The sequence below is a fragment of the Furipterus horrens genome, unplaced genomic scaffold, assembly GCF_987537825.1.
Source record: "Furipterus horrens unplaced genomic scaffold, mFurHor1.1.pri manual_scaffold_4, whole genome shotgun sequence".
Lineage (NCBI taxonomy): Eukaryota > Metazoa > Chordata > Mammalia > Chiroptera > Furipteridae > Furipterus > Furipterus horrens.
The window spans coordinates 108,222,521-108,366,699 of NW_028327174.1; the positions used below are offsets into that span (position 1 = coordinate 108,222,521).

A 144,179-nucleotide genomic window follows, 5' to 3' on the forward strand; every position below is an offset into this window, starting at 1 on the left:
AGACAACTACTATATGACTTAATTCATATGTGGTATATAATTTACAAACTGAATTAACCAACAAAATAGAATAGGCTCATAGTTAGAGAGCAGGATGACAGCTGGGGAAGGTTAGGTGGAGGAAGGACTGAGCAAAAAGGAAAAAGGACTCACGGACACGGAAAACAGTGTGGTGATTGTAGAGGGTGGGGAGTATAAGGGGGATAAATGATAATGGAGAAAAAATATAATAAAAAATTTTAAAAAGAAAAACTAGAAAAAGAAAAAAATAAATAAAAATAAAGCTATCCCTCCAATGTTTAACTTTTCAATAAAGTGCTATTTCTTAGTCAATCTTTATCTGCAGGGAGGAAAATAAACTGGTGTTGTTATGGAGAGAAGGAAAGCAAGAGAAACTGTTCATTCAATGTTCAGGTTTTTGTTTTGCTGACCTTCATTTTTACTTAAATATAGTAATCTTTTAAGAGAATAAACAAAAAAACCACACATCAAATATTTTACATAAATGTAAACATGCACATCTACTTCATAATTAAGTAAAATAAACTTTTAAGCACAAAAATTTTTAAATCATTAAAAAATGAGACAATGAACCCAAGAAAGAAATAACAGGAACAACGAAAACATTTCATAAATCTTTGATTGGTCTTGTCTTCCAACCTAGTGGTTAAGGCCTGAGTTTCAATCCTACCTTCCTTGCCAAATAGAAACATCCAATTTGGCTGTACCTATTATATATCCCTATATCATAATATTACTCTTTCAAAATAATGTAATAAATACATCACACATAAACACAACCACACACTCACAAATATCCTACTTAAACAGCCTCTTAAATAGAGAAGTAAGGATTTTGGAATTTTCAAGTTTTCCCACTACTGAAGCACATGTATATTAGCACCAGACATAAAAAAAAAAAAAATCCTGCTACAGATATAAAATAGTTAATGATTGGTGTCATTATAAATCTCTAGCTTGTTTCTCTGATGAATAGTGACGTTGAGCATCTTTTCATATGTCTATTGGCCATCTCTATGTCCTCTTTGGGGTAGTGTCTATTCAGGTCTTTTGCCCATTTTTTAATTGGATTGTTTGTTCTTTTGGTGTTGAGTTTTGTATGTTCTTTATAAATTTTGTATATTAACCTTTTATCAGATGTATCAGTGAATATGTTCTCTCATTCTGTGGGTTGCCTTTTTATTTTTGTTGATGGTTTCCTTTGCTGTGTAAATGGGGAAGTAATATATAAGCTGAGAAATGAAGGTAATATTGACAACCCAAACAATGATGATCTATAATTCTTGAGCACTTAATTATATTATAGTCATTTATATACATTAATTCACTGTGTCCTGGGATTTACGTTCCCAACTCCCTGCTTTTATAAAGTCTCAGCTCTTGTGGTTGAGTCTTATGAAGAATTGGGGAAAACCATTTCAGAAAGAGGAATGGCATTTAGAAAGTCTCTAAGCATGTACAAAGTCAGGTACAGGCTGAGGAACAGGAAGTCCAGAGTGACTTGTGTGGAATCCGCCAGGGAGAAAAGGTTATGCATGCATATGAGGAAGTGAGTTAGAGGCCACAGTGGAGAGTTTTGATTTTATTCTTTAGTTTTAGGACTTGTTCTGTCATTCAGTATTATTATATATTCTATAGTTGAGGTAAACTTGCTTCTAATTTGTACTTTATGTAATGAACCTGAGCATACCAGGAGAACAGGCGCAGGATAATTTTTCCCAAAAAATTCATTGTATTTTACCCTCCATGTTATACAGATAATTTATAATGTATGACAGAATTTAACTATCAAATATTTCCACTCGTTAAAACATCCAAGTCTAAATAATTCACCAGATTTAATATTGTCCACTGTTGCCTGAGCCAGGCCTATTGACCACTCCTACAGAATGTTTCTGCCAGGTGCATTTTCCTTTTAAGACTTCCGAGAAAGTATAAATATTTAACCTCTTTAAGCAATTTGAATAATCATAGTTAGCTCTGATATTAAAAATGCAATAGCATTGAAAAAAATGTCTAACAGGATACAAACCCGTATCTACATAAATATAGCTTTCTTGTCCATAAACTTCTCTCTCAGGAAATCATGCCTATCTTCAACAGCATTGTTTCAGTTTAAGTTTGTCCTTTTAACACATTGAGTCATTGTTTGGTGATTAGAACTTTCTCCCTTAGCATTTAATCTTACTAGGGAATTGGCCCCTGTATTAGATCACACTTAGCAAGCAATGTCTACCACAGAAGCAAAGACAAAGCTCTTTGTTGGTACTGAAGAAGTTAACATTCTCAAATACCAGAGTGAGCAGAAACAGAAATAATTTTTCTGTTTCTGTGTAGAATTAGATAGTTGAGTTCTCTCAGGATGATGAAGTGGAAATTTTAGAAATCTCAGATCTTATGACAATCTTCTTTGACAAAAATGAAATAAAAAAGGAAAAATCAAAAGGGAGTAGCATAGTGCTTAGGGTATTAAGAACACATGAAAAGAGATTGACCCATGAGTTTGGTGAGGATTGCTGTAGGTGAGTTACTAAGGAAAAGGACAGAAAAAGTTGCTATATTCAGACATATGTACTAAGTGTTTATTATTTGAGTTTAGAAATGGATGGGAGTGAGTAAAAGAGGATGTTCCCTCAGTAGGTTGATGTTTTTGGCAACAGTACAACCGATGTTGCAAGAAGGGAAACAGTCTCAAGATGAAAATCTCTTATATCTTGGCATTTGCCCAAAACTGTAATGTTGACAGGAAAGTGCGGGCGCACCCAAAAACATCCTGATTAAATTGCAGGTGTTGTGCAAAACCAAGAGGGAAGAGCAAATATTTTACAACTAGTAAGCAGTTCTGGCAGTAGCCTTACATATGATGTATGTAGCTTGTAATATTATAAATCTTAGGATCTTGGGACACATGTAATTATTTCATATAGCTGTTGTAAACCAGAGTCTTGTTCAAAGAATCATACACTATTTGATTGGCAAGACTTTTCAGATCATCTCTTCTAGTGGATTTTTTTAAAAAACAGAAATAACTTCTTTCAAATAAAAAGTTAAGTGGAACTGCATGATATAAAAGCAGATGGTGTCATTCTGCTCTCCATCTACGAATCTGATGCCTAGTGGGGGAGTGGGGAAGATGAGGGAGTCGAGGGATTGAGTAAAGAGGAAAAAGGGTTCATGGACACAGACAACAGTGTGGTGATTGCTGGGTAGAGGGGGCTATAAGGAGACTAAGTGGTAATGGAAAAAAATACAATAAAGATTAAATAAAAAAATAAAAAATTGAACAAAAAAATAAAAACAGATGGTGTTTTAGTAGTGAAAATAACTTTATAAGTTAAAACTAAACATATTTCCCCTTTATGTGATAGCGAGTAAGTGAGACTAGTGGAATGGTTTTGATTAATACAAAATCTTTAAAGCAGAGCTACTGTGTGACACTTGTGATTTTATGCAAACATAGCACATCATTTATTTTAGTATTTTTATGTGTTTGCATGCTATCGAAAATCCTGATTTACACAGAAAATTAGTTGCAAGTGGGAGGTTTTTAGCAGATCACCTTGTAATCTCAGGATATTCTTGTAGGAGAGGCCTTTGTTCTGAGGCCCATTCAAAAATGAGTCAAACCGGAAACACAGGTTAATGCATTGGTGGTTTCCAATGTGCTAACAGCTGGTATATAACTCCTCTGTGTTTTTTAAATATTTAGATACTTCAAGTGTTTCCAAACCCTTAAAATGCAAATCGATTCCAGTATCTGTTGGAAATTTTCCACAGAAGTTCTTTCATAGAAACCTAGGTCTCAGAAGAATACTGCCGGTTGTTAGTGGTGGTTTAATAATTATTTAGTGTTTCTCAGTTACTGAAAAGTGTGCAATCAAACCAAATAAACAAGGTTAACACTGTGAAATTAAACAAGTTATATTCTAGCTAAGAAACCTCACAGTCAAGACTGGCATCTGGGCCTCTTGACCTCTTTACTGTTTGATTTTCATGGAGGATAAATGCAATATAATACGGTACTGATATACTTATCTTCAATTTTATTCATTTAACTCTTTATTAGGACTTGTCTTTTGAACTCCCACTCTACTTTTTAAATGTGTTTTACCAGCTGGATCTTTAAAATATTTATTTATTTATTTATTATTGATTATGCTGTTACAATTGTCCCAATTTCTTTTCCCTCTGCTCCCCTCCACCCTGTGACCTCCCCTCCCTCCAATTGTCCCCCCCCCCCCGCTTGGTCCATGCCCATTGGTTGTGCATATAGTTCTTCTCAACATCTTCCTATCTACTCCACTCCCTCCTACTATACTTCTTAATTCCTGCATCATCTCTCTCCCTTTTCCCCCTTACCCCTCCCCGCTGACCTCCCCCCAATGTTCCCTGTACCTATAATTCTTTTCCCACTCTCGTTGCCTACTTAGTTTGCCTTTGTTTTGATTCCTTAGCTTCTGCTGTTTGTTGTTGTGATACAGTTTTCATTTTAGTGTTCATAGTTTTGATCCTCCTTCTTCTAAACAAGTCTCTTTAACTTCTCATATAACAGTGGTTTGGATCTAACAAACTCCTTCAGTTTTGCTTTGTCCTGGAAACACTTTCTCTGCCCTTCTATCCTGAATGACAGCTTTGCTGGAGAGAGTAATCATGGTTGTAGGTCTTTGATTTTCATTACTTTGAATATTTCTTGTCAGTCCCTTCTTGCATGTAAAGTCTCCTTTGAGAAATCTGCTGATAGTCTAATTGGGACCCCTTTGTATATAATTCTTCTCTTGTCTCTTGCTGCTTTTAAGATTCTCTCTTCATCCTTAATTTTTGACATTTTGATTATAATGTGTCTTGGTGTGGTTCTCCCTGGGTCCATTTTATCTGGAACTCTCTGTGCTTCCTGGACCTGTAAGTCTATTTCCTTTCCCACGTTGGAAAGTTCTGCTTCATTATTTTTTCACATAATTTTTCAATTTCTAGTTCTTCTTCTTCACCCACTGGCAATCCTATAATTCGAATGTTCATTCACTTATAGCTATCCCAGAGGTTTCTGAGCCTCCTCATATTCCTCACTTTTTGTTTCCTCTTTCTGCACTGGTTGACTGTTTGTCCCCTCCCCATGTTTTGATTTGTTGATTTGATCCCTGGCTTTGCCTTCCTCACCACTTGTATGTATTTTTGTTCATTGCAGCAGGACTAGCCTTCATTCCTTCCCTGTCTTGATTAAGTCCCACTGTTAGGTCTGTAAGCTGCCTTATGACTATAGCTCCGAACTGAGCCTCAGAAAGATTCTCTATTTGTTCATTGGTCAAGTCTTTTATTTGTTCTTTAGTTAGCTGTGTGATTGGCATTTCAATCATTAATTCTGCCATTCTGACTTTTATGTTTATCTTTTCTTCTTGGGTGGGGTACTGTCATATCTCCTATGCTATATTGGGCAGAGCTCCGTGTACTCGTCACTACCTGGTGACCTTTCTCACCACGCTGAGATGCTTTGCGCAGGGGCGGGGGTCCAAGATGGATTCCTGCTGTTGCTCTCTGCTGAGAGACTGGGAGCCTCCTCCTGCATCCCCACATCCTCTGGGCCTCACAATCTGAGACAATGGGGGTCTGCCTTCCCTGCATTGGAATCACGAGTCAATGGGTCTGGTCTGCAGCCAGGGCCGGCTCCCAGGTGCTTCTCTCCTCCCCCCAAATACAGGTGTCTGCTTACTGGGGCCCACTGTTTGTTGCTGCAGGTGCCGCCTACAGCACAGCTCGATCTTCCAGCCACGGGTTTGCCCTGCCTACCCGTCCGGACAAGCACCACTTATTTATGACTTTATATGTTGGACTTCCATGTAACTTTACTTTCTGGAACTTCTGGTTATTTTTGGTTTTGTGGTAGTTGTAGTCCTTCTTAGTTGTGGAGGGAGACAGAGTGTGTAGGTCTATACCTCCATCTTGGCCGGAAGTCCACCAGCTGGATTTAAATTTTCTTGCCTAAAGGAACAGAGCCATGTTTTTCTAAAACCACTAACACGGTGTGTGAATAGTAGGATATTAACATACTGATTATGCATTTAAAAAATGTATGACTTTATTCTCAAATAAACATTTATTATTGATAATTTACTTAGTGTGAAGTGCTTTGCTGATGCTTCTAACTGTACCATTTTCAGTGCATGGATGAAATCTATCCACATTTTTGTTTAAAATTTCATGAAATAATTTTATGTATTGTTAGTTAAACTGGTATATATTGAACATCCATTATGTCTTCAGCACTGGTATAATTTCATGGGTACAATGGTGTCTTTTGTGTGACTATTTCACATATTGTAAATCCAAACATTTATTCAGTAGAAACCTACTTTCAGAATGGGTAGTAGCTATCATTGCTTAATTTGTCATTAAATTGGGCTTTTAATCAGATGGTTGGTATTTTCTCCTTCTCTCACTTGAATGGTAACAGTCTAAAACTAAAATGTTGTTAGGTCTGGTTTTACGTTGTTGGGAGAATAAAATTCCTTCTTCAGAAATATCCTGGCTTTGCTTAACACTATTTCATGTCCTACGCCTACATTGGAGGGTTATTACCCATCCAAGTAAAAGATTTGTTTAGCCCTTTAATTTTACATAAGAATTCAATCTTATTTTTTCTAAAGTGTTGGACTTAACTCATAAAAAGTTGATGTTTTGTAGATTAAAAATGGGAAGTTTAGCTAGTTCATATGGTTCTGTGGAGTATATAAATCCAATTCAAATCAAAAAGTTTTTTGCTCTCTAACTTTCATCAAAAGTAGCCATGGACAGTAAGTGAATGAATGGCTGTGGCTGTGTTCCAATAAAACTTTATTTATAAGCAATGAGTTGGATTGACTGAAAGATGATACAATAGTAAATACTGATAGAAGTTGCCCCGTACTCTCACTGCAGATATGTTTATAATCAACTAACAGAGGATGAGAATGTTCTTTTTCTAGTAATAGACTATACTTGCATGGCTAGCCAGGTACTGCAGAGTTTGAACATGATTACAGTTAAAAAATTAAAATGCCTTTGAATTTTCTATCTTAGAATAAATCAACAGAATTGGGATTCCTAAGTTAATGCCTGTGATTATGTTTCTAGTTCATGATATATCACCACATTGTTCCCAGATAGACTGTCTGTACCAATCTACTAAATCCTCCATGAGCATCATCTAAGGCATATCTTGCCAGACTGTTTGATGTTTAAAATGTAATTTAAAATTTTGCCTATAAGTATAGAATGAGAGACAAATTATTTAACTGGCCATCAACTAAGTTTGGATAAACAGGGGGAATACCCTAATGGATGATTCAGTCTAAGCTCCACAACATAGAATGTGGCTTCTTTCCTGCGGTGGCCCTCCCTGCACATGTGGCTTTTGTGCCAGCCTGTGAGTTCTGTATCTATCATGGAGACAAATGCCTGGCTTCCACTTACCACTGGTGGCACCTCTCTGGACAGGTCCTCTCTACCATCACTCCCACTTAGGAACCAAGTCCTTGACTATTTCCGTGGTGACTACAAAAGGAAATCTTGACGTAAGAGAGTAGCAATTATCTTTTGCTATGAATTATCTACAAACTCAGTGGCTTGAAATAGTAACCATTTATTTCACTCATGCATTTGTGAGCCAGTGATTTAAAATGAATGGTTATTCTGGTCTCTGTTAAGCTTGCTCTCATGTGACAGTTGGCTGTTAGCTGGGGGTGACTGACAACTAGGCAACTTTCATTTTCTAGAAGGCTATTCTAGGTCTGTTTTCATTGTATGAGAAATGAATAGAAAGTAAGAGGAACTTCACAAGAATTTTGGTGGCTGCGATAGTTGTAGCCTGGCATTGAGGCCTTTGTGTGATTAATAAGCAATGTCTATTTTTTAAGGGGATTTTTTAGTGTAGTCATTAAAGACCAAGACCTTGGAGCCAGAGTACTTGGATTCAAATTGAAGCTCCACCGAGTTGCTATCTGTGTTTCCTTGGCCAATTTATTTAACCTCTCTGCGCTTTAGTTTTATAATCTTTAATGTGGGAATAGTAATAGACTCTACCATATTGGGTTTTTATGAAGATTAAATTAATGCATATATGTAATATGCTTGGAATAGTGGTTTGCATATAAAAATGCTAAGAAAAATATCATCTATAAAATATTTTTCTTGTGGGTCACTTTTATTGGTTTCTTCAGATCTTACTGCTGGCATTCAGAGAAGGAAAACTCTGACTCCAAAAAACCTCCGCTGCCTTGCGGCATACCTCTTCAGGGGAAAGGCTAAGGGAGTAAACCCCGACAGAAAATCCGGAGCCGGAGTCCCTAAGGCGGTTTGACGTTGTAGTCAACACCGGCAACTCCTGCGGCGCATCTGAAGCCAAGCTGTATTGACTTTGTCTTTCCCTTGGACCCTTCAGCTGCGAAGAGAGGGGGCGTCTGCTGCATGGGCAACAGCAGACCCTCCATATCACCCTGCCCAGGCTCTGTAGCTTCAGCTTCACTGGAGAGGACACTCCAGCATCATCGCAAGATGTCGATTCAACACGGGAGGAGACAGATACCGTGTCACTCCCGAGTCGGACTGCACAGCCATTCTTGGCGGTGCAGATAGACTCTTAAGAAGCTACACCATCGTCTCTCGAGACGGACGGCTGCCGACGACGACTGCTGGCATTGTCAACTCCATTTCTGTTGAGTTAGGCTAGGCCCTTTTACTGGCTGCTTTTGCCTTTCCCTCGGGACCATGGTTTCTTGCAGGTCACGGCTCTGCTGGGTGGCTCCACTCATTCAGACATCCTTTTGTCAACTCCATTTCTGTTGAGTTAGGCTAGGCCCTTTTACTGGCTGCTTTTGCCTTTCCCTCGGGACCATGGTTTCTTGCAGGTCACGGCTCTGCTGGGTGACTCCACTCATTCAGACATCCTTTTGTGTGGGGTCTGTTTCAGGATGTTGGTGGCCATTTTCCGCTCATAGAACCCATATTTGTGCCCTGACACAGTGCTCTGGGAAACTCATATTTTGGCCCTACTGGCTTATTCTTGTTCTATTACCAAATAGATCATTCTAGCAAACCTACATTTATTTTGGATAAAAGTTTGGATCTTTGATATAACACTGGACTGGGTTTTAAAAATCCATTTCAGTTTCTACTATAAACAGGTTTCCAATATAAAAATGTACTTACTTACAAAATAAGCTTCATGACCTAATAGGAAAAAGATACACATACTCATGCTTGCCAGGCCTAATGCCACAGCATGGGAGCAACTTTATTCCCCTCTCCAAATTCTCCCTCTCTAATCTCCTTAACTGATTCCTTAGTTAACTCTTACATAGTAATGATGGGCAAACTGGTTGGGGACCACAACATTTGGAAATCCTTTAGATTATGTAGTTGCAGTGGTCACTGAAATTGCTCTGATTTGTACTGTTGTACTCTTAGTTGAAACTGGAATAACATGGAAAATTATAGTTTAAAATTTTGTTTCATATGTATGCTGCTACTTTTGTTTCATTGATTTGTATTTTGACTATTTTGTCAATATTGCGCAACTGCATTATTTTTAATTGTTGCATCTATATTTTTTCTGTTTTTTTAACTGTTCTGTGTATTCTTCTATGTTTAATTTAATATAACTATGTGTTCCACCCACTATCAAAGTATAATATGCACACGTTAAAAACTTAAGTAAAAACTTATTAAAGAATAAAAGAAACATATTAATTACTTGATTATTAAAATGTTATGACATCTTTACTTCTAACTCCAAACAACTGGTGGGAGAAAGCATGGCTTCTAAGTAAAAGCAACAATTCCTACCACACCCTATCACACATACATAATCTCAATCCTAGAGAATTACCGTAAACTCTTAAACTATCCTGTTTTTAGTTTTTTAGGGGTTAGTAAAATATCAACAATTAAAATTGTTATATGGCTATTTTTGGTTTACCAGCTTTAGACATCAGTGCCCAACATTTTATGACACTTAAGGCAATCTCTCACTTCCCTTCCCCCATGCCAATACAGTCATGTTATTATTTTTAATTTCTCTATTTGTGACTTTTATTCATTTGAATATGTGTTTTAACATACCTTATTCTTTCAATTGCTTATTTTCAAATTTGAAAGAGGAAGGTACTATCATTTCTACTCTTGCTTTCATTTCACTTCATTCTTCAGTGCTTAGCTTCAGTCATGGGTAATTTTTATATTGTCAATAAATATTTATAATATTTTCTATTATTTTGCAACCATAATTGAACCTTTAGTGCTCTGTGTATAGGAAGTGTCAAAACTTCAAAAGCTACAGAGACCAGGCAGGCATGAGTTAAAGAGATTGACATATCCCTTTGTAAACTGGCAAGTACATGCTGAATGTTGCCTGCATGAATGTGGACCCATTACTGCAAAAATATTCTACTATTTTAAGAGCATCCTGATAATCCAGATTTTTATGTGAAATTTTCTCATTTAAAAATGCTGGAAGCAGTATGGAAGTTCCTAAAAAAATTAAGAATAGAGTAACCATATGACCCAGCAATCCCTCTTCTGGGTATCTATTTGTAAAGATATATGTATCCCTATGTTTATGGCAGCACTATTCATGGTGGCCAAGACATGGAAACAACTGAAGTGTCCTTCCATAGATTATTGGATGAAGAGGATAAGCTACTTGTATACAATGGAATACTACTACTCAGCCATAAGAAAAGATGAGATACTGTCATTTGCAAGAGCATGAATGGATCTTGAGAATATCATGCTAAGCGAAATAAGCTAGGTGGATGGAAAAAGTCAAGAACAATATGATTTTATTCATACATCAGATATCAAACTGTAAGCAACAAAGAAACAAACAAGACAAACAAACACAAACTTATAGACACAGACAACAGTATGGTGGTTACCAGAGGGAAAAGGGTTGGGGTTAAGAGAGAGTAAAGTATAAAGGGGGTCAACTATATGGTGATGAAAGAGGATTTGACTTTGTGTAGTAAACACACAATGCAATATACAGATCATGTATCATAGAATTGTACACTTGAAAAATACATAATTTTATTAACTAATGTCACCCCAATAAATGTAATAAAATTTAAAATATGCTGGAAGCTCATTCATTAAAACACACACAAACACAGAATAGGTCAAGTAAAACACTTGTGTTAGTTGAATGCAGCTCACTGGGCTACCAGTTTGTGAGTTCCAGTGTACAAGCTGTGTCTGAAGTTTGTAAATAAATAAATTCAACTTACATTTTTGGTTTAAGAACTGTTCCTAGCATATCAAATGGTAAAATGGTATGCTAATTTCTCTTCATATATGTATACTATTTTACTTTTCTTAGTTTTTAATTTATATTTTCTCTGTTAATTAAATCCTTAAGGTCTTTCAACTTACTAAGGAAAGTGCCAACTTTAAGAAGTCCTCATTTTCCTGGGTGTCTCTTCCATCTGCACTGATTGCATTTTTGAATGTTTTGCAGTTTCCATCTAGGGACTGATCTTTGTTTTTTGTTTGTTTGTTTGTTTGTTTTTGCCACAAGTCCCCACTTCTTAGCTGGAGGCTCTCGGTTTTCTCCCTTATTTTCCTGGAAAACATCTGTAAGTAGTTCCCAAAAGAGGAACTGAGCCTTTGCATATCTGAAATGCTCTTATTCTATATACATTATATTTGACTGCTAATTTGGCTAGATATAGAACTATAGCCTTAAAATTATTTTCCCTAATATTAAAGTCATTTTCATCATGATTGCTGTTTTTAAAGTGTCTTATTTTATTAACTGTTGACTAATATATTTACATGTATAACTTTCCAATATTTTTGTTATTTAAAAAGAAATATTAAAATAATCATTAATATCAACGTTAGGAGGGAAATCAAAGCAAATTTAATGAGAACAGAATGAAGAAAATAAAGTCAGTGTTGCCTGTGTGAAATCTGATACCATCCTTACTCCCATTTGTGTTTTTCTCTAGTTGGAAACTAAGAATTTTTCTTTATATTTTGTGTTCTTGAATTTTATAATGATTTGTCTAAGTTGGAATGATTTTCCTTCATTGCTTGAGGCATTTAGTAGACCTTTTCATCAAAATATACATGTTCTTTAGTCCTCAAAAATTCCTTTAAAAAATCATGTTAGCTTCTCTTTTTTTTTCTGATTTCATTTTATAGTGTTAATGGAAGTTGTGATTTTGAATGTCATCTGAAATATTCAACTTTTATAACATTGAATCTAGAAAGGCATTCAGATTTACTTTTTTATTTTATTTTGCCTGTTTTATAATTGTTTTCTTCTTTTGACTTTACTTTCTTTATTCTGTGCAAGTTACACATATAAGTCAATTTGAAATCAAACAGTTAAATAAGACTCTTAAGAGAAACAAGATGGCGGAAGAGTAAGTGGAAGCTACACTAACCTCCTCCCAGAACTAGTCTGGATTTACAACTTAATTTTGGAGAAACCATCTGGAATAACCAACTGAACACTAGCTGGAGAAAAGTCTTATAACCATGAAGAGACAGAAAAGGCAGCTATATCACAACGTGACCAGTAGGGAGTATGGAGATACGGAAGGGCTGGCTGGGCTCACACGGGTGGCAGCTGAAGGGACTGAGAAACAGCTCAGCAGCCGGGGGTTTCCCCAGAGAAGGGCAGGGTCTAAACCCCTAGCTGGGCTTCTCAGCCTACAGCAACAGAGTGGAAAGTAAAATACTATCCAGTTGTGAAAAGCAAAAAGCCACAGGGTTTCTTGCTAGCCAGAGAGAAACAGCTGGAGAAAAAGAGCTCTTAAGTGGATCACATACAAAAACATTTTGGCCCCCACTTACCCTGGGCGCAAGCAGAGGGAAGGCAGAGAGGACTAGAGACATTTGGGGAGAGTTTGGTGTGGTGGCTTTAAGGGGAGAACTGGGGGAGCGGCCGACTGGGTCCCAGGGCTGACTCATCCCCACACTGCAGGCAGACCATTCCCCTCCAAGTGACATCAGCCTGAGGGGAAGAAAAGCCCCACCTACAGGAATTAAGCTGCCACACCCACGGTCCTTAAGCCTGGTGGCTAATCACAGATTGAATAGATTAACAACTAAAGAAGTCAGACAAAGGCAGTAGATCCCTGGAAGTCTCCAACAGGCTGCCTAGGCCCAGATTGGTACAGGATCTGACGCCACCAGAGGCACATCCAGGAAGTGCAGATCATTCTAAGAAGCACCAACAAACAATAGGAGTCACAAAAATGGGGATACAGAGAAACAACCCCCCATAGAAAGGAAAGGTAGAATCCCCAGAAAGAGTGCTAAATGAAATAGAGGGGAGCCAACTATCAGATATGGAATTGAAAGCATGTATTATGGAGAAGCTCAATGAGCTCAGCGGAAACTACAAGGAACTCCAGAAAAACTACAGTGAACTCCAGAAGAACTATAAGGAACTTACTGAGAATTACACCAGCATGAAAAAGGACATAGAAGCTATCAATAAGAGCCAGGAGGAAATGAAGAATATGATCTTTGAATTGAAGAACACAGTAGAAGGAATTGAAAGCAGGCTAGAGGAAGCAGAAGATCGGATCAGCGAGCTGGAAGACAATGTAGACAAAAACTCCCAGATAGTGCAACAAAATGAAAAAAGACTGAACAAGAATGAAGAGGCACTAAGGCAGCTGCAGGACAACATGAAATGTAATAATATCCATATCATAGGAATTCCAGAAGTAGAAGAAGGAGAGCAAGGGATAGAAAACCTTTTTGAAAAACTAATGACAGAAAACTTCCCTAAAATGAGGAGAGAAAGAGTCATGCAAGTCCAGGAAGCACAAAGGGTTCCAATGAAGATGAACCCCAACAGGCCCACTTCAAGACACATCATAATTAAAATGGCAACATTCGAAGACAAAGAGAGAATCCTAAAAGCAGCAAGAGAGAAACAACTAATAACATACAAGGGAGATCCAATAAGGCTATCATCAGATTTCTCAGCAGAAACACTACAAGCCAGAAGGGGATGGCAAAAAATATTCCAAGCAATGAAAAACAAAGGCCTACAACCAAGAATACTCTACCCAGCAAGACTCTCATTCAAAATGGAAGGTGAAATAGGAGTTTCCAAGACAAAAGAAGGCTAAAAGAATACATCTCCACCAAACCAGCATTGCAAGAGACGCTAAAGGGTCTGCTTTAAGAAGATGAAGAAATAGAGAGAGACAGAGAGGAACATGAGTACAAAGGGGGAAAATGACAATGAATAAGTACTGAAAGAAAGAAGGAACTTCTACCATTTGCAACAACATGATTGGAACTAGAGAGAATTATGCTTAGCGAAATAAGCCAAGCAAGAAAAGAAAAATACCTTATGCTATCACCTTTTACAGGAAACTAATGAACAACACAAACAAATGAGCAAAACTGAACCAGAGGTATATAAACAAGGAATAAACTAACAGTAACAAAGGGGGAGATGGGAGGGAGAGAAGGGGGTAAGAAGGGGAAGGGTCTAGTCAAAGAACGTGTATAAATGACCCATGTACATGGACAACTGGGTGGGGACTGAATGTGGGACAAGGAGGGGCAGGATGCAGGGAAGCAAGAGGGGAAAAAAAGTGGGACAACTGTAATGGAAAAACAAACAAAAAATTTTTTTAGTGGGGGAAAAAGTGAAAATATAAAGAATGGAAATGCAAGTTCAATGAATATTAGAAGGACAAGGATTTTCCTTCACACTGTATATTTTTCTCCCTATCTGATCCCTCCAGAATTTGGCATTCTAAAGAAGTAAGTAATGACATAAGTTTCTTTGCATAAAACTAATAAGACCAGTTGTTAATAGAGATTTTTTTGACTAAGACTTTGACTGGAATGTCATGCCTAAAGGAGACATGCTTGGGCTCTGGTTGTTACCAAAAAGCCCTGAGGAACTGGGATTGACTTTCAAAGGTAATAAAAGCCCACGAGATAAAAGGTCTGGTACCTTGGTTGGATGCCCAGTCCATGGCAATCTTTCCAGGGAAGGTATAAAGGTTGTTTTCCTGAACGATGGCTAGAAGGGACCTTAAGGCACAATGGAAAACTTGAAGGACTTGGAAAAGACAGGTGTTTACAGGCAAGGCTGAATGCTAGGTATGTGGTTCTGCTTCTGTGCCTTGAAGGGCAGACTGAAGGTCACCCTAAATGTTCCTTGCGTAAGTTCCAGCAAAGCAGAACTAAAGATCATAAGTAATCATTTTCTGCTCTTGTTGTGTTTATGCAAATGAACAGGATAAATTAAAAATGAACTTAATGCAGTCCCTTTAATGACAAGGAGGGTAATCTTAGGGAGAAAAATTGTGATTCAAGGAAAATCACAATTCTCAGTGGTAGACTATAAAGTAGTGCAGTTAAACATCTTTAAAGTTTCTTTTCATTTAAAATTTGTTTTCCTTTTAAAGTTAAGCTATGTCTGTGGTATTATCAAAGATGTTTAATTTACAGGCAAGAAGAATGTCAAATGCCTTGCAACTGGATGTCTTTCCAATAAGACAGTCCTACAGATTTAGAGACTTGTATGTGGGTTATATTACATAAATTAACATGTGTTTTCTGTTTTCAAAGGGCATAATCCTATGATCTCATTACCTGAGTGATTGTCTGTACATGTAGGCCTCACTTAATCCTGTCTGCATCACTGCCTCCTGAGACTCAAAGGTTTGGCTGAAGTAAGTGGCTGGATTGGTGAAGAATGGGGTGGTCTGTGGGCTTCACTTTAAAACTGGTTTCTCTTTTCTATCCTAATGGCTTGGACAGAAAGACCCCAGAGGCCTGAGAGGGGGGAAACCTAAAATATTTCCCTCAGCCCAAACTAAGTATAATGGACAAAAGGATTTTGGACAGGTGAGATGTGCCTAGCACACTTTCCTCCAAAGAAGCCCTTCTTTTCCCTAATGTGGGACATTGAAAAATTAATCCCTGCCTTTTGTCATCTAGTGGTTATGGATTGAATGATGTCCTTTAACCCTGTTGCCAAATCTGTTGCCTCCACAATACAACAAGGATGCCAGCCTGTTAAATCAAGTATGCCGTTGTCCAGGGACAGCCAACCAACCTGGAGTCTGCATGATCATTCCCCATGTGGGAAGGCCACCCTCCCCTCCACACCCCCACTCTTATTAGGGATTTCTGGACCCAAGGGTAGGTAGGACGATGACCATGTCTAGCTTGAAGCAGCTAGAAGAGCTCGAGACCTTCGCCCACTGTCGTTTATAAGATTATAAAGGGTCTTAAGTCTGAAAGGGAGGAATTGTTATTTTTTATTGTTAAACTAAATAAATAAATAAATAATTATTTTTAAAAAAAGAAGAAGAATAATATATGAAAGGGTGAGTCAGGAGAGTTTGTAAGTACAACCCATGGGCATGGACTTGGGGGGGATTATTGCGGGGGTGCTGGGCAGAAGGGAGCAAAGGAAGAAAAATTGGAACTATTGTAATAATATAATCAATAAAATATACTAAAAAAAATAAATAAGACTCTTAAAAACATCACCTTCCCAACTCCTCTCTACCTCAAATTTTATTTCTATTTTAAATTCTTCTGCTGTTTCTTCTAGTATTTGCTTCCACATTTCTAAATAATATGCTTGCACTGATTTTTTCTAGTTTAGACATTATTAATTTCTTACTCTAAAGGATTTAATTATGTAATACATGACACTCCTTCATCTTCATTGAAACACTTTCCTTCTCCATTCTCTATATATAACCTTATCATTCCTTTTAATGAAATCAATATTCAGTGTTTATATTTTTATAACTGTAGATTTCATTCACAGATATATTGTGTAATGTACTCTAATTTTATTTCCTTTCTTATATGTTTTCTTTATCCTATAGTCATCATTGTCTAGCTTTTTTCTTTTGTTTAATTATCTGAGTACCTATCACAGTTCAACTCCGTACTTTTTACCAGAATTATAAATCTTCTTTTAACGCATTCAAACATTTCAAATAATCTCTTAAATTTGTTTAAGACATTCAGGTTATCTCCCCTTATGAGTAAGATTTCATGCTCTCTAATCTAGCTGTACTGTTGTTGCTTTGGGGTCTTCCTTCATAATCATAGAAATTCTCAACTCTTGTGTTAGAGACTCTGTTTCCTAGTTTCCATCTTCTGGTTCATTTCTCTTGGTTCACCCTTTTCACTAGCTCTGGAGAAAAGGATTTTACATGAGAAGTACATGTAAAAGCTTTTTAGTCAATTCTTACCATTGATGGATAATTTTTCTGTCTAGAGACTTCGATATTGGATGTCATTTCCTCTTAGAACTTTCAAAGCATTACTGCACCGTCAGGATTGTCATCGGAGAATAAAGTATGATGACATTTTGATTTTTGGTTTCTGATTTTTCCTTTTTGATTTGAGAGGATCTAAGATATTTACACTCTTGGTATTTTGAAAGTTTATGATTTTATACTTTGATATGGATTCTTATGTATTCACTGTATTGAGAAGTTGAAGGGCATTTTCAAGCTCAATTCTCAGAACCTTTTCTTGGATTGTATCTTTGATGAACTCTTGGCCTTTGTTTTCTCTATTCTTTTTATCTGGGGGTTCTGTTGGTTAAGTGTTGGACACTCTGACTTGTTTTTCTTGTTTCTAACTCTGTCTTTTGTTTGATTTTTCTAGATTGCTGTTTTCATTTTATCCTCCAAACTTGCTATTGCATTTAAAATTTCTGGTATGAGTTTAATTTCAAGAGCACTTTCTTATATTCTTAATGTTCTGTTGAAAATAGCAGTCTTGCTTTTTGTTCCATAGCTGCAATATACTCTCTTATCTCTGGGGACATTAATTTATTTGGAGAAGATTTTTTTCTGTCCCTACCCTGTCTCATCCTTCCTTCCCAGTTTCTTTTTCTATCGATTTTGGGTGCTGACTTTCATATTCAAGATTTTTCTCAAATACCTTGTGTCTTCTGGGTGTCCACTCATACTTTAGCTTGATGCACTCAAAAGGCTGTCTGGGAGCTCTGACAGGTGGTTTTATGCCAGCATGATTGGACTGAGATGTTTCACTGGGAAATTCACAGCCATTAGTATCTTTTTTCACAGGCTGGTCATCCTAACACTTCCTGCCCATGGTTTGAACCAGGCTGCTGGTGCATTCTGAGAGATGAGGGAGGACAGGGGGAGGGATATCACTATTCAATATGTCTAGTCACTTAAATACTTTATTTTTACTGTGACCTCTGACTTCAGTTGTTCTCAATATAAGATCCCTCTGCTTCAGCCCTTCCAGAGTAGCTTTTGTTGGGTGGAGAAGGGAAAGTTCTTTGGCTGAGTTAGGTTGAGAGAGCTGAATCTTGGCAGAGAGCGGGTCTAATTGCTTTTGGCTTTCAACATAGAAGTTGTTTTCAAATATGTGTTTATTTCAGCCACATCTTTACCTTTCTTTAGAGTAAAAGATGTCTTGATTTTTAAACATTCAAGAGTTCTTTGATATATTGATTGGCCCAAAAGTTCGTTTGGTTTTTCCCATAAGATGGCTCTAGTAGCACTTAGCTGTCTTTAACTTCATTCGAAACAATTTTGTATTATGACATCTGTTATATCAGCATGCATTAAAAAAACCTATCAGAATTGGTGAATTTTTGTATAGCCATTTTAATATTTAAGATGGAAGAAAATATGCAACATTTTGGCATATCATACTTTATTATTTCAAGAAAGGTAAAAATGCAACTGAAATGCAAAAGAAGATCCATGCAGTGTATGGAGAAGGTGCTGTGACTGATTGAATGAGTTGAAAGTGTTTTTCAAAGTTGCATGCTGGAGATTTCTTGACGGATAATGCTCTATGGTCAGGTAGACCAGTTGGAGTTGATAGCAACCACATAGACATTAATTGAGAACAATCAATCTTATGCCATGTGGAAGATAGCTGATACTCAAAATATACAAATCAATAAAATTATTGGTGAAAATGAAACATGTGTTTTTTATTTTACAGAAAAATCTAAACAGACTTTTTGGTCAACCCAATAATTAAGCTTATTCCTGATGTTACTATATTGTTGGTGTGTATTTAACTTTATCCCTTTTTAAATAAGTTAGTTATCCTCATTTGTTGGCTTTATAGATTCCAAACTTTTGATGCTGTCATTTCCTTCTCTGTCCTCATTACGCTTTCTTTGTTAACATATTTCCAGTATCATTTTAGTCAGGTGTGGGAAAGGAATGAAGATCAAAACATGTGTTCAAAGTATCACATTTAATAAAGTATCTCTTTTTTAGTTTTCATTCAACATTTGCTAAGTAGGCTATTGAAATGTGAGAGAATTAAAAAAATAACACAATCACAAAGTCTTGCTACTTTAGTACAACTATTTTGAAAATTATTATTCAAATGTTTATGTATTTGGTCATAATTTTACTTGAGAACATCTGAAGCTCATACTGTGGACTCTGGTTAAAACACTCATCTCTAGAGAAAGCACCTTCCAGAACTTTAAGCACCACATTCCTTCATTGTTGAGAAATTTAAACGATGATACAATGGAATCACTGAATCGCTGAGAAACCCAGGGTCAAGATTCATGTTGTTCTTCCCTTACAGTATTCCCTTACTTATCGTGGGTATTACACTCTAGACACCCCCACAACAGGTAAAAATCCACAAAGTAGGAACCTTACATTTATTTTAGTATTTATATATATTTTAAGGCTTTATAAACCATTCTCACACACTTATAAACCATTCCCCGTCCCTTATTAACCTTTTCCACACTTTTATAAACACTACTTATGTTCTTAAACATATTCTACACTCTGAAACCTATGTAACTTTAACAACATACATATACAGTACCGCAAAATCCCGTGATATAGCGAAAAATCAGCGATAAATAATTAAATATAATATTTTTAAAAATCCCGCAATTCAGTGAAGCCGCAATAAGTGAACCGTGGTATAGAGAGGTGGACTACTGTATTTACCATGATCAGAGGACTAAATCTAGGGCAATGGAGAGTGATGAGGAGCTGATTGTTTTAACCTTTGCTCAAGTCCTGTCCCTTAACTTTGCTCTAATACCTTGAATTTATTGGCCAGAAACATGATAACTATATAGGTCGGGTACACAAACTTTATCTGTTCAAAAAATGAGCAAAACAGAAAGTTTAAATAGGGACTGGGTGTGAGAAACTTAGAGAAAAATAATAGAAAGAGCATGTGGAACTAAGAGTAGCCTATTCTGAAGCATTGAACAGTCTTACATGATATAATGCGTTTTGAGGAACTGAAATTGGAATTCTTGGTAACCATGGGAACAGCACTGTTATGGCTCAATTGTTACAAAAACAGTCCTGGGATTTCTGTGAAATGGAAATGATTGTTTAGATAATGATCCATTTCCAGTGTCAGGACTGATAATGAAGTTCCAGCCTAATTGGAAGTAGTAGGCCAAATTGTGAGGAGCTTCTTAAACCACATTTTCCAAACTATTTCTCTTAAAAGTAAATACAGTTAAGTTTTATAGGAAATTTCAGCACTTGGCATTTTGCAATGTGATTTTGAAATTTTATAGCCATGTTTTTCCTATATGTCCATAATTTTCCATATTGCTCTTCTTTGTATATTCTATATTTAGCAGTTTTTTAGTAGCTTGCTCCTGGAAAAATGTCATGTGAGATTTCTATGATTCTAGTCTCCAGATCCCAGAGTTAATTTTAGAAAGAGAATTTAGAAGTTAAATGTAGAGAAATCTTAAAAGAGGAAATTTATCTGCATGTAAGGAAGTACTTAGGCCTGAGGTATCTTTGCTATGGAGGAACTTCATAATAAAATAATTAACATTTATTTCAAACATTATATTGTAGTAGGAGCTATGCTTCTTGCTTGCAAATACAAACAACATTGCCAACTTTTTGTTACTCTTAATGTTTACAGTGTTAAATTGAGGTTTAGAAAAGTTAAGTAATTCCTCTAAGGTAATAAAATTGTAAGTTACCACATAGTGATTGGACCTCACTATTCAGTCCCCATGTTTTTGTTTTTTTTTAATCTGCATGGTCATTACAATCTGTATCTCCTACATTTTGCTAAGGATAGGGACATGGCTGTTGCTTCTAATTCTCTGCAAAGTTAGGAATTCATATTGCTATTTCTGATGACTGTAAACCCTTCCCCTCAATCATTCCAACCTTCCGACCATTCATGGCTCACTTTAAACAGCACATCCTTACACTGAGCTTTCCTTTATCTACCCAGTTGGACCATCTTTCCTTTCTTGACATTCACACAACATTTATTTATTTATTTATTTACTTATTTTAAAGTATATTTTATTGATTATATTGTTAACAATAGTTCCAATTTTTCCCCTTTGTTCCCCTCCACCCAACACCCCCCCTCTGCCAGCAATGCCCCCCAAGTCCATGCCCATGAGTCGTACATACAAGCTCTCCTGCTTCACCCTTTCATATATTCTTCTTTAAAAAAAAAAATTAATTAATTAATTATTTCAACAATAAAAAATAACAATTCCTCCCTCTCAGACTTAAGACCCTTTATAATCTTATAAATGACAATGGGCGATGGTCTCGAGCTCCTCTAGCTGCTTCAAACTGGACATGGTCATCATCCTACCTACCACTGAGTCCAGAAATCCCTAATAAGAGTGGGGGTGTGGAGGGGAGGGTGGCCTTCCCACATGGGGAAGGATCGTGCAGACTCCAGATCAGTTGGCTGTCCCCAGACAATGGCGTGCTTGGTTTAACAGGCTGGCATCATTGTTGTATTCTGGGGGCAACAGATTTAGCAACAGGGTTAAAGGACATCATTCAATCCATAACCACTAGATGACAAAAGGCAGGGATTAATTTTTCAATGTCCCACATTAGGGAAAAGAAGGGCTTCTTTGCAGGAAGGTGTGCCAGGCACATCTCACCTGTCCAAAACCCTTTTGTCCATTATACTTAGTTTGGGCTGAGGGAAATATTTTAGGTTTCCCCCCTCTCAGGCCTCTGGGGTCTTTCTGTCCAAGCCATTAGGATAGAAAAGAGAAACCAGTTTTAAAGTGAAGCCCACAGACCACCCCATTCTTCACCAACCCAGCCACTTAGTTCAGCTAAACCATAGCAGCAGTATTTACAATAGCCAAGTGCTGGAAACAGCTTAAGTGCCCATCTGTAGATGAGTGGAGCAAAAAACTGTGGTACATTTACACAATGGAATACTATGCAGCAGAAAAAAAGAAGGAACTACCATTTGTGACAACATGGATTGAACTAGAGAGAATTATGCTTAGCGAAATAAGCCAGGCAACAACAGAAAAATACCTTATGTTGTCACCTATTACAGGAAACTAATGAACAACACAAACAAATGAGCAAAATTGAACCAGAGGTATGTAAACAAGGAATAAACTAACAGTAACAAGCAGGGAGGCAGGAGGGAGAGAAGGGGGTAAGAAGGGGAAGGGTCTAGTCAAAGAACATGTATAAATGGGTGGGCACACAACATTTAATTTTACACTTCTTATGTTCACTTATAACCTTTCTCTTTTATTGCTTCCGTGTTTGATATAGCTACTTAAAGGTGTCTTGCCTGCAATAAATGTCCACATAATGCTTCCTTGTTGATTGTAGGTGGCCAGTTTTTTTCAAGTGACCAGATTGCGTTGATTTGTGTATGTCTTCAGGTGACCAAACAGAAGAGATGATGAAAATTTTCTTCAATGTAGGTAATAATTTAAAAGTATAATGTTATAGTACTTTTGCTCTTCTGAGGGAAGTTTCTGTAAAAGTAGTAGTTTCGTAGAGTGGATAAAAGCTTGCCTAGAAAGAAAGCTTTGGAAAAAAAACTGAAGAGAGTTCCTCCTGTGAGTGCTAAAAAAAGATATGAAACCTAGGCTTCTATACAACTCCATTAAGCTATTTGATAGTAAAAAAAAGAGCTTATTTTCAGTGGCTGCAAAACCTCAGAAAAATGCAACTCTATCAATGTCTATGACATCTGTGGTAACTATAAAGAATGCAAACCCCAGACATTTAATTTCTCCAAATAATTTCTAAATATGTTCACTGCCAGATATATCGTTTTCTTTTATGGAACTGGTCTAATATGGTAAATTCTATATTTAAAAACTTATTTGAGAAAGGCAGTCATATACAGCTTGGATATGTTTCCTTTGAATCAATAATTGGTTATTGAAAATCTTTTTTTAAAATTCCAGTAATAAGAGATGTTTGGAAAGAATAGCTATAATAGTTCTCAAATATAGCTTCAATTTAAATATTTTTCGTCTGAAAACTAAAAACAAACAAAACAAAAAAATCCCTCAGAACAAGAAACAAGCACTCTAACAAAACAAAGCTAACACAAAGTTCTCAAGCAATGTGAATGCGTTAATGTTTGTAAGAACATTATAAACATTTAGAGTGCGCATAATTTATAGCAGGTGTTACTCTTAATACTAAGTGTTATTCTGGTAGGAGTCTCCTGTATGATTTACATTGGTTGGTGCCAATTCAGTGATTAATTAGGCTGCTTAATTTAATGACAGAGTATACTTGTTTGTTAGGTTTTAATTGAAACAAACCAGGCTTTCAAGGAGTTTTAAAAATCCTTTCACTGAAAAGCCTTGTCTATTTCTTACTGGTTACACATGATTCATACCTTTCTGTTTGGAATTCTACATGAAAACATGCTTTTAATTAGGTGAATGTCTGCGAGAGCCCTTGAAGTATATTTGAGTGAGGTTGCTCCTTCCAATAAACATAGTTCATGCTTTGAAAATTTTTAAATTCAAGGTTAGTTGAAAAGTTTAAGGAATTAGCTACTTATGTAGAGAGCGTTGTATTTAGAAGGTTAATAAATTCTAATATGTGCAGAATATAAATTATTCTTAAATATTGGGTATTATTATCATCAGGGTCTGAAATTTACTGATAGAGCAAATTGAAATGGAATAAACTGCTTTATTTGGCATAGTTGTGGTAAACAGAATATTGCACCCTTACCCTCAAAATGCCCAGGTGTAACATATGCATATGACCTTACATGGTCAGTGGGTCCAGTTTAATCACATGAATCCTCAAAAGTGGAGAACTTTTCCAGCCTGGGTGAGAGATGTGACAATAAATATACGGTCAGAGAGATGCTGCATTGCTGGCTTTGAGGGTGGAAGAGGGAGCCAGGAGCTAATGAAAGCAGGCCATTTGTAGAAGGTGGAAAATGAAAGGAAAGGTATTTTCCCTTTGAGCCTTCAGAAGGGGAATAGCCTTTTCCACCCTGATTATAGCCCAGGAAACCCGTGTTGGATTTCTGAGCCACCGAACTTTAAGATAACACACCTGTGCTGTTTTAAGCCACCATGTTTGTGGTTATTTGTTATGGCAGCAATAGAAAAGTAATATGATACGTGAGATAAACTTTCTCATGAGCCCCTGTCCTTGGTTTAGCAGGGGAAAGAGTATAAACTTATTAAGTACGAGTATTTCAACCCCTTCTGATTTAAACAGTTATGTGTTGAGGTCACTCAGTCCCTTTTGGGTTAATGTTTGCTTGCCCAGATTTCCTCTCCCTTTCTCTGCTCTTCCCAAGGTGACCTGTAGGCCAGCAGGGTCGGGGTGTGTATATATCTTCTCCGGAAGTGAGGAGAGGCAGTCAATCCATGAGAAGCCTCTGCTTATGGATCTGTTTTCCTCTAATCTTTGCTTGCTGGCCTCTGCTGAATGTCCTGGTATTAGAGCTGGCTCTCCTGACCTTTTTGCATGTCCTATGGAATGATGCTTTGGGAAAAAGAAAAATTAAAGATGCAGAGAGACTCCTTTCCAGAGAAGGAAGAGAAGTAAAAATTGAGTCTGTTCTCTTGCTGCCTGCCCTAGACCCTGCCCATTGCCTGTGGTCGTTGAGGTGCCACCCTTAGCCCCGGACCCTGCTGACTCCATTACTGTCTTATTGCTTCTGTACCTTCCGGGTGGACTGTGTGAAAACTTCTGTAGCCTCTGTATGCTGTGCACAGTGTGGGAGGCTATAACCTTCTTTCAGACTCATTTAACCTATGTTGTACTATCAGCTGTGTGCCGCTTTGGTCTAAATGATTCAGCATTTCTCCTAGAGGCTTTGAGCCTTCAGTTTCCCCAGGAATTGGATGACCAATTCTGAAGCTTTTAGGATACATTTGCCAATCTAGATGCATTTCCTCTGTCTCTGTGCACAGTGTTTGGCAAGGGTTTGTAAAGCCTGGATATCTGATCTCCTTCCATTGCCTCTCTTTATTCTTCTTCTAAACTCTCCTGGGATTAAAAAAAAAAAGAAAGAAAAAGTCTGGATTTTTATTTCTTCTTCAACTCTGGGAAGTACTTTTCCCTACATCTTACTTTCCTTTCCCCAGAGCTCCAACCTCACTTTTTAATAGTAATTAAAAAATAATAATGGGAAAGTTGTCCTCATCTCAGTATACAACAAACTCAATGATCCAAATTTAACATGCTTGTCTCTTGATAGCATAGCTGCAAGACAATGAGCCGTTAGAAATTATAAAGACTGAAAATACATTGAGTGAGTGCAGAGGTTGGCACATTATAGACCATAGACTGGCTAAATGTTCTGTCAATTAAGTTTTAAAAAAAATTAATTAATTAATTTGTTTATTTATTTTTAGAGAGAGGAGAAAGAAGAAAGAGAGGGAGAGAAACATCACTGTGTGGTTGCCTCTCACTTGCTCCCCCAACTGGGGACCTGACATGCAACCTAATTATGTACCCTGACTGGGAATTGAACCAGTGACACTTGGTTCGCAGGCCGACTCTCAATCCACTGAGCCACACCACCAGGGTGTCAATTAAGTTTTATAGAAATACAGCCATGTTCATTCATTTACACATTGTCTCTGATTGCTTTTGGGCTACAATGTTAGAACTGAGGAGTGCAGTAGATACCACTTGGCCTGCAAATCCCAAAATATTTACTATCTGGTCCTATAAGAAAGTGTTTGCTAACTTCTAATTTAATGTATTAGTAATGTATTAGTAATTAGTAATGCTATGTAACAACCCTAATATATGGTAGCTTAAAACAGCAAATATTTATTACCTCACAGTTTCTGTGGATCAGAGATACGGCCTGCCTTTCATACCATTATGCTTTCTATTAATGTAGCTCTGGAATTTAGGACTGTGAGAACCAATTTCAAAATAGCTATAGAAGTTGCTAGTCTGGTTCCTGCCTCTGGGCCAAATCTAGGCTAAAACTCAAAATACTTGGGAGCCTAAAAGGAAGCATATGGTGGAATTCAGAGACTAGAGATTGGTGGTTACAGCTACGCTGATTTTTGGCAAGGTAGGCAGTTAAGAGAACACTTCACCAACAATGAGAACTTTTTATTTGTTAATTCATACAATATTTAATAAATATTTACTGAACTACTAAGCTTTAGGTGCTGTGGAAAGTTTTGTGGATACAGCAGCAAACAGGGAAGCAAAGATGGCCTCAGGCAATGAACATCTTATAGCAGGTGCTTCCTTTGTATGTTGACAGAGACAACAAATGACTTCCCAGGATTTGACCTTTCCAGGATTTGTGGGAAGAAGATATTTATATAAAAAGATAATAGGTAGTATGGAGCTTGTATCCAGGTATGTGGAGGCAAGTTCTAGAAACTTTTTAATGCACTTACAGTCCTTCCTTTTTAACAATGCTTGTTGACCCAAAATTTGTGAGTCCAGACACAGGGATGGAGTAGCAGGGTCTATAAAAACTGCAGCCTCCTGAAAGTATCAACACATGGCTTTGTTTTCTTTTCCTTACTTTATTTAGTCATTTCTAGCACAGTCATATTCTTCACTAGGTTCCAACTATGTGTGTGTGTTAATATATATATATATATTAACAATCAGATGTGGAGTTTTGCCTTAGAAACATCTATCAAAACCCAAACCATTTTTCTCCCTAGTGAGATGGATGAATAGAGAAGAGACTGAGGAGTGGGGGTTGGGGAAGGATCGTTTTCTTGGCAGCTTTGAGAGAAGTCAGGTTGATTTATAAAGTCAGAATAAATTATAAAGACCTGATGCCTGTCCTAGCTGGGTGAAGTAACGTGGTGGTCCTGCCTCCAGGACACTGTAAAAGCTTTTGACCTACAAATGAAGTTAACTTCCTTTATCTGTGTGATTAAAAGTCAGTTTTAGGATCCCATTAAACCCACATATTTCATTGCCTGTACTTGTATCAATGGTTTATTGGTGTGGAATATTTTTATGGGTCTCTGGAGAGAATCACACTAGGAGTTCTGTGAATGTTTATTTCAGTCTTCTGTATTTCAAAGGAAGGGACGTGAAGGAAAAGACAGCCACAAAATTTATTGTTTTGACTCTGAATATGTAAGAAAAATTAAAATGTAATTTAAAAATGAAATAATGGCAAAGCAAAATAGTAAGATATAATAGATAGCCACAGCCACCTCTGTGACTCTGAGTCCTTTTTCCTGGAGAATATGATATCTGGACCTGGATACACAATGTTTTGCACTTACTCAGCAATTAAAGGCAAGGGGTTGTGAAACTCTAAATGAGCCAAGATTAAAAAAAAAAAAAAAAGAGGCAAAGGGCTGAGTTTGAGTGAGTAAAGAGTAAAGGAAGATAAATCAGATGAGATTGCATGTTGATGACACCAGGGTTGCTCAACAGCAATATCTGACAAACAGCAAGAGAAAAAGGAAACATTTTGGCAGAGTCAGCCACCCCCAGTGTCTCTCTTCAAAACCTGACTAAGAAATCCCCACTGCTGGATGAGTTAGTTCCTCTTTCTGCGGTATGAGTACGATGGGAAAAAAGTTGACCCTGGAGCTGAAATATTGAAGTTAGGAATCAGTGGCATGAGTAAAAACACAATAATGAATTAGACCAAAAGGCCTAGGCGTATGGATCTTCCACCTAGAGGGCCTGGGTTTAGTGAAGTTTATTTTGGTGCCGTGAATAGTAGGACTGTCTTTTTAAATTGTTATCAATGGTCTCTTGTTTGTGACTGTCCTCACTACGCTTGGTTTTGTTCATCCTGCCTGGATTCTAGTGGAACAGTACATTCCCTCAGCCTCTCTTGGACTCTGCCATGTCTGCCTGGGAAACTCTTACGCTTCCTTCAAAGCCTGACTTAAATTTATCTTGCCTCCAAGAAAAGTCAGCTCTCCCAGTTCAGAATTAACCTCTTTTTCCTTTCTTCTCTTACTATCGTTAGCTCTTTATTAAACTGGTCACAGTGTTCTTTATACACTTGTTATTTATACATTTTCTGTTGTCTCTATTGAGTTGAAGCTTCTGGAGGGCAAAGGACTTGTCATGAACATCCTTATATTTCCTATAACGTATATTCAGTGAGATAAAGGATATAAAAAGCCAATATAATAAGTCAATGTTTGTTAACTTAAAGTATAAACTAACTTAATAATTTTAAACTCTCAATAATTTTAGAATTTTCTGATTAAAAAGAAAAAAAAAAAAGAAACTGATTTCAGTGCAGGCTGCTGTGGCTCAGTTGGTTAGGCATCGTTCCACAAACTGAAATGTCATGGGTTTGATTCCCAGTGAGGGCTCATGTCTAAGTGGCGGGTTTGGTCTCTGGTTGGGGTGCATACAAGAGGCAGCCAACCAATGTTTATCTCTTGCATTGATGTTTCTCTCCCTCTCTCTCCCCCTCCCTTCGACTCTTTCTAAAATCAATAAGCATTGTCCTTGTGTGAGGAAAAATAAAATTGATTTCCCCTACCTTTGAGTTTCTTAGAGACACAAGGCCAGGTGATTGACTTATTGGCTTCTGAATAGAGCTATGTATGGTTCTAGAATATATTAATTCCCCCCCCCTTTGTATAGAAACCTTTTAAACAGGGCTCCATGCTGTAAAGAGGAAACAGAACAACTATCACTAGATTCTATGGTTTTCTCCCTTCCTTATCCTTCCCAAGCCTCTCAAAAGGTGTAGCTTACACTTGTTGGCTGCACTTCCTAGATATGCCTTTCTTTCCCAGATCTTTATAATTAACTGACTTTCATCTTCAGCACACTCTAGAAACAGTACTGTAAAAGGTCAATGACTTCCTTTTTGTCAAAATCTCTCAGCAGCATTTGCTATCGATAATCTCTTCCTTGTGACTCCCGGCTGCCTTGGTTTTGACATTGCACTTGATTAGATTTTTTTTCCAGGGGCAGGGGAAAATTAACTTGTTAAACACATATGCTCCAGATAGGAGCTTTCTGTGCTGCATCATTGTATTTGAAGTTCACAACAACCTTCTGAGCCAGGAAACATTCTTGCACACTGTCACTTGAGTATAGCTGTTTTTGTTTTGTCCCATCGGCCAGTTATTTCATACGGGGATAGGTCCCGTGTGCCTTACTGGTTGCAAGCTCTTTGTAAGTGGACTCCACACCCTCCATCTCTTCTCAATTACTCACAGTGCCTGACACAGCAAATATTCTCAGTGTTTAATAAACATTTGTCGACTGTTTGTCGTTAAAAGTGCTCAGACCTTGAAGATAAAGACTAACATGAACACTGACCAATTTTTGTCAAGTATCTGAGTTTCCAAGTGCTGCAGGAGCTCTCCTTTCATATATCACCAAACAAACAAACAAACAAAAACCAAAAAACCAAAAACCTCTTCAGAACAAATAAACCTTATTCATGGAAAAATTACATTTAAAGCTATGATTAGAAAACTATTAGCAACTGTCACATGTAGGCCAGAGTGAATTTCCTTCCAGTGATAATAAAATCTCTCAGCTGGGGGTGACCTAACTCTGAGCCCTCTGAATTAGATCAGGTGCTTATATTTATTACCTCCTCTGGGCAGCTTTGCACAGTTTCTGAGTCAGATGCACTGAATTTGTGCTTTTTTGTCTGAAACACCAATATCTTCTCTCTCATTTTCATGCGTGATTATGGCCAGTTCTGGGTGAAATAGGAGACTGGGGGCAGATCTGGGGAAGTCAGTCTGTGTCACCCTCTCCATTTCCTCTTACACTCCCTTTATCGCCTTTCAGTTCCTCTTTTCCCACCAGGTGCCAGAGGGGTTATGCTTCCCCATAATCTTTCTTGACATGGAGGAAGTGGTGGGAACTAATTTTTTTTTAAAGTGTGACTACTATGAAGTTTGTACATTATTGGGCATTCAGAGTCATTGATTCATTTGCAGTCTCTTAGCAACTCCACAGGATAGATTTTATTATTTTTATATCACACAAGTTGAGACTAAGGCTTTGAGAGGATAGGGAGTTTGTCCAAATCACACAGTTTATGAATACAAAAGCTGAATTTGATAGCTCAGCCTGCCTGACTTCAAGACATCTGGGCTTCTAAGTGTACAAGGTTTGCTCTGCAGAGAAAAAGAAATGATATAAAATTGTTTCCCATTGAGGGCTTCATAGTGTATGGCAGAGAAAGCAGTACTTTTCCAATAAAGCCCCAGCAAATTTGCCTTGGTCAGAGGGCCTGGGCATTTAGGGTGGTGGAGCTATAGTTGATTTGGGGCAGGATCCTCTTGTCCCTGCATGTGCCTTGTGGCATCGTACCTGACCTCTCTAACTAAGTATCCTTAGCCATAGAGGTTCATATTCTAGAACTCAGCAGTAAGAGATGTTTTTCTTTAGTGGATGTTCTTTCATTAGTCCTGGGAAAAATGAATTCAGTGTGCTCAGTCTTTCCTTTTAATTGAAGGAAATACTTAGGTTAAAATAAAAACCAAAATCTTTTCACCAGGACTAAGTTAATTGACCATGAGTATGTGTGTGCGTTATTCAGGTAAATCCCTTCACACAGTTTGATGTCATAATGCCGACCTGTGACTTGAAGGGTGATGCAACCTGGCAGGATTTTAGAAGCCTGTTCAAGGCAAGGATCATGTCTGGAACAGTGGATTGAGTCCTCATTATCCAAGGAAAATTGGTAAACACATATAGATTTAAAAGCTCCCGGTCAGGGCACATGCCTAGGTTGTGGGTTTGGTCCCCAGTCAGGTCATGTACAGGAGGCAACAGATTGATATTTCTCTCTCATACCAATGCTTCTCTCCCTCTCTTCCCTTTTCTAAAAATAAATAAATAAAATCTTAAAAAAAAAAAAAAACTCCTGAAAAATGCATCTACTTAAAATAGTTTTAAAAATTAAAAGAACTGGGATTGGGTCTTTGCTTATTCTTACTTTAAATAAATTTAAGTTATATTATACTTAGCATTGTGAGAAAACAAAGATAAATATTCATCATTCTTTTCCAGTGTAAATTTTATAATAACACTGTATGATAACAATATTGAAATCTTCACTTTATGTATAACTTTTGCATTGTTATTACAATAAAAGTTATTTTTACCTTAAGTGAGGGCTTTGTCAATTTTCCTAAGGGGCTCTTTTAATCCTTTTTATTTAGATAGTGGGTTTTTTGTTTTTTGTTTTGCCTTGCTTATTACATCAGTATCTTTGTTGATTTCCTATTCATTAATTTTTAATAGGTCCATCTCTGCCAACTCATTTTTTTGTGTGTGATCCAAGAAGTTTTCCAACATCACTTTCATCAATCTTACGAAATCCTACAACTTTTGCAATATTTGCCATTTTGCTTGGCAATCTATTGCATTACATCTGTGTTGTTTGATTAAATGTCTACAACATCTGCACTATCAGTCAGAGCTGATATTGATGTCATGAGTAGAGTTACAAACTAGGCTTACATGAGGTGGGATACGTGGTGATGAATATTATAAGAAATCAGTAGCCTCTGTGAATATTTTTGTGTTATGGTGACTTTTGCTTCCCTGAACAACTATGTAATTGTAGAATAGAGCCTAATTCATGTTCAAATAATAAGGACTCCCTGGGCTCATATAGTTGTTGAATGAAATGGAAATTACCTTGCCTGTATCTATTCTCAACCAATAAATGTAGCTGATATTAGGAACCTATAGAGGCTTGGGCTACACACAGATGAACTGAAATTGTCTTCCAACCATTTTGGTGTGCATGAAAATAGCTGAATGCATTCCAGAACTACTGGAATGTTAAATTTCAAATCCAGAGATATGTTTGAAGTTTCATAATTACAGCTACTGTGATGACTTTCAACAGATCTAAGAAATGTATAGTTTTAACTTAAGGTGGGCTAAGGGGATGGTAAAATTGAGTAAGACATCGGTTTTAGGTCTGTTTTGTTATTGCTATGCTATGCTTTGGGTGTGGAAGGTCAGTAGTTTCAATAGACTTCAATATCATGACAATATTTTTAACCTCATTTATCAGTATATTCTGTGCTTATATAACTTAATAAGTATCAACTTTTGTTTCATTACTATTTTAGATATAACATATTAGTGGCAGAGGATGAACATGCTTGCTAACCACCTTCCTCTAACTACATATGTATGAGCACATGTTTGAGTATTATTACTTTCAAAATACAAAATCATTTCAAAGTAATAAAAATTTTTTCATAGGTAGAATAATGACAGTTTTCTTTTTTCCTCTTTGACTCTTTAACATGCTGTTTATATGACTCTCCCCTCCCCCCATATTGTAGTTGGATGTAGGGTTTTTGGTAAATCCTGTATTTTTCTTTCTGCTGGATTGCAGGCTTCTTGAAGGAAAAACCCTTGTCTTGTTTTGTTCTATATCCATAGGATCTGCCATAGGACTTCATAAATGTCAGTGACATTGTTCTTCAGCTGAGGAAGAAATGAAGAGCTTAGTTTAGAAGGAAGGAAATGATCAATTTTGGAGTGGAAGTTAAGTGAGTTGTACTGACTCTGCCAGGACAGGAAGTAAAGCGAGGTTAGTCAGTGGACAGCTGGACTGGACAGGTTCTCTGCGCTGTCGAAGGCGCAGAGGCCAAAGTACATGACTAGTCCACGGGGAAAACAAATAAACAAGCTGGAACATGGTTGCCTGAAAATATATAAACTTGAAGTCTGTGCGCAGTTAGATGCTCTATGCTAGTGACAAGGCATAAAGCTGTTTGTGTAGTCTCTTAGGCCTTTTAATTTATGCTCTTTTGAAAGTGCTTCCCAATAGGAAATGACACTTTAATAAGGTGTCAGTGAAGTTTAGTCACTGGTTAATACGAGATGATGAAATCTCCTTAAAATGGAAATTTTAATTTCTCCAAATCCCATTTTAAGGAGATTCCATCACATCAGAAATTTCCAATGACCAACAAAAATAAGGGCAAGACGGTTTTCTGGAAGCCAACATATGCATGTACAAAGCTGAATGTATCCACAGACCTGTGAAGAAAGAAGAGCTTAATTAGACAGATGAACAATTTCCTGAAGAGGCATCTGCAGACATCGGATGACATCTCATTTCCTCTGCAATTGACATGAAAATCAACTCATGATAATCAACTCACTGTTTGGAGCTTAGCCATTCTCCAGTTTATTTTCACTTGGTAGGCGTGAAGGAAGGTGCTGCTATTGCTTCTGAGTTGGGTTCTCTTAGTCATGAATGTTGGGTTTCTTTTATGCAGAGAGTATGTTAAATTGAGCTCCAGATTATCTTAGTGTGAGGTTGTGCTTTGTGGCTTGCCCTGGGTTTAGCTGCAATTATCATACTTCAGTCAGAAGAATGTTCTAAGCCATCCTCCCACTCTCACCCGCCTGCCTTCAGTGGCTCAGGAAACAGAAACTGATTTTGATTTCAACTAATCCAAACTTGATTAGGAAAGGAAATGTAATGCTAATACATGAAAGCATGAAGTTCCTGCCAGAGCTAAACATGTACTTAACAAAATATTCTACTGATTCTTCCATTTGATTTATTTGTGTGACCTCTATCTTTCCATTTTAGGGCATATGATTGAGAGTTTTTGTTATACTGGAAATTAATAAATGATTTCATCAGTATCAAAAAGCTAACACAGGCTTGGAAGACCAGAATGTTGAAAGTCCTCTCTGGAGAATAAGGACCTTCGCTAGTTTACTTTTCTCAGTACTCTACTTCCTTGAAATAAGAAGTCTGTAGGTCTTCCTTAGCTTCCTGTGTTCACTTGTCCCCCTCCCCCTTTTGTGTTTTATACAACTAAGTAATTAAAACCCTTCCCACTCACCATTGTACAGACATGGGTAATTCTCAAGAAAAGAAATCTCTTTATTCTTTGTAAACTGTCAGAAATTCTAATTATTAAGCCTCATTGCAGGCCACTGATTTGAGGTACTTTGAATTTTTTAAACAGTTGGCCAGTGATTAGGAATGGCTATTCTTGCTAGAGCTATTCTTTCAGTAATCAAGTTTAGGTAACTATTGGAGTGACTGAAATTTAAAAAGGATAAGTTTCCTTATCTTATAAAAAGGATAAAGTTTCACTTAAATACATTTGTATGAAGAAGAATTGTAAACATGTTACTTTTAAACCAAAAATTAATTAAGAATTAAAAAAAATAAAATGGTGGGAGTGAAACATTGATGGAGATAAGATTTCGATAGCTTCTATGGGGCAAGCCAAGCTGAGAGACAGAAAATCAGCTAACTCCCTGGGTTGGCCAAACCATCGGTCTGATCTGCAACGTTTTTACTTTAGTTTAGAAAATGACCTGCATTAATCAGAGTCTTCCAGAGAAAGAGAACCAGAAGGAGATGTATGGAGTTTTATCATGAGAAATTGAAGTTGAAAAGCCCCATGAGTTGCCTTCTGTCAGCTGGAGACCCAGAATACCTGGTGATGTAATTCAGCCCCAGTCTGAAGGCCTGAGAACCAGGGGAACTGTTGTCCAAGGACAGAATATTAGAAGACACGTCCCTGCTCATTTAGTGAGGCAAAAAAGGGGACAAATTCATCCATCCTTTTTTTGTTCTCTTCAAGCCCTTAAATGGATTGGGTGATATCCACTCATGTTGGGGAGGATGAGCTGCTTTATTGAGTCCACCATTTCAAATGCTATTCTCATCAAAACACTAGAATCTGTATTAGAGTTCTTCAGAGAAATAGAACCAATAGAATTCATTTACTCACTCATTCATTCAGTAGGAATGGTTCACACAGTTGCCCACCCACACTGGTGAGGACAATCTTCTTTACCCAGTCTACTAATTCAGATGCTAATTTCTCCTGTAGACACTTTCAATTATGTTTACCAGCTATCTGGGCATCACTAAAGCACATCAAGTTGGCACATAAAATTAACTGTCATAAGACTCCTTCTACCATGTAAGCCATTAAGCTTGACATCAGAATTAAGAATACATGAAAGTGACTGTAATATTCTTCTGATGGTTTTAAGAAGTTTAGAACAACCAACGCCATGTTATGTATATGTAATAAATCAATAAAATTCTCCATGATAGAGTTCACGAAGAGGAGAAGTTACTATAAGAGTTGTAAGTGATCTCAATTAGTTTGTAATTAGAGGTTAAATTTTCTTCCCATTAACATAAGGAGGCAAGAAAATGTGTAAGCTCAAATTTTAGTAGAACTAAATTTTAACTTGCTTTTCTTTTCTACTTTTTCACTTTACATGGTGTTATGTTATTGATTTGCTCACCACCACCACCCACACACATACACACAAAATTATTTTAGAGCAGCTGTCCAATGGAGGACCACACGAGACTACACAGGCCAAGTCTGAGCATCAGATGTGTCTTGTGTGCCTCTTCAGATTGTTTAAAAAGTTTTAAAATTTATCTTTAACACTAAAACATGAATCTAATTTTCTGGACTTTCTTGAAAAATGGAGATATTTGGTATTGCTGGGCCTGTTATTATCCATGTGACTCCTAGAGACAGGAGCTCATAGAGGCCCTCCTACCACATTTCCAAGAGCTACAACAGAAGTTCTCACCACTCCAATTTCTCCTTGACGTTGGGGGTGAGTTGGCACTCATGATCAAGATTGGGATGTCGGTTTTCTTAGAGTTAAGTTAGAATAAAATCGCAATATTTTAAAAACCTGTATCTTTTTCAAGAAGTGTATGTTTCAATAAAAAAAGGTATAAGGTATGAGCATATTGTTTATAGATAAGTAGCTATCCTTAATATTCTTTTAATGGAAATATGTCTGGCTCACCTAACTAATGTTACCAGTCTGGTCTACCTTGATTAAATGTACTTGTATGTCCCCTTTAGGAATTTAAGAATAATGTAAAGTAATACTTCTGCTAATGAAAAAGATTCATTTCAGGGACCTGTTTTGTGGTATTAAATGTTGTCATCAAAAGGTCACAATGATGTAGGAGGCACTAGGCTGTGTCCTTTTACTTTTTCTCTTCTTGATGAGCCCTCTGGATGGTGCCCCCTTGCTCTGTGTGCACGTTTCCGTCTTCATTCTGATAATTCTCTACCCACTGACGTGAAGGACTACCACTTATGGAATCTGGGCTCTGGTTTTCTCAGTTTTGGTTGTGTGTGTGCATGCTTGTGTGTGTATCTCTAAGTACATGTTGAGTAGGGAGCAGGGAGGGAGGGTGGTGGTGATGTTAGCTGTGGGAGTTGGCGCATTCCTCAGCAGGATTCAAGTTCACACTGATCTGTCAAAGACATAAAACAGAACTACAGTTACTTCCTCAGATGCCCCTACTACTCTTGGCATTGAGAAGGCTGGATTGTTAGTTTCCTTCATGTCCATGCTACTATTTTTAGAGGATGCTTTGTTCACTGAAGATTTATAAAAGAGTATATAGTTGTGTGTTTGCGTTTAAGCTATTTTTTTTGACATGTGGACCAAATTCTAAATCTAGAATCTTATTACTTTAAAATTAAATGAAAACTGTGAAATTAGGTTAAGAAACCTCAGTCCAGGTTCTTCATGACCAAAGTCTGAAGTTTTTGACTTTGTGTCATCTTATTGCTTTGGAATAGTGATCACGCAGCTACTGGTAGGCACCTCGCTATTACTTAAATGTCCACATCATCTTTAAGTTGAGGTTTTACCAGATTAATTCCTTTGCCTGGTTTTATGAACTGCCCAGACCTGATTTTGGGCAGAAGCAAAGTACAGATGAGAAGACAAGAAGTACAAACATAAAATGGTTTGATGAAGCAAATATTTCATTGAATGGTTATTCCACCAAAGGGGCAGTGGCAGGTGATGACAGATTCTATTTCAACAGTAGAAAAAACTAGTGAGGATAATTTATTCCACATCATGTCAACATGAATTAATTAACATCTTAGCTGGGAGAAACTTGAACCTGCATTTCAGCAAATTTAACTGTCCTGGGAAGGATAAAAGGGCAGAGATCATACTGACTGTTCATGAGGATCAAAGCAATCACTAAAACTGAGAAAAATAATATTTAATTTTTACATCACACAAATAATTTTTTTCTGCCTAAATCTTACTTTTCTTTAGATGGAAATTGTAAGTGACATAAGGAGAGAGTAGAAAATCTGTCTCTCTCTCTCTATGTATATACTTACATGCATATACTTATATGTATATATATGCACACATGTATATAAAATAATGCATGCATATTTTAAAAGTTCAAGCAATATAACCTAAAATGTTATTTTTCCTTCCTCAACCACCAACGCTCATATTTGATTTCTCTTTTCAATAGTTTGCTACTAATAAGTTGGTTAATAGCTTCCAAGCTTTTTTTCTAGCCATATGGCAAAGATATAAACACACATATATAATTCTTTTCTTGTGCACAAACTGGAATAAACTACATTTTGTTTTATAATTTTCTTTTTATTCATAATATATTTTGTGGCATATTTCCTTGTCATACACATCTATCCACATTATTTTAAGAGATTTTCACATTATATTCTATTTCATTTAATAAGTTATAATTTTAAAACTATTTCCCTAAGAACATTTAAAATGTTTCCAAGTTTTTGCTATTATAAAAAAATGTTACAAGAAACAATTATTTATAATCTATATATTTGCATATGTATATCCATAGGATAAATTCTCAGAAGTGGAATTGCTTGGCCAAAGTGTAGACATTTTAAATATTTATAGGCTTTGTCAACGTGTACTCCACAAATTTTACATGAATTTACTTTCCCAAATGTAACCTAAGAGAATTTACAATTTTAAACACTCTTAGCAAAATGGATATTATAAAATAGATATTATTAACCCGATAGAGATATATATCATCTTAATGTTTTAAATTATTAATTGTTAGTAAGATTTAATAGTTTTGATCATACATAGTTCTTCTGTGAATTGCCTGTTAAAGTTTTTTGTCTTTTTGTTTCCTTTTGGGTTGTTTCTCTTTTACTTTTTTAACCCTTTATATATTATAAATGTTAATATTTTCTGCATTTAGTAAATATTTTATCCAATTTGTCATTGTATCACTTGTCAGTACACTTTATCATTTCCTAAATGTCTGTATCTTTTTTCTTTAATTGTGTCAAGCTACAGAGATGAACTGTTTTCACTAACACTTGTGTTCATTAAACAATAAAAGCAGTAAAAGTAGCACCAAATGAGTCAGGTCAAAAAAAAGAGATGTTACAAAATCTTGACTTTTATATTGATTGCAGTGATTTATAGATTAACTCAGTTCTTTTGTACTGTCAAATAAGCAATCCAATGTTGGTAAGAGGTATAGTTGTTTTTTTTTTTTCTTTTTGCCTCTCCTTCCCCTTTCTATGTCAGTCCTCCTTTCCCAACCTTTTTCTTTTTTGTGTACCTCCAGAGGACTTCATGGGCATTTTTATGTCACTCCCAAGGTGACACTTAGCAATAAAGAAGTCATTATGGTAGTTCAGTAAACAAACCATAGAAGGTATCTGGTATTATAAATTCAGTCCTTCTGCCAAAAGTGTGGATTATGATACTTGTTCTCTAATTTAGAGGGATCTCCAAAGAATAAATTATATCATGACTATGTACATAGTTTGACCTTTCTCAAGATGGGTAGTTGAATGCAGGAGAAGGGAAAGCAGATGGAAGGAGCTAGCCTATGTTAGGGTCTACTGTGGGTTGGTTACTCTATATTCACTGCCACATTTCATCCTTTTGGGAACCTACTGAGAACTAGGTTAAAAAGTCCGTAATTTTTTTACAGGTTCAAAAGTTGAGGCCTTGGTACCTTAAATAATGAGTACACAGTCATAACAGTGGTAAAAATGAAATTTGAACAAAGGGCTGAATGCAATACCTCCAAACAAATGTAAGGTTGGCAAGGGCTGGTTTTTGCTTGCTTGTTTTTCTATTTAGTCCATTTTTTGACACAGTGCTTGACCTAGGTTCTCAATAGATATTTGTTGAGTGAATATGAGTGGAATCTATATTCTTTCCATTATATTATGCTGGATCTGGAAAAGGGAAATACATTTTCCTTTAATGTTATTACAAAAACATTTTTTTTTTTTTGCCTTAAATAAATGAGAGAGACAAGGTTTCAGTCGTTATTGTCATAATTTAGAATATGCTGATTGGCTTGTGGAGGCTTATGCTGACTCTTGAAGAGAAAGAAAACATGAGGTGATTCTCTTCTGCTTTTAGACTTATTTTTGGTGCAAAGCTTTAACCTAACTAAACTGGACATTTTATATAGTTTTATATAAAAACAGTTAGCATACCATCTCAAATTAAACCTTCAAAAAGAAGTAAATTTTAGGCCACACGAAGGTTTCATTGAGTTACTCAAGAAACATTTGAGTGTTTACAAAGAACTTACCACTGTGCTAAATATGAGGGGTATTATATTAAATATTATGTCTCACATGATGGTAAAATGCATTCCAATAGAAATAAAATAGTTTAATATATTGTAATATAAAAATTAAGTAAAACTTTTCTTGTCAGAATTGTTTGCTAGGAATCTCAGAGTAGTTACCCATTTAGGAAATTGCCCTGTGCAGTCCCCTCTGACAAAGAGTAACATATAAACACATCTGAAGCAATCCTACTTCTTTAATAATACACTTCTTGAAGATATTAGGGCAATGGCTGGATGAAGCAACTGTTCTGACTGAATATATTATCAGTTTGGGTAAACAATTGGTTTTATTTTCATCTGAGTGGAACTGGTTAACTCTTTTTACATCGCACTTCACACAAGTTACTTTTCCTTCATATACTGAATTTAGTACTCCCTGATAAGTCTTGTATTCACTCTGAAAAGCATCAAAAAAAAAAAAAAAAAAAAGCCAAATACTCAAAATGCCTAGGAAGATGAGTGTCTTTGAAGAGTTTCTTTGCTTTTTATGCAATTATTCATTTTTGAATAAGTTTACATTTATATATACCCTCTGTAATTATGTACTTTAGAAACATTTATTTTGTGTATAGGTCTTGGAAAATTTGTTTTTTTATAAAAGAGAAAAAGCTAGAAAATGGATGTATATTCATGCAATTTGAGAAATGAAAACAAAGTTTCATTTAAGTTTATATTCACCAAAATTAGCATTTTAAATTTTCCTTTATTAAAATATTATCTAGCACTTGCTGAAAAGTTTTTCTTTTTGATTTATAGTACAAAGACGATGAAAACAGGTAGATTAGGACAATAAACCAAGTGATTTAAGAGGATTAAAAGATTAAGGCCAGGCACAGGGAGGCTCTGTGTTATGCATGCTCAAGGTTATGCAGAACAGCCTACACTTCTGCAAAATAGAGACTGAGAAATTGCTCTTTATCAGTGGGAGTGTAGCTTGTCCCTGACCATTGGGGCACATGAGGTAAGTAGTTAATGAATGCCTTTATAAGACACACAGTAGCATATTGCATCTTTATTACTCTGAAATTACAAGGCTCTTTCAGTCAGAGGAGAGAATCCTAGTGTTACCCTAAATATCAAAATCTGGAATGTCACTCAGAAAACAGAGACCAATTCAATCAGCTACTATTATAATGCTCTGCATTGATGGATTTTAAGGCCTCAGTTTTTGTACTAAACAGGCTTCTTTTAGTGGCAGTAAGATCTCATATTTCGTCTTTTATCCTGTACAACTTCATCATGATTAGTTTAAGGACTAGATATAGGCTGGGTTTTATAAAAACTCTCCTTATAATGTTACAGAAACGGGAGTCCAAAAATCCCCAGAGTTTGTGGCTGGGGGTTGGGGAGAAGGAAGCAGCTTTTGGAATGCCTCCACATGCCTGAGGCTGGTGGCTAGTGTCTTTCTTATGCAAAATGGCTTTAATGCCTCCAAAGCCTCAGGTGAATGGGAGGAGTCTTGAACCTGGGGACGGTATGGAAAAAGCACACAGAGCCTAGGTAAGGTTCTGTGAATGGTCAGAACTGTTTGCAACGCCCGCTGCGTCAGAGGACGTCAGAGGACACAGTCAGGGATATATAAGCAGCTGCGGACATTTTAAATCTCTCTTGCTCGCGCTCTCTCGCTCTCTCACCCCCTCCATGTGGCTTGGAGAAGGGGTCTCCAGGCTGCTTTAAGAGGCTCTCGCTATGTGGTTTTGAGAAGGAGACTGGAGACCCATGCGGTTTGCAGGAAGAAGGCAGTTTGCAAGGAGGCTGAGAATCCAGGTGGTTCTGCATTGAGAGCTGGAGGGCACCACAGCACAGAAAGGACCTCCCCAATCAGATTGAATGATTGGCAGCTGCTGGTAAAGCTGAACTGTGTTTGGAAAGTAGGGAAACGGTTTCTCTAACTTTTCTAAAACTAGCCTGGTTTGGTGGGGGGGAGGCAAGGATATGTGTTCGTGGGTGTTTTAAAGAACATAAGACTTAACAACAGAAATCCCCAAATAACTAAATCTATATAACTGTTAAATAAATAATTCTTTTTCTTTTCACTAAACTCTGGTATTGAGAGTTATAATTTTGGCGGCGGGCAATCGGGCCCCTAACTAAAGAGCCTGTGGGTTTGTCTTCAATTGGAGCAGCCCAGGGGTTCTGTAACAATTTTGGCGACCACGAAGGGACTTTAATAATTGCCCGTGGCAGGTCGACCCCTTTGGGAGACACCTTCTGAGAGTGCCGGCCGCCTAAGTACGCCTGTGTGGTGAAAAGAAAATAGAACTGAGAAGGGATTAGAGAAGTAAGATTGTTTGCTAAAACTTATTTCTGAAGTATTTCTGAAATAATGGCATCATGGATACTAGATTTGTTTGTTCGATTAGGAGAATTCCTGGAAGTAATAGAATTATGGATGCTGGAGTGGTATATATGTTTTCTAGTCCTTGGGATTTTTTTGGTTATAGCCATTAGTATGTATGTCTGGGTTAATAAAAGTAGTTCTGGGCAAGTCCCTGATGGCAACCCGCTGGGAAGAATTTTGGAAAACTGGGATAAATACTGTTGTTATCCTATGACTAGAAAAATATTAATTTATTACTGTAACACTGTTTGGCCTGAGTATGTTCTGGGTGGTAAGAAAAGGTGGCCTGTGAATGGTTCTCTGAATTACCATGTGATTAATCAATTAAAGGGGTACTGTCTGCAATCAGGAAATTGGGAAGATGTTTATTATCTAAATGCATTTGTAGAGTTGCATAATAAGACCTTAGCAGAAATGGAGGCCCAAATAATGGTGCAGAGGGAAGAAGAGGCCAGAAAACCTTTTCCTGAGAGTCAAACACTGGAAGAAAGGGAAAATGAGGAAGTAGCCCTCTTTAACTCTCTAAATCCGGGAGACAGAGGCCCTAATTTGGCGCCAAACCAGGCACAGGTGGGGGCGGTTCAGGAGGCTGCAGCTTCTGCAGCAGTGGCTCCACCTCCTCTGCAGGTGGCCCAGGCTTCCGGGGCGGTGGTTCCTGTGGCGCAGCGCCCTCTGCAGGCGGCCGCAGCTCCTGCAACGCCAGTGGCAACGGCACAGCGCCCTCTGCAGGGGGCGGCTGCTTCCACCATACCACCTTCACAGGTGGAAACGGCTTCCGCAGCGCCCGCCCCTTTGCAAACTCAAGGGACTTCTCTCACGCCACCCTTTTTGGTGCCAGCCTCTGAAGTGACTGCAAAGTCAATGACTCCACCCTTACAGGAGGAGGAGAGGGTCTCCCCCGCCAGAACCCGCTAAGGAACTCAGTATAGTCAGGGGGCCTCCCAATTCGGAGCAAGCCAATTCCCTCTACGGCAGTACCCAATAGGTGGAATAAATCAGCAAGGCCAGCCCTCTGGCTACTATTGGGCCCATACTCCGTTTTCCACTTCAGATTTGCTAAATTGGAAAAATTCTAACCCCTCTTATAGGGATGATCCTCAGAAAATGACAGAGCTTGTTGCCTCCATTTTTGCCACCCATAACCCAAACTGGGCAGATGTACAGGCTCTCCTAAATATTCTGCTAACTGGGGATGAGAAGCGGCTGGTTACAAGTAAGGCTAATGAAGAGGTTCAGCATCTCCACGGAGAGGATCCCTGACCCAACTGTGGCAATTCCTTGGACAGAGCCTAACTGGGACCCAAATGGTGGAGGCCTAGTTCCTTTGAAACACTACAGGAAGTGTATATTGGAAGGACTTAGAAAGGGGGTACCCAAGCCAAAAAGTCTGAATTTGGTACAGACTATTCAGCAAAAGCCAGATGAGGATCCTTCAGAGTTTTTAGAGAGAAGCTATCAAGCCTGTAGGAAGTACACTGATGTGGATCCACAGGCACAAGAGAACATAAGAATGGTGAACATGACATTTATTGGGCAGAGTGCCCCAGATATTAGATGGAAACTCCAGCGTATAGATGGAGTATTAGGAATGAGCCCCTCTGAGTTGGTGGACATAGCATTTAAAGTTTACAATGAAGGGGGAGTGGAAAAGAGAATACGGGACTTAATGTTCTTTAAGACAAGCTGGAAAGGCCAAAGGAAGAGACAGGACCCTAAAGAGAGGAGGAAAGAGCCATTGGGCAAGGACCAGTGTGCCTACTGCAGAAAGAAGGGCCATTGGAAAAATGATTGCCCAGATCTTAAGAAGGGAAGTAGAAGTGAAAACCCCTACACCCGTTCGGACCTGGGGACAGAGTCTTACTGAAGACCTGGAAGATGCAAGGTCCTGAACAGCAGCTGGCTGAACAATGGACTGGTCCCTATGATGTGTTGTTAACAACACATTCCTCACTAAAGCTAGTAGGAATCAAGCTCTGGATACACCACACACGGGTAAAACGTGCACCGCCTGAGGAGGACACAGACTCTGCTGCTGTGACTGACACGGAAAGGGAAAGTTGGACCTGCACCCCGGAAGAAGATTTGAAATTACTCTTTCGAAAAAGGACAGTGAACCGCAACACAGAAAAAAAAATGTTTCTTTAGCTTTAGGCATATGCTTGCAAATCTAGAAAAAATTTTAGCTGCCAAATACTAAGTTTGGGTAGAGTCCTTTACAGTGTGGAAAAAAACAAGAATTGGAAAATAGGTTATGGCTAAATCTAAATGAGTAAATATATGGAAAGTTTGGAAATGTTGTAAAAGGGCTATGGAAAAATCATAAAAACTGGTATGGAGAGTTATAATTTTGGCGGCGGGCAATCGGGCCCCTAACTAAAGAGCCCGTGGGTTTGTTTTCAATTGGAGAAGCCCAGGGGTTCTGTAACAATAATATCAAGTGGTAGATAAATATAACAAAAAAGCATTCTATCTGTTGTAGGCTGTTTCAATGATGAAAATTAAACACAGTTGATGTATAGTTTTATAATCACGACAATGAAATTATTCCAAATTGACTGGAAAATGATCAGGCTTCTTGCTGCATATGAATGTGGCATACCAAAAAAAAAAAAAAAAAAAAAAAAAAATCCCAGCTAATGAGATGTTGATAAAATTAAGACATGAAGGTTAGTCCATATAGAAAAAGATGCTCAATCTCATTAGCAATTAGAAAAATTAAAATTAAAATGACAATGACACACCGACCTGATTGGCTAAAGGTATATAAAATCACATTGAAAGAAAGCTTGGCATTATTGAGGAAAGCTGAAGATATTTATATCACATGGCCCAGCAACTACAGGAATATACCCTAAAGAAATGTTTGCCTATTGGCCCCAGGATAATGAAAAATAAATTGGAATACTAAACAGTCATGTAAATGAACAGATGACATTTACAGACCCCATCATGGAAATAGTCATGATCATAAGGCTACTAAAGGACTTATGGCATAAAAATCCCTACATTATCATTCTGTTCCTATAAAAGTAAAAAGACAGAACAATACCAAACTCTATTGTTTAGTAATGCATGATGCATGTTACATAGTAACAATATAAAGAGAAACAAGAAATGATGATCATAGGTAGACAGTTGTTATCTCTGTGGAAGAGGTGCACAATAGAGGACTAATGATATTCTATTTCTCAATCTGGATTGGACGATTTGTTTAAATAATTGTCAAAGAGTACGTGCATATTTTATGTATTTTCTATATGCATGCTATATGCTATAAGATAAAACACACACACAAAAAACATTTTGAGACCACTGTCCATGGCATGTAACTATATAATGCCTAATATGTTAATGTGGGTCTCAGCTGTTTGGAGGATGGCTTAGAGCTAGTAGCTATGAACAAAGTGTGTGCTAGATTCAAGGTGCCACTTCTTCATGTGACATCAGTGATTGACCATGTTCCGCTATTGAGCTGTTATCACACAAAAGACCTTTCAATAACGTCCCGTTTAATTCAATTAACTTCATTCATTCTTATAACTACCCACTTAGTCTTATTGCAGTTTGACTTAGGGCTAAAAACTATTAGCATGAACTCAAATGACAATAGGTTAGGAGTCTCTGAAAATTTGTCTGGGTTCCTTTATTTTCATTCCAGCCCTGTTTTTTTTCTAAATGACCTGCAAATTTATTTTCTGTCAGCTTCCTTTTACCTCAAGTGACACAGCCTGTGTTCCAAAGATAGCAAAGGGGAGATACAATCGGTGATTTTTAAAAATCATCTCCAAACACATAAGCAAAGGAATATCTGAAAGATGTTTTCATCTCACTAATTAGGTTAGAAATCTCAGGAGAACAGTCGTATTTGCTATATTTTTTGATAGAAATGTGTCTGTTGAGAACCTTGCAAGAACAGATTTATCCTTTGACACTTACTGTTGGAACTTCAAATAGAAAAAAAAAAAGCAACCTTTTCTCTCATCAGTGGGGAAACATAAATGTGGATTGTAAGTGACATATAAAATGGCCATGATTTCTAAATTTTAAGGTACATTTATTCAGCATGGAGTTGTTCAGTGCCAGGAAATAAATGCTTATTGGTAATTGTTGACATTTCATCCTCTCCCCGAATTTTGCTGTTAGGTGCACATTCATAAAATCCTTAGTTTTTAGTATAGGCAACATAGATGGTAGAAGATAGAACACTTCTTTCTTTATTTGAAACATTTTTCCTTTTATGTTTATGAATGTGAATGTGTGTGTTATCAGCTCTGACTCCTGGTGACCCTACGAGTGAGTGGTGTCCACACTGGCCTGTCCTCAACAGCCCTGCTCAGCTTCTGCAGACTCATGCCTGCTGCTTCTTTTATGGAGTCTCATGTTTGGTCTTCCTCTTTTCTTGCTACCTTCTCTTTTCCCCAGCATTATTGTGTTGTCCAAAGAACTCTGCTTTCTCATGATGTCCCCGAAGTAGAACAGCTTCAGTTTTGTCATTTTCGCCTCCACATTTCAAGCTTAATTTGCTCTAGGACCCACTTGTTTGTCTTTCTGATGTCCAGGGTGTTCATACACAGAGCTCTCCTCTCCCAACACCGTATTTCAAATGAATCAGTTTTTTTCTACCAATCTTCTTCTGCATCCCACTTTTGTATTCATTTATAGTAATTGGGGATACAAGGTGTGAATGCTCTTAGGCTTGGTCTCTAATGACACAACTTTGATCCTGGTGATCTTTTCTAATTCTGTCATTGCTGCTCTTCTGAATTTCAGCCTCCTCTTGACTTCCTGGCTGCAGTCCCCATCTGAGTTGGTAACTGGACCAAGGTAAGCAAATTTTTTAACAATTTTAATGTATTCATTGTCTATGTTCACGTTCTGTATTTCTTTTGTAATCATGATTTTTGTCTTCTTGATGTTCAAATGCAGTCCTGCTTTGAAGGCGAACACTTAGGACCAATTTTTCTTCCATTTTCCCATTGCCTTATATTTGTCAGTCTTGTCTTCTCAACCAATAGCGAGCTCTTTGAAGGAAGAAGCTATTTTTCCTTTGTGTTCTTGGCATTTAAACATAGGGCTGAAAATACGATAGGTGTTTAATAAATTCTTGCTGCCTTTTATTCTCTTTTGTAAAAGAGAGGTGCTTTAAAAATACGTTAAAAAACCTTGTCTTGAGACTATTATTCAGCATGGTCAGAGCCAAGTAATATAAATTGTGGGAAGTGACTGAGTCCTTTTTCTCTTCATGCATCTTTTGCTACAGGTTGTAATTGTTAATGATAACTAGTCTTTTCTAGTTTTAAAAAGCATCTTTATTGAGATATAATAGATATAACTTAAAATTCACATTTGACTATGGAAGTGGAGGGCAGGCTGGGCAGAGGGGGTCAAAGGGAGAAACAATTGGGACAACTATAATAGAATAAATAATAAAACATTAAAAATGTAAAAAAATATTTTTAGGACAAAAAAATGGGTAACTTTGACATAATATTTTCTGGATTGCCAATGCAGATAGTACCTCTGAAGAAACAATCAAACTATTTCCTATTCCTTTTGTGAAGGCTATGTCATAACTAAATCGGCTTCTAAAAAACATAAAAATTGAAAAAGGTGTACAATTTAACAGTTTTTTGTACATTTGTTAAATTGTGCAACCATCCCCACTGTCTAATTTTAAAACCTATTTTAAAACTCTTTTCTAAGTGTTTTCTTCTAATAGCTCTGGAACAATACTGTTTCACTTATTTTTTAAACAAGAAGGTTTATACTCTGAAATAACCCTTGTAGATAACTGGCAGCCATGAGTCTTCATAACATATAGTGACTCTATCACTTCAAATGCCAGGATTAACTCTTTATGACTCAGTTATTACATAGTGCTAGTCAGCTTTTTAAATGAAGATGATATCTCCTAGTCAAAAAAAAGAATTAAGTCAGACTATTTGAATATGACATTTTTGTAGGCCAAAACCAGTGAATCTCTGTAATTTCATAAGAAAGGTTCAACAATAAGAGAGCTTGCATGAAATTTTCATTCCCATGCCTTTGGCCCTGCAAAAAATTGAAAGAAGATACTATATTTTAGGGTTATCAAAAATAAAGCAAGTCATTTCTGCTTGAAACACATAGCTAAAATTTGTGGATTTTTTTTGTGATTATATACAAGTTAAAATATTTTTATTCACAATCTTTACTCATTTAGTCAATCTAAAATATTTACTAAGGACCTTCTATCTGTCAAGATAGATGGTAGGAGGAAAAATATATTCTCAGCCTGAAGGGACACATTTTTTCTGTACTTTCCTCTAACATTCTACATTAATTTATTATTTTATACCTTTGCAATGTGTTTGCAATTTTATTAACTGATTAGCTCTTGGTCCCTGTTGCTTCACTGGTGGGCCAAGCCCTTCTTTCTTTCATGCATACAAACTTTAATCACACAGGTGAATGTTTTCTCTCTAATTCCCAAATTCACAAAGTGGACACAAACTCTTCTCAATGTTGCAATATTTCTAGATTGTTAAGGGATATAGTTTTGTGATTTTCCCAAGTGTAATTGCTACCTGCCCAAGTCTGGGATGAATGCCAGTGAGTCTCAATTCTTAAATTTTGGAAGTAGATTTAAGTGTTGAATAAACACACACCCATTGTCTGGAAGGAAGTGTGACAATCTAGTTTATGAAATTCAAGTTTCATGTATGATCAAAATCTTCAATAATGTAAAAGACACACATATATAATTTGTACATATTTCTAGTATTTTGGTAAATCCCCAATATATTTTAAATGTTACATTGGCCTTTCTGATATCCAGGGGATTTTACCTGTCTTGAATTAAACTGAAGTATACTCCTGGACTGTTGACTTGGGGTAGAGAATGACATGTATCTTTTAGTAATTTTCCTCCAGTTACTACTCCTAAGGAGGAAAATAAGATGTTGAGAAATCTATCTGGTTTATACAGAAAGGACATGACATTCAAGAAGCAATATGATGCCAGCAAGGCTAATAGTGTAAATTTTGTCCAGAACTGGTAGAAAACAGAAAGGTGACTTTTGGAGAACATCTTATCCCATTTCTTCATTTTACAAATGAGGAAATGGAATCCGAGAAAAGTCAAATGATTAGGTCAAAGTTACTTGTTAGTTAAAAATTCAAATCCAGTGATTTAGATTCCCAGGACAATGCTCTCTTTACTAATGCTTTTTCCATTTTACATGGGAAAATATTTACATTTATATTCTACTTCTAAAACGCACTTTCTTTTATATCAAAGACCAGTTATTTTTCAATTGTCTTTTCTTTTCTTTCCCCAACACTATTTTTCTTAAACTCCATTGAGCCCCAGCGAGAGTCAGACAACCTGCACCGGTGGTGCCCAAGCCTGAGCGTGCATCAGAATCCCCTGAAGGCTTTGCTAAGACAGGTGCTGGGGTTGAATCTGGACTTTCCGATTCAGCAGGTCTGGTGTGTGATTACGCACACGAACATTTGTATTTCCAAGAAGTTTCTAGCTGAAGCTGATACCGCTGGGTGGGGAGCACATTTTGAGAACTATAAACCTATATAAGGCTGGTTTAACAACTCCTCTATCAACAGGTTTACTAATCACCATAGCTCCCGTCGCTTACTCGTTTAACCTCTACACTGTCAAAATACCCATTCAGAGCTCAGTTGCTCTCTGTAATCTCCCAGCATTGACTTTTACATCAAGACCAGTGTGGAAATGACTACTTGTCTGTGCAGTTGGCTGTGAGTTAGTTTGGAGTAAGAAGGTAGCTGTTTAACACTTCTGATTAGCATTCACAGCTCGCAAGACCTAGGCTCCTGACAGATGCTTCCTTTCCTTTCCCTGGTCAAAATAATTAATGTTAGAAGTGCCAATGAAAGGAAGATACCCATAAAAATATTTTTAATGAACCTCCTCATGTCTTCAATCCTTAAAGAGGCAGAGAATGAAATATCCCTATAGTAGTCAGAATTCTTAGTTACAGAAATAGATTGAGGTTAGCCAGTGTAAACAGAAAGAGATTTAATGTAAGGTATCAGGTAGTTTCCAGGATATAAATGGGCTTAGAAGAACCTGGGTCCCATGCAGAACCCAGTGCGGAATGTAGGTTTTAACTTTCCAATCTTTGTTCTACAAGAAGGCTTGCTATAAGGAGATCGAAACGGTTGTTGAGTGAACCAGTCTTCAGTGTCTGGCACAATTATGACCAACCTGTGGCTTGTTTTTTATTATCAAGCTAGATGCTGGTTAAATATCAGATCTTAGTTTTACATACTCACATAATGATTAATGAATTAGTCCAGTGTTAAAGGTGAGACGTGGCAGTAAATGACCAGTAAAGTGGAAATTTGTAAATAATTCTGCTGGTGTACTAACAGAAAGGCTAGTGACCTCTGGTCCTTGGATTCATGAGATTTCAGGATTCACAAAGGTCTTTTATTGGAAGAAACATTTTTTTAAAGACAATTTGGTGGCTATTGCATGCAACGCAACCCAATACTGATTACTTCATTACTGGTGGTCCTAGTGTTTAAATTTTAGTCTATGTTTATAGTTTATACTATGTTTCTATAGTGTGAGACTCTTTACTGAAGTTAGAATTTTAAAAAGTATATTTGATACAATGTGTTAAGGATAAGGATTCATTTCATCATTGTCTTACAGGGTATGTTAAATTAAAACATCATTGGCTTTAGTAATCAGTAGGTCTTCTTATGAACTACAAAACCTGAGATGTCTTAGTTTATATTTAAGTCTTTTTTTTGTTTTTGTAAATGGAACCTTAATGTGTAACTAGATCACTGCTGAATGGAATCCTAGACTGAAGCATACTGCTAGGATTCCTCATTTTATTCCATTCACGGGTGACTCTTAAAACAAAGATACTCACAGTACAGTGAGAGTTTACTCTTCACTTATATGACTGCCCAGAAGTAGGCAATGCAGTGCTGGTATATTAACTCTGTTATGTTTAACACACAGCTTCCATCTTTGTGTCCAACACAGGTTGGCTATAGCAACTCTCCCTAGACAGTGAGATGGGGCAAAGTGGAAGAGGAGGGCACATCCCTCTTATGTAAGGGTAAAATCTGGAAGTTATAAACACCACTTTTGGCTCACATGTCATTAGTCAGAACTTAGTCACAGAGCCTAGTTGCAGGGGAGGCTAGGAATTGTCATCTGTAGTTGGAGAGCCTTATACCCACTGAAAACCTGGGTGGAAGGTTTTTAATTCCAGAAAGGAGAAGCAAGGGGATATTGCTGGGTGGCTAAGAGTTTTGCTACAATGGCTTACCTGAAACCAGAGCTGCTGTGGAGCTAAACTGCTATGGCCATCTGTGATGAAGGTGAGGCTTCTTGAATGGGCCAGTAAGGGGAGTTTATTGTACTAATTTATGGTAAACAAATCAGGAAATAAAAGAATCTCAGTATTAAAAGAGATTTTAGTTGTCACCTAGTCTGACCACTCACTTGAGAATCTGAAATGAAGCACCTGTCATTTAGACTTGCCATTTTTAACATGTGAAGACTAAGGACTTACCCAAAGTCACAAAATTATTTGTGACAATCATGACTGGAATCCAGAGAAACTGGGAGATCTCATTTTCATTTTTCTGCTCCTAGATAAATCCTTCTGAGCTTTGTTTCTATCATGTTGTGGTCAGAGAAGAAATATTTGTGCATATTATAAGCTATAACAATCTATGTATTTTTAGAACACTATTAAATTCTGTAGAATAATTGAGCTAGTATATTGAACTGTAAGGCTGCTTTCAGTTATTGAAACAGTGAAGTCTTGTTAGGATATAGTTCATTATTATACATATGTAGATAAGCTGATGAAAAGAGTATTAAAATGGAATTCAAATGACATAACATAGTCTTCACTATCTATTGGGTTGGCCAAAAATTCTGTTTAACTTTTTCTGTAAAATAAAAGACACATGTTTTATTTTCACCAATAACTGTACTGATTTGGATATTTTGAGTATGTCAGCCAACTCCTGTGTGGTACTAATGCTGCTTGTTCTCAATTAATGTTTGGATTTGATCACTATCAACTTCAATTCGTCTACCTGACCGTCAAGCACTGTCCAGTGAGAAATCTCCGGCATGAAACTTTGCAAAACACTTTTGACACATTCGATCAGTCATAGTACCTTCTCCATACACCACACAGATTGTTTTTTGTGTTTTAGTTGTGTTTTTACCTTTCTTGAAATAATGAAGCATAATATGCCAAAAATGTTGCATAGTTTCTTCTATCCTCAATATTAAAATGGCTACACAAAAATTCACCAATTTTGAGAAGTTTTTTAAATGCATACTGGTATGACAGCTGTCTCAATACAGTCTAAAAAAGGTGTTTTAAATAAAGTTAAAGACAACTGAGCACTGCTAGAGCTATCTTAAAGAAAAAAACAAGTGAACTTTTGGGCCAACCCAATACTATTTTTATGATAGAGGAAATCTTTTAACTTCTTTGAGATCTGAGTTATTTTTAATTAAGGAATTGAACTAGATGATAAACTACTTAACCAATGCTATAGCATAGGTTATTACCAATCAGAAGAGATGTCAGTCATCAAAAACTTCATTGAGGGAACTGGTTCATCCTAGAGTAGTGTCACCCAGCTTTTAGCCTTGTAAGTTTTCCCTCAAAACTGAATTGCATACAGTAAAAAGCTGTCATATTAGCCTGAATCATTAGTATTCATCCTCACCCTTGGTACTGGGACGCTAAAGAGATAAATTGAAGCTTCCATCTGATGACTAGATATTATTTTTAGACCCCAAGTTTCAAATAATTGTTAGAAAAAGCAATAAATCTCTGTAAATCTGTCCTGGAACAATGAGAAAGTATTGTCTGTTTAAAAAACCTGAAGTTTCCTAGGCCCTTCTATAAGGTAAATTATAAAACAATATAGAGACTGGTTTCTAAAATGCCAAAGAATCCACTTGGCCATAAAAGGGACAGTTTCTAGATCCCAGTTCAAAAGCCTGTCACATTTCATTATGTTTCTAAAGACCTCAGCTCCAAAGAGAGCACAGTTCTGGGCCTGTAGGTGAGTCTGAATATAATCTTTAGAGATAAAGGTTGAAATGAGAATAGAATCCATTTAGAGTAAAGTAGGCAGAATAATTCTAAATTATGGCCTTGAAATTCCCACTTCACTTATAGGAAAAAGATAGGTATGATACTCCAGTTAATGGAACATGAGCTACTAATTTCCTGAAAAAGACAAAAGGAGAGGAGCAAAGTGCCCTTATATGGAAAGAACAATTTTCTTTAGTCTCTATGCTGACAATGAGAGACTGTGTCAAGGGAGAAAGTGATAGGAAAGGCAGCCTTAGATCAAAACAAAGAATAAAGGAAAGTTAAACAATGGCTCTTATCAGTTCTGAAGGTGAGTTCACCTTCTTGGCTTTCAGCTGATTTGTTCATTGACAGGACTCCCTGACCAGGGAGCTGAGTCTGCTCTCGGCATCTCTGCATGTGTGTGTGCTTGCATTTTAATCATTTGTAAATAGTGTTTCCTCCATGGTATTTTTTTTTTTCTTTCTGGCTCCTGGGGAAAAAAAAGCCTTTCTTCAAAATGCATCAACATGGAACTATCATCATAAGCTCACCTTATGTACATGAGAATGGGAAGTGGACATGTGAAGAGCACTGGCTATTTTGGAACTAAAAACAAATATTCTTCTGTGCTATGAAAGCATTTAGAGATCAGAGGATCTGCTGAGTTGGGGAAGGTGCTCAAATCACAAAATCCCAGTGGTAGGGTAGTGCTCCTGGGAGATGGGAATCTTGTCATCCTCTGGCCTTCCTGGTAATCCTGGCACTGCCTTTGCCTCCCTTCCCAAGGCTCTTACCACACCTGTACTTCTGAGGCCTGTGGAATAAGTGGCAACTTTTTTCTTGGACGAAGGAGAAGGAGGTGATGTTGCACTATGACCTCTGGCAGCACTTACCTTACTTGTGCAACATCAAGAAAATGGCCTCAGTCCTTCCCCTAAGAGTCCTGATTTTCTGTGGCTTTGTCACTCTGTGCTAGCTAAGGAGAACAGGAAAAAGAAACCAGGGTACCTGACCTTGCTTACATCCTTCTCCCTGAACACAGATCATTTCAGGGTTTATAGGTGTGCGGGGTCTTGTGTTACCCTTGCAATTCTTTTGAGATGAAATGAATCTTTGTTTACATTCTCTTTCTCCCTTCTCTGTTTTTCCTTCTTCTTCTCTTTCGTGCATTTTTCTCTCATATTTTCCTTTGGTTTTCTCTTCCACATGCCAGCAGGAAAATGTTGTGATTGTCTTGCTGAGTTTCATCCACATTTCAGAGCAGTCTTGGGAAGATGTAGTTTTGTGCAGCAACTCAGGAACTTAACGTGTCTGCAAGGTCCTCCATCCTCCAGAGTGGACTTTAAATTCCATATTCAAGATTGCTTTGGGTTCTTTTCCCAGATCACTGTGAAACTGTTCCTTTTTCTTCATTCTTCCAAAGTCATAAGTTGCAGGCAAGAATGCCTAACCAGTTATTTCTAATAGAGCTCCTTGACTCCCATCCTCTTGGAAGCTGGCTTTTGTTGCAAGGAAGTGGGTGATGGGGAGAGAACACTGTTGAAGTGTCAGAAAAAAAATAGAGTTATTCATTGATTTGTATTTGTGTTTCATTGCAAGTCAGAAATATTATTAGATTTGCATTGACAATAGCCCTCCTTCATAGTGGGCTCATAATTCAGGTTGATTTTGTTTCATTTTCTTTGGCTTAAATTGCATCTTCAAAATTGGGTGGGGTTTTATTTCTCAATTTGAAAACAATCTTACCCATTCTCAAACAGCATGACAAAGAACCAACATAGCCTCTAAAATAAAAATCATATCTTCTGCCAGTTAAAAACTGCACATTCAATTTTTAATATTTTTTATTGGACTTCTGAAAACTAAATCTGTCATGGACCTGAGACACAGAGACAGGATGTGAATACAAACACCACTTGCTAAACATTCACCTCATTTGTCCCTACATGCACTCTGTTTGAAGAGTTGGTCTAAAACGCAGTTTTCAGACTGAAACAACAAACCTTTTCTCAGAATCCTCTGGCAGAGAAGCTGAGGTAATGCCAGAAAGAAGTGTGCCAAATCCTAATTACTCCTCTGGGAGCCAATCATCAGGCGAAAACCTGCATAATGTTCTATCTCCTGCACCAAGCAGACGAAGACGCTGATATATTTCTTGTTTTGTTGCTTCCTGCCATTTGGAGATGTTATTTGTCACATACTAAACAGAGGAGGAGAGGACAGCAAAGAGCATTTCAGTTATTTAGGCAATTTTGTAAATACCGAATAAAGTAGCTATTTTGAAAGGCTTTCTTCTTATGTGGGTGCATTATCAGGCTGTTTGATACCCTAATGTCTCAGAGCCTCACAGGTAGGAGTGACTCAGAGGAGTCTCAGGGGTCATGCCAGGTATAAGGGAGCTGAGTGCTCAGGGCTAAACCCCAACCCCTGCAAAGCCCTGTTACCTTAAGTAGCACAGCTTCACTTAAAAATATTTTTTATACTGCAGTTTTCTATAACATTTAATTCAAGATAAAAGGGGTACATAAAGAAACTGCACTATAACCGTAATAGGTATAGGCACTCCATGAGTGATGAATGACAACTTAGGGACCCTTCATACATAAGAATGGCCGGTGGCCAGATCGACAGTGACCAAGTTTCCCTGATCTAGCATCAACAGCCACTGACCAAAGGGGTGATCCTGATTCAACATCTCTCTTGCCTCAGTTCTTCCCTATCAGAAGCACAATTAACTGACTGTGAAGCTGGAAAGATATGCAAGAGGTAGAAAATGAGAGGTCCTCTAAGTAGGTTAAAAAGACGGACTTTATCTTCAAAGTCATAACATTCCACAGAGTCGTGAAGTTTCAGCAGGTTTGAGTTTTAGGGAAAACATTGTGACTGCTGGAGATAGACCAAATAGAATGCATTTGTGGTTTTTTTTTCTTTCTATTTGTAAAAAAAAGTATTTCTGTGATGATAAGAGGAAGTAAGAACAGAGCACTTGTGAAATACATATTTGTTCATTCAGGTAGTCAATTTACTCAACAAATATTTGAGTACCTACTTTATGCCTGCTGGCATTGTTCTAGATACTGGGGACAAAGTCATTTTCATCATGGAGCTTATATTCTAGAATGGAAGAGCTAGACAGTAAGCAAATAAGTAAAATGCATTGTCTGTTAGATGGTAATAAATAAGAAAAAAAAAAAAAGGAGAGATGGGACATGCAAAGAGTGGCAGGGGAGGGGAGAATTTTTAAAAAAGATGTGATAGGCCATTGAAGAACTATCAGCAAAGACCCAATAGAGGTGAGGAGAGGGAGTTCACTGTGTGCTCACAAAGAGAACATTTCAGGCAGTAGGACCTGTGGGCTCAAAGACTAAGACAATATAAGGAGTGCAATGCTCAAGGAGGTGCAAATTGGCCAATAAGGCTGGAGATACATGAGCAAGGGAAGCAGAGTAGATGAGCTTGGAGAGGATGGGGAAGGGGCACAGAGCAGTGTAACCATTTTCACTTTACTCTGAGGGAGATGGGAGTTGGTTTTGAGTGGAGAGACGTGATCTAACTTTTAAATTCAGAGGATTTTTCTGGCTACTTGTGCTGACAAAAGACTTTTAAGGGTAAGAGTAAAGGCAAAGTGATCAGATAGGAATAAGTTTCAATAATAAAGCTAAGAGGTAATAATGTTTTAAACTAGAGAAAATGAGAAATGGAAATACAGTTCTATATGTATGCTAATGTTACTGCTGACAGGATATACTAAAAGATTGGACTTAAGGTATGAGAGAAACAAGGAGGGAGAAATGGTAGAAAAAAGTTTCTATTAACTGGGATGGGGAAGATGGAAGCTGGGACAATTTTGGTGGGGAAGGTTGAGATCAGAAATCTAGTTTGGCATATGCTAACTTTAAGGTGTCTACCAGACAGGAAGGCATTGAGCATGCCTGGAGTTTAGCAGAGATAGCTGAGCTGGAGTCATAAATTTGGGGAATCTCCACATAAACTAGATGTGATCACTAAGGAAAAGGATGTATCTAGGGAAGAAGGTGAAAGTGGACCTAAATAACCATCTGGTACAATCAACATCTAAATTCTTTGCTATCTTCCAGAAGCCCTTTATCAAGAGCTCCATACAATTACTTCCTTATTTTTTTTTTTATCTCTCAGTAACCAATCCTTGTTCTAGACTCTAGAATCTAGAGCAACAGTTTTATTTTCTATTGATTCAAACTATAAATTAATATTATTTTTCTACATATTTGGTTTAAATCAAATTCACAGGTAGCTTAGAAACCTAATACAGACTTTTAAATAATATTTCTATGGGAACATGTATTCTACACTCAAATGAGAGTTTTTCAAGTTCCCTTTGGAACATTACCCAGTTTCAGTTTGCAAACTGCCTGTAATTCTAATGCAGAAAGAACATACATCTTTACTATCCATTGTATCTTTCCATTTAATAAAATACCCTTCATATTCATCATTCACATTTATAATACAACTAAAACATTTATTTGAACTTTAATATAATGTACTACTAAGATTTTCATTAATAGGTATTTTTCTTTTTCACTTTATAATCTTCTTTCCCTTTGGCCTTTGTCTAATCTTCTATCCGCTCCATTGATGTACACAACTACTTTCTAATTTTACTGATAAAATCGTTTCTATTTTAAGTGATGACCACTAATTTTGATGTGTTAGGGATATATATATACTTCTGATACAGAGAGATATGAAGCATAATCGGTAGGTACAAAATATACACGGGGAAGTTAAGAATAATATAGGAAAGGGTGAAGCCAAAGAACCTATATATACAACCCATGGACATGAACTAAGGAAGGTGGGATTGCTGGAGGGAAGTGGGGTACTGGGCAGAGGGGAGTGAAAGGAAAAGAAATTGGGACAACTGTAACAGCATAATCAATAAAGTATACTTAAAAAATAAAGATCACTGGGGAGAAGCCGAAAGGGCCATAGGAGGAGTTTGCTGAGGCAGTTGAAAGCAGCCTAGAATGGGATTGGCTGGGAAGCTGAATGCCTCCAGAGCCAATGGAAATAAAAAGAGGGCTGGCCCTTTGGCTCACAAGCTTTTTGGCTCCTGAGTTGCCTTTCTCTCAGGCTCTGGCTCTGTCTCAGGCTCTCATGCTCACTCTCAGACTCTTCTTCAAGGACGTCGGATGATTGTGCTGCAGCTGTCTGCATTTCCCAACAGATGGTATTCTGTATGGGAAGGAACTCCTGGCACAACCTAGGATTTGGCTGGCCCAACAGAGGGTGGCAGGTTTATTCTTTGGGTGTTCTAGAGGGAACAAGCGCTGAGGCAGAAGCCTGCCATTCTTCCAGAATAGTGTAGCTTTTGTGTATTATATAGTTTTAGTTTGTAAACTAACCATACAGAAACTAATGGGGGTGGGGGGTGGGAAAGTGATAGGAGAACTTAGGTGTTAGAGTTTAGCTTTAATGGATAGGCTTAAGTGACTAAAGCTGTGACTTGATAGGCTTAAATGACTGCTTTTGAATATAGACTCCTTTCCTTTATCACCAAACTTTGGCCTCTGGAATTTTGCCTAGAGGGTGGTAGTGGGCAGCAGGAGCCCAACTTGCTGTTCAGTAACACTTCCTCCCATTACATGCCTTATTGACCTAAAATTAATACCAGGCCAGGTTTGACTGGTATACTCTTTGGGATGATGACTGTTTCCTCTTCTGTTGTGGGTTCCAGGTTGTTCATGACTGTGAGGAGTAGGAAAGAGGATGAGTAGCCATTGAGGTGAAGGAAATTGAATGAAGCGGCAACATAGTCTTTTTTTCATTTCTGTTCAATTTTCTGAAACTCCTTCAAGACATTCCATCATTTTCTCTGGCTGAGCCTTTTTACATAAGAACTAAATTGTACTGTTCCCTAGTCTCTGTAGGTAAACCAATTTCTTTTAAAATCCTTCACTATGCATTTCAAAGATGACTTTTCTGATTGTCACTGTGACATTTTGCATGGAATGACCTATATAATCAAGAGGATCTCCCAGACGAGCTTTTTTACCTCTGTTAATCAGAAGCATGCTATTAACATTAATCTCTTTGAAAAACATTGAGTTTCAATATTTGCAAGGCATGTCTTTAAATAATATTCCTTCAGTTACACCATTCACTGAGTTAATCTTTGGATAGGGTGAAATGTCACCAGTTTCACCAGAGAATTTCTCAATCAGTTTCATTTGTTTTAGTCCAACAATTTTCCTCCTGACTGGGGTAAATGATCACTAGGTCCAGCAGTAAAATTCTTTGGTTTTACTGGACTGGAAAGCTGTGATTACTACTTGTACTCCTGGTTCATGTCTTCTTTGCCATTATTATTTTATATTTTCTGAAGTAATTGGAAAGTATTGCATGGAGGCATTTTTTTTTTTTTTTGCAATAGAAAGGACATAGGAAAAGGCATCTGGAGATCTGGCATATAGGCCCATATCAATGGACAAATACCCTCTTTATGTTTCAGTTTAAGTTGATTACATGAGGCAATTCACTCTCAAACTTGAAAATACCTTAAGGGGTACTTCATCACAATCTCTATAGTAAGATTGCTTTTAAAACAAACATCTTTCTTTAATTTGAACATCTTCAGACATAAAAATTACCACTCAGTTAATGAAAAGCAATGATTGTTAATTACTCATTGTTTTGAGGGGTAAAAACTCAACCCAAGATTGTCCTTTATAATGCACTTGGGAATTCCTTGAGACGCCAACTGCCAATGAATGCAACAAAATACTGTTTTCATTGATTGAAGGTACTCACAGGTGGTGTTGATCTGTGGAGAATCTGAATGCCTCTTTTCCCAGAGAAATATTCACTCTCCACTATTTGTGGAACTAGAGCTTGTCAGCTTTTAAAAAATTGTTTGGCACCTTTACACAGGCTGTGGCTAAAGTAGGTTTATAGTTGTGAGTATGTGACACAGAGTTTATTCTTATACAGTATACCCTCACTTATCGCGAGTATTACGTTCTAGACACCTGCCCCCCCACGAAGTAGGAACCTTACATTTATTCTACACTCTTAAACCTATGTAACTTTAACAATATACGTATACAGTACCACAAAATCCTGCGATATAGTGAAAAATCTGCGATAAATAATTAAATATAATATTTTAAAAAATCCCACAATACAGTGAGGCCACGATAAGTGAACCGCGATATAGAGAGGGACTACTGTATTATTATTTATTAATTATTGTATTATGTCCCATACAAACAACTGTAAACCTCCTTTTGCCCCACCCTGTAGATTTTTTTCATATTTTTTATTGTATTTTTTCCCATTGCTAGTTAGTCCTTTTATATCCCCTGTCCCCGAGCAATCACCACACTGTTGTCCATGTCCGTGAGTCCTTTTTCCTTTTTGCTCAATCGCTCCAACCCTATAACCTCCCCCTACCCCTTAGCTGTCAGCCTGCTCTCTCTCTAGGGGTCTGTATCTCTTTTCCTTTTCAGTTCAGTTTGTTCATTAGATTGATGGTATTTGTCTTTCTCTGACTGGCTTATGTCACTTAGCATAAAGTTCTCCAAGTTCATCCATATCGCTACACAGGGTAAAATTTTCTTTCTTTCTTTTTTTATGGCTGAGTAGTATTCTATTCTGTACTTGTCCCATAGCTGTTTTAGACACTCATCTACTGATGGACAGTTGGGCTGCTTCCATATCTTGGTGATTGTAAGTAATGCTGCAATGGGCATAAGGTTGCTTATGTTCTTTCATATTAGTGTTTTGGGTTTCTTTGGATATATTCTCAGAAGTGGGATCATTGTGTCAAAAGGCAGATCCATTTTTAGTTTTCTGAGATATCTCCGTACTGTTTTCCATAATGGCTGCAACAGTCTGCATTTCCACCAACCATGCAAAAGGGTTCCCCTTTCTCCACAGCCTTGCCAATACTTGTTTGTTGATTTATTGATGATAGCTGTTCTGACAGGTGTGAGATGATATCTCATTGTGGTTTTAATTTGTATTTCTTTGCTGATTAGAGACGTTGAGCATCTTTTCATATGTCTATTGGCCATGCGTATGTCCTCTTTGGAGAAGTGTCTATTCAGGTCCTTTGCCCACATCTTAATTGGATTATTTGTTTTCTTGGTGTTGAGTTTTGTAACTTTTTAATACATTTTAGATATTAACCCTTTATCAGATGTATTGGTGAATATGTTCTCCCATTCTGTAGGTTATCTGTTTATTTAGTTGATGCTTTCCTTTGCTGTGCAAAAAATTTTTTAGTTTGATGTAGTTCCATTTGTTTATTTTTTCTTTTGTTTCCCTTGCCTGGGGAGATATATCTGATAGAATATTGCTACGAGCTATGTCTGAGATTTTGCTATCTATGTTTTCTTCTACATTTTTATGGTTTGGGGTCTAACATTTAAGTATTTGATCCATTTTGAATTTATTTTTGTGTGTGGTGTAAGAAGGTGGTCTAGTTTCACTTTTCTGCACTTATCTGTCCAATTTTCCCAACACCATTTATTGAATAAACTATCCTTAGCCCATTGTATGTGCTTCCTTCCTCTGTTGAATGTTAATTGATTAAAAAGGTGTGGGTTTATTTCTGGGCTCTCTATTCTGTTCCATTGATCTATGTGTCTGTTTTTATGCTAGTCCCAGGCTGTTTTGATTATTATGACATGGTAGTATAGTTTGATATTAGGTAGTATGATTCCTCCAACTTGTTCTTCTTTCTCAGGATTGCTGTTGCTATACAGGGCATTTTGTGGTTCCATATAAATTTTTGAAATATTTGCTCTAGTTCTGTGAAATATGTCATTGGAATCTTGATAGCAATTGTGTTGAATTTACAGACTGCTTTGGGTAGTATGGATATTTTAATGATGTTAAGTCGTCCTAGCCAAGAACACTGTATGTGCTTCCATTTTTTATCTTCTTTAATTTCTTTCTTCAGTGTCCTATAATTTTCTAAGTGCAGGTCTTTTACATTCTTGGTTAGATTTATTCCTAGGCATTTTACTTGTTTTGGAAGCAATTGTAAATGAGATTGTTACCTTACTTTCCCTTTCTATTAGTTCATTATTGGCATATAAAAATATGACTCATTTCTGGATATGAATTTTGTATCCTGCTACTTTAGTGAATTCATTTATCAGTTCTAGTAGTTTCTTAGTGAAATGTTTGGGATTCTCTATGTGCAGTATATGTCATCTGCAAATAAAGACAGTTTTACTTCTTCCTTTCCAATTTGGATGCCTTTTATTTCTTCTTCTTGTCTGACTGCTGTGGCTAGAACTTCCAGTACTATGTTAAATAAGAGAGGTGAAAGCAGACATCCCTGTCTTGTTCCTGATCTTAAGGGGAATGCTTATAATTTTTGCTGTTAAGTATGATACTGGCAGTGGGTTTGTCATATATGGACTTAATTATATTTAGGTATGTTCCCTGTATTGCCACTTTGCTGAGAGTTTTTACCATACATTTTTTGAATCCATGACATCACATGGAGATAGAGATATCTCTTCTAAAGGCAGAAATGGACAGATAAATTAGGAAAGTTGCTGGTGAAATTTTAAAAGGTGGAAAAGAGAAAGGAGGAAGAAAAGAATAACAACAGAAGAGATGCAGAGAAAAAAAGAAGAGAAGAGAAATATGTGCAAAGGAAAATAAGAGCTAGAACAAGAAATAGAAAAATAAAATGAAATGTCTCATATGCCAAGTCAGTCCGCCAAGTCAGTCCCTTCCATCAGTCTATAAACACATGTCGCTGCTGTTTTCTATCTGACCTTCTGGTTTGGGGGCCATACCTCTTTGCTCAGATCTGCAAAAACTTTTTTTTTCCCGGTGACTAAATCTTGGTATTCATAAATGCTCATTTCTTTTCCTTTTGGTTAACAGGAAGGGAACTGAAGGACTCTGTTCATACTCTTCTCAGTATGCTATTTAAAGATGTTAACCTGACATGAACATGTAACATGAAAGATGGCTGCAATGAAAACTGGTAACATTTCATGTGATAAACATGATAAGGCATTTATTTGAAAATGTAATACATAAGCTCTGGGAAAGTCTATACATTCTTAGTGGTTCCATTATTAGCCAGAATTATGAAGCTTTACAATGCCCCTGTCATGAAAAGGACTGGTTGTTTTATGATGGAGTGTTGATGAGCATGTTACTGGTACTGGTCATTTCTAAATCATTGACAATCCTCTTTTCTGTGGATCTTCATGGGTGGAGGGCTGCTACACATTTCCTGTGACTTACTTTTCTGGGCAAGTCTCAGGTTGAGCAGTTACCTTTTCTTGAGCAGAATCATTTAGTTATAGCTTATGTTATCTGGTGTTATATTCATTCATCCATCCATCCATCCATCCATCCATCCATCTTATTTCTCTCTCATTTCTTTTCACAAAGGACTATGATTTCTTTGATGTCCCAGGCTTCCTGAAATCTGCCACTTCTATGTTTTATCTAATAATCCAACAAGGATAGTTTGTTTTGCTGCTTCTTTCTTCTATTATAAATGATCACTATATAGTTCAAACTTCTTTGAGAAAGCTTGGTCCTTTCTGTTTAGTTTTTTAAAAGAGCAGTCCTACACAAAAGATGAATCTGAAAATACATATAATGAGCAAATATGTTTTAATCTATTTTATTTGGTTCATAAGACATGATACATCTTAAGACTATATAAGACTTCAAGAAGGAATAAAGAAACTAGAGTTTATGTAACCAGTATAGGAGGTGCTAGGTACCTACAAAAGTAATTACAATTCATATTCATCACAGTGTCCTGAAATACACTTATTCATTGACTTTTATGAGTTTGGTCAGGCTTATACTCCAAATCAAATATAGAATTAGGCATTGATTTTATGCCCACTTGATTTCAAGGCTTGTGATTGCTCCTCTCTACGCCTATGTTCCCCTTATTTCAGATGCCATTTATTCAAGTATTTACTTCTAATACATTAAAAATTTGATTAGAATGGATTAGAAAATTAAATGTGATTTTAGTAATGAAGGTTTTTCCTATATCTTAGTAATAAATGAGAAGGAAAACAAATAACAGATATTAGAATATACTAGAAAAAACAAGAAATGAGCCAAGGTTAGAAGCTCTATTCACTGCATGGCAGAAGAAGTTAAATAACATCTCTGAAATATATTTTCTTGATTGAAAAATGAACAGCATCTGAGGTATATTTTTGACATGAAGAAAAAATGTGATATATATGTGAAAGTGGCTGGACCAATAAATTGTTTCTTTCCTTCTCCTCCGAGCATTGTCTTCTTTACCTGAAAGTCGATAGAACTGAATTAAATATTCTCTAAGTCCCTTGCTGAGTCTAACTCTGGAATGGCATTATAAATATCACCTGCATGAGAAAAGTTATTATTTGGATATAGATCAGTGAAAGGCACAAGTAAGTGTAAAATTTGTGCAAGCTTTAAAATATACTAATTCTAATTCTTTCATTAATTAATTTAATATGTATCATTTGTTGACTCTATTTTCTGAGCCAGACACAGGTGAGGTACAAAAATGGACAAGGTCATGTTTTTTTATGCTTAAGGAACTTACAGGTTTTATGGTATAGGGGTATGGAAATTGTTAGTTTTGAAGTAATATGGTTTGAACTATTTTAAAAAGTGAGTAAAAGATGCTATGGCCTTGAAGTGAAGATTTTTACAAAGCTGAGTGTGCTACAACTCAACTCAATTCTGATATTGCCTACCCAGAGATAATATCAGATTTCACAGGTTAAGGACTCAGTTCTACAAGACTTCCCTCACCTCAGATGCTAATTACAAGCCCAGGTTCTCAGCTGTGCTTCTGACTGACCTGCTGAACACTGGAGGTTCCAATGACCCCCCTCCTTGGGCTTTGAGGTGCTAGAGTGGCTCACATAACTTAAAGAAGCATTTTACATAGTAGATTACTGGTTTATTGTAAAAGGGTTTATAACTTAGAAACAATCAGATGGAAGAGATGCATAGAGCAAGGTATGTGGGAAAGAAGCTCAGGGCTTTCCCGTTCTCTAAGCACTGTACTCTTCCTGAATCTCCACGTGTTCATCAACCAGAAGTTCTCAAAACCCTGTCCTTTTAGGTGTTATGGATGCTTTATTACATAGACATGACTGATTAAATCATGGGCTCTTGGTGATTGAACTCTGTCTCCAGCCCCTCTCCCCTCCCTGGATGTCCTGGGTGGGACTGAAACTTCTAGTCTTCTAATCAAGGTTTCTTTCCTTAGCAACGAGCGCTCCTCATTAGGTCTTTACAAAAATCACCTTACTAACGTAACAAAAGACCCCTCTATTGCTGTCAACAAAGGCAACTCCAAAGGTTTTAGGAAATATGCATATATTATATTTTACTATAAATCACAGTATCATGCAAGCCTGACGGTACCAGCCCTCTGACTCTTCCAGCATTGACCACCAGACATGTAAGGAGGTAACACTGCTGCAGATGGTTCCAGCCCTTAGCCTTTGGATTTTCACAGCTCACACTGTTCTTGCTGAGCCCTGTCAAAATGCAGTTTCATGAGCAAAATAAATTTTATTATTTTAAATTATTAATTTTAGGGTGATTATATTACATTTAATAATTGAACATTCTTCCAAACCATGATCCATTATAATCTAACCTAAGAAGTATTTTACTTACTGATATAGGGTCAACCTTTATTCATTTTGCTCTCAGATTTGGAGAATTGTTCAAGATCTTAATCTTGATCAATTTATTATAATCTTGGGTTTTATTCTACAGCATCTTGGGTGCCTTGTATTCTTATACTCCAATAAAAATTGTTTCTCCACACTGGCCTTTCTTCATCCTTTGGCCATTTTAAGACATTTTTAGATGTTAGACATATTAGTTATAAAGGATTCAGCCCACATAATATTGAACATAATAAATTGTACTCTTAATCCATGTTAAAAATTGTTTACTGTCTATTCTCAATAGAGCTTCATGTCATTCCTCTGCTCAGAATCCTCTAGTTGGTTCTCATTTCTAAGTGGGCTTGAACATAGAAGACTTTATAAAAGGCCCTATATTGTTGACTTTCTTGTTACCCTCTAACCTCATTTCCTATGTCTCTTGACTTCTTATCCCCGGTTTTATTGAAATATAATTGACCTATAACATTGCATAAGTTTAATATGTACATTATGATGATAAGATAAATGTCTGTTGCAAAATTATTATGATGATAAGGTTAGTTAGCACACTCATCACCTTACAAAATTACTGTGTGTGTGTGTGTGTGTGTGTGAGTGCACGTGGTGAAAACATTTAAGATCTACTCTCTTAGCAACTTACAAGGATGTAACATGGTATTGTCAACTATAGTCACCATGCTGTACATTAGCTCCCCAGAATTTACTTAAAACTGAAAATCTGTACCTTTGACCAATATTTCCCCAACCCCCAACCTTGGCAGCCACTGATTTTTTCTCTCTTTCTATGAGCTTGACTTTTTTGATTCCACATGTAAGTGATAGTATACAGTATTTGTGTTTGTCTGACATATTTCACTTAACATAATGCCCTCGAGGTCCAACCATGTTGTTTCAAATGGCAGGATTTTCTGTCTGTCCATCTTTCTTTCTTTCTGTCTTTTTTTTATGGCTAAATGATACTCCATTGTGTGTGTGTGTGTGTATCTCCTTTATCCATTCATTTGTCTATGGGCATTTAGGTTGTTTCTGTGTCTTGACTATTGTGAATAATGCTGCAGTAAACACAAAGATGCAGATATCTCTTTGACATAATTATTTCATGTGCTTTGGCTTCCTGCCTTCACACATTATGCTACAGCCACATTGGTCTCCTAGATGGTTCTCAGGCACTTGGCTTATCTTGCTTCAGGGACATTCCTTCTGCTTTAGTCTCTCCCTGAAACTCTTTCCCCCTCAATTTTACATGGTGAATTCTCTCACTTCCTTGAAAACTTTACTCAGCCAGGCCTCTTCTAAACACCTATTTAAATGAAAGTCCCTTTTTCTCTGGTTCTTTGTAGTCACCTTCACCACTTTATTTTTCTCCATGGCATTCCTATCTTCTATTATATAATTTGTATATTTTATTTTCTGTTTCCCTCTCATGCATCAGTATATAAGCTCATTGATGATAAGAAATTTTGTTTTTTGTATTTATTTCTAGGTCCTCGCCATCTGGAATGGTTACTGGCACTTAGGAGGTACTGTGAATAAATGAATGATTGAACAAATGAATGAATGAGTGAGTGAATTTTATGACAGTTGGGTTGAGTTGTAATTGACTAGTTGATGTGATATTAAGTTTTATAGTCTTAAACATTTATTTACTAAAATTTTGCCATCTTCTTTTTATATTTGGAAACCATTAAGTTTTCAGCCTTCAGACATTTTCATAGGCCCTTGAAAAGTTCGTAGGCTGAAGGTACATGTTTCTAGTATCTAGTGAGTAAGTGGCCCTGCATTCTATTCTCTCCTTTGTGCTGTTTGAAGTCCCAGAACATCACTTTACTCTCCTAAATGTAGCAGGTGGAGAAAACAGTTCTTTTTCCCCCACTCAGCTTTACTGAAGGGAATCAGCTATATATTTTTCATCTTTTTAATTACCCTCTTCACTTCCATAAGGGGGTATTATGGGCTGAATTATGTCACCCCTAAATTCATGTCTTAAAATCCTAACCCCCAGAAATTCAGAAAGTGACTGTATTTGGACATAAGTCTTTAAAGTGATAATTAAGGTTAAATAAGGTCATTAGGGTGGCTCCTCATTCCATATGACAAAGTATCCTTATAAAAAGAGGAAACTTGGATATAGACACATACAGAGCGAGACCATGTGAAGACTCCAGCAACGAGAGATACTCTCAGAAGAAACCATTGAAATTCCCGACTCCGGAATTGTGATGAAATAGATTACTATTGCTTAAGCGACCAAGTTCATGGTACTTTTTAATGGCAGTTCTGGCAAACTAATACAAGACTTGGAAGACTTAGGAAGACTTGGGAAGTGCTAAGGGCACTTATATGTTAATGACTTTGACATAAACAGGGAGAGAGAAGTGTGTGCTGATGAGAGCTGGTGGAGAAGGTGTTCTCCTGAACCTCCTGACAAGATCTCCCGGGCTGTGTTTTGGGCCAGCATTTCCATAGGGGCCTATCTGTAAAAAGAGTGAGGTGGAAGGAAGGAGAGAAGTCACTGAGTGCTCTTGGGAGAAATAAAGGCTGTGTGTGTGTCTGTGTATGTGTGTAAAGTATTATACTCAATCTTATGTTATTTTAAGCACATTTAGTTTTTTTAAATGTTTTAGTTGACTAGGACAGAAAGGCCATGTTAGAAAGAAAGATTTTAAACACACTTAAGCTTTTCTAGTTAATAGAAAGAAGTATTTTTTGTCTTATTTAGAGTAGAATATAAGTTTAATACTTAGGTGATAGAGAAAACTGATCAGATGAAGGTATCTTTGGTTCACGGTCAATGACAACTAAGTTTTTCTCCCTCTTATATCAGATAGACAAACACATTCAAAGCAAAGTTGCCTGTGCAATAGAGGGTGCGCAAGAATAATTAAGAAAGAACAGAATACATAATATATCGCCTTTATGTAGTGCTAATTATCTCAAGATTGTCAGGTTCTTTATAAGTTGCAAGGCTCATACCACACCCCAATTTGGTTACAAAGTGGCCCTGCCCTTAGCTATCCAGTAGTTGATATGAAAGATTGAGGTCAAATGGCTTGGGCTAGAGGGCAAGATAGAGATTGTCATTAGGAAGAAAACGCATAACTATAAACGACCCAAGTGCACTGTAACCTCACTTTGAGCTGGAAGGTTGTTACCCATCTGGCTGTGAACTCTGGTAATGAACAGAGAAAGACAGATTCATTTCCCCAGACAAGTGAGAGCCAACATGAGGCAGGGCAATAATATTCCACATAAGGTTTGATTTCTTAAGTGTCTGGACTATATGGCATGGACAGCATCAGTTCAGAGTAGGTGCAAATGGTAAGGATGGGCATTATTATTATAAAATTTGAATCGCGGCTTCCGGTACAGGTCAGGAAAAATGGCAGTGGCCGTTGTGACATGGGGGCTCACTCTGTCAAGGCACCACCCAGTGTCTCCTTTGCATGATGTCATTCAGCCATTTTTACAGAGGTGACAGCCCAACAAATGCCCAGAAAGGTGTGATTAAGATCCCTTTGCCCTATGGTAGGAATGAACTGATGAATCCATAGAAACCAAAGAACCTGACTGTTCCGTGAGAGCAGGAAGCGGGGAGTGTTGGAGAACTGCATTCTGCTCAGCCTCTTTGCTAAAGAATATCTGCACCACATGACAGAGAAACAGCTGGACCTCTATGATTGCCTGATTAATGAGCCCAGTAATGACTGGGATACTTACTACTGGGCTACAGAAGCAAAACCAGCTGCAGAAATTTTTGAAAATGAAGTCTTCACACTGTTGAGAGACTTTGCTAAAAACAAAAACAAAGAGCAGAGACTGCTGCTCCAGACCTCGAATACCTCTTTGAAATGCCACGTTGAGCTGTGCACCACTGCCTGCGTGGGGCCTCAGTCCATGAGCCCTAAGTGCTTATGATAGATATTGGCTTTGACTTCTTGCTTTTCCTTAGACATTCAGCTCTCCCCAGATGATGGGCCCAGCTCTCCCTCAGGACATGCAAATGTTCAGTATCTCATTGTAACATTTTTTTGTTGTTCAGTTCTAGACCCCCAAAGAGGTTTAAAGTGTGCGGGCTTCCTCTAGCAACCCAAATATGTGTGGAATTGCCTTTATTTTTTATTTATTTATTTATTTTTGAAATTTCTTTTAAAAGTAAGATTCATCTACAACCAACAATGCTGAATTTATTCTCATTAGTGTTTCTGAAATCAGGCATTTAAAAAAGAAGCAGATTCTGTGTTATTTTATAAATGTGTATCCATTTTGCCTATAGAAAGCATAGTGATGAAAGAAAAACTTCAATATGAAAAAAAAATAAAATAAAATTTGAATGGCTAGAGTCTTATCTTAGTTGATTTGGGCTGCCATATTAAGATACCATACTGGACAGCTTAAACAGCAAACATTTATTTCTAATAGTTTTAGAGACCAGAAGTCCAAGATCAAGGTGTTAGTGTGTAGACCTTCCTGGTCTACAGACAGTCATCTACTTATAGTATCCTTATGTGGCAGAGAAGAGAGGAAGAGCTCTGGTTTCTCATAGGACACTAATTCTATTTATAAGAATTCCATTTTCATAACCTAATTACCTCCCAAAGGCCTCATTTCCAAATACTGTTACATTGGGAGTTAGGATTTCAACATATGAATTATTTTTTTGGTAGAGGGATTGGGACACAAACATTCAGTCCATAGCAAGTCTTCACTAACTGAGACACCTAATAAAGTAAAGGAGGTCTGTCTGGAAAAAGTCCATTAATTATTAATACAATGAGAATGGTTTGTAAGACATTGATGTAACCTGGCAGCCAAGGAAAGGAGAGTGGAATGCGCATGTATGAACAGTGACTACTTCACTGTACTAGTCAGTGGGGACAGTAGACTTTGTTGAGTGAGCATGTGTACTGTGTGGCCAATGCATTAAAAATGACTGAGTGAGTAGAGCAATGAATCTGCATCAAACTTTGTGTTAAGATTGAACATTCCCCTCAGAAACTATTGAGATGATTCAGAAGGCTGTAGCTATGGGCCACTGATGACTGGCAGCTTCATCACAACAATGTGCCTGCTCATGCATCACGTATCCTGCAGGTTTTTTTGGCAAAACATCAAATCACCCAGGTGATTCAGCCCCCCTAGAGCCCAGATTTGGTGCCCTGAAACTTCTGGCTTTTCCCAAAACTAAAATCACCTTTGAAAGGGAAGAGATTTCAGAATGTCCACAAGTTTTGGGGAGCTGATGGTGATTGGGAAAACTGTGTGGGGTCTCAAGGTGCGTACTTTGAAGGTGATTGAGGTGTCATTGTCCTATGTACAATGCTTCTTGTATCTTCTTCAATAAATGTCTCTATTTTTCATATTATATGGCTGGATACCTTCTGGACAAACCTCATATCCTGCTAAATGGAAATCTATAGATTCTTTACCTTTTTTCCTGTCTCTGCAGTCACTCATGAGTATTGACTATTTATTGATTGTCCCTCTCTCTCCCATGTGGAGGAGACCACTATTTAAAGATGCACAAGACACAATTCTGATCCTTTAAGCATTTAATTTTAATTTGCAAAGAAGGTATGCACACCCAAAAATTTTGTTCCCATTCCTCTCCTTTCTTCCTCCTCCTCCAACTTCATCTGCACCTTTTCCCTTTGGAGCTATCAAAGACTATAAGGTACATTTAGCTTAATCATCTGGATTCAACATTACTCATCTAGTTAACATAGATTGGTTAGAAGTTGTGCTCCTTTTCTTTCTAAGTCATTTTCAATAACACAGCTTACTGTACCATAGACATACCCAGTAAGATGAAAGAAACCTGCAACTCTCTTGATTTGCACTGACATCAGCCAAATGTCTTAATGTTATGTTCATGGCTTGCTTCAGAACTTTTTTTGAGATCTGCGCTCATTTCTGTCTCCTCCTAGAAGCCACAGATTTTTATAAGAATTCACTTCCAGATAAGTAGCTGGAAGACAAGAACATTTTGGAATAGTAAGGCATATATGTTTACCTGAAAGTAGCAGGACATGACGGTAAATCTGGTTGCTATTTTTACCCAGAGGTATGTGTGGGAAAACATCTAGACATTGTATTGCTCTGATATTTTAATTATCAGAGAGTGACAACTACTTAGTTTTTAAAGAAAGAATATGAGTTGGTCATCAACAGTACAACTAGTGAGTGGGGATGAGCTTTCTGCTATTGATGGCCTTGGGGCACTGGAAGGCATATCTGCTAGTTATTTTAGTACTTTGTTCTGAATAGAGGCCACAATCAGTACGTTTTAGGACGTTGGGAAAAAGGTCGTGAGGCTAATGTTGATTTAACTTTGATATCCATTTTTTGTGCAAGGTTAATCATATTTTGCATTTTATATAGGTTGAAATGATAGACTCTTGGCAATTTCACATGCTTTAATCTAATATTATCCCCATTTTTAATGATGAAAACACACCAACACACACTTTTATATCCACTGCTATTCCTCCAGCTCCCCATCCAAGCTTCTTGCTTTGTGGTATAAAACAATTGTTCTCAAACTTCAGAGGGCAAAGCTCGTTAGAAAGTAGATTGCTGGTCTTCAATCTTAGTGTCTGATTCAGTAAGTTTGGGGAGGGGCCAGTGATTTTGCACTTCTAACAAATGCCCAGGTGATGTGGCTGCTACTGGTGCAGGATTGCACCTTAGAAACCGCTGGTACAGAGGGACGACATCCTCAATTCTGTTCCTTTAAAACTTACTTTTCCTTTTCCCCTTCGGATTTCAAACAACATTAAAAATATAGATTTCCTTTAAAAGTAGCTTCCAAACCTGATGCTTTTTTTCACTTTTCCTCAATTTGTATTTCCTGTGTATAATTCATAACACAGAAACGGTGTCAGCTTGATTTTGAAAGACCACAAATGTTTCTATTTATACAGACATAATTCTAGAGAAGCTATCTAATAGATTAAGTAACACTAAAAGTCTAAAATTTAAAGTATTGGGAGATGAGTGATAGGTAACAGAGCAAATAAAGTTTTATGGGTAAATGGGCTAATGCACTGGAGAGTCACACATCCGGTTTGAGGCTATACTGGTTCTCCCTTCAAGTTCTTCCCACTACTGAGATTCTATGAGCAAAAATGCACTGAGAAAAACCAGCCAGGAATGATTAGCTCCACTTTATCGATAAGGAAACAAATTCAGAGCAGTAAAATGGTTTTCCCATGGCTGGTCTGGAAAACCTTGTTAAGTGATATTACAAACTAAATAGGCAGTCCCCGCCGGCCACAGGCTGACCCACCGCGCGGTCCCCCAGTTTCCCCGCCGCCGCCTCCCCCAGGCATGGCCCAGGGCCTCGCCTCACTATGGCAGCAGCACAGCACAGCACGCTCGACTTCATGCTCGGCGCCAAAGCTGATGGTGAGACCATTCTAAAAGGCCTCCAGTCCATTTTCCAGGAGCAGGGGATGACAGAGTCGGTGCATACCTGGCAGGACCATGGCTATTTAGCAACCTACATCAACAAAAATGGCAGCTTTGCCAATTTGAGAATTTACCCACATGGATTGGTGTTGCTGGACCTTCAGAGTTACGATGGTGATGCGGAAGGCAAAGAAGTTGACAGTCTTTTGAACAAAGTAGAAGAAAGAATGAAAGAATTGTGTCAGGACAGTACTAGGCGGGTGAAGCGGTTACCACCCATAGTTCGAGGAGGGGCCATTGATAGGTACTGGCCCACTGCTGATGGCCGCCTGGTTGAATACGACATAGATGAAGTGGTGTATGATAAAGATTCACCTTATCAGAACATTAAAATTCTGCACTCGAAGCAGTTTGGAAATATTCTCATCCTTAGTGGGGATGTTAATCTGGCAGAGAGTGATTTGGCATATACCCGAGCCATCGTGGGCAGTGGCAAAGAAGATTACACTGGCAAAGATGTGCTGATCCTGGGAGGTGGAGATGGGGGCATTTTATGTGAAATAGTCAAACTGAAACCAAAGATGGTCACCATGGTAGAGATTGACCAAATGGTGATTGATGGATGTAAGAAATACATGCGAAAAACGTGTGGTGACGTCTTAGACAACTTAAAGGAGACTGCTATCAGGTTCTAGTAGAGGACTATATTCCAGTACTGAAGAAGTGCGCCAAAGAAGGGAGAGAGTTTGATTATGTGATTAATGATTTGACAGCTGTTCCAATCTCCACATCTTCGGAGGAAGATTCCACATGGGAGTTTCTCAGACTGATTCTTGACCTCTCCATGAAAGTACTGAAACAGGACGGGAAATATTTTACACAAGGGAACTGTGTCAATTTGACAGAAGCCCTGTCACTCTATGAAGAACAGCTTGGGCACCTGTATTGTCCTGTGGAATTCTCAAAGGAGATCGTCTGTGTCCCTTCATACTTGGAATTGTGGGTATTTTACACTATTTGGAAGAAAGCTGAACCTTGAAGATCAGTATTCCCTAATCGTGTGTGCTTACAAGTAGCCTTCCTGACCATCACATGCTGTACGTGACATCAAGACAAGTCAGGCAATTGATTGTGAATACCTTCCAAGTTTTCTTTTTTAATTATTATTTTTAATTTAAAAAAGCAAATGGAAATGTATATTTTGACGAACTAGGGTGTTATTTTTTGAAAGTCAGCTGAAGGATGACTAGATAGCATAGCAAAGGCTGCTAAATGCACTGAACCCCTAGAATGTGATTTTCGTTACTTTTTTCCCCGTGTGGGCTGTTTTTGTTTTTATTTTGGTAGACTTTGAATTTGGTTGTTTGGAAGAATGAACATCATTGTTTTGTTCTGGAGGGCAGTTCTTGATGGCGTTTCTTTTCCCCAAAATTAATCGACTTAGATAATTAAAATTTGGTGCTTACATCAAAATTAAAAAAAAAAAAACAAAAAACTAAACTGAAGCATATTAAATATTTTAAGAGTTTATTTGAGCAAAAATTAATTCCAATCTGGCAACACCAAAATGGAAGTGGTTAGGAACCTGGGGAAACACTATTTATTATAAAGAAAGTGTGAAAGCAAAGAAAGGATATTATTTGATTGGCTATAGCTTAAAGCCTAGTTGGCTGTTTGTGATTGGTTGTTCTTAGCATTTTGATTTGGTAACCTTCAGGCATTTACAGGTTGATTTTGGTTTGCTTCCATAGGATACTATAGCTTTAGAGACACCTCTGTCTCCTTGCTCAATTTAACAGTGGTTCAGCCACACCTCGAAGTTATGCCAGAGGGGTAACAGAGCATAGGACATGAGGGAACAACACACATTTTGGCCTAGGATATTCCTCTAACTTCTACTCACGTTCACCCCCGTTAAAAAACAAATACATTAGGGGCAAACAGAAAATGTTATTTTAAACATGATTCACCAAAAATATCTAAAACCTCAGCATGAACAATCCAGATAGTCACCAGATGCTCTGGCTATTTGCTACTAAATGCCTGGGTCTTCAGAAACACCACTATTTTTGTTTGTAGCACAAACAGCATCTTCCTCTCTGCTTTGTCTTCTGGACTCTCTCAAGGACTTGAAAAATGTATTTTCCTCTCTTTGTTTCCCTGTGTCCTTCTCTTTCTTTCTTTATCTCATCTATATTTTTTGTTTCTGACTTTATCACACCAACTTCTTTTTTTTTTCTACCTAATTTGCTTTACTCCATCCAACTCTTTTCTCTGTGTTTTGCCATTTCAATAACGTGAAATGCTTTTCACTTATCAGGACTTTCCCTAAAGGTTTTAGTGGGCTTTTCTCTAAATGAGAAGTGCTAGTAACTGGTTTTGCTCAGCCTTGAAAAAATCCCCAGAAAAGCCAACAAGATGTTAATACTCTTTAGATTTTACAAAGGACAAAGCAGCTGGAAATATTTTTTAGTAGGCAATTACTTTTTCTTTAAAAGTTGGAGTGATCCCAGTGGTTCTTCTTCCTGGAATAATTGCCCCATACTGTTCGGACAAGTCACCTCACGCCTATGAACATCGGCTTTCTCACCTGTAAAAGGATGACAATAATGTCTTCTCATGGAGCTGTTATTGAGATAAAATGAAAAAGTATGCTTCAACTCTCTATTGTTATTATCTTCCAGAATAACAATAGTTCATTTGTTTATTCATTCATTCATTCATTCATTTAAGGATTGTGCTAGTCACTGTTCATAGAATAGTGAACACAATAAGCTTTTGGCTCAAAGAGAGAATCTTAAAAGCAGCAAGAGGAAAGAAGAGAATTATTACCTACAAGGAAGGTCCCAGAAGACTCTCAGCTGACTTCTCAAAAGAAACTTTGCAGACTAGAAGGGATTGGCAAGAAATATTCAAAGTGATGAAAAGCAAGGGCCTACAATCATGATTACTCTACCAGCAAAGCCATCATTTAGAAACAAAGGGCAGATGAAGAGCTTCCCAGACATGAAAAAGCTAGAGTTCATCATCACCAAATCATTATTACATGAAATGTTAAAGAGATTTATTTAAGAAAAATAAGAGGAATATTAAAACTATGAACAATAAAATGTCAATAAATACACTTCTATCAACAATTGAATCTAAAAAACAAACTAAACAAACAAGAAAGACAGAATCATGGGTATGGACAGTGTTTTGATGGTTGCCAGATGGGAGGAGGTTGGGGGATGGGTGAAAAAGGTGAAGGGATTAAGAAGTACAAATTGATCATTACAGAATAGTCATGGGGATGTAAAGTACAGACAGCATAGGGAATAGAGTAGGCAAAGAGCATACGCGTCATATATACAGAATCCATGGACATGGACAATGCTGTGGGATTGCCTGAGGAAGTGGGGGTGGTGCTGGGTAGAGGGAGCCAGAGGGGAAAAACTGGGACACCTGTAATAGCATTATCAATAAAATATAATTTAAAAAAAGATTAGTGTTTGACTCATGGAACTCATAGTCTATCAGAAGAGACAGACCAAAGCAAATACTTGTAAAAATAATAAACTGAAACAAGGACTACAAAGGAAAACACTGTGCAACAACATGCAGTGAAGGAAAAGCACATTATGTCATGAACATGTACAATGGGAGGACCTGGCTTGCCTGCAGGAGTGGGTGGTCAAGCATGGCTTCCCCACTGAAATGACCTTTAAACTGTAGTTCAAAAGATGGGTTTGGGATTAACCGGATAGTGAATGGGGAAGAGAGAGTTCCAAACAGAGGGAATAACATGTGCAAAGGCCTAAAAAATGTGGGAAAGAACTTGGAACATTTAAGGAATTTGTGACAAGCCCATATATTCAGAGGTTAGAAAGCCAGGGAAGGTGGGTTATGAGATACAGTTGCAGAGGAGGGTGGGAGCAGAACCACCAAGGGTCTATGGGCTACAAGAAGGATTTTGTCTTTTCTCCCCGAAGCATTTGGAAGACTTTGAAAGGATTTAAGCTGAGAAATGATATAGTCAGATTTTCCTTTTGACTCTTTGGGTTAGAATAGATTGGAGAAGTGAAAGAATGGAAGAGGGATATCTGTTAGGAGGCTCCTAGAATTGTCTAGATGAGATAGAGTGGCTTGGATTACAGAGGTGGGAGGGAGTTGGAATGGAACTTTAAGATACTTAACAGATAGAATTGTTGGGTTTTGTGAATCATTGAGTAGGTATAAGATGTGAGGCTGAGGATGATTAATGTGATTTCCAGATTTCTCTGTAGAGTGCCTGGTGGTGAGGCTGCCATTTACTCTCAGAACACATTTGAATGAGAAGCTCACTTTTTCCATCTTGGTTATACTGTTTTACAGAGGCCTGTAAAAGATGCACATAAAAATGTCTGATGAGCAACCAGTTCAATATATAGATCTGAAATGAACAGAAAGAGGGTTGATAGGATATTGAAACAGGAGTAAATGAGGAAAAAGTACACAGCAAACCAGCTAAACCAGAATGATAGCGTATCTAGAGCTTAGTTAATCTGTGTATGGAGGGAAAGGGGAAAGGGGGAGATGGAGGTTGTGCAAATACTCAGTGTGGGGAGCGGATGTGTCTTTGTTGGCAGGAGTTATTTTTGCTTTAAAGTGGTAGTTTCAAGCTCAATCAGAATCCCTTGGGTAGCTTATTTAAGGTAGGGTTCAAAATCTCAGCCTGAGAGGACCCAGACCTTGGGCAGAGTAAGTTAGTTCTCTGAGAAGCTGGGGAGAGAGAGGAGAGGAAAATATAATCCCTTTGTATTCCCCTTCCCCATTACTATACATAACATATAAATAATTGCATATCTTTAAAAACCACTTTTCATAGCAAATTTAACACTCTATATAAACAGGAAGCCCTGACAGGTATGACTCAGTTGGTTGGGCATCAGGCAGCAAAGCTAAAGATCATTGGTTTGATTGCTGGTCAGGGCACATGTCTGAGTTGCAGGTTTGGTTCCTGGTCTGGGGTCATACGAGAGGCAACCTATCAATGTTTCTTTCTCACATCATTATTTTTCTCCCTCTCTCTCTCTCTCCCTTCCTCTTTCTCTAAAAACAAATAAATAAAATCTTTAAAAAAATAAAAGTAGGAAAAAGGTATACTTAAATGTAGCAATAATGATCTCTCTTTAGATATGGAAAATTAATAGTTTTATTGATTGCAATGGGAAAAAAGTGTTGGTTCGATAGTCATCCAGGTTTGATTCCCACTGAAAACATTTGTATTTTGTGTAGAGAACTGTACCCTGTTACCTCATAAATATTATAATTATAATCTTCATGATTTTTACATTATTATCTTGTCTCTGATCAGAGACAATAAGGACAGAAACATAACCAACCTATTCATTCATCAACCTATCCATTCATTTCATGCAATATAAAATAGTAGTTAACAGCAGGGACCCTGGAACTAATCTGTCTGGGTTTAAATCTCAGCTCTGTCACTCACTGGCTGTGTGTTTTTGGGAAGGTCACTTACCCTCTCTGTGCCTCAGTTTCCACATTCATAAAATAGATATAATAGTAATTTCTATCTTATACGATATTATAAGGATTAAGTGAATTAATATATGTAAGGCGTGTAATGATGAAGCCTCAATTATACTAATTGCTTTTTATGTTATTAGTATGTACAATGTCCTAGACATGGACACTATGGCTCTGCCCTTATGGAGTTTAAAGTCTAGTGGGGAGTTCAGACAGGAGATACTGGAATGGGCCAGGACAAGCCTGATGAAGGCACACAGGAAGGTAAGTAAACGGATTCCAGTCATGTCTGATTTCAGATCTGACAGATGAGGGGGATTGCAGTGTGAGTTTGGGGGAAATATGTTCTGAATTCCATAAACACTTTTGCATGCAACTCATTCATAATCATAAAAACATTTATCTTCTGCTTTGCAATTTTCAGTGATTATGCATACCTTAACTTATTTGATTCTTTTATCAAATGAAATCAGTACCTTGGATCTCTTTCTCTGGTTCAGTTCTGGGGAAAGAGTGTCATAAAAATAAGCCATAGTTCATAATCTCAAAGAATAAAGTTTAGTGGATTTTTTTGGTTTCAATTTTATATAAATGGAAATTGAGGTTTGGAGGAATTGAGACGTGCTCGAAGCCATGCAGCTGGTGCTACCAGAATGATATGAACTCCATTCTCTGGATCACATATAGGTTTTAGTCCTTTTAGCACATATATGGTGGCCCTGAAACTAGATGAAACCACCCATTAATGGACGCAAACTATCTGAGTTTCTTTCCTCAAGGTAATGTAGAAAATTGCTTACTTTGATTTCAAAAACCCTAATGTACAAAATTATGTAGAAAAAGAATAAACAGGGCCTCTGATTGTGTTTTCTGTGGCTGGGCAATGTCACAACACATCAGGTATATCCTGGTAGAAATAAAAAATCATTCTGAGCCTCCTTATTCAGTGAATTTCCTAGGCTAGAATGCCAATGCATTCTGGGGCACAGGTGGTTAAAGTCACCACTTAGGGTTTGGAGCCAAAGACAACTGTCCAAAATCAAAGGTAAGCTCAGGTGGCAGGCAGATGGGAAAGGTTGGGCCTTAGAAAACAAGAAATCTACTTCTATGAGAGCGGATAAGTTCAAGGGCACCCAAAGTCAAAGAGTCAGAGTCAAGATTCAGCCATAGTGAGTGGAAGAATAAAAGGTGGGTGAGGGAGCAGTCAGGGCAACTCAGAAGGACAGATCTGTATCAGGGAAACTGGATCCCTGAACAGGCTTCCTGTTCCTACTTCTGAGGCTTTCTTCAGCAATGATTTGGCAGGAGTCAGTCACAGCAGGGTTGGTCTAGACTGCACGGGTGAGAACCAGCAATCAGTTCCTGGGCTGAAAGGAGCCAGACTGTATGGAATGAGACAGGTTACCTGAAGGCTAGCCCAGCGTCCGGCTAGTCAGTTGCAGAGCCTTAGGAGATAGTAGCGAAGTCTCAGGCTCAAGAGAATGCATGCTTATACTGTTGAGGATTTCTGCTTGGCAAAAACATCATGTTTGACTTGAAAGGAAAAAGCTTTAAAAAGTGTTTATTTCTCTAGAAGATTCATAGTAGTTGAATCGGAGGTGGCTTTTGGTGAAGGGACGGGAAAATGACGCAAACCACAAATCCTTTTCAGTGAGTCAGAAGCACTGTCTTTGAACAGTGTAGAGGTCTGAAAGCTTCTCAAAAATCTAAATATTTGGATTCCTATACCACTCCTCCAACTGGAAACTGGTTTGAGATACTGGAACAAGAGTAAATTTGAGATCTAAGGATGATGGAAACCCTCCCAGGGTGCTTAAAATATGCCAGCCCCTCTTCTGAGCACTATATATGTGCTCATTTAATTATTTCAGTAACCCCAGAAGTCCTATTATTAACACTATTTTACCATTGAGGTAACTGAGATATAGAGCAGTTAAGTGGCATGTCCAGGATCGCACACAGCCTGAAGTTCATGGAATCCTGCAGAACACGGATATGGTAAAATATTACAATCTCATTTGCTTTCTTTATCAGCAGTCATGGGACCAGAAACATTTTTTGAGACCATAATCTCAAATGAGTGCTTCCATGTAGCTAAGAGGCTATATTTTCTGTCCTGCAGTTAGCCTAAACTTTGGCTAGAGCAGGGGTTATTACTGTGCTGAGCAGTGAAGTGTTTAAAATCTCTGAAGCTTTTGTGTTGTAAATGGAGGCAGATAAGTTTCAGAAGCATCGCTATTATTTTGCACAATCTTCTCTTCCCACACTGTTACTGGGTTAGAGTAAGGGCTAAGAAGAGGGGTGGACCCAGACTGCCGAACTTACTAGTCATGCAGTTTGAAAGTTATCTTACAAACTAATTTGGTATACTATGGAGCTAGTGTTTAAATTATAGTTAAAAGGATGGGCTATTCAATAAATTGGCTCTCCATTTGGAAAAAAATCAGACTTCTATCTCACACCATAAACGCAGGTGAATTAAACACATAAATACCAAAACTATGTAAAAATTGTTTCAGTGTACAGATGTTTATAAATTAGAGACAAAAGCAAATAAAAATACATAAAAATATTGATAAATTTCATGACTTATACCTTATAAGCCCTTGTACAACAAAGTTTAATTAAAAATTAGAATATAACTAGTAGATTGGAAGAAAATATTTCCAACACATGTAACAAACTGAGGATTCATATTAGAAATAAAAATAAATGACAGAAAAGTGCAAAAACTATAAGAACTAATACATATAAATGGACATACAAATGAGCCAGTAAACTCAATAAAAGATATTTGACCTCACAGAAATAAAAATTAAGATATACCATTTTAAATACTAGTTTGAAAAAAAATTAAAATATTTGATGACATCGAATACTGGTAAGGAGGTAGTTGAACATATTATCATACACTATTGGTTGGAGTGATAACTAAGTTAATAAAGACGGTGATTTGTCAGCACCTATTAGAACTAAACATGCACATCCCATCTGCACATATAAAGAAGAAAGAACATAAAGAATGTTCATCGTTGCACTGTTTGTAACAGTAAAAAAAAAGGAACAACTTATATTTCCACTAGATCAGAAACGTTGAAATTCATGGTAGTATTTTTCATACTATGGAATTCTAAGACGTTTAAAGGGATGAGTTAGTTATATTTGTAGCAACATGTTCAGATCTCTAAGCCTATTTGTCAAGTGAAAGACCCAAGTTGCTGAATGATGTGTAGAAGAGGATGCCATTTATTAAAAACAAAAGAAAACACTTGGCATTGTCAGACCTTGTCATTTTAGCATTCTTGGTGGCAAGTCTCAATGGGGTTAAATTTGCATTTCTTTGATAACTAATGATGGTGCACACCTCTTTATAAGTCATTAAGTCATGGGATACCTTTTTTCTTTCTTTTTTTTTTAGAAGAGTTGATCAGGTCACTTGCCCATTTTTTAATTAGTTGTCTATGTTTCTTTTGTTGAAGTTTTTGACTGTAGAATTGATTTTCAATTCTATCTTCAAAAAGTATATTGTCAATTACATGTAATTATAGAACTTTTTGCCAATCTGTGACTTGACTTTTCAGTCTCTTAATGTCAGCAAAAATATAAATTAACTGAAATTCTAATACATTGCTGGTGGGACTATAAACCGATATGGAACTTTGGAAGCTCTTTTGGTAATGCTCATAAAACTGAACATATGTATAACCTATGATTGAGCAATTTGCTCCTGGGTGTATGAATGGAATACAAATGAGATCCAGTAGTCATTAAAAGGCACGTACAGGGGCACTTACAATGCTTAAAAAGCTCCAAACTGGAATAAACTCAGATGCCCATCAATAGTAGTAGAATGGATAATAAATTCTGGTATATTTGTATAATGAAATATTACATAGGAAAAATAAAGAACAAACCATTATTATATAAAAAATATAGATGGCCTCACATAATTAAAAAAAGAAGCATATGAGTGCATATTTTATTATTCCATTTATACAAATTTCAAGACCAAGCTATTTTAATCTATGATGATAGAAGCCAGACTACATTTGAAGAGTTATTGATTAGGAGGGGCCATTTTGGAGATCTAGATATATTTTGATATGGGCATACACATACGTTTGTAAGTATATATAAAATCTGTTAAGATGTACACTTAAGATTTGTGCAATGTATTTTATATAATTTGTACTTAATAAAAAATTTTAAACTTTTAGAAATACCCCATGAGATAGACTCTATTATCATCCAAATTATACAAATGAGGAAGGTGAGGTACAAAGGTTGAGTATCTTCCCCAGGTCCCCCAGATGGTATTGGAGGTAGGATTCAAACGGTGTATCTGGTATCTGTTGCCACAGTAACCCTTCATAAACAGCCACGCAGCCTCGGTGGCTTACAACGAGAAGCATTTGTTTAGCTCACCAATGTATGGGGCTCAGCTGATCTGGTCTGGGCTCAGCCGTGTCTGGGGGTTGGTTGGCTTTTGACTTGGTGACTGTGGCCTCAGTGGGACGACTGAGTTGTGTTAGCGCTGTTGCTCTGCAGTCCGCACATGGTCTCCGGCTGTGAGACGAGAGTAAGAGCGGGCAAGCCCAACTGTAAAATGCTGTTCAAGTCTGTTTATGCCATTTTATTGGCCAATGCTAGTCATGTGACTGAGAGTAGAGTGAGAATAGGTGGGAAATGTAGAGTTACATAGCAGGAACATAGATTTAGGGGGGGATAAATGATTGTGGGTCATTATTTTAATTCAACTACCACAGGCTCCAGGAATTAATCACGAGCTGAAGTCTGGAAAACTTGGGTCCAGTGTCAGTCAACACTCGCTAATATGTGATTTGTGTGCAATTACTTGACTTTAATTCATGATTTCTTTTTCTGTAGAATGATGACCGTAACCATACAACAATGAGCCACCCTGGTTTCCCATCTATGGATCAGAGAATGAGGATGTTAATAATTCAGGAAATCTCCGTTGTCCATGTGCACACTAGCTTCTCACCACTTCGACCTTGAAGCAAATAAACAAAAAAGAAAACAATGAAGCATTTTCTAAACCATCTAAATGTTCAATATCATTTCAAAGCCAGCTTATTTTATTGTTGGTATTCTAATTCTTTGGAAATACATAATCATCAACAGCCTTTTTTAATGTTCTTCATTGTCTGGAGTTTCAGTAAAATGGGTTTTAAGTGTATATTTAAAGCCTGGAATAGTTCTAGTATCCCGTGTCTGTCCTATATCAGGATGAATATCAGACAATATGCCCTGAGTTTTGGGTCAGAAAATTTCAGCATGTTAAGGCATAGAAATAATTAAATTGACTAGATTTTTCCAAATTGCCTTTTCACTGTGCTTAAGAAAATACCCAATAGCACCTAACACTCACTGTATGAGCAATACAACTATTGTAAACACAGGTCAGGGCTCTTGGCCCATATATAAGCATGATGAAGGCCTTGGGTCAGGTGTGCCAGCCTGTGATCAGAGGGCCACTGAGGTGGAATTGCAGGACCTGGTTCGTACATGGCCTCTCATGTTCTTTCTTCCTCCTTTGTGTTTTGCCTCCTCTCAGCATTTTTCTGCTTTCCTGCTTGTTTTCTCTGTTTTCTTAAATAGACTTTGTTTTTTAGAACAGTTTTAGGTTCAGAGCAAAATTGAACATAAGCTAGAAAGATTTCCATATAACCTCTGTAACCACTAATGCAAGCGCCCCGCCCCCACCAGAGTGGCACATGTTTACCATTGATGAACCTACACTGACACATCAGAATCACTTTCATTTGTAGTCTGTAGTTTACATTAGAGTTCACTCTTTGTAATGTACATTCAACAGCTTGTTTCCTTTTAAAAAATTATCTTGGCTTTATGTTTTAGGCCTAATGGCTAAAAATTTGGCAGATTCTGGTCCTCATCTATGCCAGGTGCACTGGAATCAGGGAACTTCTTCCAAGGCCATGATGCCCAGGTATGATTGCATTCTGATGGGAAATATTTGTATTCTGCACTGCTGCTCCTGGAGTGCAGCTTCTCATCATTCTGGATCTTGAATCCCCTAAGAAAATTATTTATTTTCTCATCAAATACTTAATGACATTTGGGGGCTGAGGATATAAGAGAAAAACAACAGAGTCATTGGCCAAACGGAGATCACATTCTGGTGTGCAGGCCATCAAGTAAACAAGCCACTACACTGCAAGTGATCAGTCCTAGTGGGTCCTCAGTGGTCCCTCCTAGCTCACATTTATCTTGCATATCACTGCCAAATTAATAAAACACTAGTATTTCATCAATGTAATGTGCAGCCCTGATTCCCATGTTGCTTGGAAATTTCCTGTAGGATGGATGTTGAAATTTAATTTGTGTTCTAGAATGACTGTAGATTCCAATGATCAAACCAGAGGCCAGTGGGTATTGGTTTGTCCTCTGCAGACTATCAAGGGACCCCCAGGAGTGAGGAGGAGAACAAAACTGATGCATTTTTCATATAACATGACTCCTTTGTGTCTGTTTTTCCTCTCTCAGGGTGAAATGGCTAATCAAATACAAGAGATATACAAATTCTGGGCACTCAGAGGAATTAAAAATTTTAAAAACATTATTCAAGTTAAATTTTACCTCTTTCTAAATTCTGTTTCTGCAGCTTCCAATGATTTCCACTGTCTGTACCACATGTTTTTTTTTTTTTTTTTTTTTTTTTTTTTTTTGCTGAACTAGCTGGAGCTAATCTCTTTGAGTGCAATGTTTTTTTAAGGTTTATGAAGGAATCCCCAGCCATCCTATATATTCTCTTCTCACTCGATTACTAGTGTGGCTTCTGCCAGCCCATTCCTCACATTCCGCAGGAATGGGCTGAAGAATGTCCTTTTCCTCATTGAGCGTGTGCCTCCACAGGTGAGGATAGGACTAGAGAATGTTGATACTGCAAGATTTGTGATGGGATGTAGAGATGATTTTTGTTTTTGCCTCTCCTGGTTTCAGGTGGAGAGCAAAGTTCAAGATGTTGGCTTCTGGTTGTTGAAGGAACATATATATGTTGAAAAAAATTTGTGTGTATGTCAGGGGAGGGCTGGAAAGACTTTTTTAAAGGATCATAGAAAAGTTCTTCACAATAGTGACATTGTATTCTAAAGCCTTTTATTTTTTTCATATCATCAAAGGGTAGATGTAAAAGTCTTTGCAATTATGATAAGAGGTTCTAACAAGGACACATATACTAAGGGAAGGGCCCAGAAAAATACAGTGGCCTGAGTGAGACCTATTTTGCTGTGAAGCTAGACTGATCAGCATAGTATAGTAACAGCTGGCCAGCAAGACTAGAAAGAGAGATATGACAGTGAGATGGCCCAGGCTCATGCCAAGAATTCTTTGGGTGGAGAAGAATCCCACGGTTGGTGTCCTTAGCTTATGTAAATCAAGCACAATGCTCAGGCAAAACTCAACTTGTATATGAATTTTTGTAGTTTCTTACAGTTAAACTTATTTCTAACAAGATATCCCAAATGATATCAATGTACGCTTAATAAATTCAAGGTAAGCATTCCTTCCTATTTTCTTCTAGATTTTGCATTTACATGTTGGAGTCAAACATAATATCAAAGCATCAGGGAGTAGTTGTCATGCCTCCTTATCCCAACAGCAGGGTTTCTAGTGGGCCACTGCAACCCAGTGCCACATCCGTGTGGCTCGTGACTGCTTGTCGTGCCACTGAAGCTTGCGAGACCTCTGCGAAGCTGCCCTGGGTTCTCCTGCTTCTACATCTCTCACAGCATTGAAGTCCACTGCTCTCATGCTGTGTTGGGAGCGGGACTGGCCGTCTTTGTGGAACTAGTCTCATGTATTTAGAAGTAGGACTGGCTATGCATAGGATAAGTAAGGAAGCTCCTCCTAGTGTAATGTAGCTAAAATACTTTTATTATACTTTCTGATTATAGAATATTATTTTCCCATTGAAAAAAATTCAGAAAATTAAGATAAGTGCTTAGATTAAAAAGAATATTAGGTATAATCACACCATTTAGATAAAGCCCTGTTAATATTTTGTTGTAGATTTGTTCCTATGCCTAACCAGGATATTGATATGGTTATATACAAAATACATATCTATATAAAATGAAATCCAATCATGATGTATGTATTGTCTGTTACCTGCATTTCCCCTTCAACTGTATTTGTGAACATCTATATATGTCAATACATATGGATCTATATAACATGTTGAGGGAATAACAAGTTACTCAACCATCCTTCTATTGATGAATATTTAAGTTTTCAATATTATACTGAAAACAGTGTGGTTACAAAAATCATCATTCTAAAAACAAAACTGCTGGGTCAAGGCAATGGACAGTTAATAGTTTGTATTCATTTAGACTTCAGTCAGCAATGAGTCCCAATGCCATGGTCTACACTGTGGGATTTGAAGACCGAGCCAATCTGTCTATAAGTCAGCATAACCTTAACCTTGTACGATAATCTTCCCATCAGCCCAGCATTATAAGTACAGTACACTAATAAGAACCTTCTTAGGGATTAGAGTCTTCTCCAGGAGGATATGACTGAAATGCTTTAATGATTAGGATAAATGGTTTCAAAAGACACACATAGGAAGCCCATGTTTGTATAAGTGTGTATGTATACATGCACAAATGTGCAGGCAGGCACAAGCCTAAGGGAGCAGCAGTGATTACAAGTATAAGTTCAGCACACATATGTTTAAGGTTTTTCTAGGAAAGGCAATTTTACAATTTCCTAATAAAACATTTAATTCTCAATAAGTACATTTATATAAGATGCATCATATAATCTATTAATATAACTATACTTACCAATTTGCAATATCTTTGGTCAGCTTGTTTGTTTTGCCTTTTGCTCAGGAAATACCATCACTGTGCATGGCTATTATCCTAAAAGAGCAGATAATGCCCTGTGTCAGGAAGGGTGGGCACCCCCCGCCCATAAAATGAAATCTTGAGTCCAGGTCATCAGGGCAGTCCTTCAGTGGAGGCAGGTCTGCAGCTGTTGCTTCCTCTCCTACTCTAACTGTGTCAGAGAGTGTGGACCACCCTGTGAGCCCCGTCTTCTTCTGCCTCATCTGCTCTCAAGTCATTCTCTCGTACTTCTCTGTTTTCAGAGTCAAGTGTGGGAGCAGAGAATTGGAAAATGCTCCATTTTCCTGTAGGTTGAGTGGAGACTTGGGGATGTTTTTGTTTAAACTTCACTAATCTATTCCAGACAGGTGGCCTTAAGCTTTCTCTCCCAGGTCTACCCCACCCTGTCCGGCTTTTGTTTGTGTTTAGTGTCACAAATTGCCTGATTTCTTTCTATTCACTCCTCCATTAAAAAAAAAAAAAAAAAAAGCCATGAAAAGAACATATACGCATATATGCATAGCCCATGGACCCAGACAACAGTGTGGTGAAGGCAGGGAAGGGTGGGGTGGAGGGGGAGGCAATGGGGGGCATCTGTAACAGTGTCAACAATACAAAAATTAAAAAATAAAAAAAGACAGCCATGTCCAAAAAAGAAAAGACATGAGAACTGTTCTGCTGTAGGCTTGGGGGGTGCTGATAAGTCTTGAAATGTCTTCTTTTTGTAACAGACACAAAAACAGGGTGATCATAATGTGAGGGAGTTTGCAACAGTGAGCGAAATGAAATTTAGAGAGAAGAAGAAGACAAAGAGGGGGAGACGGATGCATTTGAAGGGCTGCCACACAAGTTGTTCATGCTGCAAGAGACAAGGGGAGAGAGATGGCCAGATGCTCAGTATTGATTTTCAGGACAATGCAGTGACTCTTCCGCAGGGTCTAGGAGTGTGATGAAGAAACAAAGGTCAAAGTTGTTGCTAGAGACAAACTGAAAAGAGAGCCATTCATCCTCTTTGGCTGTAATCGTTCCCAGAAGTTTTAACTGTCTTGGTTTTTAATTTTCCTTTTTTTTCAACCTACCAACAACAAACTAACCCATGAAGGCATAATTTCATTGTGTGCCTCCTTAATAATTATGTTCTGGGATACGGATGGGAATGCACAGGATCCCCCCTCTCCCAAAATCTGGCTTTTCTGCTCAATCAGGGAGCACATTTTCTTTCTTTTCATGTCACCGATGAACTAAGAATGGCCATTTGCTGTTGAGGAAATAAGGAAGATGGATTATGATTTAGTGTTGAGTTTTGAAACTGTGGTAAACAAAATGTGACCTTCCACAGAAGCTGGCCTTTTGGGAGAGCTGAAAAGGAAGGCCCAGCTAGGAGTTGCTGGAGCTGGTCCTGGGAAAAGAGGGTGCCTTCCAGAAGGGTCCCAGAAGAAGGGAGAAAAGCTGTTTTGCTTTTCTTCTAGCAGCAGCTTTATCTATCTCAGTCCCCTCAACCCTCACACTACTGCCTCCTTCCCTTGGTTCCACAGCACTGAGGAAAGAAAGGCAGTGGAAGGAAGAGTTATATGGAGAGTAAAGAGCACCTGTGCACACCTTGCTGTGTGTAATCCTTAAAATAATGCATGTGGGTAGATATTATAGTTTCCCCCCACTTTCTGGATAAGGAAACTAAGTTCAGAGAGTTGAGTGACATTGTTGGGGTGACCCAGATAACAGGGACCAGAGGCAGCACTAAAACCCGGGTATCTGACTTCAATTTCAGACGTTTCCACTACGAATATAGCTCACTTGATTGCGCTTCATGGAAACTGCATTTTTATTCACATCCAGGCCTCCACTGGCTAAAAGATCACGACTTGCTGAAGGCTTGGATGAGAGTTAGGTTTTTTTGTGTGTGTTTGTTTGTTTGCAATAAAGTATTTTAAAATTACCATGTACATATTTTTTCTTAAGACATAATGCTATTTCACAGTTAATAGACTCCAGTATGGTGTAAACATGCATTTTATGTGTACTGTGAAAACAATTTGTGTTATTTGCTTTACTGTAAAATTCCCTTTATTGCAGTGCATGGATAGCAAGCACCCAGATGCACCAGTTCTTGCATATGATTTTACTTAGTATGTTGGTAATATAGATCATGTTGATTTTTTTTGTTTGTTTTGTTGTCATATTGCCAGAATCTCCAAGAAAATGTTTCAAAATGCCAGAAAAACTTGAAAGGGTAAAAGAACTAAGGTTATGGATTCCTGTGCATTCACTAATCTTTTCAGCAGAGCAAATAAAGACACAGGGCTTGTTGTTCATGTAGGTTGAATCACACATCAGGATTAAAATTTCAGAAGAAAATAATGGAAAAGCGTAAATACCAATCAAAGAAAAGTGGACAAGGGGTGGGAAGAATACGGAAATTTGAGAAATCTGGTTCCGTAATTACAGGACCTGAGTTTTAAACTCAGCATCGTTGCTTTGCGGCTTTGGGTAAGTTGGCTCGCTTCTCTCTACAAGCCTTAGTGTTGCTTTCTGCAAAATGATATTAATAGTATTTTCGTCATGCGTATTAGATAAAATAATCTTTGTAGACACAAGGTTGACTCTGTACAAATGACAGCCGTTATGATCTTAAAATGAAGGAGCAGGCAGGGTCTGGTACAAAGAGCCAAAGCCCACGTCCTCTTCTCCATCTGGGGTACATTTGGGGTCTTACAGGCAAGTTTTAAGGGCTTCCTTTCCGGAATGGGGGAGGAAATCACAGTGAAAGGATTTTCTTAGCCTTTAATGGAAACAGTTAAAAAGCAATAAATCAGGTGGACATATGCCTCTGACTCTTGCGCCGCTGCCAAATGGGTGATGCCCTCGGCTAGATGAAAGATTGCAGAAAGATAAAAAGTTCTTTCATCATTGCCCTCTCCCCCTCCCCCACAGCTCCCCTGGGGAAAAGCAGGCTCTGGCCGCAGGACCCTCTGGCGCCCGGCGGTTGCAGCCTGTGGACCAACGCTGCTCTCCCTTTCCTGCCGTTCATTGAGCAAAGCCCCCCGCCGCCGCCGCCGCCGCCGCCTCACCGCAGTTCCAGGCCTATTTTGCGCTCTGCCGGCCACGGGTTAAATGGCGACGCGGGCCAGGCAGCGGCAGTTCCAGCGTCGGGGCAGGCAGAGACCGCCAAGTAACCTTCCTGCGCCAGGGAGGGGCGGGTGGGGGCAGGTCCGGGCTCGGGCCGGACCGGCGCGGGCGAGCCTACCGTCCTCCGCCTGCCGCCTGGGGCGTCTCTCCCCGGCTGGGCTGCCGCGCGCCTGCATTGACAAAGGAACAAGTAGGACCTGGAAGGCAAACACCACTTTATTTCTCCTCGTTCTTCAGATGAGTGGAACGCACCCCAGGAAGCTGTGAATTATTCATTAAGCCTAATGGTGCGGTCACAAGGGAGCATTACTGAGAGGCAATTAAGTTGCGCTTTAATTTGAGAACTATTTATTGGGGTGTAGCGTAAACCGTTCATTCATACCTTGTGAAAAATAATCTGATGGTAAATAAAGAGAAGAAAAACCAGAGCTGTTTATAGACAAGAAGCCGATTTCATGAGGAGCTTTTTTGAGCTGCTGCCGCTCGCCCCTGCCTAGGATCCTGACCTAGAGGGTCCGATGATTTTGAGCCAAATAACAACAGGAAACATTTGTCAAGGATTTGTTCTGGCCGCGAACTGTGGTGTTAAGCACCTTTTGCACACGTTTCATTAAAAACCCACCCCAGAGTCACAATGCTCTGATCTTTTCCACAACACCTCACGCCAGCCAGTCCATTATATTGATGATATTCTACTGACTGGATCTAGTGAGAAGGACGTAGCAACTCTTCTTGCCACTTGGTAAGACATTTGACTCCTAAGAGGTGGGAAATAAATCCCACGAAGATGCGGGCTTCTCTCCTTAGTGAGGTTTCTAGGTGTGCAATGGTCGGAGGAGTGTCAGGGTACCACTTTGAAGGTTAAGTTCTCCATTTCTACAACTAAAAAGGCGACATCACATGAAGAAAATCATTTGCCTGGTTTGAGTTGCTACATCACCCAAGAAGCTGCTGGTGTTGAGAGAGGCCCAGAACAAGCAAGGGTTCTGCAGTGGGTATGACTGCTGTGGAAGCTGCTCTGCCACTGTCTCTCCAGCCCAAACCTCAAGTCCATGTTATGTTCTAACAAAGGGACAGATTTTTGCCCACTTCGTCTACCCCTGTATTCCCAGGACCACAAACATTACCCAGCAAAAAGCGAGCACTCAAAAACTGTTGAATGAATGAAAGCCCTCTGAGATAACTACAATAATTATCATTCCCGTTTTAGTGATAGGGAGATGGAAAGTCTGAGAGATGATCTTGCCCAAGACAGTATAAAGTGAATGACAGAACCAGGAACCAAACCCAGGTCAGATGGGTTCAGGAGGACCCTTATTTTCAGCTGGTGGGCAAAGGAAGCCCTCACGTCTTCCCTGAGATCATTCATTTACTCAGCGCAAGGCCAGGGTTCCTTGTCTCTGGGTCTTGTGTAGCTCCTGGGTGAAAGGCATAAATTGAGTAAAATCTGGGATTTCTCCACAACTCATTTTTCCAACAAAGGGTGCTTTAGGCAAAGCTGGAAAATCAATGACATTATCCATTAACCTCCTTTCTATTTCCTTCTTACTAATTTTTTTTTTCGACTCTGGGCTCCATTTACTTATGTTATATTGCTTGGTTCTTAACATAGGTAGGAATTTTCCCTGTTGTATGATTTCCTTCAGAATCGATTAGCTTTTATTGAATATTCTTCATGGTATAGTCAGATGTCTCCCATATACTTTTTTATTTAATCCAGGAGAGTCTAAATGGCTCCAATATTTGGGAGAACTTGTAATATTTCCCGAACCATGCTGTAATGAATAGTATTAAACCAGGCTTCTGTTGTGCTTGATGAAATCTGGATATTAAGGTAACTTTTGAATATTCATCCATATGTCACATAGATCCAGCTCATATCCAAAACATGGTGGTTACTCGGTCAACAAAGACAATTTTAGTCTCTGTTGCTCCCTGACCCTCGTTATTTGGATTTATTTTAAAATGCAATTTTGAGGCACAAGTTACCAGTGGTGATCATCAACATGAATCAGAACTGTTAAAGGTCTTAATTTCATAATGACTTTTCCTGGCTGATTATTGTAATGACTGAAAAAATTCTAGTGTGTGATAATACAAGGTTGATTTGTTTTTCTTTCTCTTTTTTAAGTATATTTTATTGATTATGTTGTTATAGTTGTCCCAATTTCTTTTCCCTTTGCTTCCCTCTGCCCAGTACCCCCTGCTCTCCAGCACTCTCACCCCCCTTAGTTCAGGTCCATGGGTCATGTATATAAGTCCTTTGACTTCACCTTTTCCTATATTATCCTTAACTTCCCCGTCTATTTTTGTACCAACCAATTATGCTTCTTAATCCCTGTACCTTTTCCCCATTTCTCTCCCTTCCCCCTCCCAGATGATAACCCTTCAAATGATCCCCATACCTATGATTCTGTTCCTAATCTAGTTGTTTGCTTAATTGGTTTTTGTTTTTATTTTTTAGGTTCTGTTGTTGATAGTTGTGAGTTTGTTGTTATTTTAATGTTCATAGTTTTGATCTTCTTTTTCTTAAATAAGTCCCTTTAACATTTCATATAATAATGGCTTGGTGATGATGAACTCCTTTAGCTCTACCTTGTCTGGAAAACACTTTATCTGCCCTTCCATTCTAAATGATAGCTTTGCTGGATAGATTAATCTTGGTTGTAGGTCCTTGCTTTTCATCACTCTGAATACTTCTTGCCAGTCCCTTCTTGCCTGCAAAGTTTTTTTTTGAGAAATCAGCTGATAGTTTTATAGGCACCCCTTTGTAGGTAACTCTCTGCTTTTCTCTTGCGTCTTTTATGATTCTCTCTTTATCTTTTACTTTGGGCATTTTAATGATGACATGTCTTGGTGTGGTCCCCCTTGAATCTAGCTTGTTTGGGACTCTCTGTGCTTCCTGAACTTGTATGTCCATTTCCTTCATCAAATTAGGGATGTTTTCCTTCATTATTTTTAAAAATAAGTCTTCAATTTCTTGCTCTTCTCCTCTGGCACCCCTATGATTTGGATGTTGGCATGTTTAAAGTTGTCCCAGAGGTTCCCAAGCCTCTCCTCATTTTTTTCAATTCTTGTGTCCTCATTCTGTACTGGTTGATTTTATTTCTTCTTTATGTTCCAAATTATTGATTTGAACCCTGGTTTCCTTCCCTTCACCATTGATTTCATGTGTATTTTCCTTTGTTTCGCTTAGCATAGGCTTCACTTCTTCCCTTCTGTGTTTGCCATACTTAAGCATATCTGTCAGGTTTGTGAGCATCTTCATCACCAGAGTTTTGAACTCTGCATCTGTTAGATTGGCTATCTCCTCATCGCTTAGTTCTCCTACTGGAACCTTGGTTTGTTCCCTCTTTTGGGTCATACTTCTCTGTCTCTACAACTTGACTGGCTCCTATGTTGGCTGTGTCTTAGGTGGAGCTATCACTCCTGTTATGTTGTAAGGGGCGGAGCCTTAGCTGTTTGTCAGTATAGGGCGACCTGTTTCACCATGTTGTGGTGCTGCATGTGGAGAAGGGGTCAGAGAGGGAACAATGTTGCTTTCTCAGCATTTTCCCCCTTTTTAGGTACTTTTGCTTCCCCTATGGGACTGGCAACTCTCTAGCTATTGCCCTAGTTGTGGTTCCCAGAGTGGGTAGGGTCTGCAGATGTTGTAGGTCCTTGGGGGCCCTCTAAACAAACAGACTCTGATGAGAGACCAACAGTTTCTTCTGCCACCCCAAACCCCACTGGTTTTCACAGTCAGAAGCAATGAGGCTTTATCTTTCTGGACCTGGAACCGTGAGCTGTGTGGTCTGGTCTGGTCCTGGGAGCACTCCCCAGGTGTCCCTCCCTACTTTTTAAAATGTGTGACTGTACTTTCTGCCAGCCTTCTGCTGCTGCTGATGCTGCTGCCACCACACTGCTTCCTCTTCACCCTGGCTGTACCCCTCTTAATTATCTGGAGGAGTATTTCTTCTTTAAATCTTTGTTGGACTTCTGTGCAACTTGGTTTTCTGGAACTTCTGGTTGTCTCCACTTTTGAGGTAGTTGTATTCCTTCTTAGTTGTGGAGGGAGACACAGCATGTCTATCTAGGCCTCCATCTTTGATTTTTATTTCTCTTTATGAGAACAGTTCAAAAGTCATTTCTTTCCTAAAATGGTTTTCCTGCTTGTTGCCACCAATCTCTTATTAGCATCCTCTTAATAGTTACATGCTTAATAATGTTATTAATAAAAATAATAATAATAAAGCAAGCCCTTACATAGTGCCATATATAACTCATTGAGTACATCTGGCTTATCTGTGATTGTAGTTTCTGTTATTAGCATGCTATAAATAAGGAAATTTAGTTATAGAGAGGTTAAGTAGCAAAGCCAAGATTTGAACTCAGACACTCTGGGTCCAAATTCTGAGTTTTTAACACCTATCCTATAAGGTATTACTTTGTTGCAGTAAATTAATATTTATTAGTGCCTACTATATTCTAGAAATTGTTAGATACTTGAAAGAGCCTGCTAATTTGTGTCTGTGAAACTTTGTAAATACAGTAAGGGATTCTGCTGTTGTTTACTGATACTCTCTTAAGAGTTAATGGTCATAGCTACAGTTCCCAGGAGCATTGCAGATAATGTCTTTTATTTTTAATAAACATTTATTAATTTTTGAAGTATGCATATATATATTGGTGCTAATTCTCAAAGAATTGGAGAAAGAGTGTGGCTGACCCTGTAGAATAGATGAATAAACTGTGACTCAGAGAGCTATGTAACTTATCCAAAATCATTCAGCTATTCATGGGCAGAAGTAGGACATGAACGCAAGTCAGGCTGAGTGCAAGGCTTATGTCCATTTCCCTATACCTCACTATACCTCAGAGCTACACATTGGTATAAAGACAAGTTCATTTGCATGTGAGAATAAAGCTGGATGGATTATGAGATAGTCTAAGACTAACCCAATACTTTTTAGACTTTGACGTTCATCAGAATTTATCTGAAAAGCCAGTTAAGAATTCAGTTGCCTTGCCCTCCCACCTAGAAATTCTGCTTCAGTAGATCTAGTGTGGGTCCAAGATCTCCTAGGAAATTCTGATGTGCCCTAAAGTTTAAACTTCAGTTTCTAGGAGATTAGGAAAACTTTGGCAAATTCTTTTTTAATGATCTAGAGTAGCAGCTCCCAATCTTGATTGATTTGTTGCAGCTGGATCCATTATTATGGCGAAAAACAGTATTTTCCATTGATTAAAAATAAACTATTTTCTTCATTTTGTGATAAGAATGGGGTTTGGAAGAATGATATGGAGAGAACTTAGAGACTTTGTGAGGAGGTAGGACTCTAGAACTTTTATTCCCCAGCTGGTGGCCCATTTTTGACCTCTAGTCTCCAACCCCCAGGGATATCTTTTCTCTGAGAATCTGTGAGAGACATCAGCTCTCCAACCTCACCCTAGATTTTCTGAATTAGAAACTCTGGAGGTTTTCAGGAGCCCTCCAGGTGATTTTAAAAGATGCTGAATATATAGCCCCAATGGCCTGCATGATTTGTTACCAAGACACTTGTTTGGCACTGTATTAGTTTCTGAGGGTTGCCAGAATACAGCACTACTAACTAGCTGCCTTACACAATAGAAATTTATTGTCTCACAGTTCTGGAGCCTAGAAGTCCAAGATCAGGTGTTGGCAGGGTTGGTTCCTTTTGAAGGCTGTGAGAGGGAATCTGTTCCATGCTCCTTGTCTAGCTTCTTCTAGAGGTTTACTGGCACTCTTTGAAATTCTTTGGCTTGCGGAAGCATCACTCAGGTCTTTGCCTTCATCTTCACAGTGTTCTCTTTATGTGTGGTACCTGTGTCCAAATCCCCCCCCCCCTTTTTGTAAGAACACCAGTCATATAGATTAGGGGCCCATCCTACGCCAGCACGACCTTCTTTTAACTGATTACACCTATGATGACATTATATCTAAATGAGCTCACTTTCTGAAAGTAGCAGGGTTTGGAACTTCAACAGAAGAATTTTGAGGGGAACACAGTTCAACCCTTCAGCCCCTAACAGGTACTGTTATTGGCAACTTACTTGTCCAATTGACATAGGAGATGGACGTAAATGACTTTAACTCAGGCTTTCCCGCATCTCATCTGGCGTCCTCTAGCTCTGTATTTGGATCCATTTTGCCTTATACACTGTCAACTTTTACAGTGAGTACACTTCACCTTTTTAAGTTAAATTGTAGTCAGATTACAAAATGGTTTAAAAGCACATATACTGTGAAACATTGCTGATATTCCTGTTTTAGAATCTTGGTGATGATAATAGCTAACATTGAGAGCTTACTATGTTCTAAGAAGTGTATTAAAGCTGTCAGAGAGGAGGAAGGATGGGGCACTGGATGAAAGAAGGTGAAAAGACCAGCCACAGAACACAGATGCGTGACCCATGGACACGGACAACAGTGTGCAGATTGCCTGAGGGAGGGTTGGGAAGAGGGAGGCAAAGGGGGGAAAATGGGGACAGCTGTAATAGTGCCAACAAGAAAAATAGAAATAATAAAATAATAAAAAGAATTGTATTAAGTACATTATGTGCTTTATGCCATCTTTTTTCACAATTTTATAAAGCTATTGTATCAATTTAAATAAAAGGACACTAAGGATTAAAACGCTTAAGTAGTCTGCATAGAATATAAAGTTATTAAACAGTATTCCTGAGAGTCTAACTTAGTCTATCAACTGTTCACCTAAGAACTATACAATACAGCCACTGTGAATAGAGTAAGAACATAAAAATGGTCTTATATCGCAGTGCCCTGTGGCTTTTACAGTTTCGTGTGGGGGCAATGATTGTCTGCATTTGAGTTATGTTGACCCTGTAGTGTTAATTGGAGTGGCAAGTGAATGTTCTGTGTCTGTCTTCTTGAAGATTTGCCCCTAGGGTCCAACATAAAATCTCAATGATGCAGAATTAAACTTTTGAAAATGTACCGTTCTCTCTTGTTCTATGAGATTGACATTTTTAGATTACACATATGAGATTATATAGTATTTGTCTTTTCATGTATGGCTTATTTCACTGAGCATAATGTCTTCAATAAAGCTGGAAAAAAACAAGAAATAAATAAAAGGAAATCTAACTGTTGAAGGCAATGATAAACCATATGAGATGACCTACATAGATTGTGAAAGAAAAGTCCTAGTTCTTTTGTGATAGTGTAAAAAAGCCACAATTTTTCATTAAAATAACTAAAGGCAAATTAAAACAGAAAGAGAAGGATTTGTGTTGCATGTCAGATTGTGCAAACATGCACCTTCCTCTCAACTCTACCTAAACCTCTCTACCTGGGCTCTGATTGACTCTCCAGTTAACATAATCCTCTTCTCTCCTTCACTAAAATCAGAAACACTTCTATGTTGTCCAGTGATATTCTAGCAACACTATTTAAAACTCCTATGACTTACTGAGTAGACTTACTTATGAAGGTCTTCTCCTTGAAACTGTCTTCAAGAGTGTTTTAGTGAATTTTCCCACAATTGAACAAACTGTTGATGTTAGCCTGCTCATCCAGTTTAGGCATTAGGATGCCAAAGCCTTTGGTTTGATTATTTGGGATTGAGTAGACATGTTGTGAGAAGGTTCTAAATAGTACCTTAGATCAGTGCTTCTCAAACTTAATGTGAACTTCAAGTAACTAGGGTTCACATCAAAATGCAGAATATCAAGTTCCACCCCGACACTGAGAGCTTGCATTTCTTTCTTCTTCATTTTTTAATTTTAAAGATTTTATTTATTTTTAGAGAGAGAAGGGAAAGAGAAAGAGGGAGAGCAATGTCGATTGTAACCCAGGCATATGCCCTGACTGAAAATCAAACTGGCGACCTTTTGGTTTGCAGGATGATGCCCAACCCACTGAGTCACACCACTCAGGGATCTTCTTTTTTTTTTTTCTTCCTTTTTAAAAACTTTCACCTGAGGACATGTTTATTGATTTTAGAGACAGAGGATGGGGGAGGGAGAAACATCGATGTGAAAGAAAAAAAAAATCGATTATTTGCCTCCAATACACCCTGACCAGGGGTGGAACCCACAGCCTTTTGGCATACAGGATGATGCTCCAACCAACTGAGCCAGCTGGCCAGGGCAGAGCCTGCATTTCTAATAAGATTTCAGGTCATGTAGATACTGCTGGTCATGGACCACACTTAAAGTATTCAGGACTTAGAACAATGCTGTTCAAACCTGTCTATACATCAAAAGCATTTGTGCAACTTAAAAAAATATATAACAACTTTATTGAGCTATAATTCATGTGCCATACAATCCACTCATTTAAATCATACAATTCAATGGCTTTAGTACATTCACAGAATTGTGCAACTGTTGACACAAGCAATTTTAGAATAGTTTAATTACCCTACCAAAAACCTCTTGGCCCATTAGAAGTACATTGCCCCAATCTCCCTAACTCCCCCAACCCCCAATTTTAGGCAACCACTAATCTACTTTCTGTCTCTATATATTTGTCTATTCTGGCCATTTTGTATAAATGGAACCAAACAACATGTGGTCTTTTGTGACTGGCTTCTTTCTTTAGCACAATGTTTATAAGATTCATCTATTGGACAGCATGTATTAGTACTTCCTTACATTTTATAGGCAAATGATAATTCTGTTGTACAAATAGATCACATTCTATTAATTAATTCATTGTTTGATGGATATTTGGATTGTTTCTTTTTTTTGAGTAATGTCACTATGAATATTAATATACGGGTTTTTGTCTGGGCATATCTTTTCAATTTTGTTGTGTATGTATGAAGGAGAGAAATTACTGGATCATATCTCTATTTTAAAGTTTTGAGGAACAAGTAAGTCTGTTTTCCAAAGCTTCAGTACAGTTTTACATTTCTACTAGCAGTGTATGGGGATTCCAGTTTCTCCATATATTCACCAAACCTAGTCTTTTTTATTATAGCTCTCCTAATGTGACATTGTAACTCATTATGACTTTGATTTGCATTTCCCTGGTTGCTAATAGTGAGTTTTAAAAAGGTTTTATTCTTAGATTCCACCCCAGATCTACTAAATCAAATTCTATAAAAATTTACACTTGAAGAAATCTGTGATTTTTACTAAATTCTTCAGGTGATTTTGATAATTAACCCAAACTGCTTTCTATTCTAGCAATTACCTCAAGGGGATTATTTTAGTCTCAAGTAGAAGTGACTCTGTGTTGCAGATTTCAGACTGTGTGTGTGTGTGACTTGATAAAGTAAATTAGCAAATGTATTTTTTTTAAGACACACAAAGTATCAGCTTGTAGATATCCCAAATGAAAGTGTCTCTTAAGGTCATACTGACAATTTTCCTGCTAGCAATAGGTATTTTAGCAGTGTGTATTCTTAGCAGAACTTTGATGTAGAAATCTTCCCTGAGCATGATTACATGACTTCTTATTCTGCACATTTGAACGGCCAGTCTGTAGAAGCTATGGTTTGGATGTCTACAGAATCCAGAAGCAATGAACTGGGTTGCAGTTTAAAAAATACATGCTATCCAAGATACCTGGTGATTTAGTGGTGTGTTCGGGGAATTGGGAAGTGAGGCAAAGCACTTTCTTTTGTCAGAGTTGCCTTATCTAGTGAGGTAAAAATACTCTATAGAGAATAAAATACTGACTTGGATAATTGTTTGTTTGTGTCCTGCTGCCCACTTTTGATAACTACCTTTGAAGTACTATAGATACCATTTGTTATTGAGGGTTTGCTATTTGCCAGATCTTGTGTTAAATGCTTCCTACATTTCTCATTTGAATCCTTATACAACTCCAGGATAAATATTATTACACCCACTTTATAAACAAAGAAATGAACACTTAGCAGCTGAGAAACTTGCTGAAGGATATATGAAGGGGGACCAGAAAAAATCTGGGATCATCTTCTGGAGGGTGGGGATCTTTGTAGCATAGGCTTCCCCTTCTTGGTGGGTATTCTAGGAACCCATCAGGATCAGTGTGCCAGCTGACATTGTTGTGAGAGGCTGCATTCTGCTTCAGTGAATTTTTCTGAAGACTCTTTCAACACATTTGCCCATTTCGTGAGTGATTTGCAAGCACACCTGCCCACACTGCACTGAGTGTTCAGCAGTTTTTGACCAAAAAGTGACACAATCACCTTGCCCCACACTCCCTATTCATCCAGTCTTGCCCCAAGTGACATTTTTTGTTTCCCTAGATGAAAAATTCCTCAAAGGAAAACGTTTTTATAATGTGAAAAAGGTGAAACAAAAAATGGCAGAAGCAGAAAAAACATCAAAATTGAAGAATTCAAAAACTGTTTTGAGCAGCAGGGAAAACATCTCGATAGGTATATTGTGTCAAATGGGGAGGACTTTGAAGGTGACTGAAGTTTAAACATGTAAGAATAAATGCACATTTTTAAAATAAATAAATTCCAGTTTTTTTGGGTCCCACCTCATACAACTATTAGGATGTAGAGCTGGAATTTGAATTTGGTTGTCTCCAGACCTGGCTTTAGATGCCTCAATTTTCTTTATAGACAATATAATTAAAAACAAGCAATAAAAAACAAAACAAACAGAAAATACTTCACAGAAATATGTAAATAAATACAAAAATCCCACCATCTAGACAGAAGTGAAGTTCATGTTCATGTCTTTCTGTCCAGTCTTTTTCCTTTGCCTACACAGTGGAAGGGGCGACTTCAATGTTAATGTACATCTATCAACCAGTGGACAGTAAAGGGAGTTGTCACTGAATAGAAACAGTATAGCTTTTGGAGTCACATTGGGTATTGTTTGAAACCCACATTAGCTGTGTGATTTGGGACAAGTTAGTTAACCCCTTGAGGTTCATTTTCCTTATCTCTTAAATACTGGTCACAATACCTCCCTTCCAAGCTTGTGTAGCAATTATAAATAATGGCTAAAACATACATAGTACTTAATAGGTCAGCCCTGGCTGGTTTGGCTCAGTGGATTGAGCGTCGGCCTGCGAGCTAAGTGTCGCTGGTTCGATCTTCCAGTCAGGGCACATCAGAGAAGGAAAACTCTGACTCCAAAAAACCTCCGCTGCCTTGCGGCATACCTCTTCAGGGGAAAGGCTAAGGGAGTAAACCCCGACAGAAAATCCGGAGCCGGAGTCCCTAAGGCGGTTTGACGTTGTAGTCAACACCGGCAACTCCTGCGGCGCACCTGAAGCCAAGCTGTATTGACTCCGTCTTTCCCTTGGACCCTTCAGCTGCGAAGAGAGGGGGGGGTCTGCTGCATGGGCAACAGCAGACCCTCCATATCACCCTGCCCAGGCTCTGTAGCTTCAGCTTCACTGGAGAGGACACTCCAGCGTCATCGCAAGATGTCGATTCAACACGGGAGGAGACAGATACCGTGTCACTCCCGAGTCGGACTGCACAGCCATTCTCGGCGGTGCAGATAGACTCTTAAGAAGCTACACCATCGTCTCTCGAGACGGACGACTGCCGACCGACTTAATAGGTATTCGATACTTGAGAGATAATAATAATATTTATTGACTGAGATGTAATAAAAACATTAGTCCATCAGGGCCACATAATATCCAGTTGCTTAGGCCCCAAATCTAGCAATTGTTCATGATTTATCTATTTCCCTCATAAGCTGTTTTCAATCAACACCCAATCTTGCCAACTCTCATCAGAAGATGTCACTGATCAGACCACTTCTTCAAAGCTACCATCCTGAGCCTTTCACTTGGAATCACAACTAGTCAGCTTCTAGGCTCTGGTCTTACCTTCCTGCAGTCTATTTTCCACACTACGAACAGAGAGATCTGCTAAAAACATAAACCAGCTAAAATCCTTTCCTTGGGATTTAAGTTCTCCAGAGGTTTTTCTACCATTTTTAGAATGACACCCAAACTCCTTATCCGGCCAACATGGACCCACACCACCTCCTGCTGCCTTCTTTTCTGAAGTCATCATTACCACACTCTATCATGCACTGGCTTTCTTGTTGCTCCTGTCGGGGAACACTAGCTAGTTCCTCTCAGACTTTTTGATTTGCTATCTGGATTTCTCCACATTCCCCCTGCTAGCCTTTTGTATGGCTGCCTCCCTTTGTTCATTTCAAATGTATGCTGCTTGAGGATGTCTTCCCTGATCATCAACCTAAACTTCCACTGCCACCCTGGTATTTCTTTATCCATTAACACGTTGTTTTTTTTTTTTAATATCACATATAATATTGTTTGTTGATATACTTATTTACATATATTTGAGGAAGCAATTGCTTGTGTAGTATATTGTATTTAAGGGAAACAATTGGTTGTATAGTACTGATAACTAGGGAACAGAATTGTCTGAAAATTCAATTAATTGTATGCAAGAGACAGTACAATGGAAGTCACATAAGGGAAAATCCAGTGATCTAAAGTCACAAGTTTTCAAGGAGCCAAGTTCTTTCCCCTGGTTAGAATCACAATGGTGAGTGTAGAGAGACAGGTCAAAAAGAACTAGTGAGGGAATAAATTCATGATGAATAGAAAGCATAAAGAAGCTTAATATGACCTGATCTGAGAAATGTGTGTGATGCCTGGAAAGGGAGACGTGGGCAGGCGGCTGAGATCATCAAATGCCCGACAGAGGCATTTATGAGCATTGCAGTAGCGAAGGGCCCTTTCTGTTCTCTATTTTCAGCTGGCTTCAGTTATGTCATATTGAGCTTCTAGCATACGATCCCATGGGAGAAGCCCTTTATTTAGAATTGCTTAAATACCAGCTATTTGCATGGGAGATTTTTACCATTAGTTAAATGTGAGTTCTAACATTATGACAGTAGTCCAGCCAGTAAAGACGGTAGAGTCAGGCTGGGCTCCTCTGAGATAGAAAATAACAGAAAACGCTGGCAGAAAACCCACAGTGCATTTGTCATGTTTGCTTTGGGGCAGGCAATGCCATTCACTAGCTGTAAAAAGGCTCTTCCAATCATCTAAGGAGACTTTTACTTCACAAACACACTTCTGTTAGTTATGTTATTATCATAAAGAACTCAGAGAGTTCTATTTTCAGCTGTAGGCCTGCAGAACTTTGTTACAGACTGCTCTGATCACTAGGAGATTATTTGTGGTGACAGGAAAATGCACACATCTATATCTCCTTCCTCGACTCTCCCTTTTTCTTTGTGGTGAAGTCTATCCTTTGCATATCTCTTAAAGTCTTGGAGAAAAAAGTATGTGAAAAATCAATAGGCCATGGATAAATTTTTCTAAACTTCAAAAGCCAGGTGCCTTCCTTGGTCACAGAAGGAACTCTCTACCACACAAGCATTCCCAAGCATGTTCCTCCCCACCCTGATGTCCTCCCAGCAGGCAGGCCTTAGGCTGTTCAATGTGTTCTGATGCCGTTTGGGAGCTAAAACAGATGCCTTAGCAGAAGTGTTTCTTCCTATTTGGAGGAAAAATAAGGGAACAGCGTGGGTTGTTGAACTTGTATGTTTGGAGATGGAAGGATGTTGGAAGCTATAGCCAAATTATCTCTTTCCTCAGACACCCATTTACCATGGGCTGGATCAACTTTTAAGACTGGCCTTGCAAATCAAGTTTCAACAACAACCACCCCAGCCTACTAAAATCTGCTCTGTGTTTTTAATTTTAATTCTCTTGAGTCTTTTGGTTATGCTCTGAAGTACTGTGAAATCAAAGCCAGTATGTTAGGTGGAAGGGAGGGCAATATTTTACATACATATATATCTCTCTATATCTATATCTATATATCTGTCTGTGTATATAAATGTATATATTATACATAAATGTTCCCACCCACATGTATATACACATATACATATGCATGCATATATGCATATATATAAGGTCTGTCCAGAAAAAGTCCAGCCATTAATATAAAAAGAACAGTTTGCATGATATTGATGTAACCTGGCAGCCAAGGAGAGAGGACTGGAATGTGCATGTGTGAACAATGATGACTTCACTGTACTAGTCAGTGGGGGCAGTAGATGCCATTGAGTAAGCATGTGTACTGTGTGGTTGTCACATTCAAAATGACTGAGTGAGTAACAAATCTGCATCAAATTTTGCATTAAACTTGAACCTTCTTCCATAGAAACTATTAGTATGATTCAGAAGGCTGCAGCTCTGGGCAACTGGTGATTGGCAGCCTCATCACAACAATGCCTGTGCTCATGCATCATGTCTTGTGCAGAGTTTTTTGGACAAACATCAAATCACCCAGGTGACTCAGCCCTCCTACAGTTCAGATTTGGTGCCTTGCAACTTCTCGCTTTTCCCAAAACTAAAATCACCTTTGAAAAGGAAGTGATTTCAGACCATCAGTGAGATTCAGGAAAATATGACGGGGCAGCTGATGGTGACTGGGAGAACTATGTGAGGTCCCAAGGTGCCTACTTTGAAGGGGATTGAGGTCATTGTCCTATGTGCAATGTTTCTTGTATCTTGTATCTTCTTCAATAAATGTCTCTATTTTTCATATGACATGGCTGGATACCTTCTGGACAGACCTCATATTTATAATACTTCATGAATATTTTGTATTAGGTGTATATTTTGATTTAGGTATGTATTTACATTATATGTATATTTACATTATGTATTATGTATTTTTAAAAAATATTTTATTTATTTATTTTTGGAGAAAGAGGAAGGGAGGGAAACATCAATGTGTGAGAAATACATCGATTGGTTGCCTCTCGCATGCCCCCAACCGGGGACCTGGCCCGCAACCCAGGCATGTGCCCTGAATGGAAATCGAACTGGTGACCTTTTGGTTTGCAGGCCGGCACTCAATCCACTGAGCCACACCAGCCAGGGCTGTATATGTATTTTTAAATGACTTTCCACAATCCTTTGGACTGTTCTATAATTTTCCTCTTTCTCCTGTTTTTCCACCAACACTGGTTGTTTAGGTAAGAATTCTCTGACTCTTCCCCTTGAGGGGTGAGGGGCACAGATGACTGAGCTCTGGCTATTCTGGTGGTGGCAGGGCAGGAGACACAGTGACCGACAGGAGCTTCTTCACTGGAGAAGCCCAGCAGGGCCCTGTCTGAGGCACTTCCGAAAGGGTGGGCAGGCTGCCCACGAGGCCAGCAATCGCAGCTTTGGTTTGGCCTGAGTTCATGGACATTTTTCCATGGTTACCTGCTTCCAGTTCAATTTAACCAGTGGATTATCCTTTCTTACCCCCAAAACTCATGAGGACTTAGAGACAAGGATGCTACATTTTGCACCCAGTATACATTCATGGGGCAGAAGGTGCCTCTTTTACTTCTTACAATAGTATAGGGCAGTCTCTATAACGGGGTCCTTCTGAAGTTTTTATTGCTCTAAGCCATCCACACTGAACCTCCAGCAATTTGTAAATTGCAGTGCAGGTTTCCCTACCCTGGCACTGGTTCCCGAGGTGGTTTCTGCTCCAGAGTCTCTGTGCCTGTAGGCAGCGACTCCCTGCATCCCTCGGGGCAGCAGTTCTCCCCTGTATCTTCCCTTTTCTTACATATTCAAGAAGAATTATTGATTTTTCTAACCTGTTCAGCATTTTGTTTGTTGCTTAGATGGAATGGAACCTTCCAAGTTCCTTACATTTTAAACTGAAGAGAGAAATCTTATGTCTCTTCTAAACACCTGAATGTTGACTATTTCAATTCATGGTACCAGGCTAAAGAGACACAAAGTTAAACTCAAGGTAGGCATCTTCCCTCAATTAAGGGTGCCAGGGAAGTTATTTATGGATGAGGAGGAGTAGGCAGAGGAAATTGTCAGCTAAATGAAGCATTTGTGTTATATGTGGATTACAAATTTCTAAATACATAAATCATTGAGAGTTTCCTGAACTTTATATCTGACTCCAGTTGTAGATTTGCTACTTGGGAGTCACTGAAATAGGCAACGAGAAGGACACAGGAAAGAACTAAGACAAGTCAACTTTTGATATTTCCATTAAGTAGAATTTCTTTCTTCCATAGCTGAATACTTAGGAGTTGGGCAATTCTCCCTGGTAATGAATGTTTTCCCTACAGCCGGTTACATCCTTACAGCATGTGTTGGCTTATGTTCCCTAGTGATGTAAGAATTGAGGAAAGGCCATTAGTTGTGTAAGCTGAAGACCACAGATGTTCCCCATTGTCCCTGCTGATTTTTCAGATGTGAATCTCAATGTCCTGGGAGGCCAGTAGGAAGTTCTTGGAAATAATTCTGGGATAAAAAGAGTTTTAAACAAGGACACTGTAAATAACCTAAGTCTCCTTTTCACTTCTCTTTTACACAGTAATACATTAATACATCTTTTCCTCTTGTGAATCTTATTGGTCTCCTCTTACAATCTAGCCTGCAGCATCCTTGGCAGACTTAGTTTATTTCCATTCTTCATCTACCATTTCCTTAATTACCTGGCCTTGCTATTGCTATTTTAAGATGAACACTCATCCTTGCAATTGCTTGAGGAATAGACCTAAAGCCTTTTTAAGCCACTCTTGGGACAACAGTGGACAAGTAATGGAGCAATCTCCTGGGATGGTAGATTGTTCTCAGTCCTTTCCTAGTTAATGAGAGTCTTTCAGATGACACCAAGGTTTATCTTGTACTATTTGTGTTTGCTATATTATCCTTCACAGGACAAACAGAAACCACTGGAGGGAAACTTCCCCAGGCTTCTCTACCAGCTGTACTAACCCACTACACGTATACCCATCCTCTCGAGCTGTTAAGCAAGGCAGTATTTCTTTAAGATTTGACCCTGGAGCACTTGCATCAGAATCACCTGGACTGAGCATAAAAAAGGCCAGACCTATTTGTTCAGAAACTAGGGGGCAAATAGGACACGGGAACCTGAATTTTAATGAGCGCGCTTATTGATTCTTATATGCACTGGTATTTAAGTATTACCACATTAACCTATCAATAAAACTTTCTCTAATATATTCATTTCCTTCTTTATAGGAGATAGAGGTAGGATTCCATATTGGTTAAGATCAAGAACCCCAGAGCTCTGACATTTACTATCTGGGCAGTTACTTAAACTGTGTGCTTGCCTTTCCTTACCTGTATAATGAGAGAAATAAGACTACAGTATTTTGTCCCCAAAGGCTTATAAGAAAGGTTAAATGAGTAAATATATGTAAAGCATTTAGAACACCGTCTTGCATATGACCAGAATGATACACATTGGCCATTATTATGACTGAAATCTTCCCATCAACACTGAAACATATGCAAGATTCTCCTTTCAAAAAATCTTTCATAGACCCTTCTCCCTCTCTGTAGTCACAGTAATAGCTCTTTCCCTTTTTATTTCCTCCAAAGCGTCCTGTTCCCTTTCCTCCCCAGGGCTTTAGTATGAGATGGAATGCTTTTCTCAACACCATCTTTAATCTGGTTATTTTCTACTAATTCTTCCATTGTCAACTCTCTGGTCCCTTTGGTAGGAAACCCTCAGACTAAGCAAATGCCCCTGTCATCTGCTTTAAAATGTATCACAGGGGCAATTTTGCATTTATTTGTACAACTGTTTGATTGATGCATGTCTCCACCATTAGACTGGAAGCTCCAAAAGGGCTGGGACTCCGCTGATTTTTGTCCAGAAATGTTTCCCTGTGCTGAGCATTGAGCCCGGCAATAGGTTCTCATAAATCTTTGCTCCACAAATGATGTAAAAATATGAATATACATGGAATTTCTCAGGAGACATTTGAGGCAGGGCTGCTGGGGAACTTCAGCATTGTTTAAAGAGTCCAGCTTTGAAGTAAAACAGGCATGAGGATCATCTTCGCTCTGCCATGTCCCAGCTATATAATCTTGGGCAAGATTTCTAAGTTCCCAAGGGGCTCCTTTTCCTCATTTGTAATATACCCATGCCTTTTTAGGGAAGTGCAATAACTACCATTTAGTAGTTACAGAGATTGAAGAGATAATGCACACAAAGGGCTTAGCAGAGTGCCTGGGCCAAAGTAAATGCCCAGTAAACATTCATTATGATGCGGAGAATAATGGCTTTCCTCTGATAAACAAAACTCCCTAGGTGTCCCCTGTCTTCTCAGCGGTAAATGTCAACCACATAATCCCTAAGGGATGCATTTCTTATTTCGCTCCCCATCTGTACTCATGATGAGGAGAGTGAGGCGCCTCAGATGTCCCGCGTGTGTGCTGACAGAGGTTGGCTTTGCCCTTGCCCACTCTTGCTGTCTGCCACTGCTCTGAGCGTTCCGTGCCACCTGCTAGCACCGAAGTGTACACCCCCATTCATTGGTTGCCACAGCCCTTGCCAGAGCTACTCTGTCATCTTCAGTGCTGTCCTGCCACTTTCTTTCCCCAGCAGAGCTGGGAACTCTCTTTTCTTTACTGATTTTTACAGAATGGAAAAGAAATTGAGCTGGACCCCCCCTCCAAGTGAGATGAATGATCTTTGAGGTGCAGCTTTTCTAACGAGTCGTTTGTGCTTTTTGGTTCCCTCTCCAGGGCACACATAGGAGGGCTGAGGCAAGCAATGTCATGGTCTTCCCAGAGGTTCTAGAGGGTGGCCCCATCACCCTACTTCAGTGAGGTGGGGGGCAGTGAGAGTGACAAGAAGGATTAGTCAACCCCAGGAGACTTGGAGCAATTATTGTGCAAGCTACCTTTCAACTTTAGAACATGTACCATTTTTTTCTCTCCCCCAACCACTAAGCCAACAACTTTCTCTCATGAAGAGAATCTTCTGTCCTCCAATAAAGTAGCCTTGGCCTGGTCCAGGGGCATTTGCAGATCACTCAAGGTCATTGGGAAATGCTCTAAGCAGATTTAGGCTGCTGAGATGCCCCCATTTTATATGATATTTTTATGCTATATTTTTGTTTTTGTCAAGAAGGGACATTTTGTTCATCTCTTCATGTCTTTTTCCCTTTATCATCAATGACACTCTTCATTTGCTTGGTGAAGTTTCTTTTGCAGTAATAATGAGAGTAGGTAGAGCAGGTAGATTATATGGTCTTTTGCCTCCCTGAAGAGGCCTTAGAAAAGTGTGGAAATCATAGTTTGAGAAACACACCAGGGAGGAAAATTCACTCTTGCCAGACACCCTCCGAGGAATAAATAGAAATGTAAGTAGTCAAATGATCAGTGTTCTATCTAAGCTTTGTTAATCTTTTCCCAAGGTAAAATGTGTACATTTATTTTTTACATATGCTTTCCTGATTTTTCTTTCAAGGACAAAAGATTTGTAGTCTGAGCAGCTGGATCACTTCCTCCCACTATTCTGTCCTTGTGGACATTTGGCCCATTAAAGGGAGCCCACGGATTCTATTTCAACAGATGCATCTCACATTTATTCAGGATATAAGTGATAGGGTGACTCATTGTGCTGTTAATACAATTACGGTCTTTGTTGTTTAAGAATCATATCTTGATTCCTTATAGGAAAAGCGATTCATTATTATACTCCATTGTAAGAAAAGACTGAAAATCAGTCTATGTGTAACAAAGTCAGAGAAATTGGAATGTTTCTACTTGGTAATAAAATGCACAGTTAGTCATGTGAATCATAGTTTTAGGTGAGTGCACCTAGAATATGAGCTTTCTTATATTTAATAAAAAGTTGTAAAGTTCTAGGTTTGAAACCTTGAGAAACCTATCAAGGGATATTCTGGGTAGCTGGCTGTTGAAGAATATAAATTTTATTCTTTCTTTTATGCTTTGTACAAATTCTATCTCTGTGCTAGTACAGTATCATAATTTTATTTGTGATTGCTTTTGGACCAAGGCAATAAATTTAAATTCTCCAAAGAAAAATTTCAAAAAGACTTTATTACTAAGCTATCCCTATTTCTCATTAAAATGTCTGTCCTCTCCCTATTCTCCCCCTCCTCCTTCTTTCTTCCTTCTCTTTTCTCCTTCCTCTTCCTTCTCCTTCTCCTTTTCTCCCTCCTCCTCCTCCTCTTCCTCCTCCTCCTCCTCTTCCTCCTCCTCCTCCTTCTTCTTATTTTATTACTTTCAGCCCCCACCTTCTATAGAGATTACTGAGAGAGCAGGAAGAGTGAGCAGGCTGGAATGAGACAGCTGTTCACTCTTCCTTAAACTCTTCCCTTGGGGCTCAAATGTGTGCTCAGGTTGTGATAGAAAAGAAGGTAGCCGCCTCTCTGGGGGTCTTGTCACTGATATGCAGGAAGAATATTCTTGCCATTTTTCTCTAAGGTCTGAACTGAAAATAATTTAAGAAGATTATTAGGCAGGTGATCCAGAGCAAATTATTCTAACTCTTGGTGAGAGAGAGTTTCCATAAAATGGAGATATAATCATATCTACCTCATAGGATTATAAAAGGATTCTGAATGATTACTAACAGGCTCATACTTAATATGCAGTAAATAATACCTATTCTTCTTCTTGTTATTATTATACTATGAGGTTTTATTTGTAACAAAATAGATGAGAATTATGGACTATTTGGAAGCCAGCCCCAGTTAACTGAGTGAGAAAGGAGGGGAGATAGTTTTTGACACATGGCCTATTAGATTACTGGTGGCCAGGTAACTTCGAACTTGAGAGACTATATACCAGCCATAGGACTGAGTATTGTTTAAAGTCATATTGATTGTGACTTGGTTTAAGAATGACTGGTGAATAAGAGCATAACTGATGTAAAAATAATTAGAAGAAAGTAGGAGAAAGTTTGACTTGAGATGGGCAAAATGTTGATATTTTGTGTTCAAGAGGCAGTGTCATGTAACAGAAAGCCATACAGTTTGGAATGAGAGAGAGCTGGGTTCACATTCCAACTTCAAGAACTTCTAGTTATATAAATTTGGGGAATATGTTTCTATTTTTTTCTTTTCTGTAATATGTAGTCAAACATACTTGCTTTGGAGTATTGAAGAGCCTGAATGGATATCCCATTTTAAAGTATTCAATACCATGCTTGGCAGCAAGTAATTACTCAAAAAAAGCTTAGTGTTCTTATCCTTCCCTGTTCTCTCCCCTTTAATAATGGATAATGCTTTGATTTTATACTAACTCTAAATTTGGCTTATACCCTATTCCAATGAGTGTTCTCTCTGCTGGATTGTGATGTGCTTTGGTCATTTCCTGAGGAACCCTCTCTTCTTGTTGGCTTTGTCTGCTTAAGCATGACACAGCCCATCTTAACTGAGTGTTAGAGAAAGGCACATCATTGTCTCATGTAAATTTATAATTGATGACATACAATGCTACCTAGAATTACATTGGTTGACAAAGTCTCTTTAATCATACCATGTAGGTGAGCCTGAATGTGTATATTTCCAGCAACAGCCACCTTGAATTCTTTTTGAAAGTAGATGAAGCATAAATCATGAATTAATAAAATACTCTGACAGTGAAGTTGTATTTGCATCTGATTAAGGGGATTAATTCACATCTTCACAGCCATGTCCGAAAGAAATTGGATAGTAGTTTCAAAAAAAAGAAAAAAAAGAGAGCTTTGGCTGCTTTTTCTCTCTCTCAGTCTGATATTCAGGTTTTAGAACAGAAGTAGGTAAGTTACAGTCCACAGGTCTGCTGCTTGGTTTTAAAATGACATTTTATTGACACACAGCTACACCCACTCACTGACATGTTGTCCATGCCTGTTTTCAGGCTACAGTGGCAGAGCTGAGTAGTTGTGGCAGAGACTAATGTATGGCCCATGAAGTCAAAAAGTATTTACTGTGTGGTTTTTACAAGAGAAGTTTGCTGAAGAATTTGAAAAATATCTGAGTTGACTTATGATTGAGCTCTCTTTAGATGGAAGCCTGGGCTCAGGGTGCGTGGTTTCTGGAATAGCACACAATAGACCTGTGACGAATGTCTGTTGAATTAAATATCTACAAAACATTGGTGTTGAAAAAAGTTATTAGCAATTCTTAGCATAACATGACATGGTTTTTGCTTTCCTCTGCTTGTTGAATTCATTTGCACTGATCACAGAAGAATGCTATATATTGTTGAAGAAAAGTTTGCTATCACCTTCATGAATCTAGTTGGGGGAAGGAGGGAGGAAAACTTCATAACTTGTGATGACTGAGCTCCACCCAACAGTCTTGTGAACTCCCATGGTGTCAGGCCATTCTGAAACATTTTTCATAAATGGAAGGCCATTTTTAATTTTTTTCTGCTAGTTAAACTTCAGCACAAAGCCTTCTTCCCTTCCTCTATCCAAACATCTCATTTCCCCCAGGACTAGCATGGCTCTACCCAGTCCCTTTGCCGCAATGTTGTGGCAAGGAAATGGAAAAAGTATCCAAGTTGAAAAATTATCCCAACTGGTATAATTTAGTCAGGTCAGTGCACTTAAAATGTCATACATTTGTAGCTTCATCGAATGACTGTATTTATCCAGAAGGTGCTTCAGTCCCTAGCCTAATGGCACTTTCATGGCTAACTGAACACAGCCAGAGCTGCACCTGTGACTTTGTGTGGGCAGTTGAACCGTAGGCGCTATCCCGAGCCTGCGAGTGTGGGAACCAATACCTGGGTAGAGCTGAGACTAGACCACCCACTGCTTTCATACAGCCCATTAAATGGTTACCATATGATGCTATGTAACTCCTCCTATTGACCTTGCCCTGAACGGCTGTGTGTCGAATTACTAATTATCTCTGCAGCTTTGCTATGTAAATTCCATTTAATTTCCACCTCCACATTTGGAAGCCATACTGCTCAGACAGAGTTGCTGTAATAACCTCAGGAGCTAACTGTTGCAGTGGAATGACATCCACCACCGATGTAACCACTACTGCCAAGAAATGTTTTGTTAAGTACACAACTATAGTTAACACCCTGCCCCCCACAAAAAGAGAGGGACACCCACCACCTCTGCCTCAGACACACACATTTATTGTGAAAGTTGCACTGCTCTCGACCATTCTCAAGCTTCAGTTTCATTCCTGGATGATATTGGATACCTGATTGTGCCGTATGGAAATAACAAGCCACCATCTGGGAGTTTCATTATCTTACTCTGAGGCAGGAGTGCCTCTAAGGATTATGTTTTGCCTACTTGGCATGGAAATCTTGCTTTAGCTTCAGTGATTAGGAAATGTTGGGAGTTATTTACCTCAGTCTAGACCTCAAAGACTAGCCTTGGCAAACATAGAAATTCCCATCACAATCTTCTAGACTGCAGGCCTTAGTTTACCTTATGTTGCCATAATATTTTTGCTAGAATATTGTTAGTATGCTTTTGCAAATTGTTTAATAGAAAATGACCCTTTAATTTGGGATTACAAAGTGCTGAAACCATGGTCATACTTGAAGAGGGTAACTCTGGAACCAAGGTCAGATAGGGGTAGGTGCTGGAGAGATAAATGAAAAATCAGGAGGCCGATAATCATTATTATTTCTATTTAAGTACAGAATTCTTTCTATGTTAAAATCATTTGTAGTCTTCATAAGATAATGAATTCTACGGCCCTCTCACATATGGCTCATTTCAAAGGGTTTTGATTTTAAAATAAGAGCCCAGGTTTAATTCTTTTACTAATCAACACTAAAATCAAGGCAAGGGCCTTTACCTAAGTAATACTTGTTTTGTTGTGTATTTAAGTAGAACTTTTACTTATTGTTTTAATAGTTGCTTTTCACATAGCTGACATATATTTACTCAAACCAAGAAATAAGAAAAAAGATGCTTATTTTTATGAATATGCAGGGCAGTATTACTTTACTCTTTTCTTTTTAAAAAATTTACTGGACATCTGCCACATACCAGGCACCATACCAGGTGCTAAGAATACAACAGTGGGGGGAAATAGAGTCAGTTCCTACCTCATGAAGTTGTAGTACGTCCCAAGGTATAAGTTAAGTTGGAATAGATGCAAGTTCACACATCTAGCAAGTAACTTTCCAGATGATTATTTAGTGATATTATTTACTCTACCTTAAGACTACAGTTTTTCTACTTTCTTGCAATTCAGCACCATTTTTTTTCCTGTCAATTTCTTTTTTAATTAGGAAAATTAACTCCACTTTTTGGAGAAAATAAAAACTTTGAAATATTTTCTCTTTGGAAATACATGCCCCATCACTAATTTTTATTTTAAAACGTTTATATTATCATTCAATTTATACTTTCTCCCAACATACTTTTTTAGTCTTATTGTTTATTAATTTCCCTTATTTTGCTCAATGCTCTCTCTAATCAAACCAAGAAGCTTCTACTAAGATGCTTCACCTTTTTCCATATCCCTGTCTTTGCTCACTATGTCTCTTTTGCCCAAGATGCCATTCCTCCAATATCTCCAACTTCTTAATCTTGATCATAGAAGAGATGGCATCAAAATGCTAGCTTTGATGCCATCTCTTCCATGAACATATGCCTACAGAAAAGAGAGTTAAGCTCTCTGTTCTCCTCTGAACAACTACAGCACTTTTCAATTCTCTTTTGATTTTAGGCAATAATGCAGAGCAGACTACACCATTTCTGTGTATTCCTCTTCATTTCTGTTAATGTGTCAGCTCACAGAAAGCAGAAATAATATCTTACTTTTATTTATTAATAATACATAATTTTACGCATTATTAAATATAATATAATTACATGTAAATAATCATCATCATGTGGTATATTCGTCGTCGTCGTCGTCGTCGTCGGCAGCCGTCCGTCTCGAGAGACGATGGTGTAGCTTCTTAAGAGTCCATCTGCACCGCCGAGAATGGCTGTGCAGTCCGACTCGGGAGTGACACGGTATCTGTCTCCTCCCGTGATTCACATGTGGTATATTATATATTATAATAATATATATTATTATATGTTATAATAAAACAATTATATTATAACTATTTAAATTATAATATATCATACATTATAATATATACTATATTGATTATAATTAAGTATAATTATAATGATATCTTAATTATAATATATAACTATGATAATATATTATATTTTAATTTATACTAAATAATTTTATTATATCAGTAATCTATGAAGATAGCACAAATATTTCTTGAAGACTTCCTATATGTCAGGTGCTGTACAAAGTCCTAGGCATATAGACACCTTCACCATCCTTATGGTGGGCATTGAACACATAGATGTTATAAATATGATATTTGCGAGATAACAGATAGCAGGTCTCACATATCTTCATTTCAAAACATATTGTGAAACTACAGTAATAAAAACAGTGTAGTAGTCATATAAAGACAGAAAAATAGACCAATGGAACAGAATAGATAGCCCAGAAAAAAAGAAAACAAAAACAATAATTCTCAAGCAGCCTTTAAATGTGGCCCAATTCTTGACATGCTGTGTTGGATTCAAGGTTCCAGGGGCCATGGGAAGCAAACAGGAGTTTACTTGATCTGACAGTGCTTATTTTAGGTGACATCTGACACCTTACATATTTGCATCATAAAAAATTTAGTCAAGTCAGTACTGGATCAGTAAAAGAGATAAGTTGAACAGCTATTCAAACTAGCAGTTGCATTTGTAAATAATTAGGCCCACGATTGTAGCTTCTGCTATTTCCTGGACTGCCCGCTGCCTTCTGTGTTAGGCAGCAGAGTGGCAAAACAGAGAAAGTAGAGGCTGCTTTGGTGTAAGACCTGCCTTTGGCATTAGATATAGCTTCACCCCTTACTAAAGGGGAAACTTTAGGGGGTGCCAGCCTCATCTACACAATAAGAATAGTAACACCCTCCTCTGTGAAGATAAATTACACATGTATAAATTATGAACATAGTCCATAAACTATGGACTGTAGGCCAAATTTTGTCTGCTGCTTTTTTTGGAAATAAAGTTTTACTGGGACCCAGGGACACCCATTCATTATGTATAGCCCGTGTGTCTGCATTACATCAGCAGAACTGAGTAGCCATGATCAAGATGGTATGGCTCACAAAGCCTAAAATATTTACTCTCTAGACAAAATTTGCTGACCCCTGAACTAAAATGGCTCTGAACCTGGAAGATACTTAATAAAAATTAATTATTGCAATTATTCTTTTTTCTTTTCTTATTTTTTTGCCCTGGCTGCTGGTGTGGCTCAGTGGATTGAGCACCAGCCTGCAACCTGAGGGGTCAATGGTTTGATTCTCAGTCAGGGCACATGCCTGGGTTGCAGGCCAGGTCCCCAGTTACGGGCAAGCGAGAAGCAACCAGTCGATATATCTCTTGCACATTGCTATTTCTCTTCCTCTCTTTTTCCCTCCATTCCCATATTTCTAAAAGTAAATAAATAAAATGTTTTAAAAAATTAGTTTTTTCCCACTAGATCTAATCTGGGGTGAGAGTAGAAAAGAGGGAATGGAGAAGGATTGGCAGTAGAGGGCCTAGGGTGGCTAATTGTCTTTCCATTTAATGGGAGCCCAAACTGGAATTGAAGTTGAGTCTGTGACTAAAACCTAACAGAGACCCAAAGAAGTAAAATTTTATTTATTTCTAATTGAAAACTATCACTGGTCCAAAAACTTTATTATTTTCCTCCTGGAAAATGCTGTATGAGTCACCATTGACGTTAATAGTTTGTTCTTGATAATGGTTGTCATTGGCAAGGACCATGAAAATATTCCATCAGAGCATAGCACAGCCATTCCAGGCAGTTTTCCTTGTGTTGGTATTGATTTCAATTAAAACAAGTTATCTGAATCACTGAGCTTCCTGTTGGCTGCATCCATTGCCCAGTGATGCAAATGAAAAGCCTGTTTCAAGCCTATGGTATCTGGTTACTTACAACAAGGCCCAGACAGCTGGGGATATAAACGGAACCGAAGCACCCAATCAATGTAGAAGGAAATGATGTTCGTTTGCCCTGCATGATGTCATCCATTTTGGGCCTTCCAATTTTCTAACAATTATTGATTGTGAAGGCAGGTGAATTTTATGAATTCATCTGATTTCTTATCAGGGCGGGTAATCAAGTGTATCCTAAAACATTTGGTTTGGTTTAAAGCCCTTGTGTGCATATTTTCTCTTCTTTTTTCTCTATTATGTCAATCTTTGTGGGAGGCACTTGTGTGTCTGCACAAAGCATAGCATGCTGGTGCTCTGTGTCTGTGTGTTTATTCCTTGGGTGAACATTTGAGTGGCTATTATCTTCTACCTGTTAGTTTATAAATAGTCTAACCCAGTGATCAGGCTCCTTAGTTTCACATAATGATTCAGCAGTTTGTGTCAGAACAGTGCTTTATAATAGCAAAACAGACCATCATTCCCAAAGATATATGTATTGTACACGAGGCCAAACATACAGAACATGTCATAATATGTGATTTTGTAAATGCATATATTTGAATCATTGGCATTAAGGCTGATGCACTGGATCAAGTCACCTCGCTGGAAAGTGAGCCTAGGTCACTTTGGGACAGGTTGGCTAGCTTTTTTCCCAAACTGCCTTCCTTTTGGAACACAGCTAGGTTGAGTATCCCAGCATTCTTTGCAGTTAGATACCACCTTGTGTCTGAGCTGTGGTCAATGAACATGGTAGGTATTAGGTACACCTTTTCTAGGCCTACACCATAAAACCCTCTCAAATGGGATTTGCTAAACTCTTTCCCTGTTTCATAGCTGAGTGGAGGAAACTCCAAGGTTGTACAGGAGGATGAAGTGGCAACACGGAGGAGCCTGGGTCCCTAAATGAATATATGGAGGAGAACTCTTGGCCCCAATCCCTTGCCACCACCAATCCGTAATCCTACCCCTCACCACTAACCCCTGCTGGACTGAGATGAGAACAAACAACTGTGTAATCTGACTGATTCACTGACTTTCATTCTTCTATGTAGCATTGCTATTTTTTTCCATCATATTCACAAATGCATAACTTTCACGGTGTTATACTTTGATATATTTTATGGAATTGATGATATGCTCTAAAGGTGTTTGAAAATGTGAGAATTTGAAAAGATGTGTGGACATATTCATTGAGAATAGGAAGGCTCTTATGTAGTTTTCTCTCCACATTCTCTTGTTGGACATAACTTGTTCAATCTCAAGATAACAATGAGAGCTTGATTTTTTTCAAAGTATATTTTATTGATTATGTTGTTACAGTAGTTCAAAAATTTTCCCCCCTTTGCTCCCCTCTGCCCAGTACCCTCCTTCCCTCCAGCAATCCCATCCCTCTTAGTTCATGTCCATCGGTCGTGCATATAAGTTCTTTGGCTTCACCCTTTCCTATATTATTCTTAACTTCCCCATGTCTATTTTGTACCAAGCAATCATGCTTCTTAGTTTCTGTACCATATCCCCATTTCTCCCCCTTCCCATCCCAGCTGATAACCCTCCAAATGATCCCCACACCTATGATTCTGTTCCTATTCTGGTTTACTTAGTTGGATTTTGTTTTCATTTTTTAGATTTAGTTGTTAATAGTTGTGAGTTTGTTGTCGTTTTAGTGTTCATAGTTTTGATCTTCTTTTTCTTAAGTAAGTCCCTCTGACATTTCATATAATAATGGCTTGGTGATGATGAACTCCTTTAGCTTTACCTTGTTTGGGAAGCACTTTATCTGTCCTTCCATTATAAATGATAGCTTTGCTGGATAGAGTAGTCCTGGTTGCAGGTTGCCGTTCATCACATTGAATACTGCTTGCCAGTCTCTTCCTGCCTGTAAAGTGTCCTCTGAGAAATCAGCTAATAGTCCTGTAGGCACCTCCCTGTAGGCAACTCTCTGCCTCTCTCTTGCTGCCCCCAGGACTCTCTTTATCTTTCACCTTTGGCATCTCAGTCATGATGTGTCCTGATGTGGTCCCCTCTGGGTCCAACTCGCCCGGGACCCTCCGTGCTTCCCAGACCTGTATGTCCATCTCCTTCACAAAATTTGGGAAGTTTTCCTCATTTTTTTCTATTCTTGCTTCCTCATTCTGCACTGGTTTACCGTTTTTTTCTTCCTTATATTCCAAATCATTGATTTGAACCCCAGCTTCCTTCCCTTCACCATTGGTTCTGTGTGGATTTTTCTTTGTTTCATTTAGCATAGCGTTCACTTCTTCCCTTATGTGTTTGCCATACTCAAGCATACCTGTCAAGCCTGTGAGTACCTTTATTACCAGTATTTTGAATTCTGCATCTGTTAGGTTTGCTATCTCCTCATTTGTTAGGTTGGCTATCTCCTTGTCACTTAGTTTTCCCACTGGAACCTTGATCCATTCCCCCTTTTGGGCCATACTTCACTGTCTCCTCATTTTGACAGGCTCCTGTGTTTGTTTGCCTCCGCATCCCAGGTAGAGCTATTGTTGCTGTTACGTTGTAAGGGGGCAGAGCCTTAGGGATTTGTCAGTACAGGGCGACCTGTTTCACCATGTTGTGGCACTGTGTGTGGGGAAAGGGTACGAGAGGGAACAATGCCGCCTGCCCAGCACTCCCCCCATTTCTAGGCACTTCTTCCACTTTTGTGTGGAACTGGTGCCTCTCTAGCTATTGTCTTGGCTGTCATTCCCAGAGCGGGTAGATCTGTGGACGTTCTAAGACCATGGGGACCCTTTAAAACAAGCAGACTCTGCTGAGAGACCAGAAGTTTATGCCACCACCCCAATCCCCACTGGTCTGCACAGTCAGAAGCAATGAGGCTTGATTTTCCCCAGTGCTGGGACCATGAGCTGTGAGGTCCGGTGAGGAGCTGGGAACACTCCCCAGGTGTCCCTCCCAACTTTTTAAAACATGTGACTGCACTTTCTGTTGGCCTGCTGCTGCCGCCACCACACCTTGTCCCTTCTGCCCTGACTCTGCCCCTCCCACCTGTCTGGATGAGTATTTCTTCTTTATATCTTTGTTTGCTGGACTTCCATGCAGTTTGATTTTCTGGAACTTTTGGTTGTTTCTAGTTTTGAGGTAGTTGTGTTCCTTCTTAGTTGTGGACGGAGACACAATGTGTCTGTCTACAGCTCCATCTTGGCCGGAAGTCTCAGAACTTGATGTCTTAGTTCCAGTTTACAAGCAGGACATTTTTGTGTGTGTGCGGAAAGCCCTGTTTTTCTGAGGTGTGTCCATTACTCTGTATCAATTGAACCAACTGCATATGAAACATCAAGCAATTATTGAGAAGAATGATATTTTGATTTTCTTGGAGGGAACATTTTGTATCTAAGAGGGAAGAGTGTATGGTATTCAGGAGGAAAGTGTGAGGAACTTATTTTGCATATGAGGACTCAGCAAAAGTGATAATAGCACTGCCTGGTTTCCCTGTGCCAATGGCTGACATGACCCAGATGAGGCTGTACCTTTAGCTTAGGATACAGAATAAGGCGATTGCAGAGCGTAGCCTCAGAGCTATGAAGAACATGAACATGAACAAAAAACATGATGGTTCACACTATGAAAATTCAGTGGACATTTGTTTCTGCCACTTAGCCCAAGCTGATGGATGGATACACAGGGGCTCAGAGAGTTGAGCTAACTTGCCTAAGATCACAGGGCTAATATGTTGTGGAGACAGGATTTGAATCCAGGAGCTCTAGTTCTAAAACTTGTGTGACTTTCCAAGGCTTTATGTGTAGGACAGATTGAAACATGGAGAGACTAGAGACAAAGAGACCATTTAGCAATACTTGACATATGAGGTTATGAGAATCTGGAAGAGCATGCTTATTTAAGGACTATGATTTATGCAGAGTAACTGTCTCATAAGTAACACTTGAAAAGGTGAATGAACTTTTCTGACTGTAGGTGCCAGTAAGTGCCACTGTCACCACCACACTCTGAGTAGTCATTTTCTTTACTGGGTAATCTTACCTTTAAAAAGTTCTTTTCTTTTCCCACACATCATTGCTGGCAGAGTCACTGAGTCATAGACAGCTTCCCTGGGGATGTTCCCCTGCTGCAGGAATAGCTCAGCCTGCACTATCCAAACAGATGGAAGGCACGCTGCTCTCTTGCTAGATCCTCATTTGGCATTGCCAGAAGTCTTCATTGCCTTTTGCCATCCTTTCCTCTGTGGGTCAGCACGGTCGACTGAAATTCAATTCATTCTTCCATCATGTTACTTATAATGTCCCAGCAGAGAGCCTCTTGATGTTATTTTTTCCTTGCTCTTTTCCTCATCCTTTTTTGGCACTTGGTACTAAGGATGGCATAGGGGGTTATTAAAAGATGAAGGAAGCCTCTCTTCAGTTTTATAACTATAATTATTTTGTGATTCGGTGTCATTTAGAACATGAAAATACAACCTGCATTCCCAGTCTACACTCCCTGCTGCCTGAGTCCTCATGCTAGAAAAGGAGTCAGCAAACTTGTTACCCATTTGCCAGCAGTGACTGGAAAACAGGGGAAATGAAGAAGGGCAAAAGAAGAAAAAATGGCTAGGCAAAAGAAACAGGGTGAGAAAGAAAAAGTGGTAAGAAATAAAATATGTCAGCTTTGCCTTGTACTAAAAGCATGTATTCTTATCTTAAAGATGTTCTCTTAATACCATTTTTTCTTATGATGTGTTAGAAGTTGATATCACTTTCTATGGATAAAATCAGAATGCTATTCCTGAATGTAATTTTGACAGGAATAAATACTTTTGTAAAATATCTGAGACAGGCTTGTATAACCAAGATAAATGTGTTTTAAAGGATTATTCAATGTGAAAAATCTATGTGTGATAGGTATTAGGCCTCTCTCATAATGTGGCTATCCTAAAAATCACAATAATTGACCTGAAAGAATATTCAGAAAAGCTTAGTGAAGTCTATGAACTCATGAAGGGTGTTGCTTCATAACGAATGACAGCTCAGTCCACAGACATCTACTGAGAAGCTATTACACTTCAACCCATACACTGAGTCCTGAGAACACGAAGATGACAGGACATTGACCTGCAGTGCACTGGAGACACTTACAGTAAGTCAGGTAGAAGAGCAGAGGTGGGGGACTGCTGGATTCAGTGAGTCTCGAATGAATAAAACTTGGACCTGGGAAAGAGAGATTGCAGTCAGAGGAAAGGAAAAGCCTCTGAGAACCTACAGATTGTTCAGAATTGCTAGAGCTTAAAATGTGAAATAGAGAGTGATGAGCAATGAGGGCAGAGAAGTAAGTAGAAACTCCTTGCTACTGTTGCATTGCAGTTAAGACATTTAAGAATTAATACATTATTTCATGGGGAGGGACATTCAAGAATATGTCAGATAAAAGCCTGAGAGATTCATGGTAAATTGTCAGCATATTTGACAGTATGTTTGATATCACTCTTAGCATATAGCATTTCTTATTTTCTTAGGTATAAATGGTATGAGTCTTGTACATTTAAATATTTACTATGTGTGCAATATTTGCACATTGTAAAATACAAGAGAAGAATCAGAGTAGTATATATTTAAGTATCAAATTTAGGGCACAGAAACAATTTCCTATGAATTCAAGTGAAGGAGAAAACCTTTGAAGTTGAAGGGATGTCTCTTCCTGGTGTTCTTCCTTTCTCTTTTTTATTACTTCTCTTTACTTCCCTCCTTCTTTCTTCTACAATTATGTACTGGTTTTTGTGTGCTGAGATAAATGCCAAGAATTGGGAATATAGTGGTTAGCAGAAACAGACAGCTATTTAACAATGACCCTACAAACATAATTATAACAGTAATCGGTATTCTCAAGAAAGCACACTGCATAAAAGGCAGAGTGCTAAAGAAGGTTGTATGGCATATAGAAGCATCCTTTTGAAGAGTTTATTGAATTGACACCTGATGTGTGAATAAGAAAAGACCATGCATTCCTTAACGAGGAGTAGGTGTGGACAGATTATAAGGAGCATGGGAGGACATGTGAGTTTTGGTAAATGGTAGGAAGAAAGACAAAGACAGGAAAACTCTGAAAGGACACCACAGAGGACTCATCTGGTCCATATTGACAGCATTGGTTGTTATGATTTTTCTTCTTTAATTAACTTATACAAAAGCCTTTTCTGACATCATGAAAATCCCTCCTTCCTTATCCTACATTTTACTTTAGTGGTTTCAGAAGGATCTATAGGTTTTTTCATTTACCTTTATCAGGTAATTCATTTGGGTCCCACTCCCTTGGAAATTATTTTGATACGATTTAGTCTCTGAAAGATGGTAGTATATTTGGGAAGAAACACAATTGCATTTCTTTCCATTTATTCTGTTATTTATCTTTAATTCAGATATATCTCACATAGAATTTGTGAGGATGCATTCCAGCTTCTGAAACAACTTTGGCCTTTTTAATATGGCGATTTCCATGGCAACACTTTACCATCAGCAGTGCAAATGTGGCTACAAGACTGTTTCTGGATTCATTGGCTAGTTGGGATCAAGGATTTGGACATAACCTTGTTAGTACTGTTGGCATCTGTGGAGGTAGTAAGTATCTTGATGCTGATATTTCTCCCTTTCTATATTTAACAGATGGGCTTACTGAACTTCCTTCAGTTCTTGCCAGCTTATGAGCAGGAAGTGGAATAGGATAGGCCTAGGGTGAATCATAAAGACTATTCTAAGGTTGCAGGACTATCCCTTGTTTTTCCCTGCTAAAACCTAGAAGTAACTTTGTTGGGGACAATCACAAAGCCAAGCTGACTAATGCAGAATTCAGAAAGCTCAAGCGGACACTTAGGGCTGCTCAGAAATCCTATTAATTTTCTTCATCTCTACGTGATGACTGTACCATATCATCTCCTTTTTCCTCAGACCTCCCACACATCCTCCTACTAATGACCCAGACTCATACTTCTTTAAGAAAATAGAAGTCATTGGCAATGAACTCACTCAACTTCCCACCATGACACCTGCCAGCTTGGTGTATGTGCATCCAAATTCTCCTTCCTCCACAATGAAGGAACTATTCCTCCTCCTTCAAGAAGGGATGTTTCGCCACTTCTGCTCTGGATCTCATTACCTCTTGGGTTACCAAAGACTTTGCTGCTTGAGTTATTCATGCTTTCTTTCAGCAGTAACATCACACTCTTCACAACTCATTCTCATCATCATACAAACATGCTCTAGTATTTCCCACCTTCTAATACTTGTTTTTTCATATAACCATATATACTGTTTCAGTTTCTGCTGTATTTTTTTGTTCTTCTATAACCAAATTCCTGAGTACCCAAACAAACTTCTACCCCTTCATTTATGCCACTGTTCAACCCAGTCTAATGTATTTCTATACCTCTTCTATCTGGTAAGGTCAGCAACAACCTGCAGGTTGCCAAATCCAACAGATTTCTTTCCCACTCATCTTACCTGGCTTCTCAACAACATTTGTCAAAGTCAACACTCTACCTGCGTTAAGCAGGCTTACCTCTTGGCTTCCAGAGTTATTTTTTAAAGTTTCTTTTTACTTCTCAATTTTCTTTGTTGGATTCTCCTCTTAACTACTGGCATTTCTCAGAGCTTGCCCTACATCTTTAGCTTGACCTTTGCCTAAATTCTCTCCTTACTTATGTCATGCACTTCCTCTGTTTCAAATTGAGCTCCTGGCAACCATTAATATATTTTCTGTGCATTTTACATAAATGGAATCATAAAGTATGTGATCTTTTGTGTTTGGCTTCTCTCACTTAGCATAATATTTGCAGGATCATCTATGTTATAGGATGTTTCAGTGTTTCATTCCTTTTTATGGCTAGATAATATTTCATATTATCATATGTATAATACCACAGTTTGTCCATTCGTCCACTGATGGACACTTGGGTTGTTGCCACCTTAGGCTATTTTGACTAGTCTAAGACCTATTCTTGATCTACTTTCTTCTCACTTTTATATATTTTCATACAGTATGTGCACAAATAATCCAATTAATTGTGCCCAGACTGTATCTTGATCCATCTCCTTCTCACCATCTCCACCTCTGCCCTTCTGTTTCAGGCCTTATTATTTCTAGCCTATTTTACTAATTACTAAATACACTCTCCTGGTGTGTCTTCCTGCTTCTACCTCTTTGTGTGTTAAATTTTTTGTTGATACAGCAAGAGCCCTAAAAAAATGGAAATTAATTTTCATATTGTCTTAGTCAGTTTGGGCTGCTATAACAAAATGCCGTAGACTGGATGGTTTATCAACAAAATAAACTGGGCTCTGGTGAGGACCTTCTTCTGGGTTGTAGGCTGTTATCTTCTCATTTCAATCCTTACATGGTAGTAAGGGGAAGAGACTCTCTGGGATCCCTTTTATAAGGGCACTAATTCCATTCATGAGGGCTCTACTCTCATGACCTCATTATTTCCCAGAGGACCCATTACCTAATATCATCACACTGGGGATTAGGATATCAACATATGGATTCTGGCAGACACACATTTTCAGTTCATTTGTGTGTGTATGTGTAATAGTGTTATGTATGTAACTAACTTTTACTGAGTATTTACTATGTCTTCATCACTGTTTTATGGGTTTCCAGTGAATTAATTCATTTCAACTTCAAAACAATAAGAGTGAATACTATTACTATTGCTCTTTGCAGATGTGGAAACAAAGTAACTTGCTTAAGGCCACCCAGTGAATACATGACTGAATCAAGATTTGAGCCTCAGTAATCTGTCTCTTGAGCCTGTTGCTGATTGTTATGCTAGATTGTCTAACTCACATCACATCTTTCTCCTTCTAAAATGGTTTCCTATTCCACTAACAATATGAGTCATGACCTAAAGGCCATGCATGAGCTGGCCCTGGACTATTTTCCACCTCCATCTTTCTACTCCTCTCATTACTCACTCTTTTTTAGCAACTTCTTCCCTCAGGCCCTTTATCACACTTAGTTCCTTCTGGCCTTCAGGTCCATGCACATCCTTGTCTCTCCTTCATCTCTCTCCCCATCCTTCAGATCTCAACTTAATGACAACTCCCCGGGGTGCCTGTGTCAACAATAATAACCTTCCCTTGGGATTCTCTCATCTTTTTTGTTTCTTAAAGTTCAAAGTTATTATTTCAACTTGTAATTATATTATTTCTCTCCTTTTTTACTTTTTGTTTGTTTGGTAAACCTCTAGAATATGTCTCTTGAGGTCAAGTACTATTTTATATGTTTGTCCTAGGCATAGTTATATCTCCTGAATTTTTCAGTTTCTGGTGCAAGTTGGAGTAATAAATAATGGCTCCAATTTTATACTTTAGGGAGGGAAAAATGACTTGAGTGACCTAGAATTTTAGTTTTGTCTTTTTATAACTCTTTGTATGCCTTCTCTCACCTTTTTCACTGCTCCCTCAGTGGAGAAAAGGAAGAGAAACTGCCCTCAGTATCAAAGGTTGCTAAGTAATTGTCATCTTTATTGCTCTGGGCAGGCATTGGTTGAATTCCTCACTTGATCCCAGGGAAGATTAAGCAGAACTTGCCCAAACAAATTACAGTCCAGCAATATCTGGTCTCTTGGCGGCCTCTTGTTTTTCTTCCATCTCTCTCTCTCTCTTTTAAAAAAAATTAATAACATTTGGAATTATTAGACCAGACACCTGGCACATTGGTCAGGCAGTGCAGCTTTACCTTATAATCAGCCTATCGTGGAGATAAAAATAATGTCATGCTACAGTGTGGCAATTGTGAAACTACAGGAAGCAAGACAATACCCAGCGTGTGATGAGACCCCACATTTGACCAACACGACAGACATGAGTCCCTAAATTGCCTACAACATGCTCTTCCACATGGCTGTCCCCAAAGAAGTACTCACCTCTTAGTTTTGAGAGAATGCCACTAGAGAGATAAAGAGGCAAAACTCTGGTAAAGTGTTCTAATGTGTGGCTTTCTGCTATAGATTTATATTAAATTTGCACAGCTGCTGTCTCTTAGGGTAATTAGGAAAATAGAAGGCTCAGAAATCATGACAGCTGTCGTTCACTTACTAGGAAAGGATTTACATGCAATTATAAATAACCATCTTACAAAGTAGGAATTACTTTGTGTATGTGTCTGGTGAGGAAACTGAAGTTTCGAGGAATTAGACAACTTGTCTTCTGCCATTTAACTAGTAGGTGAGGAAACTACACTTCTAACCTACATGTGAACAACCATAAAGTCATGGTGATGCCTGGATGCCAAACTGTTTTTAAGATTAAGGACTATTAATTTTAAACAACTTAAATACTCAATATATGTATTGGAAAAAGTTAAATCTTGCAACTAGATACATCGTGTATTATTACCAATAATCCATGGTGTCTTTAAAACATATTTGAGTTTTTAATTTATAATTTATTTTTATTTTATTTTTAAGCATTTTTATTATTGTTCTATTACAGTTGTCCCAATTTCCTCCCATTGCTCTCTAACTTATAATTTAAATCATGATATCAATTGCATGTATTTATTGGGGGCTTCCTCTGTCCCAGGTGCTGTGCCATCTGTATTATTTTCTTTATAAAAACCATGAATGCTATGATTATCTTCATTCTGTAGAAGAGAAAGCTGAGGTTAAAGAGGTTAATTAGTTTAATCAACTATAAGCAGCAGAGGATGGAGAGATGGGCTTCCAAAACCATGCTCATGACCAGCTTGCTAACTGGCCTTCCCTTCATTAGCTGTGACCATGCAGCTTTCCACTGTTTCTAAACTTTGAGCAGATGTTATCTGTAGATTTTGGCAGAGTCTATACTGATGTTTCCGCAAATTCTTTTCACAATACTAAATATTAATTATACCTTTTTCATAGTGCTCTCTTAATAACACAGGGAAGTTCAAACAGTAGGATTAAGGACACTTCACTGTAGTAATGGAATATGTATTAGGTGTGATGCATGGTACAAGGAGCAATTTATTGGCAAACAGAAAAGATGTGAGAATTGTGGGCCCTATTCTCAGTTTAGTGAGAAAATATTGTAAGTGTGATAACAGCTTGTTCAAAATAATAATAGTAACAATGGATTTAATTGTGTGTGCTTATGTATATATCATATATGCATATGCATGATATATAAATATGCATGATTATATATGCATATATATATGTATGGTTATATATAAGTGAAATGGATTATAGTAATGATGGAAGGGATGAACAGGAGAAATTAAGATTATTTTGTTATTATATCATTTTATTTAAAAGTAGAGTTGTATTAGTTATAAATGTGTATTTCAAACTCTAGGTAGCCACTAAAATTAAAGAAAAGTATAACTGATATACAAAAAATATTTTAAGTGGGAAAGACCTGGTGAATAATTAAACAGCAAGAACTTAATTTCAATGGAATAAACATAGTACTGGTTCAATGTGTAAAGGTCTATTGTGTGCAAAAAAAAGAAAAAAAAAAGCAAGCATACTCTAAGAGCTAGCACATGAGTTTTGGTTAGGTATCTGAAAATTATAAGATACAGATTTATTCGAGACGGAAGAAAAGTTGGAGAGGAAGCCAAGCATGAATAAGAACACAGATGCAGGATGTAGCAACTTGGTTGGCAAGCGGTGAGTATGACTAGAACTGGAATCCGTGCTGGAGAGCCAGCAAAAAGAGGAGAGCAGGGTTGGGGAAGAGCCCGCATTATGACCTCAGGGTGCTCAGGGGACTCTCTTCTTTAGATGGCCCCAGGCATTGTTTAGGGATCTTGTTTGTCACTGTCTCCCTTTGAGTCACTCCTCAGGCTTTCTGTATGTCTTCTTAAACATGACATTTTCCTCCTCTGGTCTCATACAACTGGCTTATATTTAATCTATAGCTTTTATTGCCAGCCACTAAACAATCATCATTGAGGTATGCCTTCCCAGGTTCAAAGGAGCCTGTGCATAAAAACTGCTACATTTCCCACTTAGGGAAATATGTATGTCAGCCAGACACTGTTCTTTAGCACTTAAGCAATCAACAAGCTTTCATAGAGTGCCTTGATGTGCAGGGTCTGGGTCTGGGCACCATTCCTAAAAATTAGGTGTTTTATGAAAAGTTCTCACAATGATTCAGAAATTTCTTTTTCTTTGATATAAAAAGAGCCGAGTGAAATCTTAGGGCTTTGTTAAAAATGATAGAACTTGCAGCTTTTCAGACAGACAGTGAATGTGGGTGTTAAGTGAGTTTTCAATGGTATTTGATTCATCAAATTTATCTTGCCATTATTCAGAGTTATTATTTTTGTCTTTAAAAGTAGAATATTTGAAATGGGGGAACAATGTCTTTATTTTTATAATGCTTTTAATTTCCTGAAAATAGAAATAATGAAGAGAAAAGAACAAATGACAATGCTTTGGAGAAAAGCAGACACGACTACTTTATAACACTAACGCGGCAGAATGCATATATCTGCCCTTGTGACGTATCAGGGGACATTCAGCCCAGCAAGCACGTGTACCGTTGTCATATTTGAATCCAGCTGTACAGACTACCATTGCTGCAGTATTGGGTTGGCCAAAAAGTCTGTTTAGATTTTTATGTAAAATAAAAGACACGTTTTTCATTTTCACGAATAACTTTATTGATTTGTATATTTTGAGTATGTCGGCTATCTCCCACATGATATAGCATTAATTGTTCTCAATTAATATCTCAGTTTGATCACTATCAACTTCAACTGGTCTACCCAACTGTGGAGCATTGTCTAGTGAGAAATCTCCAGCAGGAAACTTTGCAAACCACTTTTGACATATTTACTCAGTCACAGTACCTTCTCCATACACTGAGCATATCTTTTGTTTCTTGGTTTCAACTGTGTTTTTACCTTTCTTGAAATAATAAAGCAAAATATGCTGAAAATGTTGTGTATTTTCTTCCATCTTCAATATTAAAATGGCTATACAAAAATTCATCAATTTAATCTAACAAAATTGTTTTGAATGAAGTTAAAAACAACTAAAAAGTCCATTTAGTAAATGAAAATTTTGGCCAAACCATAGTTCATCTTAAGTTTCCCCTCAACCATAACCACTGGCCCACATTTATGTATACAATGATTTACTTACATTTTCATTTTATTTTATTTTAATTTAATTTAATTTTATTTTATTGTTCAGTTATGGCTGTCCCAATTTTCCCTCTATTGCTCTCCCCTGATCTGCACCCCCTACTTCCACAGTCAATCCCCATCCTGTTGTCCATGTCCATGGGTCCCTTATACTTGTTCCTTGACTAGACCCTTCCCCTTCTTTCCATCATTATCCTCCTCCCCCGAACCCTCTGATCGCTGTCAGTTTGTTCCTTCTTTACATGCCTCTGGTTCTATTTTGCTCATTTGTTTTTTCTGTTCATTAGGTTCCACTTATAGGTGAGATCATATGGTATTTGTCCTTCACCACCTGGCATACTTCACTTAGCATAATACTCTCCAGTTCCATCCATGCTCTCTGGAAAGATAGGAGTTCCTTCTTTCTTTTTGCTGCGTAGTATACCATTGTGTAAATGTATCAGTTTTTTGATCCACTTATTTACTGATGGGCACTTAGGCTGTTTTCAGCACTTGGTTATTGTAAATAGTGCTGCTATGAACATCGGGGTGCATAGATTCTTTTGAATTGGTGTTTCAGGATTATTAGGTTATTATCCCAGCAGTGGGATCACTGGATTAAAAGGCAGATTCATTTTTAGGTCTTTGAGGTATCTCCATACTGCTTTCCACAGTGGTTGCACCAGTCTGCATTCCCACCAGCAGTGCACCAGGGTTCCCATTTCTCCGCATCCTCTCCAGCACAAGTTGTTTGTTGATTTGTTAATGTTAGCCATCCTGACCGGTGTGAAGTGGTATCTCATTGTGGTTTTTACTTGCATTTCTCTGATGGCTAGTGATGTTGAGCATTCTTTCATATGCCTAGGGACCCTCTGTATGTCCTCCTTGGAGAAGTGTCTGTTCAGGTCCTTTACCCACTTTTAAATTGGATTGTTTGTCTTTCTGGTGTATGAGTTCTTTATATATTTTGGAGATCAAACTGTCATCTTTGTGATAAGAAGGCTGATAGTTTTTGACATGAAGTTAAAATCTGTCAAGCATTGTTCCTATGTTCCATTTTATTCAATCTTCACAATGAAGTGATCTGCGAGTTGTTGTCTTTACTATTACCCACATTTTCAAGTGATTTGCATAAGGTCCTGTAGGTGGGAAGTGGTAGAGCAGAATTTGAAACCAGACTGTGTGATTTCAAAACTTTTACCCCTAGTTACTCTGCTGCACTGTGCCTCTATAAATATTCTGAACTGTGAAGTTAGTTCCTAGGACGCAATTAATAATCCTACAAACTTTCTATAGTCTCCGGGTAGCCTGAGAACCCAGGACAAGCTACTGCTTATACAAGGTGCTCATATATTTCCAACGGGCTGAGAATACTTCATGAGCTTTTGCTGGAAATCACATTCCAAAGATGCCCAATAATTTTAACTTTATCTAGAGATTCACATAATACTCTAAAACTCTCACAAACAGCTCTATGTGGTAGATCTCATTATTCCCACTTTACAGATGAAAACCTGAGGCTCAAGAAAACTACATAAATCTCCTAAAGTTTCATAACTAGTAATGAATCAGAAATTTCTTGACTTCCAGTCTAGTGTTCTTTTCATTAGAGGGTATGACTGAATTAGAGTCAAGACTTGTTTACCAGGCATCATCTGGGGTGCCTGGATTGCTCTCATGTCAGAGCAACAATTAATTGCAAAGATGAACTCTGAACCAATAATCCCCCAGGTTTATTTAAAAGACAAAAGGCTTTAGCTTTTATTTTTCCATGCGTCTTTGATCAAGATAGAAATGGTTTACTGTAAAAGCTCTGACTATATATCTGTGAAATTCACATGCATGAGGTGAAATGACCTTTGAGTTCATGTTTTTGGACTGTGTTTCCCACCTACTTGCAGGGTGATGAAACTGGACAGCTGCTTCCCGCTGGTAAGGGGAAGATGTAGGTAATTTGCAGCCTCTTCCAACCACTGGAGAGTCGTTCTGCAGTAGTACCAAAAGACCCTCAGCCTTCTGTTCCACCGGTGGCTTCTCAATGATCTGTTTGCATATTTTCCCTGCTTGGTAATTAGCACCAGCTGTCTCAACTTAAAAGAAAGGAATCCCTTTGAAATCCTCCCTATCCTCCATGAAATGTGCTACTGAAACGTGCTAATTAGTAACTGGACTTAGGACAACACAGACATGTGTTTCCTGTGAGTACTGCAGAAGGAAGAGGAGGAGGAATATGAACATCTGTTTAGTTGCGTATGTGTTAGTATGCTTTTCTAATTTTCAAAATGACAACTTTAATGAAAATCTACCTGCCTAAGTGTGATCAGAGACAGCAGCTAAGGCCCAGGCCCCTGTGCATTGACTTCTCTCTCTTCATTTACTCTCCTAGCTCAAGCCTGTGAGTGCTCCCCTGTGCAGAGAGCATTATCCTTCTGCCTCAGCAAACTGACTTCCCTGTTAGCATCCCCTGGCTCTTTACCATAGTATCAGGAATCATAGAACTCCAGGGACATACCAAATAACACCCCTTCCTTTGGGAGCCAGTGTCCCAGAGTAAGCCTAGCCAAGTGGGTCTGTAAGCATTAGTACACCTGGAATTTGAGGAAAGTGCATAGAAACAGCATACCATCAGGTTACATGCACTTTGCTAAGTGTGGAGAAGCCTCTTGTTTGCCAGTTTAAATTGTGATTATGTGAACATTTGTGTCTTCCCAAATAATTCTGAGCAGCAGTTTCCAGGCTTTCAAATTAATTTGCTGGCCTGGGAAAAAGAGTTGCTGGTATCCGAAGGAAAGCCTATCAATTGTATAGGAACACTTGGGGATTTATTGACAGGATGGAGGGAGCTCACAGCAGGGTTGAGGAAAGAGTGGGCAGTGTCTCTCACCTCAAAGGGCATTCTCTTGGAGCAGCTGGTGCTGTTACATCGCTGTTTCTTGACACCCCAGAGGCCATTGCTGCAATAACCAGCACCCCAATTGTTGTATTCTTGCTTCACTGACTCACAGTTTAAAGCCTTGGGTTGAGTGTTGGGTCACATCACTACCACCTGGCTGTAAGGAAGGATGTAATCAAAAGATCTGCCCTGTCAATGGGAGGCTCACCTAGAGTTTGTTGTGCTTTTTTCCCCCCAAATCACATACAGTAGCAAAGGGATAGTTCCCTGTGAGGAAGTCAGGTTATTCTTGACAACAAAATTGGATAAATATCTCCTACAGGACCTACTGAAGGTTTATTTTGTTTGTCCAATGTCCTTCAGTTATGGCTAGATGCAGTCACGCATGGTCGATGCTATGAGATCTAAACACCTGGCCCAGCTGGCCTTGCTCAGGGAAGTCAGGTAACAACTGAGAGTCCTCTGCTGCACCTGAGGGGGTTAAAGCCTTGGAGGAGAAGCAAGTCTTATTCCAAAGATATGTATCTCCTGTGCATTAGTCTATGTTAGTTCTTTGGTAACCTACATAGCACTGACCCGTAACCTTGATCTGTTCATTCCCAGATGTCCTGTCCTTCATGTCTGTGGGCTCTTGGGCTCGGTCTTGGCTGCCTGGCTTCTCTGGGTGTGTGATTTCAGGCTCTTCCCAGCTGAGAAGGCCAGATAAGAGCATCAGGTTGCTATTTTTTTCTCCCAGATGTTTGCTCTCCTAATGGCACTAGGCTTTGCAATTTGAACTCCTACAGCTAGAATAGATATCACTATTTTTTTTCTTTCCTGCTTCCGGATAGAGGCAAAGGGAAGAAGAGAGAATAAAATATCACTGTGTGTTTCTTTTGGGGACAGAGCAGATTGACACATGAGATGTGAACTTTCCAAACCTGATGCTGGCTCACCCTCTAGCTTAAAGTCCTTAATGATATCTGCTGCCTTCACAATTAAGTTCAGATCACTAGGGAGGCAAGTGCTTGCCTGAATCCTTTGCTGTGTATTCTTTGTGAAGCTACTTTTAGTTTTCCAAGCAAGCTGTGCTCTCTCACATCTTCATCCCACACACACAGCAGGTCCATCTTCAATATTCATAGAGCTCAGGGCTTGAGAACAAAGAAGGGTCACAGGCCATGTTTCTGAATTCTTAAAATGTATCCGTTAAGCTAACACAATGTTACATAAAATATATTCTGTCCTCCTCTTTTGACGAAAATACCTTTATAACTCCCTGAAAAGTTAGGTACAGACTTTGAATTTTCAGATTCTTCAGAACTGCACAACACAATGTCACAGCACAGGGAGCAGTCCCAGCAGCAAGCCCATCTGCCCTCTCTCCCCACCCCTTGATCAACACATGCTGATGTATGGACACCCTGGCCTGCACACCCAAATACCATCCACACCCCCCGCAAATGGCCATTCCCTAGCAGAAGTCACACTAGCAGCTTAGCCCGCCCTTGGAGGTTGAAAGAGCTACACAGGCATGGCAAGGGGACCTGGAGCCACTGGGACAAGGACTTCTGGGGTCTCCAGAGCATGGTCTAGAATGGAAGAAGTGGGCATGGGTTCTGGATGTATGTAAGCCCTTGGCTTTACAGAATCCACATCAATGGGAAGAGGCACTAGAGCAGAGGTCCCATTGCTGGGTCAAAGGGTGGTCCTGTGACCCATCTCCCCTCTGCCTAGGATGCCCTTCCTCCTACATTGCAACTCTCAGGTATCTTTCCTACACAAGGTCTTCTTAATTCCCTTAGCCTGGGTTATATGCTTCTCTTAAACTGGCTGTTAACACTTACAGTGTGAGTCTGAGTAAATGATTTAACCTCTCAGCACCTCAATTTACTTCCAAGACTGTCACTAGAGTAGAAAAGTCAATACATGTAGAATTTTAGAACAGTGCTTGTGAGGAATAAATGTTAACTGTTATAAGCATTATGCTATACTCATAGCATGCTATACTAACACTTATAAAGATTTCTCATTGTGGACTTCTGGCCAAGATGGAGGCATAGACCTACACGCTCTGTCTCCCTTCACGACTAAGAAGGATTACAACTACTGCAAAACCAAAAATAATAAGAAGTTCCAGAAAATAAAGCTATGTGGAAGTCCAACGTATGAAGTCATAAACAAGTGGTGCTCATCAGACGGGTAGGAAGTGTGAGCCCGCGGCTGAGAAAGATCGAACTGTGCTGGAGGCGGCAGCCGCGGCGGCGAACGGCAGGACCTGGAGAGCAGACGCCTGTGTTTGGGGGGAGGAGAGAGGTGCCTGGGGGCCACCCGGCTGCAGACCAGACCCGTCGGCTCGTGATTCCAACACCTGGGAAGGCAGACCTCATTGGGAGGAGGCTCCTGGTTCCTCAGCGGAGAGTAACATCAGGAATCCATCTTGGACCCCCGTCCCCATGCAAAGCGCCATAGCATGGTGAGAAAGATCGCCAGGTTGTGATGAGCACATGGGGCTCGGGCCAATATAGCTTAGGAGGTGTGACAGCCCCGCCCAAGAAGGAAAGATAAACAAAATGGTCAGGATGGCAGAATTAATTATTGAAATACCAATCACATAGCTAATGAAAAAACAAATAAAGGCCTTGACCAATGAACAAATAGCGAAACTTTCTGAGGCTCAGTTCAGAGCTATAGTCATAAGGCAGCTTACAGACCTAACAGTGGAACTTAATCAAGACAGGGAAGGAATGAAGGCTAGTCCTGCTGCAATGAACAAAAATACATACAAGTGGTGAGGAAGGGAAAGCCAGGGATCAAATCAACAAATCAAAACATAGGGAGGGGACAAACAGTCAACCAGTGCAGAAAGAGGAAACAAAAAGTGAGGAATATGAGGAGAGGCTCAGAAACCTCTGGGACAGCTATAAGTGAATGAACATTAGAATTATAGGATTGCCAGGGGTGAAGAAGAAGAACTAGAAATGGAAAAATTATGTGAAAAAATAATGAAGCAGAACTTCCCTAACTTGGGGAAGGAAATGAACTTACAGGTCCAGCAAGCACAGAGAGTTCCGGAGAGGCTGGACCCAGGGAGGACCACACCAAGACACATTATAATCAAAATGTCAAAATAAAAGATAAAGAGAGAATCTTAAAAGCAGCAAGAGACAACAGAAGAATTATGTACAAAGGGGTCCCAATTAGACTATCAGCAGATTTCTCAAAGGAGACTTTACAGGCAAGAAATATTCAAAGTAATGAAAATCAAAAACCTACAGCCATGATTACTCTATCCAGAGAAGCTGTCATTCAGGATAGAAGGGCAGAGAAAGTGTTTCCAGGACAAAGTAAAACTGAAGGAGTTTGTTAGATCCAAACCACTGTTATATAAGATGTTAAAGGGACTTGTTTAGAAGAAGGAGGATCAAAACTATGAACATTAAAATGAAAACTGTATCACAACAACCAACAACAGAAGCTAGGGAAATCGAAACAAAGGCAAACTAAGTAGGCAATGAGAGTAGGAAAAAGAATTATAGGTACAGGGAACATATTGGGGGGGAGGTCAGTGGGGAGGGGTAAGGGAGGGAGATGGTGCAGGAATTAATAAACATAGTAGGAGGGAGTGGAGTAGATAGGAAGATGTTGAGAAGAACTATATGCAGAACCAATGGGCATGGACTAAGGGGGGGGCCACTGGAGGGAGGGGGGAGCAGGGGGGAAAGAAATTGGGACAACTGTAACAGCATAATCAATAATAAAAAAATGTTCAAAGAAAAAAAAAGATTTCTCATTGTTTTGTCATTATGTCTTTTCTTGAACCTCTCTCTTACTGCAGATAAGATGCTTCTTGAAAGCAAAGACTAAATTGTATTTAATTTTGTATTTCTAACATAAAACCAATATGTGTAACATGGGTAGATGCTTTATAAATGTATATGGAGTAGAATGCACTGCCTCGGGGGGGAGCTGGAATTCACCACTTTAAATGTTCATGCTGAAGCCTCTGAACATCTATAAGAAAAACCACTGAGAGGCAGAACTCAATTCCTCAGACCCTTGTCACTCAAGGCTTTTAGAAGATTAGATGCAGATGGTAGAACTGAGCCAGAGCCATGTCACCAGTGGCACAGAGAAGAAATATTCAAGTTGCCGTCCCACCAGAGTTTAGTCATCCTTCAAGACACAAACCCTATGTCTTGGTAAAAATTTACAGTCTCAAACATTACATTATGTAATATTGTATTTGTCCTCCTATGAGCCAAAAACTCTGTCAAGTGTTCTGCCATTGAGACCACATGTTTCTCAGCATCTGTGATCTGGGGAGTATGTCCCTGTTTTCTTTAATTGAACCTGTTTATTCTGATGACTTGCAGATAAGCAGAGCTCAGGAAATATGGTCAGGAGAAAGTGTTGAATGATGTTTGCTTGATTACAATCATGAAACTCCTCTGCAGAATCTTTACCCCATCATTTACTCAAGTGGTTGCTAAGTAATTTTTAATCCAGTCCTACAATTAGAATGAATGGGCCTTGCTGCTGGTTTGTCAGAAAACTGTTCATCCATCATTCATTCATTCATTAGGGGTAGTTCTGAACTGTGATTGGATGTAGCAAGATGCTTTGCACAGAGCCCAAGAAACAAGCAATGAAGAAAAATAGAAAATCCTCCCAAGTAAATTCACTTTTCACTTCTTTTAATGTTCTATTTACTCACTTAACTATTGCATATAATGAATGTATATATTTTTAGTACTTAAAATAGGATTTTTCAAAATTAAAGTAAAACTTTTCTTTCATTAAATAGTTATAATTTATAATAAAATAATTACTTTTATTATGACAAACACCTATCTAGTGGTTATAATGTGCAGGCACTGAGGACGTTGTGTAGATCAACTCGTTTAATTCACACAATGGTCCTAAGAGGTGCACTATCATTGTTCTAATTGCACAAATGAGAAAACTGAGGCAAAGAAAACTAGGGATATAGGCTAAAGTTATAGAATAAGTGGCAAGGCCAGGATCAAAACCCAGTCCATCTGTTTCTAGAGTCTGGTCACTTTACAACCATGTTTTATGATGTAATGAAACATTTAAAGTCAGTTTTCAGCTAAAGAGCCCCTCCAGTGCTAGATTTTAAGAGAAGGCCATCTAAAGGGATTGTCTGATATCTAGTCTCAGTTATATGCATATTTAAAATTTTTATTTTGGGGAAGCTCAGTGTTGTTATGATGACATAATACACTGATGTGATAAGATTGATCGTGGCCTGTTAGTGTGTTTTCACTAGCAGAATAACACCTTAATACATTGAGCAGCTGACATATTGGTCTCTTCAGGATTTGAGACTGACCTCCCCAAAGAGGACTTTTTTGAATGAAATGAAATGGATTGAAGTTGAATGAAGTGCAGAGTGAGGTGTGCTCTGTGTCCCTGGAACTCATGTACTCTCACATAGAGATCTTGTTTCCATGGCAACGGGTCAGGGCATTAACTGTTGCAGGGCTGACATGATGACTAGATTTTGATTCAAGGTTTGCCATACATTCTTCCCTTCCTTGCATTCCTCACTTCTTGGATATATTCCCTCTTGCATCTAGTCTTATCACAAGTTAATTATAACCAGTTCCACAGGAGAAAAAAAAAATTAGCGTCCAGTGAATCTTTCTTGAACCTGGTAAAAGGAAAAAGTATTGTTGCCTTGACCTTTCCAAAGGATGCACCACAAGGTCTTAAGAGGCTTTTTCTGTTACAGATTATAATTATCCTTATGCCTGACTTGAAAGTTGGTGCTTCAATGGAAAAATAAAAATAAAAAAGGATTGTAAATTTTTGTCTCTCCTCACTTGCACCTTGTACTTAGGTCTGTATCAGGAACAGTGAATAGTGGGGAATAAAAAGGAAAGGAAAAGAAAAGAATGAGGAGCTGCCTCTGCTGTGAGGACTGTGATGGAAGAGCTCAGAACTGAGTCAACTTTTTCATATTTCTCAAGGTCCATGAAGTCCAATATGTTCAGTCTGTTGCTTTTCTTGAAGAAAAAAAAGATTTAGCGATACTTTAGAGTCTAGTTGGAAATAGTAGATGTGTGGATATTATCTCTTCGGTTGATCTATTTTTTTAGGAAATAATAATTACAATAGAAAACACTAGTATAGAGTTAACATGTGCCAGAAGCTGTTTCCAGTGTTAAACTTACAGGTTGGAGTAAAAGTAGGTTTATAGCTGTTTGCAAACAATTAATACAATGATTAATAAGTAATAATGCAAGGATAAACTCTGTGTTTCCTGTACTCACAACTGTAAACCTGTTTTTGCCCATGCTTATGCTCACTCATATCATCCCTACATTAACCCTAGGAGGTAAACTATACTATAATATTTACAACCATTTTACAGTTGAAGTATAGAGTTATAAAATAATTTTCCCAGAGCTTCAAAACTATTAACTGGTGGAAGCAGTTTTCAAACTCAGATAGTGTGGTATTAGATTATATAGTTAACCACTATTCTATAGAGTCTCTCAACACATTATGTTTTCTTTTAAACTACATGTATTTGTTTATTACTGTTTAAAAATTACATTTTGTTGATTATGCTGTTACAGATGTCCCAATTTTCCCCTTTTGCCCCTCTCTGCCTTGTTCTCTCCCATTCATTCAGGCAGTCCTCTCACCATTGTTCATGTCCATGGGTCATGCGAATAAGTTCTTTGGCTACTCCATTTCCTATACTGTACTTTACAACCCTATGGCTACTCTGTAACTACCTATTTGTATTTCTTAATCCCCTCACCTTTTCACCCATTCCCCCACACCCCCCTCCCACCTGGCAATGATCAACATGCTCTCCACATCCATTATTGTGTCTCTGTTCTTGTTTGCTTAATTTGTTTTTTAGATTCAATTGTTGATAGATATGTATTTTTTGCCATTTTATTGTTCATAGTTTTAATCTTCCTCTTATTTTTCTAAAGTAAATCTTTAACATTTTGTATAATAATGGTTTGGTGATGATGAACTCCTTTAATTTTTTCTTGTCTGGGAAGCTCTTTATCTGCTCTTTGATTTTAAATGATAGCTTTGTTGGATAGAGCTATCTTGGCTGTAGGTCCCTGCTTTTCATGACTTTGAATGTTTCTTGTCAATCCCTTCTAGCCTGAAAAGTATCTTTTGAGAAACTAGCTGCTAGTCTTACAGTAACTCCTTTGTAGATAACTAACTTCTTTTCTCTTGTTGCTTTTAATATTTTTTCTTTATCTTTCACCTTTGGCATTTTAATTATGATGTGTCTTGGAGTGGGCCTCTTTGCATTCATCTTGTTTGGGATTGTCTGTGCTTCCTGGACCTGAATGTTTATTTCCTTTGCCAAATTAGGGAAGTTTTCTTTCATTATTTTTTCAAATAGATTTCCAATTTCTTGCCCTTTGTCCTCTCCTGCTGGCACCCCGTGATGAATGTTGGACCTCTTGAAGTTGCCCTGGAGGCTGATCATAATTTCCTCATTTTTTGGATTTTTTTTTCTTGTTGTTCTGATTGGTTGTTTTTTACTTCCTTGTGTTCCAGATCACTGATTTGATTCTCAGCTTCATCCACTCTACTGTTGTTTTCCTGTAAATTGTTCTTTATTTCAATTGGTTTATCCTTAGTTTCAGACTGGATCTTTTTATGTTGTTTAGGTCCTCACTAAGTTCTTTCAGCATCCTTATAACCAGTGTTTTGAACTCTGCATCTGATAGATTGCTTATCTCCATTTAATTTAGCTCTTTTTCTGGAGTTTTGATCTGTTTTTTCATTTGGGCCATGTTTCTTTGTCTCCTCATTTCAGCAGCCTCCCTGTGTGTGTTTCTATGTGTTAGGTAGAGCTGCTTTGACTTCATATCTTGGTAATGTGGTCTAATGCAGTAGGTGTTCTGTAGGGTCCAGTGGCACCACTTCCCCTATCGCCAAAGCTGGGTGCTCGAGGTGTGTCCTCCATGTGGGCTGAGTACACCCTCCTCTTGTAGTTGAGACTTGGTTGCTCTTGGCAGATCAATGGGAGGGATTTACCCAGGCCAGTCAGCTACAAGGACTGGCTATGACCACTGACCACCAACATCTACCCTCCATGGAGGGTAAGCTGTGCAGGGGCAGGGTGGCAGTGCTTTAGTGTGGTCTGTAGCTGTTCACTGGGTGTGTTGGCCCTGGGGTTTCCTGGGTAGTGCAGGCCAAGGACAGCCTGCACCTGTGTTCCCCCTAGGCCATCCTTCCTGAGCTATAGAGCAATCTGAGATGGCTGCTACTTTTGCTGGGCTTGGAGATTATTCCCAGGTGAAGCCAAGCTGTGATGCTAATTGGCTGCTGGTAGTGCTGGGCCTAGGGCTCACTGAGGTCAGCTGTTGCTTATTTGATATGAATAAGAAATTATGAAGCTTGAGCCAAGACCAACCATTATATGGAAAAGCAGCTTGGTGGGGTTGTAAGTTGGGTGGGGAAGTCTGGGGATCTCCATTGTGAGTCGAACAGTGTTATCCAGGTTGATGGAGCCTCTGATGTGGAACCAGCTTGCCCGGTCTGTAGGAGGGGGAGGGATTAGAAAAGGGACAATGGCCTCTGCTCACCTTGATGTCAGACAATTCAGTTCCTCCCTATATGCCACTGGTACTTTCAAGCTCCTGTCCCAGTGCTGAAGCTCAGAGGGAGTGAATCTGAGTAAGTGAATCCATGTGTGGATTCTTTAGGAGGAACTGCTTGGAGCTCCAGCAGTTCCTTCCACTGACTCAATCCCCAGTGGTTTTTGCAGCCAGAAGTTGTGGGGACTTTTCTTCCTGGCACTGGGACTCCTTGCTCCTGAGATATCCCTCCTGTATTTTTATCCACTGCACATGGGTGAGAGACCAGCCCAATCTGTGTCTGCACCCCTCCTGCCACTCTGAGTGGATGTCATGTCTTTAATTCCATAGTTGTCAGACTTCCGTTCAACTCAATTTTTGATGGTTTTGAGTAATAGCTGTTCTATATTTTTGTTGTAATTTTGATGTGGTTGTGTGAAGAGGCAAGTCCTGTCTACCTATGCTGCCATCTTGACTGGGAGTCTTATTCTTTTTCTTTTTTAAATTTTACATTATTTTAATTGTATTTTTCCATTAGCTTCCCTCCCCATACCCTTTTCCATCTCTGTTATTTTTTCAGTTACAGTTTACTTCCAACATTATTTTGTATTTGTTTCTGATGTATAGCATAGTGATTAGACAATCATATACTTTACGAAGTGTTCTCCTCAATATTTCCAGTACCCTCCTGGTAACATACATATTTATAGCAATATTATTTACTGTATTACTTTATATCCCTGTGACTATTTTGTAACTACCAATTTGTACTTTTTAATTCCTTCACCTCTCTCACCCAGCACCCCCAGCTCCACTTCCCTTTGGCAACCACCAGTCTGCTCTCTGTCTATGAGTCTGTTTCAATTTTGTTTGTTCATTTGTTTTGTTCTTTAGATACCACATATAAGTAAAATCATATGGTGTTTGTCTTTCTCTGACTGACTTATTTAAGCCTTGTGTTTTCTAGTGTGATACTTAAACATTTCTGAGTCATAGACCCACATTCTCGTGTATTGAATTTGACAACACTGTTTAGCCCTTCAGCTTTACACAGCTTTTTTGTTCATTTATATGTGCATATATATGTGTGTGTACGTTAAAAGAAATTTTAAATATTTTTGCACAAAATTTTGCATTCTTTTTAGAAATAATTATATACAGCTTGGGATGTCACAAAAAAAAGTTTAGAAATCACACACATATGTCACCACCCTTTTGCTAACTTTCAGTTGAAAGGAAAAACAGCTGAACACTTTTCTTTACAATAATTCTTTAAACTTTTCCCTCCAAAGTTCCCTATAACTCGTCCTTAGTGCCTCTATTCAAAACTTGAGTGTGTGAAATTGAGATATTGCTAAGTATTAAGTGATTTCATAATATTTTTTGGTCTTTCTGCTTCTTAAAACAATATTTTAGGACAATAATCATTAATACTTTGGTTTGTGTTTATTTCAAAGTTCAGAAAAATAAGGCTATGAATTCCAATTTGGAATTCATATTTAAGTTTCTATTCCTGATTCATTTTTGCTTAATTCTTAGTGGGTAAGATTATATATATCTATCTATCTGATATGATTTAACTCACAGCATAATCAAGACTTCATAAAAAAATTTTACCAATATAGTCATACAATATTATAATATCATCATAATATTCTGATACATAATATTCTGATAAACAACCAATGGTTGTTTATTAGGTTTCCAGCTAACATAGGACATTGAATTAAATAATTACAATACATTATAGTTTAAGGGTGATGACAATTAGAGTGAAATGCTCGAATCAGTCTTTTAAACTGTATACCTATAGAGGTATTTAGTAAATAAATGCTTGGTAGTTTTTATTTTAAAGGCCAGGAATAATTTAATATTTTGTTAAGATTTATATTACTGAAAACTGAGTCTAGCACCCAAATGCTGAGTGATTGCTAGTGTTTCTGTACCCTCTAGTGGTCTGACGCTGAACTGAAGTGGCTGACACTAGAACGGGCATCCTGAGATCCGGACAGGAGCACCGCGTGTTTAACCGTGAATTAGAAGGCAACAGTAGGAGCAGATTTAAGGCCAGGCCTCTAGAGCATGGCAATGTGAGCGTGGATTTTCATCTCTAGGCTGATTTTACAGGTAAGACAGAGGGAATGATAGAGTCTTAAAAAAATTCTTCTTGAAATTATTTTTTCCTGGAGTGTTGGAGATGTGTGTTGAAACAATGCTCTTTCTCTATCAAGGTTTCTCAACAGTGACATCATTGGCATTTGGGGCTCCATAATTCTTTGTTGTGCCCCTCCCCTTCATTT

The 144,179-nt window shown here is 38.3% G+C and overlaps 1 long non-coding RNA gene and 2 pseudogenes across 1 annotated transcript; all 3 read left to right on the forward strand.

The window, feature by feature from the left end:
• The first annotated feature begins 22,640 nt into the window (after window positions 1-22,640).
• Window positions 22,641-83,786, forward strand: LOC150012637 (uncharacterized). The gene is made up of 3 exons (XR_016510766.1): window positions 22,641-22,725; window positions 46,769-46,822; window positions 83,586-83,786. It is a non-coding gene; the product is annotated as an uncharacterized LOC150012637 (long non-coding RNA).
• LOC150012638 (succinate dehydrogenase assembly factor 2, mitochondrial pseudogene) lies at window positions 69,160-69,640 on the forward strand (annotated as a pseudogene).
• Window positions 73,092-74,646, forward strand: LOC150012639 (spermine synthase pseudogene; annotated as a pseudogene).
• Window positions 83,787-144,179: the final 60,393 nt, after the last annotated feature.